Genomic DNA, 144,179 nt, shown 5'->3' with positions numbered 1-144,179 from the left:
TCTCTTAAATAGGTTGGAAAATTCTGTTCCCAACATTGTAATTTTGTTAAGAATTTTTTTAACAATTTCAATCAGTGTCGCTAGTTGCGAAAGAAGCTTCTCAAAATTGAAGTTGATAAAAAATTATCTTCGTTTTACAATGAGTCAATTAAGACTACAAAATCTTGCAATATTGTCAATAGAACAAGAAATTACAAATAATATAAATTTTGAGAGCATTACACACGATTTTTCTAGTATGAAAGCTAGAAGAGTAGATATTATATAAATATGTTTACGAGTGCATACAAATATGTCTAAAAAAATTTACTCTGTGTATTAATTAATATTGATTAAATGACTTAATAATTTATTTATGTGTATTAATTTATAAAAACTACTATTTGATTGACTTTATAATAGAAAGGGCGGCAAACTGGAGATCGCCCCGGGCGGCAAAAGTTCTAGGTACGCCACTGTATAGCGCCCAATTAATTTTTTTTTTGAATTTTAATTTTAAAACTATAGAAATTTGCGAATTTTGATAGAAATTTGCTGAACTTTTTCTTCGATGTTTGAAGATGGTAAGTTCAAAATTTAATTCTTTTTGAACAACCTGTTAAACACCCTTGACAGGAAAGCAAAACAGCCTTTCTTTTTTATGTTGTTTCCAGCTTTATCATCGCTTTCCCTGTCTCTTATGGCCATGTAATCCTCTTCATCACTTTCATCTCTTAAATAAGAATCACAAGAGTCATATCTCCAACAGTTCTTCAGTGTTTCTTGTTACATAAAACTATCGTTTGAATTCAAAATATTACAGATAATAAATGGTATTGAATTTTGGGTAAAACTTACAGCTCACAGGTTTTATAACAAGATAATTTATTTTTTACATCTGCTTCTTATTAGAATACAATTTTTATAGAAATTGAATTGTGTTTAAATTCAATATCTAAAATTTAAAAAGAATACTCTCGTCACTATGACGCTTAGAGAGTGTTTCTTGTTACATGAAATTATCGTTGTTTGGATGCAAAATGTTATAGAGAATAAATTGTGATGAATGATGGTAAAATTTCGAGTTCACAGGTTTCACAACAAGACAATCTATTTTTTACATCTTCTTGTTATTGGAATACTATTTTTATAGAAATTTAATTGTATTTAAATTCAAATAAACACTGTCGCTGAAGTTTCCCAACAAGACGATGTTTTTGTTTCATGAGCTTATTGTAAAAATACAAAAACTGGCAGAAAGTAAATTGTATGAAATTTGAAATAACTTTTCTAACTCACAGATATTTTAAAAATAGAACAATGTTTTTGTTACACAATCTTAGATTAAAAAATTAACTTTTGTAGTGACTAATTTGAGTTTAATTTCAGTTGAAATTTACAGCATACAGGTTTTACATATTGTTTTTTATGTTCATGTATGAAAAATATTGATTATTAGAAATTATATACATTAAAAATTTTGAATTTAAAAATTTTTTAAGTTTTTATTAAGAGTTGATATTTTTCAAAATTTAAACATTGCGTTTTAAACCAGAACTTTTATGTTTTATAATGTTTTTGAATTTGAAAGTCTTGCTTCTTGACATTTTAGCGAATCACAATTAATTATTAGTTTTTAGGATGTATACGAAAATTATTATAATTCGAGTTAAAAACGAAATTTACGAAAAAAAGCGTTTTTATAAAGTATCAGATCAGATCAATTTTTATATGTTTCTGTTACTTTTAAGAATGCATTTGATTGCAAATGTTTTTTTTTCTTCTTTTTCTTTAATAAATATTACGAAAAAAACTACTCTGTCTCCCCTTTACAGAAAAAAATAATTTTTATTACTTCGCTGTAAACTTTTTTTTTTCTTATTGAAAATACAACGTTCAATTTTTATGTTTTGTATTTTTTACTTTTCTCAACAAATTATAAGACATTATCTTAATTATCAAGCTTATTGCCCAAGCATATAATACAAATTAATATCTCAAGAACTTATACTGTTTCGGGCCATTTATAGACATTAAAGTTTGAATTTTTATCAAGATATTAAAACATATATTCTAAGAATATGAAGTATAAAAAAGGAGGTTGAAATTTTACATAGAAAAAAATTGAAGAAAAAAAAAGTTGTGATCTCTTTATTACGACTGATTACCCATGGGTCAAGCATTTTACATTATGGGTCAAACAACGCAACATTTCAAATTATGGGTTGCAAAAACTGTCTCCGTCAAGACAGTAATTATACGTTAATAATAAAAAGAATATAAAAATACTTTAAATTATTATTGTGTAAATACATTAAAAATGCCTGCTAGTGAAATTAAAAAGAAAAACAGCAGTGATCGCCATAGCAACGCATGCAATGACGACGCATGCGCACTGTTTACTATTACTCTTGAACGCAGTTGGAGAGTGCGTGAGCACCATGAAATCCAAACCAAGACCCATTTCACCAATGGGTAATAATACATATGTTTTATAACTGAGTCACTAATAATATTAAAAAAAAGCGTTAAACAGTTTAAATACATATTATTCGGAATGCCATATTCGATAGAATCTTTTTCATGGATTTTATTCATGTCCATGTTTATTCATGGACTTTGTAGTTCTGCAATCATTTCCTCAGTAAAATAACTGGTACAACACTTTTCATCACTATCACTGAAAAGGTAAACGAATTATGAGATTCAACATAGTATTTTTGCTTCATGAATTTGTTATTTTATTTTATATTGCAACCATCGTAGAGCAGCCTACCCAATTTTTTGTTTTTGCGACTACTAATGTTCAACTACGTAGCCTTGTAATTTTGAACCCAATCCAGAAGACAAAGAAACTCCTGGATCAAGTATTGGGAGAAATGGAGGTCTTTTTGAGGGAACTAACCCGCATTTGCGTTACATGGAGAGGAAAAACCATGAAAACCTCGAATGGTTAGCCCGACAACAAGGGGACTCTAACCCATGATCCGTCTACCACTGAGGATATTTCACGTCAGCACTTTGGTCGGTGCAAGCCGGAGGCGGAATTCGTATCGAACAGCCATCAATGGGATTCGAACCCAGGTCACCCCATTTTAAGGCGAACGCTCTATCCCCTCAGCCATCGCTGCTCTATATTACCACTATATTTCTTACAGCTATGCATGTTACCCTTATATATGCTACCACTATATAATGCTCTATCCCCTGAGCGATCGCTGCTCAATATAATAAACAGGAACTGGCGACATTCGAATTTAGGATCTCCTAAATATGGATTGTTTTGTAATTGTTCTTAATTTTTGAAACACACATTTTATACCAATTGCTTCATATGATTTCATTCATGCTTAGTGGCAAATAAGTGCCGTAAAATGTTAATCCTTATTATGTTTTCTTTTATTTAAGGACTTAGTATTCTTAAATATTTTTATTTAAAAAATATAAATTCCTACTAATTTGAATATCAAGACGAAGTAATGTTTTCTTAAGTTACATTTGCTGTAAAAAATTCGAAAGTGTCTGAAATATTCAGAAAAAAAGTATCCCCTCTTAAAAAAATATAACTATAGTGACTTGCCCCCCCCCCCTTCTTGGTACCACTTTGGGCCACCCCTAATCGTAGCAGTGTAAATAATTATTCTTAATTGTGTATAATTTGTATCATAAAATGAATAAAATAAATAAACTTGAGCAAGACCCCATTAACATCATTCCTGTAAACTCGAACTGAAGCTACTCATCTTCTTTACGTAGTAGTTGCCTTAAAATAGGCTTGTCAGTATTAACAAGCGGAATAAGACAACAAGATATGCCTCTTTGACCTCATTACAGTTTGTCTAAAGCAGTGTTTCCCAAAGTGTGGTACGCGTACCCCCAGGGGTACGGGAACAGTTTAGCGGGGGTACCCGTTCTTATGCGAAATATCTTGCAACATATGAAAATTTCAAAAATTTTTATTTAAAAACAAAACTAACCATAAAAATTTACGATTACGTATTTTTCTAATGGCTATTTTTCGCAGAGTTAACAGTTAATAATTAGTGGTGTCAACAGCCAGTTGTGATTTTTAACTTTTGCGCATTTTTTGTAGTAAAAAATACATTCATTTTTTTATTAGGGGTATACAGCGTTACGAAAAATTTAGAAAGGATACACAAAATTCATAAGTTTGGGAGACACTGGTCTAAAGTAAGAACTCTCCTAGCCATTCGTCTGCTCCTGTGGCGGTGACTATGGTAACGAGGTATAACTATTTCAAGTAGGGTTATGGGGTCACTGTTTAGGACAGGTTTTGGCCAAAATAATTTGAGACCAAGGCGCAAGATCCACATTTCCCTTAAAATGACTCCTGACATTTTACATGTGTTAAATCTCAAGAATTATGCCCTTAATCATAAGAAGATTAATATTATCGGCTCTTGTGGTGTAGAATAGGGGGACCCTTCGGTTTTTGGTGATAACCTTCGTTCAGTTTTGATGAAATCTCATTTTTGGTTACCATGCTATATTTTGAATTGAAAAAATAATTTTTAATCTTTTTGGGATGAAAGATTTGTAACTGCAATATTTTTGCTTCATTGAAAAAAGGTCTTAAGTACAAACATTTTGGTGACTATGAAAAAAAAATTCCGATGCAAGATTGCAGTAAAATTACATGCTTTGTGCAATATTGAGTAAAAAATAAAATAAATTTAATTATATTTTAAAATATTTCAACCACTGTTATTGCTTTTCGTACTATACAGTTTAACATAATTTAAAAATATTTACAACAATACTTAAGTTTAATAAACTGTTACAGAAATACATTAAAAACTATATTTATATCATTGTTGGAACAATGGGTATGCTTTTTTAAAGCATTGTTGACAAAAAAAATCTTTTAAATCAGTCAACAAAGGTATAAAAAAAAGAATTAATTTCTCATTCTTATTTGATATTTCTCAAGAGAACTACTTACTTTTTGAGGAAAAATTCCAAAAGGCGCTTTATTGAGTGAATTATGAGTGAATATTACATATTTGATCTCTTGAATAATTGGGAAAAGGAACGGGAGAAATATCCCAGACCTAATCGTATGTATCAAAATCATATTTTTCATATTTTTGTATCTTTAAATAAACCTGACTAGAATAGTTAAGGACTATCTAAAACTTGTGTACTGTATAAATGCTTAAAGATTCTGTAACAGAACAAAGAATTTTGTAAAGGTATAATACACCAACACATAAATAAGTTTTGTAAGATTCGTTTATAGCCTTTTTTAAACAACTAATGTGTAACTTAAAAAATTATGTCAGTCAAATTCATTTTTATGTTTTATTTTATAACTGTCGTTAAACAGCCGACGCAATTTTTAGGTTTACGACTACTAATGTTCTACTTCGCAGTAGCCTTGTAATTGTGAACCCGAACCAGAAGACGAGGGAACTCCTGAATCAAGTATTGGGAGAAGTATGCTTTCGTGGAGGACTTTTTTGATGGAACTAACCTGCATTTGCGTTACTTGGAGAGGAAGACCACGAGAACCTTCCACGGTTAGCCTGACTGCAAGGAGACTCTAACCCATAATCCGTCTACCACTGAGGATATTTCACGTCAGCACTGTGATCGGTGCAAGCAGAATGCGGAATTCGTATCGACCAGCCATTACGGGGATTTGAACCTGATTCACCTCATTGGGAGGCGAACGGAGACGTTTTTGTAATATTTGAGGGATTATTTTTAAAATCTTTTTTTTTCGGAGGGGGGGGGGCATTTCTTTCTAGCTAAAATTTATTACATAATCATCAATGCAGATCTTCTCAATTACTTAAAACAATAAATAAGAGAAACGCATTACTGGAAGTAGTTTAGATTCTTTCTTTTTTTTGCCTTTCTTTTTTTTAAAGTTAGAATTTTTTTTGAGTGATGGATTAGATTTGTGGTGGGGGATACTTTTTGGATTTTTTTTTTTTACAAGGTATTATTCTTTTTAGACAAATTTACTCAACCAATTTTACCAACTCAAAATTTACTCAATTCATAATTGCATTTAAAATGTACTATTTAGGATTGGGTGGACTGAAACATTAGTTTAAATTCATTTCTTAAGGGAAGATATTTTTAAAAAACCTTGTTTAGTAATTTTTGTTAATTGAATAATTTTATAAATGAGTTAGTTTGAAGGAACTTTTCAGATTTCATAATTTTCTTTTATACTCTTATATAAGCGTCAAAAGTTTTCTAATACTGATAATTACGTTTATGGTATTGTGACATGACAATCAGAAGAAAATAAAATAAAATTTAAACCAGTGAATTATTCTTTTCAAAAAGTCATTTATTATGACAAAATATTTCATCATTTTTATAAATATTTTTAACTTTTCATCTGATTAACATTATAGAGAGTATTGTTTACTGATACATAAGATATGATAATGTACCATTCTAAAGAGATATGTAATTAAAAAGCCTAAAATTTAAAAAATTCCTTTCGCTCACTAATTTCTGGAAATAATTTTTTTTTTAAAAAAAAATATTTAGTTACATTGGAATAAATGTTTAATGACTTTAAATTTAGACTCAACGGCCTAGTTGGGATATTAAATTGACATAATTTTTTAAGAAAACAACACATAGCCTTCCTTTTCTGTTATATTTATTTTTTCCTCAGTGTTTTCTATCCATGTCTATTGTTTCAAAATGTTATTTTTATATTCTGAAAGTAATGTTACATAAAATATTTTTCGCAATAAATTTAATTGAAAGGAATGTACCCATCAGTTTGCGGGGGGGGGAGGGGGCACTCCTGGCTAAGCTTAATCTTACATAGTATTTCTTTTATTAGAATGGATTATGTGAATATTTGTTAAAAAAAAATAATAAAATAAAAATACAAGAGTATTTTTTTAAATAAATTACTAATCCATTTAAAACATTAATCTTTGTTTACTTACATATTTGAAAAAAGTATAGGGAAAACTAAAGAGTGCAATAAAACAAATAAAAAAAATCACTTTTGTTCAAATGTTTAAACAAACAAAAATATTTTAGAGTAAATGTTAAAAAAATTATGTATGTACGCAAATTAACTTAGAAAAATAGTGATAATATTAATCCCGTCAATTAAGATAGCAAACAAAATTAAAAAAAAAATATCTTTAATGCTTCTGCACTGCCTATTTTTTAAATTATAATTTCTTAACACCTTTTTAGAATAAATTTAATAGACACTTAGTTCAGCTATCAAAAGGTACCCCGAGTCAGAAAGTTGTGTTACATATCAATAAATTGGTATTTCACTAATCGTAGTGGTAGACTACTAGCTAGAATAAAATCTGGTAAAAGTACTTAGAAGAAAAAAAAAATAGTGATCTATCATGCTATTTAAGAAATTGAGTTTTAACAACAAAAAAACAGTAAATATGTAAAAAGCAAAAAATAAACGCTTTCGAAGATACCGCTATCAGAGCATATGCCAGTGTTGCCAGATAAAAAAAAGGAATCTTGTGCATCAAATGTTTGTTACCTAGCCATTTGTAGATTCGATAGTAGCTTTATTTTGATTTGAAAAGTCTGATTGGGAGAAATACATTCAAAATTTTATTTAAAACCTTTCTGATTTGATTCAAAACACATCTTAAATTCATTTGTAATTTCAGTTTATTAAATATGGCAACGTAATGTCACGAATTAAACTGAGGTGAAGAGATTTAAACGCGTTCATTTTTGGTAGCAGTCGTAGTTTTGGTATTTGCGATCTGTCGATATAAATTAAATTAATTATTCATGTTGCTTCGGAAAAAAACGTGAAATTCAATTAGGCGGGGAATAGGTATGGCTGCTGTTCATCCCCAGCCGCCCCAAGAATCTTTACCTCCTGGTTGGGAATGTCGATATGATCCAAGAACTGGTAGACAGTAAGTTAGCATTTTTTCTTCAATAAATTGATATCGGCGCGAATGACTGTGAAAACAAAGAAAATAATTATGAAGCAACTGTTTACTGTGCAATATCTGAATGTGTATTAAGTTATTGATTGAGGTTTCAATACAGTTATGGTGTGACACAAGTCTATGACATAAAAACCGCTTGTCCATAAATTGTTTAAAAAAACTCTCCAAATGTTGGCGAAAATTTTGATCCATCAGTTTCGTTACTGGTTAGTTTTGTGAGAAGCATTTAACGTTCGTGAAATATCGTTATTTATTTATGATACATGTGCTTTTGTTTATGTAAATTCTATAGGTAGCTTTACTGTATATCAAGTTTAGGAAGAAATGATTTTTTAAATTAAAAATATTGAACTGCTATAGTTACGTTTTGTAGATTTTGAATCGTGTAAAGCAGTTTAAAAAAAAAAAACACTTATGCAGAATATTTTTTGATTGACCGATCTCTGTGTATAATTATACATTTTATGTTGTAGTTAATATAAACGACTAATATTTCTAGGACACTTTTTATTTATAGTAATATCAGCTGAAAAATAATTAGATTTTTCTAAAATGGTAATTAAAATATCTTGCTAAAAGTATCAGCTTTAACATTGAATATTTTTTAGAGTCCGATAAGTTGATTTTTTTTTTTTTTTTTTTTTTTGCTTGTTAGGTGAATTTTTGCTTATTTAACATAAAATCCTGACAGTTAGAACAGGTTTTTGTTACTTAAACTCCACAATTTTTCTAAAGTGTATTTTGTTAGTTAAATAAACATCAAAACTCCTTTTTCATTAGAATTTTATTGTTAATTAACAACTTTTTTTTTTAATAAAAATTACTAATCTTATGTGATGGCTAGTCTGCACTTTTTGGAATAAAAAGAAGCTAATAATTTTTTAAGAAAGAGTTCAGTATTGGCACATGTGTCGAAATAATAGCCAAGTTTTGGCAACTTCTGAGCAGTGACGTGAGTAAAAACAAAAAGGAACATCATAGAGGAAACCAATACTAAAGTCATTACTCATTGCCATCTCCGATAAACAGCTGCATATGTATATATGTATTTTAGTTTTTGTAAATTGAAAAACCCCTTGGTTCTTTAGCAATTCTAATTGTTGTGAACAAGTACCAATATGGAAATATTTCTCTAACCACTTATCTGAATTTCTTTGCTTCAGAAGTCAAATTTGATGTGGTTAAAAGCTTTTAATTCCTATATATAAATTGATGAAAAAAATTTTTTATGCTCTTAAATACTTAGACAAATTGTCAAGATTAAAAAAATATATATATTGTAAATTATGAAATGTAAATAATTATTCAAAAAATTTGAATTGTAAGTTATATACATATATACAAATTTAAAAAAGACTTTAATATAGTTTGTTAATTTTATGAAATAATTTTAAAATGCTTTTTCTTTAATGAAACATTTTTACTGCTTTGAGCTTTTAACAATATTTTTTTTTTCTTTCTGTCAAATGAAGGGGGGGGGAATTGTTTTCTGTTATTTAAAAGTTTGATACATTCATCTAGTTTTTGATTATTTGTACTTATGCAAATTATTGAGGCTTCACTGTTTATAATTTAACAGAATCTGAGTAAAAAGTAAGAAAATTTAGTCACAGGTCTTAACTAGTGACAAAATGATTTCACTAGTCGACGCATATTTTCATCTGTCTATTCAACTTGCCTCTATTAAATTTATGAAAAATACTTTCAAATTTATAAAATAAATTTTATGCATGCGATATTGAATTTTTATAAACAAATTAAGAAACTCAAATTAATTTTTATATAAATCAGATTTTTTTTTATTGTGTTATGATTAATAGGTTTACTCAGGGATGCTCCAGACAGCCAATAATTATTTTAAAGTGGTAGTTTATCAATTGTGATTCTTGGTTTAATAAATTCAATTTAGTAGATTTTTATCCACCACTATTTTTAAATAGTTTGCTGGCTTATATAATTCACCACTTTATTGTAGTTATGTCATGCTATACCTTTTAAAAAGCAAGCAAAAATTGTCAAATCTTTGCAAAATTTAGTTTGTAGATATTTACCTTTTTTTAAAAAAAATATTTTGGTGTTTCCGGAGTAGTTGGCATCTCTGGTTTACCATAAGTAGAGCATTAAGTCAATGAAAGTTTTGAAACAGAAATTAGGGGATAATTTACAGATAATACCTGGTATGTAGCTGCCAACTCCATTGGATTTTTGAGTAGACGACCGAATTTTGCTACTTTCTCCTGATCTACTAGTGTAATTAAAACTCTCCTGGTTTTTGTACATTTTAGAAAATTCCCTAAAATTTAGTAAGTTTTCTAAAAAATAAAAGAAATCTCGATGGCAATAGTATTTTTGTACAGATTATTGCTTGCTCAAATATTTAAATAAGTTACTATCTACATAATGAAGGGAACCTCATTTTTAGAAATCAGGTCAAAACTTTTCTTCTGAAACGTTCAGTTTATTCAGAATTTTCTTATTAAATAACTTTGATGAATTAAATGCCTGTTAAAAATCAAAATTATGAGTAAACATAACACATCAAACTTCAAGTATGTTTGATGTCAATCTTAACTGGAAAATATTGCAGTTTTTCTATTTTGATGACTAGAAAAATCTCTAGGTATAATTCCCTTTGTGTAAAATATTTAGTACAATCTGCAACAATTATCATGAAATTTATATTATTTCATAAAATGTATTGGATTTTTTCCTATCCATGTTTGCAGCTATGCTAGTATATTCAAAATTATAGTCAAAAATACAGAGTTAAGATTTTCTGACATAAACATAGGCCTAAACTTGAAGAAAGAAGTTAAGAATGTTTGGTTATTGGCCGAGGGGGCCGACTGGTTAACATTTAACGGGGGACACTTCAGTCTTTCATGGTCTTTAATTCCTGATAAACATCTAATAACTGATTCGTTTACTTTTTTCTATAGTTATTTTTTGAACCATCTGGAACATATAACAACATGGGAAGATCCTAGGTTGAGACCATCTCCTGTTCAGCAGGTATGCCAAAATGACAATTTATTTTAATAAAAATGTTATTTAAATATATATTGTACTTTATACTTTTAATCTTGTAAAATAGTTTTCATCCATGTCTTACTTTCTGAATTTTATTTTTAATAGGCTTATTTAAGAGCATATGAAATATATGCCTTTAAGATTACTGTTTTGTTTGTTACCTGTTAAATTATTTTTTAATGTTGATATATAAACTGAAATATCGATAACTGTGGATTTTTAATAATAGACAATGTATGTATGAATGGATGAAACTTTTTAACCAAGTATATTTCTATTTGGTCCTTATGCTTGATAGCTTAAAAAAAGGTTTAATTGGTTTGATTTCTTAATGAGTTCGATTAACTACCCTTTGTTTGTTATGTTTTTTATTTTTTTTTATTGGATCATCTTAATATTTGTAACCATGTGAACCGTTTTTCTTTTTTTTGAGGCTATACTATGAATAATTTTTTATAGAGATGTTTTGGAGTTAATTTTACTTGCATATCATCCCTGTGGCAGAATTTTTTCGAGTTATCTGCGACAAAACTATGTAGAACTAATATCTTTCTGCTAGATAGTTTTAATAATAACAAACATATATGTTACTAATTTAAAATGACAAAAGCGCTGTGTTTACAATAAAAACTGTAATAAAAATAAATTTTTTAAAATTGAAAATGTAATAATTTTTTGATCTAATATTATGGGCGATGTTTTCGTATTTTGTTTGGGGGGGGCACAAATTATTTCCTTCTTCACATTTTGTAAGTAATCATCACAATAAAGAAAATAATTAAAAATCATGAAATCCGTAGTAGTAATTGCTGAAAAAAAGATCGACTGAATCACATGAACCAGGCTCCTCAAATGCTTGTTTTGTTTCGAGATTAGGTTGCTGTTATAAATGATATATTAAAAAATATCAGATTTTAAAATCTATGGAAAATTAGTGACAATAGCAGCTGAAAAATCCATAGAATTATTGCCTTAAAAAGTAAATACTCAACTGCTAGGGGTCTGTCCAGACCAAATTTACTACCGTCTAGCGGTACCTTCACAAATTCAACTTAATCAAAAATGGTAGTTTCATAAAATACTTTTTCTTAAAATTTTATTTTTGTATCCCTTAAGAAACGATAAATCCATACTTTTGCGTTGATTTTTTAATATAATTTTTCACAAATTACTGAATTTTCTAATTCAAAATAGGTATCTCTCAGAAAAACCTAGACAGACCCCTGAATGCATGATTCGAATTTTCCATATTGTTTGAAATATATCGGAATATTTAAAAAAAAATGTGAAAATAATTTTCAATAATTGCTGAAAATACAATCAAAACATTATATCGATTTACGATACTATCAGCGTAAATTGAGCTCATAAAAAAGTGATCATCTAAATGCATGATTCAAATATTTAGTGTAAATTTCTGTAGAAAAGAAAACTAAATTTTTTTACTTTTTAAATGCAAAATCTTTCTGCATGAACTCTTACATTCTGCTACAATGTTGCCATGTCAGTGCGATTCTGCCACGGGTGTATCTAATATAATCAGGGTTACCACCCCACAGGAAGTATAGGGAATGCCTGGAAAATAAAGAGAATGTTGAAATCACTTAGAATAACAGGGATAATGCAAGGAATTTTGAGTTTTTCCTTACTAACTAGGAATTTTATTTCTTATTTTTGTCTTTTAAAAGTGGTGACCACTCAAAACACAATCTAGGATTTTTAAGGACGATATTTCAGCTATACTAAACTATTTCATTCACTATAGCATTATATGTTTTAAGTATGTAACTACTTAAGTAATTAATAACTTACATGTATGTGCCAGTGATATTTGGTATTATGTGATCCAATAATTTTTTTTGTAAGTAAGGCTTCAAATTTACAAAAATTTATTTAATTATTAGTCTGTTTTACTTAAATTTTAGTTCTTTGAAAATATCATAAGCAAGTAAAAATTTCTTAAATATTATTATTCATCAAAAATGTTATTTTTTACATGCTATTAAGTACTACGAGCTAACGGAAACTTGTTAAAGATCTCCCTTTTGGTTATTGTTGTTTTTTGATGGCATGCTTTGTTGTTGTATTTTATGCATTGCACTACCTGCATTAGAATGCACTTAGCTGAATAATGTAGCTTTTGGTTGAATCATTATGATTTTTAAATTGCGCCTGGAAAAAATTATGCGAATTAAATTAGATCTTATATAGATTTGCTTAAAACTTAATACTTAAAAATGATATTGCTGTTTGATCTTTTTGAAATTTCATTTAAAAAATTTTAAAATTTACAAAATTAGTAATAAAAACAATCAGAAATTTATTATTTTTGATATGTTTGTATCTTACAGTTATAATTTTTTAATTATACCATTTTTAAAAATGTTAAAACGGAAAATATGCGTATTTCTAAAATATAAATATCTTAAATTTTTTTTATAAAGCATACTAAATTTTTAGCTTTTAGTTCTACCCTCTGCCTTTAGTGCAATTCAAACATCTTATGGCTTATAATTTGTAGTTTAAATTTTAATTAAGAAACAACTAATTTTAATTTTTAAAATTTGTGAGTATTTTATTATGAATACTTTGTATGTACAGTGGAATATTTCAAGTGCTTAATTGTTATAAATGATTGTTCAGGTTTTGATTTAAACCTGATTACATTGATTTAAAGCTGATTACAGTATTATCGTTCACTATAAAATTATATCATGTTTTTGATTTAAACCTGACTCAATAGTCTTCATAAAAAGGGCAACTTGAATTGCTATCTAACTCAAATTCCATTGTTTTCCCCAAAACTAGGCTATTTTTTAATGAAAAAAAATTGATTCTTCAGGTTTTGATTTAAACATGATTACCCTAGTATCAGTAATTCACTGAATGTTTCATGTTTTTGATTTAAACCTGACTCAATAGTCTTCATAAAAAGGGCAACTTGAATTGCTATCAAATTCAAATTCCATAATTTTTCCCAAAAAAGGCTATTTTTTTTTTTTTTTTTTGAAAAAAAAGAATTTCTTTAAATCACATGACTAAATTACGCTAAAAAATAATAAATAAAAATTTAATTTCTTTTCAACACTAGCATGACTAAGTTTCTCAACAGTGTATAAAAAAGAGATAAGATTTTGAATGTATAATTTCACAAGGCTTTAGTATTCTGTCATGTCTTAAGGCTGTTGTTTTCTACTTATTTAAAACTCGACCTACTCATTTTCTTTAAGAAATGTGTTAAAATAAATATTTGATTTTTGTGCATTTTACAAAATTACTGAAAAACAAACTGTTTATCAAAAAGCATATATTACTTAACTTATATTTTTGAGTAAAATATACGGTGTACCTATGCACATTCCACAAAATATATAATTTATAGAATATTTCTATATTAAGGTGGGCCCCCCCCCTTTAAAGAAAGATTGGCTTAATGTAGAACAAAACATTGCCAAAACTATAAGTTAATATTTAAGAATTTAGCTAGAAATGAATTAGATTGATATGTAATTAGGCTTATGGTATTATTTATGTTAATGATAATATTTTTTTTATTAAAATATAAATGAAAAATTGAACTTAAAAATTATACAGAAGAAATATTGAGTTATATTTTTACCAAAAAATAATAATAAACTAAACTTTAAAAGACTATAAATAAACCTTAATCAGCTTAAAAACATGATATGATGCAAGGTTAAAAAGGAATATTGATGCAAAGATGTCTGTCATTATTCAGGGGTTTGTCTAGGTTTTTTTGGAAGGTACCTATTTTGTGAAAATTTAGACATAATTTGTGAAAATTAAAAGTTAAATTAAAAAATCAACACCTAAATATTGTAAAATAAGAAATTATTTTCAAAAATTGTCACTGCAAATAAAAATTATTTATGACAGGTAAATTTCTATAGATGTTTCCTTATATATTAAAAAATAATTTTGCTATTGTAAAATTTCGAGCTTAAAAGTTTTATACAAATTTCTTGCATTTAACATCATTATGAGAAAATTTTCAATTAGGTCATACAGAAAAAAGTTTCATAGGGAAATTTTTTTTCTCCATAAAATAAATGAAGGACTGTTAGAACAAATTTACAGTGAAGTTAAAGATAATGTTCGAATGTTTAGAATGATGCTCGAATTTTGACTTCCTGCATAGTTTATCGACATAGAACCTCATTGTTTCATTTTACGAAACTCTGGGATTTATAGTTTTTTATGGGGATACAAAAACAAAATTTTAAGTGGCGGAGAATCTTAGAACTTGCTTTTTTTAAGGTATTTTGTGAAACTACCGTTATTTCTAACGCTGAATTTGTGATGGTACCGCTAAATGGTAGTAAATTTGCCCTGGGCAGACCCCTGTTATAACTGTGTTGTTGCCAAAGAAAATTTTCTAACTTAATCAAATTTGCTTCCATATTTTATGGTGCCTATATCATGCATCATAAATGTTGTATAAACCAGTATTTGAAAGTAGTGCACATTTAAAAAAAATAATTTTATTAAATTCCTTTAAGAAAATGTGTAGTTGTATGCTCTAATATTCTAATCAACAGCCTTAAGATGTTTAGCTTGTCGCTTATTAAGTTTATTGTTTGAAATATTGCTTTGTCCAGATTTTCTGCTGGCCTGTTTCATTCAAAATATTCTTATGTTTAGCTCCTTATTAAAATTTTAGGATCACAGGAATCAAAATGGATTGGTTTACGTTATTAAATTTATGTTCTATCTTTTAGACAGTGAGTCAGCTTTATATCAATATTTTAGTTTGACACTGTTGAAAGTTGTTTATTTTACTTTTTTTGTGCAATGTTATATTATGTTTCAGTTTACATGAACATTATATTTAGTTACCTTCCCTGTGGCAGAATTTTTTCGGGCTTTCTGTGACAAACCTCTCAAGCACTAATATCTTTTTCTGCAAGATACTTTAAATAATAACTAATATACATGTTATTAATTAAATTTAATTTAGCAAAACCATAGTATATATTTAAAAAAACTTATTTGGATATAATAAAATATTATGTATATTTTTTTTAAATGAATGTGTAATATTTTTTTATTCTATTATCCTGGGCAATACTCTCACATTTTGTAATTTTGTTCACACTTATCATTTTGCATTTCATAGATCATCATCACATAAAAAAAATAATAGTTAAAAATCATAAAATCTGTGTAAGAAAAGAAAACCATTTTTTTAAAATTTTTCCCAAATAAGAATTTAAAAAAACCCACGAGCATTTCTTTCCCTCTGATGCGTGAAAAAGACATCTTTTAATGTAATTGTGGAGGAAAAAAATCTTTCAAACATTTCCCTCTGAAAAGAAATTTTTTGCTTCACTATTCTTTATTTTTCATTCTTCTCAAATAAGAACCGAAAAATTATGAACGTTTCTTTCCTCTCCAATGAGCAAAAAGGCATCTTTTAAATATAATTTTAGAGAAAAAAAATTTTTTTTGCAGAAAAGAAAATCAAAATTTTTTACTTTCTAAAGGAAAATTCTTTCTGCAGGAACTCTGTAACTGTCTGCGACAATGTCGCCGTAATTCTGCCACGGGGGTTACATGATTTTTCTTTTGAAAAATAAAAATTCCTTGCAAAAAAAAAAAAAAAAAATCAAGTTGTTTGTGACTTCCCCATTATACTCATTTGTGAGTTATTTTTTTCCCATATTTACATATCTCCTTCAGGGCTCTTATGCAAAGTATTATCTATATGGAACAGGAAGGCCAGTAGCTGGACAAGTCAAGGTGACTTATTAGGCCTGTGTGCATGCTTTTTGTGTCCTTCATTTACTAACCTCTGCCTATTTTTCTGTTTTTTCTTCCTAGCATGAATGTTTTGTGATCAAGTCTGAGTTCATAGATGAAGAAATATTTTCCTTTCCTTTTAATGCAGCCTTTCAAGATCCCGTTTAACTGTGCTAAGAATCTCGACTCTCCGTTTATCAAAAACAAGAACCCTACCTCCAAAGGGCTTATAAAATTTTAGGCTTGAGTGGAGCAGAGTAATTTGGCTTGAACAAAAATGATGAAAAAGTTAATCTAATTGAATAGCATATTCTTAAAGTATGGTATCTGATGAATACTCTAAAAGAAAAATAACTTGGGCCCTCATCAGATCAATATTCATGAATCTCGGCTTAATAAGTGTTCAAAGGGCCAATATTTTTCCGATATGGGCCTATATATACTATCTACCAATAATTATTTGGACACCTATGCAAATGACTATATCTGTGGTCCAGAGATGCGTCACACCCTGTGCCGACATATATCGTGTAGGGAACAACATTGGCATTAGTCCCATGCAAGATGTCTACAGCACTATTTTGGAAGACAATGTGCTTCCTATATTGTGGCAGTTTTGCAGGTTGGGCCCCAGTTCTGTTACTTCCAGGACGATAATGCCAGCTGTCAAGTGGTGAGGGTCACCAAGTCTTGGTATGGTGCCAATGGGGTTAATCGAATGAACTGGCCTGCCCAGAGCCCGGACCTGAACCCTATCGAGAACCTCTGGGACGAGTTAGATCACCAAATTAGGGGTGTACTAACTGTCCAAAATCAGTGAAGGAATTTACATGTCTTCTTCATGCCGGGTGGAAGAAAATTCTACTAGCCGTCACACAAGGTCTTGTGGAAAGTATGCTCTGGAGGTTTCACACTGTAATTGCCTCTTGTGGAGGCTCTACCAACTATTGATTCTAAACAAAGTTTGTTTTTCTTTTCAATCACGCCTGTCCAAATACTTATTGGTAGATAGTGTATAATTGTCTTACTGCCACTTTAAAACTAATATCAGCCCTATATAGAATTGTCAGATTCACCCGATATCTTATAGTCATTATTCAGCCAGTAAAAGCCCTATATAGGCCGATATTAAAAAAATCTAGACATTCCAATAGTGATTCCGCGGAGCATGTTCATATAGGACTCATATTGAGCCCTACTGGGGCAAAGGTATAATTGTTTGCTAGGGTAATTTTGTAAATTTTGAACTTTTATTTTTGAAGTTGGTGGAATGTTATATGACTAATAGAGTTTTCTCAGGTGGTCAAGCATTTAGTAAATATACCTGGCCAAAAATATCCGGACACCCGGTTGTCTGGATAGTGTCCGATGGAACCGTAATGTTGTGATGATAAAAAAAAAATTACATTATTTTCGTTAAATATAATTGGTATTTTTTTGTTAATAATTGTCTTTATGCTTTATTTAAAAAATCGGAGTTCCATAGTAAGAATCATTTAGAGTTTCGTAAGCAAAAATATTGGGAATTACTGGTATAGTCAATGAGTTATCATTGTTCAGATAGCTAGCATTTAACGCTACACTTGTGTCAATAGTGTTCATGTTGCCATAACAACCTAGAATGTCTTTCCTGGGTTTTGGGATTCCCTTATCAAAATTAAGTGTAGTATATTGAGTCAAATTGTAACATGGAACGAAACATGGCTTTATCATTATAAGCAAGAGGTTATTCAAGACTTTGAAAAATGACCTAAAATAGTCAAAGACTTAGCTTTTCTCTTTTTAGTCAAAAATAATACATTTTTTTTCTTGAAGGCATGCACAAGCTATTTGAAAGATCTAAAGAAAAATATTAATGTAAGAATAATATTTCAAAGATCTAAAGAAAAGTATTAATATAGGAAAAATATTTTAAAGATCTAAAATATAAAATCCAATAGATTTTAAAGGTAACAATAAATCATTTAAAATTTCATCATTGTGTAAAATTGAAATTGATATATAGCAATTATTATGTGGTTCTAATTCCTAATTTTTATCAGGGAGATACTATACTTTAAATTTTAATTTAAATGTTTTTAGTTCTAATTTACTTTACATATACTTAATTGGAACTAATTTGGCTAATAATATGTATTATTGGACAATTGCATGGGAGTATTTTTCCGTTTCTATATTTTTAAATGTTTCAGTATTGTTCATTGGCCATTTTTTTTAAAAGTGTTATATGATTAAAGAACATTATAGAATACAGATTAAACAGGATCTTGAAAGAGCACTTTGTATTTTTTTATTTTTCGTAATAATGTGAGTTCCTTAGCTAGTGATTAAATTTTTTAAACTATATTCATGACAAGTACTATAGATATTATTTATATTTATTGTTGGTTGTAAAGCCATATTCATTGATTTGAATGCATGTCCTTATTTTACTATGTGTTGTGCAACCATTCTAAATCTGAAGGTCTCAGATGAGCTATGATTTTATTATACTATTAACTATTATTTTTTTTAGTTCTAAAGAATATTTCCATTTAATTATCTCTTTTTATTTGAAATAACTTTTTTTTACTTAGTGTATTAAAACTGAACTATCTTTAGAATCATTAATTTATGCTGAAATTTAATTTAGTAATGACATATTTTAGTGTTTTCTTGTCATTATTTTGTTTTGAATATTGTTTTAATAAAATGATGATTTCTTTCGTTTACTCTGAACAATGACGCTTGTAAATATTTTTGCGCTATCAGATGCTCTAAATAAACTTTAAATCAACACTACCATTTTATTTAATTTTAATCTAAATTATGTCATTCTCATATTTTAAGCCATTTTTTAGTTTAATAGACATTTTAGTAATATAGAAAATTTTTTTTCTAACTTTTTATTATTTTTTTTAAAAGTTGCATTTCTAGGTCATACGTTATACACATTTTTCATTTATTTTCTAACAAGTGCTTTTGGCTGATTTTTTATCCAATTACTAACATTTGATGTGGAAATTTTATGAAAAATGTATTGATCAAGTAATTGTGAATTATTATGTTCTACAACATATAATTTATTTTCAGTGTAAACATTTTTGAGTTTGTTTATGAAATAAGTTCAATTATTAGCTATTTATTCAAAAATAAAACAATGTTATAAAAGTGAACTTGAAATTGCTACATGAACACAGATAATGCTTTATTGCCCTGGTCAGTGAAGCTTTGAACTCTAATATACTTAGAAAAAAATTAAGATTTATCAATATCTCATTAAATATTTTGATGCAGGAAATGATTAAATGGTTAGGGATATTAAATAACTGAATAAAATTAATGATAGTTGAAATTTTTCTTCAAGTTGGTTGCCACATTTGCTGACAAATGGTGAAAAGTAATGCAAATTTTCAATTTACGAATTTTTTACAAAGCAAAATGCATTGCAAATTGCATTTGCAAAGCAAATTGAAAAATTTTCAAATAAAGTTTACAATTGTTACAAATTAATTCTTTTTTTTGTTTTTGTTTTAAAGAATGTTCATGAGATATTGAAACTGAAGTGGACACATATGCTTATCAAAAGTCAACAAGTTTTAAGCACTATAAGTGCTCATTATCAATATTCACTTACATAACAAATTAGAAAAAAGAATTGCAATATGGCCAAAAAATTGGAAGGAAAATAATGAAAAAAACTGAACTAGAAAAATTCACTGTAGCCAAGGAAAGGCTGTCAAATCAATCCAGATACATTTCCAAACGTAATGGAAAGTATGTGAAAAATTGACATTCGCTAAGAAATTGGCTTTTGTATCAATGAAACAAGATTCCAAAACTTAAGGGTAAATGCTTATTGAATTTTAAATTTTGATATAGAATTTTAGCGTTATGGAAATTAAATTTATGCTCTAGTGTCTCAAGCGAGGAGAAAAAGTCAAGTATCGAAAATAAATGTTATCCGCTGAAAAGTTAATGATGAGGACTATCTTTTCTAAGTATTTATGGCCTTATTTTATTGAAAATAGAGCTTTGATTATTAGTTAATAAAATACACTCTTACAGTAAAAGTTAATCAAGAAAAACAAAGTTTATTATGATAGCATTTTAGAATAAATGTAGAATGATTTTATTAGCTTATGCTTTGAATTTGAGATACCTGTTAATTTTTGAAGAAGTTAACATCAGCTGGACTATTGCGCTCATTTTCAAAAAGCTTTTCATGAAATTAATTTAAAATGCATGAAGGTGAGTATTGAAAAATATTGGAACTATTGATGAAGAATTTGCAAGTCCGTAAAATTGATAATAATTTAAGGATTTCAAAGATTGAAGTATTTTGAGTTCTGGACGCAATTTTACTAATAAAAGAAAGGAAAAGTTTTTGTAACTATTCCGGATTTGTATTTGATGTGAATGCAATTTATATATTATTAACTACGAAATGATTTTAATTTTAAAATTCTTCCTCATTTTACAAAAAGAAAAGCATAGCAAGAAAAACATATATATATATATAAAGTATTATTTTAGCCTAAGTTATTCGCCTGATTTTATTTAATTTAGGTATTGAATTTCTGAGGACTTTGTTGAATCAATTTACACATTCATATGAAACACTGTTTTGAATGACAATTAGTGAGTTAATCATTGTGGTAATACAGTATTGGTTATATTAATCTTGTCAAAGTATTAAAAAAAGCTATATATACAAATGCATGCTATAATGAGGTACAATATAATGATGTTCCATTGTAATTCCATTATAGTAGTTCATGTTCTAAATTATTGATTAATCGATTTGAAGTTTTATGCCACAATTTTGTCCATTTAATTTCTCAATTCATTTTCTGTTTTCATAGGCCTATCCTCCATTCTATGGTTCTGGTAGTTACTCTATTACGCTTACTTCTCCTCCTCCACCACCTCCTCCTAGCTCACCCCCCACCAACAATCAAATGACAAATGTGAGATACATTGATGAAGAACTTTCATCATCTGTTAGTATAAATTTGTGCTTTTTTTTAAACTGTATTTCTTATAAAGATGTGCAATTGAAGGAATTATTCTGAAAGATTTTATATATATATATATATATATCAGGGGTCTGTCTAGGTTTTTCTGAGAGGTACCTATTTTGTGAAAATTTAGGCATAATTTGTGAAAAATTAAAAATTACATTAAAAAATCAACACAAAAACATGGATTTATCGTTTCTTAAGGGATACAAAAATAAAATTTTAAGAGAAAGTATTTTGTGAAACTACCGTTTTTCCTAATGTTGAATTTGTGAAGGTACCGCTAAACGGTAGTAAATTCAGCCTGGGCAGACCCCTGTATATATATATATATATATATATATATATATATATATATATATATATATATATATACACACACACACACACACACATATATATAATGATACGTCACGATAAAAGAATTATATTACATAGTTTCAAAACAAATTTTTGATTCTAAGGAATAGGTTCCCAGCATGGATGCTATTGCCTCTTTGAGGGCATTGAAGACTTTCTAAGACGGTGATAGGATTTTCTAGAATACACATAGAAAAAAAATTAAGTACATTTAAAAATTAATATTTATTTTGCCCTGAAGTACCTATACATATATTACTCGACTTACATGTTATTAAAGCACTTATTAATTCAGCAATTTATTGAGAAAAATATTACCAACCAATTTTTTTGTGAAAATTTTTCCAATTTTTTTGCTTGCTGTTCCACATGAAAATTTTTGACGCTCGTAAGTCTGAGATAGCTTTTCCTTCTTTCTTTTCGCAATTCAAACAATTCTTTCCGAATTTTTTTACAAATTGTTTTGATTTTTATTTATCATGAACAATGACAATAGCTTCGGATTTTTAATATAATTTGCTTTAAAGTTATTTTACACTCTACTTAGCTTGCGGCGAGAGTTTTTTTTTTTTAAAATTCATTTATTTTTTTAAACAAAAGAGCTAGTTTTATAAAAAAAAATACTACAAAAATTTTTTAACATTAAACCATTGGCTAGTAGGAACTTTCAATTATTGTTTTGAAGTGTATACCATACAATGAATGTAAAAAAGAAATTTTTTTGTTGATAAATTGTTTAATAAACATTTGGTAAAAATATTTGTTGAGGGGGGGGGGTGCAAAAACTTTGCCTTGTATAGTTGGCAGTGAGTCAGAAAAGCTCTGGAATCTATGATCTTCTTTACTTTAATTGATAGTATTTTCTTCTAACTGATGGTATTTTTTTCCTGATTTTTGTGTTCAACCTAAGTATGAGCTTAAAATCTTTTCTATAGTCTAGGATCCTAATATTTTTAAAAATGTATGTTTTATTTCATTATATTTTAAGCTTTTGTTGGACTGAGTTTCAAAATCAAACTTTTTAAAAAATTAAAAAAGAATAGAAAATGAATAAAAATTATTTTGATAACAGTTAGTGAACTGTTTTAAAAGTTAAGGATTTTGTTTTTGAATTACTTAAAAACTGCTTGTCTTATTCTGTACTTTGTAATAAATATTTTAAATAAGGATGTAAATTAATATTTGCATTTTAAAACTAATATTTCTAATTATATGGATGATTGACTGTTTGCAAACAATAACAAGCTAAAACGAGAAAAAATTTAGCAGACAATTTTTTAATCGGTATGTCTTTTTTTTTTCTTCTTTTTTTCCCCAAAGATTTCTTGTGGTTGTAAATTTTGTTACCTTACGACTATATTCAAAAACTATTCTAACACTTTGCAAACTAATTCCTCTTTTACCTCTAAGAGGTACACAATCAAAAGTTTTAGATAATGTTAAACTATAATATTGGGCGAATTCTTCATAACCTTCATATGGTTTTGAACCTTATTATTGTGCAAATTAAAACCTGCTAGATTTGCTTAAATGTTTTATCTTAAATGAAATTGCAATTTGATTTAACAACTTATTAAGGTTGTAGAAATTTTTTTCTCCATATTATCTCTCCATGGATGGTTGACTGAATATAAACAATAACAAACTTCCTAAAACCAAAAAAAATTTAGAAAACTTCCGGTGCATCCCTCCTCTTATATTAAGCTAGTGAGGCAATGTGTAAACAGGCTTTATATTCTAGGAAGTTTTGTTAATGTGCTGTATGTTTAAATTCAAGCTTAATTTTTTTCCATTTATGAGAGTTCCTTGTAATTTACAAATTCTAACTGATTGTAAGCCTGAGACAAATTTAAGAAAATTAATAACAAAGCATTAATGAAGTGTAAGGTTTGCCATGTTTCGAGTGTTATCCCTTATTTGGCTTTAGTTGTGTAAAATTTGACTGTTTGTAATTTTTTGGGTTGCCACATAGCATGCTTGCGGAGATTTCCGAGTACATTTGTTTTTTGTTTTGTTGAAATCTAAATTGAAAGAACTAGTTATATTGCAAACACTATAAGTATAATAATATTGGATGGTGCGCTTTTTCAAGCTTAGGTGTAAAAATCAATTTGAGGGAGTAACCCGAAAGTCTTACGATTAATTTGAACCCCTAGCGCCATCTGTGCTTAGCTTTACACGGTCAACCATCCATAGTGTGCATGAGTTAAGCTTGCTTTGCTTTCTGCTTTATAAAGCTTTGCTTTTTTCCTCACTCTTTCTATAGGGCGTTGGAAGCAATTATTACACTCCTCGTCAATATTCTCAGGTGCAGTATACTTTCTATTTATACTTCTGTAATTGTAGTTTGTTTTTTATTTAACAGGTTCTAACAGTAAATTATAATTAGCTTGAAAGTATAAATTTAAAATGAAGAGCCTAGTTCTCATGCTTTGATGTTTGGAGTTATTAAAATATAGTTGCAATAATTAGTGTAATTACTTGTAGCTTTATTTATCAGGGTGCATAGCGTTTTTGCAAAGTGCTTAAAGGTGCTTATTTTTGATTTACGCTTTTTTTAAAAACCCCCAAAGGTACTTTTTTTTATTCGGGGTTTGTAAAGTGTGCTTGATTTTCTATTTTTTTAAAAAAGATTGTGTTTTTCTTTGCCATGTCGATTGTCGTTCTAAATTACAAAAAATGCATGATTTTCACAATTTTATCTGTTATATTTATCAGAAACTAGTTATTTTATCATGATTATGTAAAGTTTTGGAAAATGTTTTTGAATTTTATTGGTTTTATGTTTATAAATTAAGAACTTTTAAAGATAGAATAAAAAATTTTTATTACCGCACAGATCATAATTATATATATATATATTTTTTTTGGAAAAAAATTAAAAGCGTTTTTTGAGTGCTTTAAAGGTGCTTATTTTTTGTTGAAAAATCTGGCTATGCACACTGTTTATTATATTATATAGCTTTCTAAAAAAGGAGTTTTTTTTTAATTTTCTAAATTTGTCTTTTGCAAAAGCTAGGTTTTCTTTAAAAATAATAAATTATTGTTTTCTTAAGACACATATAAATTTCACATGCATCGACTACAAAGTTTTCTTAAATTACTTCCATAGAAACTGACAAATGCTTAAAATTTTGGACAAAGTAATATTTCATTTCTGAGTTTTTAACAAGCATGCAAATTTCTTTTGCTTAATAGCTTGGTTAAATGTTGAATATACTGCATCAAATATTTTTAGTATTCTTACTCTACAAATTTAATTATTAATACTTTGGATTCATCCTTAAAGGTAAAAACAAATTAACAAGTCATGCAATTAAATAAAAAGTAATTTATTATTAAAGTAAACTTTCCAGAAAGGGGTATTTTTAAGTAAAACATTTCTTAATCCAGAACTAATGTTTCTGAAATTTATTAAGATCTAGTTTCATTAAATTTTTTGTTTCATTGAATTATTACCATTGTATTCTAAAAAACGTGGCAGTATAATAATATTCTATATATATAATTTCTGAACATTTTCTTGAATTTGAAGAAATATCAAAAAAATAATTTTAAAAATCTATTCTTATAATTTGTAAGAAATAGATTAAGAAATCCAAAGAATTTAATTGCGGAAGTGGTATGGAAAATTTAGTATGGTTCCTTTCTTTTTCTTTTTTAAGTTCGATAATCTTCCCTCTTCTAAATAAACTGTTATTAAATACCATTAATATTTCTGCTAACTAAAAGTGTCAACAGCTTCATTCTATCTTATTGTTATCTGCTGTTTGTTAATTCTGCATTTCCTGTGCTGCTTGTTCAACTTACTCTGCAAATTAATAGTCTTTAAATTTCATTCATTGTGCAAAAACTGATGTTTGAAATTTTAGCAATACATTATCAGGGTTAACTGGTCACAAGTTTTCTAAATGAATTGAAGACCCTCCTTAAATAAAAGCTAGTAAAATAAAATTATGTAAAAATAATCCTAAAGTTAGTGCAAAGATAGTTTTTTATAAAAATCAAGCAACTTGGATATTTGTGCTTAAAATTTGAATGATAATTTTTTTCTATTAGTTTGAAAATTTTTTAAATAGAAAGATTACAAAAAAAATATTAAAGATTTTCTAGATTCTATGTATTTCTTGTATGTTAATTGATTTTTTAGATTGACTTTTAACATGTATTATAGATATTTAGGTCATCTTTTTAGTTTGTTTTAGTATGATGAGATTTATAATTTAATCAAAAAAATTTCAGGGAGGGTATTCTCCAAATTATGGAAGTCCTAAAACACCGTATAGATTTAAGGTGAGTGATTGTTTTTCTATTAATTCCACTTTGTCAATTTCGAGGGGGGGGGGGAAAGCAAATATTATTTCTTACTAAGGAGCTAGGTCAAAATTGTTGGTTGTTAACTTCCACTGGTGAATGTTAACAATCACATAGTCACTTTGGTAAATGTCAGAAATATATACTAGGTCTAGTTAGTTAAGTGTCACTCCCCAGTATACAGTTTGCCCAATATGCCCTTCATCAATGTTTTTTAAGGTTATGCCACTGCCAGGTATTCATGCATTTAATTGGATTGCATTTAACCGGTTCTTTAAACACTGATGATTCTCTTAATCTATCCTCAGCAGATATTAAAATATGAAATAAATAATATAATATCAATGAATAAATTAATATTGAATCGGATATAATAAATATTTCAGACATTCAACAAAGGAACTTTGTGATTGTTGACATTCACTAGTGAAAGTCTACATTCTTTTGATTTTGGTCATTCACAGTAATATATATATATATATATATATAGTGATGTTAATTGTGATCATTGGTCATAGGATGGATAAACTGAAATTGAGTTCAGGGGAGCATGGTTTCACACTATAAAATATATCTTCAGCTGATTGAATCCATGTATAACATTACCCTACATATATTATATAGCATAGTCAGCGCAACTGTAATGTTTTGAATCAGAGAAGTAAATGCTGAAAAAGTTATCGTTCAGTGTTAGAAACTTTTTTTGAAATATTAGAAAGTAAATGATAGAAGGCCTAAAACCCGTGACATCTTTGAACTTCAAGGGATCATCACAGTTATCCAGACAGCCCAATGTGGGCCAATGCCTTTCTCTGAATATTTCTCCACAATAGCTTCTGATTTATCTTTGATCTTCAATTGTTTTCAATAATTGCAAGAAAATCAGATGTCCCTGAATCAGCCTATCTCAATTGCAGCCTTTCCTGCTTTCTTGTTCCATCGAGTCTAACTAGCAATATATTTTTTATTGTATTGTCATCACTCATTTGAATCACATGGGACATACAATTCATTCTATTTATTTTCATGTATATAATAATATCATCTTGTACAGTTCAAAGTTAATTCTCCTTCTCCAGTTGTTGTATATCCACTATCATGTCTGGTATTGGTTGATTGCTTATTTTAATATTTTAGCAAGAAAACTCTGTTGAGGTAGATGAGCAGATCTTGATGAAACTGTGTGTGCAATTTCCAACAGTTGATGAAGGACATATATGGAAGCTTCTGAAACAGTGAGTTCTCATTTACTCTACAAAAAAATTTCCTTTGAATTTAATGTCTTGCATATCTAAAATAATGGCTCATTATAATATTTTTTTATTTTACAACTGTCGTTGAACAACCGACCCAATTTTGGGTTTACGACTACTGTGTTCAACTGCGTAGCCTTGCAATTTTGAACCCAATCCAGAAGACAAGGGAACTCCTGGATCAAGTACTGGGTGAAATTTGCCTTTGTGGAGTACTTTTTTAAATAAACTCACCCACATTTCTGTTACCTGGTGAGGAAAATCACGAAACCCTCTAACCCATGATCCGTCTACCACTGAGGATATTTTAAGTCAGCACTGTGGTCGGTGTGAGCCGGGAGCGGAATTCAGATCCCATCCATTACTGGGATTGAACCTGGTTCACCAAGTTAGGAAGCGAGCGCTCTATCCCCTGAGTCCCTACTGCTCTTCATTATAGTATTTTTCATTGTACTTGAACAGTCTACCTATTTTTTGGTTTATGACACTAATGTTCAACTCCGTGGCTCTCTTTTTACTTTCAAATTTTCAGATTACTTTGATAGCATTAATTGGAATTCTTGTGCAGTATATCTTACCCCAATCCTGCGTGACCTGAATTGAGATGATATTAAAATACTGATATAATAGCCTTATTTTGCCAGAATAACTGGTACATATTAAAAAAAAAAGTTTAAATTTTTTAAAATAATTTATTACAGAAGTATGGGTCAAAAACTAGAAATAAGTGTCAAAACATATGCAGTTATTATTGTGCTTCATGAAGAAGGCATTCTAGTAGACAAATTGCCTCTAAAACTAGTTTTTCCCAGACCTAGTTTTTCTCAGAACTTTGCAGAGGAAGAAAGAAACTGGCCAAAATAAGAGCTGACAACGATCAAGGAGACCTAGAATAACGTCCAAATATGATGATAAGTTTATCTGCATTCAAAGTAAGTTTTCAGGCAGATGTTCAGTAAGATGGCAGATAACTGTGTCAGTAACTACTGTACAATGTCGACTTTGTGACTATAGTTTAAAAGGTTGTGTAGCTGCTAGATAACCTCTTTTGAAAAAACGAGACATAGTTAAACGACTGCAATATGCTAAAAATCATGTTAACTGGTCTTAAGAATAGTTGTCTAATTTTTTATTTACTGAGGAATCAAAATTTGAGTTGCTTGGAAGCAAACGAAGGCAGTATGTTCATTGTACAGTTGGTGAACGTATGAAAAGTCAATGTTTGCTATCAACTGTGAAGCATGGTGGAGGTTCAGTCGTGGTTTGGGGATGTTTTGCCGGTGACAAAGTTGGGGATTTTGTAAGAATTGAAGGAATTATGGATAAAAAATATCACAGAATATTGCAGCGTTACGCTTTTCCATGTGGACAGATAATCATTGGTCACGGATTTATTTTTCAGCAAGATAACGATCCAAAACATTGAAATTGTGTAGAAACTACATTTTATCAAAAGAAAAGAAAAAAGTTCTCAAATGCATGGATTGGCCCCCTCAATCCCCTGATATTAATCCTGTTGAGCTATTGTGAGATGAAATCGATAGAAATGTTAGGAAAATGTGAAGTACTAATCAAAACACACTTTGGGAATCTTTACTTAGTTTGCTGGAACCAGATCTCAACTGGATCATTGCAAAAACTGATAAAAAGAATACCAAAAACTATGCACTGCTTTGATTAAGGCTAAAAGAGTATATTTTGAAGAATCCAAGATTGAATGAAATTCGTAAGTTATACATAAAATTATAGTTTTTACTGCATAAGTGTACCTGTATTTGTCAAAATAAGGTTAATTTGTTTTGATTTTCAGTTTAAAAATCTTGTTGTTTGTTCATTTTTACAAATTCAAGAGTGAGTCTAAACTTTTGGTTGGTATTGTATATAATTATAAATATTTTTAACTTATATATGTATATATTTATATAAGCTGTGATACAACTGTATAATGTTGAATAAAATTAAAATTGATTAGATAAACCCAAAACTAAAGTTGAATGGAAAAAAAAATTTCTCATTATACACTGGTGGACAAAATGAAGAGATGGAAAGCATTTTCGCACATTTTTCTAAAAATACCGCACAAAACCTGGACAGTTGATTGCCATATATGGTCACTGTAGCGCTATTGGCCCTGGCATAAGTTTACGTAGTATTGTGGGCGTTGCTAAGCCAGCAGGAGGTATAAAAGTCCGCATCGAGCTGTTCTTCTCATTCCACTCTTCAACACAGTTGCAGATTTTAGTGCATTTTTGGAATAATCTTATTGTTTCTTGCTGCTTTTTAGGTAAAATGGGTGAACATCGTCGTTCAGACGAAGGTATGAGGTGGAGAATTGTGGATAGACTTGAGATAGGCCAGTCCCAAGCTCAGATTGCTAGGGAATTGGATATAACACCAAGTGTTATTTCCAATTTGTGGAGTTAATTTAAAACTAGTGGGACAGTATGCAGACAACCAGGACAAGGTCGCCCGAGGGCTACAACGGCCAATGAAGATCAGTATTTGTTCCTTTCAGCTAAGCGCCAAAGGACGGCTACAGCCATTCAATTGTCTAGGGGCCTCAGGGCTGCTACAGGAACATCAATTTCGAGTAAGACAATTTTCAGGAGACTCCGTGAATGAGGGCTGTATGCCAGGATGTCCGTTATTTGCATCTCACTCACTCACTCCCACAAAAGAGGGTGTGCAGAATGGTGCAGACAACATCAGAATTGGACACAGCAATGGGCTAATGTTCTCTTCACCGATGAGTCCAGATTCAGTCTACAACCTGATTCTGGACGGTTATTGATATGGAGGGAACCTGGAACTCGATACCATCCCAGCAACATTATCGAAAGGGAACATTATGCTGTTGGAGGACTCATGGTTTGGGCAGGGATCATGCAAGATACCCGCCCACCGTTCCATGTGTTTGACAATGGTTCCGTGAATGCCCAGAGGTACAGGCAGGAGGTCCTAGAGCCCTATGTGCGTCTTTTCAGAGGTGCTGTTGGCCCTGAGTTCATTTTTAAGGACAACAATGTGCGACCACATAGGGCTCTCATGGTTGATGAGTATCTGGAAAGCGAGGATATTCAAAGAATGGATTGGCCAGCCTTATCCCCTGACCATGGGTGCAAGTCTTCCGTCCCCAGGACGGATTTCCGTCTTTCGAAAATGTCCGCGGACGGAAGAAAGACGGAATCAAGACTGACTCGAAGACGGAAATCGGAATTTATTTTTTCTGTCCTTAAAAATACTTTTTAGGTCTACGTTATTGGTCTACTTTCTTATGTCCTGTTGTTATTTTATTAAAAGACATGAATAAATATTTTTTGTACAGTATTTAAACCAAGGACGAAAGACTTCCGCGAAAAAGCGGAAATCCACTTTTTTTTTCTTCCCAATTTTGAAAATTTCCGACCATGTTCCAAAAACTAAAATTTTTGGGAAGTCCTATTGGCGAAACCCAAGCCGCCCGAACGATAGTCGGGTTGCCGCGACTTCCGCTATAGAGTGGAAAGGAATCTAAGCGTTTTGTTTCGGCCGCCGATATTTGATTTTTTTTTTTGGCTGATTTTCGGAATTTTAAATATTAGGAACTGCAACGGTCTGCTAAAATCGCGATTTTTAATCAGATGATTTTAATATCAATCATCGATTTTCGTATTTAACTGATTTAAAACTTACGTGTTGCAATTTTTTTACGATATTTAAAAATCGTACTAGCAATTCCTATTCACTCAATTTAAAAATCCAATATCGCGATTTGTATTTAAGCGTTTTTGAAACTCAATATCGCGATTTGTATTCTCGTGAGTTTAAAACCCAATATCGCGATTTGTATTCTCGTGAGTTTAAAATCCAACGTCGCGATTCGTATTCACGCATTTTTAAATCCAATTTTGCGATTCGTTATCACGCAGTTGTAATATCAGATATCGTTTTTCGTATTTTTACGCTATTTAAAAATTTCTCACTGCGATTCGTATTCACGTGATCTAAAAATTATGCATCGTGATTCTTATTCACGCGATTTAAAAATTCAATATCGCAATTTGTATTTTCGTGTCTTTAAAATCCAACAGCACGATTCACATTCACCCGATTTAAAAATTCAATATCGCAATTTGTATTTTCGTGTCTTTAAAATCCAACAGCACGATTCACATTCACGCGATTTTAAAATCCAATATCATGATTTGTATTTTCGTGTTTTAAAATCCAAAATCGCGATTCATATTCACGCGATTTTAAAATCCAATATCGTGATTCATATTCACGCGATTTTAGAATCCAAAATGGAGATTCATATTCACGCGATTTTAAAATCTAATATCGTGATTTGTATTCACGCGATTTTAGAATCCAATATCGTGATTTGTATCTTCGTGTTTTTAAAATCCAACTGCACGATTCATATTCCACGCGATTTTAAAATCCAACAGCACGATTCACATTCACGCGATTTTAAAATCCCAAATCGCGATTCATATTCACCCGATTTTAAAATCCAACAGCGCGATTCACATTCACGCGATTTTAAAATCCAACGGCACGATTCATATTCATGCGATTTTGAAATCCAAAATTGCGATTCATATTCATGCGATTTTAAAATCCAATATCAAGATTCATATTCACGCGATTTTAAAACCCAATATCACGATTCTTGAAAGAAGTAGAAGTAAGTTTTCTCTTGAATTAGTTACTGTAAAGATGTGATATATTTTTCATTAGTAAGTAATTTAATAGTCGCGCCTTCCTATAATTGCTTTTTTTTTATGTATTAGTGGTCAAAATTTGAAAATTACATTTAAGAAAATTTTTTAGTTAACTGTCTAAATGCTTCTGCCACTTTAAATATTGAATAAAAGTCTCCCAGCATTGTTAAAAGTTGCTTTTATAAATCTCAGTATCATATAGAGCCCTCTCCCCTCCTCCTAGTGACCTGCGTAGTAAAAGTTCAGTTTTTTTAATTTTTGTCCACTTTCATGCCTGTTAAACTTGATGTATTATGGTAAAGCTTTCTTCGATAGTTTGCATATGTCGAGGGGGTATTGTGTATGTTAGGTATTTCAGTCAAAAAATTTTCAGTCTTGGCCTTTTTTCCAACTTGCACCCATGCCCCTGACCTGAATCCTATTGAACATGCTTGGGCTGCTCTTGGGAGAGCTATTGCGATGCACCAACCTCCCCCCAGAACCATTCTGGAGTTAAAAATTGCTCTGGTGGAAGAATGAGAGGATCTTCCACAAGTCCTCCTTAACTCCCTTATTAACAGCATGCATACTTGTTGTGCATGCTGTCTGTCAGGGGTGACCATACACAATACTAGAGGCAACACACACTGTACAAGCCTCACTTTTATTGTCATCTTTTATCCTTAAATTCAGACTACATTGAATTTATTTGCAATAGGTCTTGCCAGTGAATGGCACTTTCATTTTTGTTTTGAATACTTTATTATCATGGAATAAGCTATATCCATACCAAATTTCATTTATTTATATTCAGTATTTTTTGAGATATTTGGGAAAATGTCTTCCGTCTCTTAATTTTGTCCACCAGTGTATGTAGCTAAATCATTTCTTGTCTATTTATTTAACCTACTTATTATTATTTATTTATTGTTTTTTACTGTTTAATGCCATATAGCATAAGTTTTATTTCCTTAATATTTTCTTTCTTTCTATCTCTTTATTTTTGAAATCCCTTTTGTATTATACGTTGCTGAAAAAGTTTCTGAAAACTTAGATTCAAATTTTTCTGCTTAATCTGAATCAAAACTATTAGTATTCTGATGCTTGATTTGTAAGTTTCATATTCAAAAAATTTTTTTAATTGTTTAAGAGGATGCTATGCCAAGGAAGGAACTTCTCATGGCAAGTTCACTTTCATTTTTATTTAAAAATTTTCAGTATAGAAAAAGTGATTTCAAGTAAACTTAAAGTAAGACATGAAGTTTCAAGTGCTGAAAGAATGTTTTGAAAATAACAAAATTTACTCAAATGATGGCATTATTAATTTTCCACTGTTTAATTCGACTACAATTTGCTAGCATTTGAATGTTTTGAAGAAGAAAAAATTTCAGCATTTGAAGCATCTAGATCAGTGGTCAAACACACAAATAGTAAAACTACTGTAGTCTCTACTTTTTTTCGTAGTTTATAGTATAGTGTGCTACTTTTTTAAAGTAGTGTAGTGAGTATCGAAATACAAAAAGCAAAAAAAAATAGTTTTTAGCAATTCCTGGCAACTATTTACGTTAGTTTAGTATACAAACATGATTCTAACACAACTCATTTTTCGAATCTGATGGGTTTCAAATCTTCGCAGGTCTGTCAAAGGACGTTTTTTTTAAAAAATGCCCCTGTGACTGTGAATTAACAAGAATTGCGTATTTAGAATCACGTGAAACTAGTATTTAAGCTAGCCATTATGAATAATAAATAATTTGTCATTTTGGTCACACTTTCACATACGAATGTGCACTCGTAAAACGGTGATGTTATTTCAAAGGAATTGCAAGTATTTGATGATTAACATTAAATATTCGCTGACTAGAACGGCATAAAAGGTTGATGTTTCTAAACAATTCTTCACATTTAATGTAAGCCAATTTCTTATTCAAAACCATTTTGAACATAATGTATAAATTAATTTCTCCAGCAGTGTAAATTATACAGGCGTAAATTACGTTCTGCAGCAAAGTTCAATTCCTTAAATGAGCAAAGTAGTCACTACAATTCCAAAGAAGTTCGCAGTCATCACATTAAAAAAAAGGTAGTTGTAGCTAACTACATTACAAACAAAGTAGTTTTAAATGTAGTAAACTACAAAAATAATGTAGTATCTTCAATCGCTGATCTAGGTTTCTCTGAACTCACTTTTTCCATACTCTGAATGACTTATGTCGGTGAAAGAGAATTTGATAAGAAGATTGTCTCCTGCGGTATAGCTTCCTGTTGAGTCTTTGCTTAATTTTTAAAAATTATTTTTGTAGGATGAAGTTTTGATTAAATAAAGTTTAAAAGCTATTTTTTTTAAAATCAACTCTAGATACCATAACAGAGAAAATGTGGTGGTGAGTGCTTTATTAGCTGAAGGACAACCCAGGGCGCAGACGTTCTCGGTTGAAACAACACCCAAATTGCAAAAGGTTTGAATGGTTCTTTGCTTAGTGTATTGAAATTGGCTTATTTAACTCAATAAATTACGCCTTTTTGCTACTCTAAAATATTTACTCAATTTTATTTTGTCATTTGTATTGGAATTGTAGAACACTGAAAAAGAAAAATACTAAAACACGAAATATCATTTCTGTGTAAATTAATTAGAGAAATATAGTCTAGAATTGGCATTGATTTTGACTGGTACAAACATAGAATGTTGATGAATAAGGAAATTCTAAATTTTAGAATGAAGTTCAGGTGTTCCAAGTCGATGAGGCTCTCTTTCACAAACTGCGGAATTTTTTCCCTGCAGCTGATCCTGAGCATATTCGGAACTTACAACGGATGTACGTATTATTCACCGTGTTTGTTTCTGCATGTTTTTCGATATCTTAATAAATCGTATGTAATTGTTATAAGTTACGTAAAACAGCTGATCTTGAGCATATTTGTAACTTACAATGGACATACGTATTATTCACCATGTTTTAAAATTTTAATTTCAATATGTTTTTGTATATTTTAATAAATCATGTGTTAAGGTTATAAGTTATGTAAAACTCATTGTTTGATTATTTAACTGTTTTATTTGGTTTCTGCAAACAAAAACATTAATGTAGGATAAAAGTTGATATGACTTCTTTTTACTTTAAAACTTAATTTTAATTACCTTTTATTAAATTTTATGTGCTCTTTTTTCAGAACAAAGATAAAAATAAATAAGGAAAGAAAAACTACTTGAAGTGTATGTTTTAATGTTCAGAGTCAGTAAATAGCTACAATGATAAAACTCAATTAAAATTGCATTAATTTTCAGGAAGTTATATTAATATTACTCAGTAATTATTAATTTCTAAGTAGGTATTTCTATTTTTATGAACGATTAGAAAATAAAAAACCTGCAAGATATTTTATAATTTTATTTAAAAGATTTGAGAAAAAAAAGCAATAAATATAAATGTGTGAGGTATTATTTGTAACTGCAATTTAATTCATTTCCTTTTTCTTATTTGTTTACATTTGATTACTTTATTCTTTAGTAAAAGAAGTTTTTAAATGTGTTCCTAGATTATTCAATGTACTTAAAATCATTGATCATCATGAGACGCTATATGCTTGTCTCATTTAGGTACCATAATCAAGAGCATGAAGTTATTGGAGCTTTAGTCTCTGGCAACAGAGGCTACAACAGCCGTCTTCAAAGTCCTCACCCGAGTTCTCCTAAAATGAAATTACGATACCTTAAACTTGTTTTCCCCGAGTGTGATGAAGCTGTCCTTTTTGACGTACTGAATAAGTAAGACAAACCTCTTTTTAGATCTTGAATTCATGTTTAAGTTATCAAATTTGATATTTCATACAGTTAGGGTGCAGTTTTTGCCATCAAAAACTGGTTTTTGACATGACAGTGGTAAAAACCGTATTTTTACCAGTAAAAACCGTCAAAAACCTACTGTTTTCTTTAATTTATGGTATGAAGCGAACAATATACAGGGTATCTGCTACATTTTAGATTTTCAAATTCATGACTTTTCATGACTAATTCCAAGAATTTTTCATGACTTAACGATGTTACTATTTTCTCTGACAAAAACGCAACAATAAATTTAAAAAAGCATTATAATAATTTTAATCGAAGTGATAGGTATAACCAAAACTGCTATACACTGTATCTTCATATTTATAGATTTTAAATTTAAAAAACAGAGTAAAGAAAGATTTGAAACAATAAAATAGCTGGAAAAAAATACAAAGGTAAATAATTTTTTTTCCAGCAGAATTAAATTCTAAAGATACTTTTTAAAGAACATGATAAAATCATTTTATATTTTAATAAAATATGCCTGAGTGATGATTTTGTTAGGAATTCAGATATTGGGCACAGGATGAAATTGGGGGGGAGGGGGGATTCCATTTTAAAAATTAGATTTTTTGGAGACCTAAATTCATTACTTTCCATGATTATTTTTTAAAAAATAGTAAAAATCATGGCATTTTATGACAAATTTTGTTCAATACTGAAATTCATGACTTTCCAGGTGCGCGGATACCCTGAATATATTATTTTCACATAATTGTCTTTATAAATGAATGTCGTAAGTAAATGGATTGCTATTGATTTTGCAACGATGTACATGTATTCTTATAGAAGGATATACATTCATATAGAAATATTGTAATATACTTACTGAAAATAGTGATACTTACCTTTATCATTATAGCTTGATTTGCAAAGGATTCAAAATTTTGCTCTTCTTAATTGTTAGAAATAAACAATCAAACAAAAAAGCTTGGAACTATTAATAAATTCAAGAACTAAAAAGAAGAATTTAAAATTTGGCATTTCTTAAATATTAGAAATAAGCTAAGCAAAACTTTCAAAACTTGCAACTAAGTCAAGAATGACTTGACATTCTTCAGTAATGTAATATGCTAAACAAAATGATGCTTGGAAATGTTGAAAATTTTGTTGAGTATCCTAATATTTTACTTCAAATTGTATGTTTTGATATAATCATGTTGGGAAATGCAAGAATTTGTTCTTAAATATCTTTTAAAAACTTTTTTTCTAATTTTATTGCCCAAAAATGAATTAATTTTAAATTATAAGCAGTTAACTCAAATAAAAATACAGTTTTACCAAAACTATGGGTTTTTGACAGAGGTTTTTTTGACATGACGATAAAATACATGGTATAAACCGGTAAAAACTGTCATGTGTCAAAAACTTGCCTACCCTGTTAGGGTGTCTAAACTATGATCGTTTGAGGGCCACATTGCAAAAAAGAAAAAATTTGCTTTGCCGCGTATACAATATTTATTCAACAAATTGAAATAAAAATTAACTCCATGCAGTTTTATTAAAATTATTTAACTTCTTTTTATAATTTAATTTTTTTTTTAAAATTTGAATTAGTTATGTATAGGTACATATTTATTTTAAAATTGTAGAAGTTTCATTTCATTTAGTTTGGATGATATCGGGTTCAGCGAACGAGGTGGCAGTTCTTAATGCATTTTCAAGATGTTTGTCAGTGATCTTTGCCCTATTTTTGTTTTTTGTCTGCTTCATTCTTGAAAATAATTGTTCACAAATATTGGTACTGTCAAAAGCTGAAGACATTAATAAAGCATGATAGTGAAAATTAGGATATTTATCACGGGATATGTATTCTATGAAACTCCAGTAGAGAAACATTCCCAATTTTTTCTTTCAGTTGAATGTCACTTTGCAGTTCAATGCATTCCATTTAAAGGTAATTTATTTTTTTCTAGAGAAAATGGGGTAGAAAATATCTGGAAAAATTTTTTTCCTACTTTCATTCTGTGGGCATTGCAGTTTTTTTTTATTTATTAGAATTTAATTCTAAAATGAATTTTCGTATTGCTTGATATGATAAAAAAAATATTTCTTTTCTTCAATGTTTATTTATTTAGATAAATCTATTGTTCATATGATAAAAATAGCAAGTTTTTTTTTTTACATAAAAAAAAAGTATAAGTTTTTTTATTTTTGAATGAATTTTAATAACACTACTAAGTTATTGATATTACTAAGTTTATTGATAAAAAAAATGGAACGCTAATGTTTAAATAAACATTACTACATTTGTCATTAACGTGTCTAAATACATGTGCGGCCCTTCGTTAGGCAACCTGCTGTGCAAGTGGCCCTTCACTCAAAAAGGTTGTGCACCCCTAACCTACCTAATCAATAGGTAGCATTATTTATCCATTTAAAATAGGTAACAATAATGTAACCCTTTTATTTGCTACCTGTTTTAAAAGGCGTCTTGTGCTGTCAGATAGTAATATATCCCCAAAAGTTTGTTAAGTACGAAAAAAAAAGAAGAAAAATCATGAAAGTGCAAATCAAAAATTTAACCTAAAATCTAAGATAGCATGGGTAAAGGCATTTTAAATTATAATTTCACAATTAATATGACTTTGCTAAAGTCTGTTCTATCATGAATTAACAAATGCTTTGAGACAAAATTTGCATACTTCTCAGAGACACAAATCATGCTATTTAAAGAAGAAGAAAAAAAGTGTTGATATTTTTACCATAGATTGGAAATGCTCATAGTGTTGCTGAAATTTTAAAAATGTTTTCTTACTTCTGGTGCTGTCTGTCCTATTTCATGGTGCATAGTATGTTTAAAAAGTGCTTAAATGTGCTTATTTTCATTGTTTGTTTTTTAAAAACTCTTGAAGGTGGTTTTTTCATTGTTTGTTTTTAAAAAGTGGTTAATTTTCCCTTTTCAAAATTGAGATTTTTTTTCTTTACTATGCCGATTTTCGCCATGCCATATGCAAAAGCATGACTTTCTCATTGTTCTATTCAACGTTTTCACAATTCATTCAACCACAATCTATTTCGGTGTATTGGCCCAAAGCGTATGAAAGCGCAAATCATTTTACATATTTGTTGTAATACTTGCGAGTCTGCATGTGCGTCTACTGAGCTGAGTTCGGTGAGATTATTGCACTCTCATGTGCAACTCTGCTGCATTTTGCAAAATATTCTCAATTTCAAGCTTCATTTCCCTCTCTCTGATATCGAATCAAGAAAATCTCTTTATCATTTTATAATGGCTAATATAATCAAGAAAAGAGTTCTTTGTCAGAAACTAGTTATTTTATCATGATTATGTAAAGTCTATTATTTCACATTTTGTTAATGTTTATAATGCTTAAAAATATTTTTTGAGTACTTAAAAGGTGCTTATTTTTTGTTGAAAGATTTGGCTATGTACCCTGTATTTATACATGGAAAAAATTAAACTCCACTCACTGAAATTTTTACAAATCTCTTTGATATTACTAATGTTTTTTGGTTGTTTTTGTCTTTTTCCAGCTGTGACAATAATGCCCAAGAAGCATCGACTCGTTTAGTTGGGATGGGCTATTCCAAGCGTGATACACCAATTACTCGTCCAAATAATAGCCAGCCAATTCGTAAGCCATCTCTTGAAATTCCACGTCCCTCTCCGCCACCTGAACGTCCTATAATTGTCATCCCACCTAGTGCGTCAGACAAACTACAATGTGAGTATTCATTCTATGGATCTTAGTTCAGAAGTTTGGCAAACTTGTCATTTTTGTTAAATGATCACTTTTGGCACAAATGTTATACTATATTTTGGATTTGGCATTTTGTGTGATAAACTGAAGTTAATTGTTAAAACATTTTTTTAAATTTTATCTCACAACGAATAGTGCTACATGCCTGCCAAGTCCCCTGTTTTTTAATGAAGACTCCTGTATTTCACAACCATCTCCTGTTTACCCCTACATTCTCAAATTTCTCCATATTTGTTGTCTCCAATTTAAAAAAATAAATAAATAATTTTGGCCAAAAAATATCCGGTGATGGCAAAAATACTTCTCTTATTCCTCAACAGATAGTGCTATTGCCAGTACTGCAGTATGTTGAATATTAATAGTTTAATTACCCCTTGCAGTCAGGCTAATCGTAAAAAGTTTTTGTGGTTTCCATGTAATGCAAATGCAGTTTAGTTCCATCAAAAATTGCTCCACAAAGACAAATTTCTCCTAATTCTTGATTGATTCAGGAGTTCCCTTGTCTTCTGGATTAGGTTCAAAATTACAAGAGTACAAAATTACATAAGCACTTACGTTTAGCGAAGTAAAAATTATACAAAGTAGCCGTAAACCTGAAATTGGGTCTGCTGTGTAACAACAGTTATAAAATAGTTTAAGTAATTAAAAATATTGGTTTAAAAAAATCTTTTGATTAAGATTTATATACATATTTTTTACTTTGCCAAATGTAAATGCTTATATTATTTCCAAATTTGAATTTCTCTTTTTGGCTTACATGTTTGTGCTTGATGTATCAAAACTTTACTCGAAGCCTAAAAAATGTCTTAAGTAAAATCTCTGTTATTTTATTTCTCCAATGTTGGCAGGTATAGTGCTATTACAAAGAAAAATAATAAATAAATAATTAACTGTAATTTTTGTTTTAAAACTATGTATATCTAAATTCTAGTTAATTTGAAATGATTTTTTTTGGGGGGGTGAAGTGTAAAGTCTTGTTAAGTTTTTTTAAGAAAATATTTGCTTTTAAGTTTTTTTTATGAAAATATTAGCTTTTAAGTTTTTTTTTTTTTTTTTTTTTTTACAGTTTTGAAACTTTTTAATAAATAACTGCTGTAACTCCTTTTTTAATTAATTCATCAGACTTAGGTTAATATTGTTTTTATTGTTAATTAATATTGTCTACTTCATTTTAAAAATTTTATGTTTGGCATTCCTAAAAAAGTAATAACATTTATTTTTACTTGCCAATTTTCAAAGCATTCTAGTTGGGTATCATCTAGTGTAAATCAATAGAAACTTATTTAAATTTTAAGCACAAAAATCATTGCTGTATTCTTAGTACTTCTCTATAGAAACCACATAATTCTGTCATAAATTCTTTACTCTGAATCTTTTTTTTAAATTTTTAATTTTGCAGTTTTCAATGGACACGTAGTTTCAGACACAGTGAAAAAAGGCCAAATTTATCCATTTTAATTATCTTCATCAATCAATTTCAATTATTTTCAATCAATTTTAATTATTTGTCACAATCATAATATCTAAAAAAGTTTTAATCAACTTTAAATTTCTAAACTTTTTTTATCACACTTGTGTTGCATGGTATATAAGGTATTCTTTAATATATCTTTTTTTTTTAAATCTTTTTTTCAGGAATTAAATAAGAAAAATATAAACTTCTCCGGTTGCTACATAATATCATATATGTTATGCATTTTTTATTAGAACTGATTGTCATTGTTTTTATTGTTATTCATTTTTTTTTTATAATATAATATTAATAAATATTGACATTTAAGGTCACAAATTAATATTTAAGCGAGTATAAGAAAACTAAAATACCATTGAAGTCTGATAAATCATTGCTAAGAAAAGTAGGAGTACAAAATATCAAAACCTATTAAAATACTCTATGAAATTAAGAATTGTTTCTAACTATCATCTTTCCTTCCATGTTTTCTCATGCAATCAAACTGGTTTTGATGTTTGTGCACCCACCTCTCTCAAAAGTGATGATTTCAATAGTGTTTTCCTTTTTTTCTTGCTTAAATATTAATTTGCTACTCCTATTATGTAGATTATTTAATCTTCATTTTTGACACGAAATTTAAAAATACAGTTGAGTCCCGGTTTTCCGAGACCACGACTAACTTGAATAACCGAAAAACTTTGTTAAAGCGAAGAGTATAAAAAAGGAAAGAGTAGGTATAAATGTAATATATTTAACAAATAAAAAATTTATACGAGTACACCACATACATTCATATTATAATTAAAAAGCTTACTTAAAAATACTTTAAGATAATTTAAGAGTTTTTACTTAAAGTCCTTAATCGTTTTTTGCTTTACATTACTTAGGCGCTTTTCTGCAGCAATGTTTTGCCATTTTATTAGGTATAACAGGAAGGCTGGTTTTCTTGTTGTTCTATATATTCAAAAGCGCTTTTGATAGCTTTTAGTCCATCTGTATGAGATATTTTTATATGTTGATTTTCATTGCTATTAACGATCATTTCATTGGTAATCTCGTGTTGTCTGGCAGGTTGTTTTCCTGAGTGTTTGGAAAATAAAATTTAGAATTTTTTTCCATGGTAGTTTTAAAAAGAAAAAATAACTAAAACAAAAAAATCCTTGAAGTATTTGCAGGGTATCTGCGCACCTGGAAAGTCTGGAAAAATCATGGAAAGTCATGGATTTCGGTATTGAACAAAATTTGTTATGAAATGTCATGATTTTAACTATTTAAAAAAAATCCATGGAAAGTCATGAATTTAGGATGCTGAGAAGTCAAATTTTTAATATGGAGTTTCCCCCTCTCTCGATTTCACATTGTTCCGAATATCTGAATTTATAACAAAATCCCCACTCACAGTCATATTTTATTAAAATATAAAATATTTTTATTATGTTCTTTAAAAATTATAGTATTCTTTCAAAAAAGGAAGGAAAGAACTTCATTTCTAAAGCGAATTATCTTTTAAATTTTCATGATTTCTGAATATTTTTATCTATTTTTTACTTTTTTATTTTATCAATTTAAAATTCTAGTTTAGGTTTTTTATAATACACTTACTTTGAATAAGAAATAAAACAGGTTTAAATGACTACATATATCTGATTGTATTTAGTTATTTGCTTTTGTATTTTATTCAGCTATTTTATTGCTTTAATTCTTTCTTTACTGTTTTTTAAGTTTAAGATCTATAAATATGAGGATGCAGAGTATAACAGTTTTGGTTATACCTATCATTACAATTAATGTTATTATAATGTTTTTTTAAATTTATTATTGTGTTTTTATTGGAGAAAATAGTAACTTTGGTAAGTCTTGAAAAATTCTTGGAATTAGTCATGGAAAGTCAATCTAAAATGTAGCAGATACCCTTTATATGTTAAGGGCAGTCACTTCAGAGACACTTTTATGACATATATGGATAAAATGTATCTTATTTGTGTGTGTTTTGATTTCAACAGTGGTTGGTCGACTGCAAGAGCAATTCCCTGCTGTATCTAGAACATTAGTGAATATGGCTTTAGACAGTAGTAACTATAATGAAGATCGTGCCAAACAGTTTCTTTCTGCCATGACTCCTCAAGATGGGTAAGGCCATTAAATTACTCATTACGGGTAAAACCAATAAATTACTGAAAATGGGTAAGACCATTAAATTACTCATTATGGGTAAGACCATTAATTATCTCATTAGGATTGTTATTTGATCAGTATGGCCAGATAATGACTACTTGATTTTTAATACTTTCGTTATGCATTTGTGAATATTCACTTCTTAAAATTTTGAAACTCCTTATTTTTTACCAAAAATAAATTATGACCAATTTTAGTTTTAACCTATTCAACTTATACTTTGACATTCAATTTCATCAGGTTACAAAAAAGTTAATAATAAAATTAGAAAATAGCGCAACTTAAGTTTCAGATAGACTTTCAAGTTCTGATTTATTAAGAACAACTTTATGTTTAATACTTTTGTTATGTATTGTGAATATTCACTTTTTAAAATTTAGAAACAACTCCTTATTTTTCACAAAAAAATATCTAACCATTTTTAATTTTAACTTATTCTACTTATATATTGACATTCAATTTGTTAAAGTTACCAACAAAAAAATTTAATATGAAAATTAGAAAATAGCCCAGCTTAAGTTTCAGATAGATTTTTTTAGACTTGTTTTATATCCATCTCAAAAATATTTGCAGCTTGATGGTTTAATTCTTTGTTAGTTGTAATTAGCATGTTGAAAAGATTCTAAATCATAGCAACTCTGATCTTATCGACTATTTCCTAAACAAAGTGTTATTCTTCAGTTCTATGTTGTCTAAAAAAATAGTAATTTCAAAACAATATGCACAATATTTAGAGACATATAGAATTGGGGACAGATTAACTTATGATTTTTTTTGTGTGCCAGTTAAGTAAAGGAGGATTATAATTAGAAACAGATCTGTAATGTAATCATTGGTTCATTCTTCATAAATTTAAAAAATTTTCTTGTTTTCTAATTTTTTTTAAATCTTCTTATTTTGTAATAACAAAAATCAGACATTTGAAGTATACTTTGGTTTATTTTATTTATTTATTTATTTTTAGTCAATTTCAGTTAATTTTTTGGTAATTTCATTATTATATTATGAACTTCGCATTTTTAATTTTATTTTTTCGTAATAATAATATAAATATATATCAATAATAATAATGTAAATTACTTTTTTTCAACATATTTAAATTCTTTAATAGTTTTTTTTAAATGTTTTTAACCCATACCCATAAGTGATGCCATTGTTTTTAAGGGAGGGAAATTTAGTTTATTTTGCTGTTTCTTTGTTTTACTATTAATACTTTGTGGTAAATAAGAATTTTCATGAACACTAATTAGCAGTTTGTTTTATTCCTTTTTTTCTTTCTCTTTTACACTTTTTAGCCATTTAAAAGCAATTATTATTTTTGGTTTGAAGTTTCATTGTTTGATGCCGCTACAATTTTCACTAAAATATTACAAATTATTTACAATTTTAAATATTGTGTATATTTTATTTTTTAATGTTATAATATAAATAACTTTGCTAAAAGTTTACAGTTAATTAAAATATTAAATTTTTAATAAATTATTTTTGTAACTGCATTCTTGATAAATTCATTTCTTAATTAATAATTTTTATTTGTTTTTGTTTCAAATGAATGAAAATATTAATTTCCAATAGTAATAATTTTTATGTTATAACAATTATTGATTAAAAAAAGCACTTAGCACAGTAATTGTTCCTTACTTTATTCTTGGGTGTTATTAAATATATATTTATTTAAATAAAAATCATTAACCATATTCATATTTGAATCAAAATAAATGTTGAATAAATATATTCAGAAAATATTCTTCCTCAAAAATTAGAAAATAAAAATTCATATACATGAAACAATTAAAAACTAAATGAAATTGAGATACCATTAAAAAAGATAACAAAATTCAAGGTACATACAAAAAATATCCCTAAAACCTTTATAATATTTGAATAAAAATAAATCTCAATGTATACTCAAGCATCAAATGTCTAGAGAGAAATAGCATTAATGAAACACACAGCTGTTGCTATGCAACCAATGTCAACAATCAGTTGCCATTTATTAGACATAATGTTTTGCTTATTGTTCAAATGATAGTTCTTTTTGTTGACTATGACATGAAACATGTCATCTGGACTTTAAATTAAAGTGATGGACTTAATAATTTTTAATTAAATAACACTATAATGGGGTAGTTGATAACTGTAAGAAGATATTTTTATTACAATCTGTTGCACAAAAATATTAAAAGTTGTATTTTATATTCTTGAGTAAATGAATTTTCAAGCAATTGTGTAGCTCTTCATTTTGATTACTTTAAATTTTTCACTGACTGTAGTTTTGATATTTTTTTATGCAATAAAATATCTAATTATTAAATTTCAAAATATAATGCCTGAGAAAAGGTATCTCAAATTAGATTTCCATGAATAAAAATATTTAATATTTATTCATAGTACATGTTTTTAAAATCATATTTGAATTATTCTAGAGTATTTTGTTCAGTTTATAAAAAAAATGGTAAAAGTTTGTTTGATTTCAATCTGGTAATTCCAATTTGGTAGGCTATTTGATTTCAATTTGGTTATAGTAGGTTGTTAAATTAAGATTTTTGATAATTAAGAATTTTCTTGTATTTCATATCTCTTTTTTAAAATTTTTTTTAAAACAAAATATTGCATTTTTTCGACTATTTGTTCATGTCCCCTTGTTTAACTGTAAATTTCAATTAACTCAATTAAATATTTTGCTTGTAAATTGTAAATTAGTGAGAAAAGATGTCTGTAATTAGATTTCCATTAATTAAAATATTTTATATTTACTAATAGAAAATGTTTTTAAAATCATATTTTAATTATTTTAGAGCATTTTGTTCAGTTTATAAAAAAAAATATTAAAAGTTTGTTTGATTTTTAATTTGGTAATTCCATTAACGTAGCTGCCAATTCTATTAAATTTTCCAGTAGACTACTTGATTTTGCCAGTTTCTCTTGGTCTACTGGTTTAATTAAAATTCTTGTGTTTTTTGTACATTTTTGAAAATTCTCTAAAATTGAGTAAATTTCCTAAAAGAAATCCCTATTGAAATCGAATTTTTGTACATTATTGCCTGCTTACTTGAATGTTTAAATAAGTATTACTAATATGTAATGAAGCGAGATTCATTTATCGAAATCAATTTAGAACTTTTTTTGTTCTAAAATGTTCAATTTATTTTTATTCCGAACTCTTTTTTTAAATTAATTAAAACATTTTTTTTGAATTGTCTTTGATGAATTAAATGGCTATTGATATTCAAAATTATGAGTAAACGTAATACATTTCAGGTATGTTTAATGTCAATCATAACAGGAAAATAGTGCAGTTTTTCTATTTTGATGACATTGAAAATCCTTAAAATTCCCTACATGTAAAATATTTAGCATATTATTCAACAATTATTATGAAATTTATATTATTTCATAAAATCTACTGGATTTTTTCCTGTCTATGTTGGCAGCTCAGCATTAATGTTTTTATAATAGGCTGTTAAATTAAGATCTTTGATAATTAAGAATTTTCTTGTATTTTCTTTCTCTTTTTTTTTTTTATAAAAAAACAAAATATTGCATTTTCATCAATTATTTGTTCATGTCCCCTTGTTTAACTATAAATTTCTTTCAGCTCAATTAAATACTTTGCTTGTAACTTGTAAATTACTAATTAATTATATTTTGTTTCCGAATTTATTTATTTTTTGCATATCAATTCAACCTTCTTTTTCAAATTAGAGCTCGTCCACCAGTTCCTCTGCTTGACCCTGGTAGTATAGCTGCCCAAATGGAATCGAATCTTCGAGACTCCCCTCCTGTGCCCCCTCCCCGAAGTAGACACACCTCTCAGGACAGTGATGCAACTTCTGGATCCCCACGCCACTCAAGCTTAGAGAGGCATTCCTGGAGAGGTAACACGCCATTCCATTTCCTAATCAAGAGCATTTCTTTTTCAAAACATTTTTTGTCATTGTGTGTGGGATTCCCACGGTTCAGGGAGAAACTGGAATTGTCCGGGAATTTTATTTTGACTCCAAAATCTAGGGAATAGTCAGCCAAAGTTGCAATTTTTTCGCAAAAAACCTGGAATATTCCTATATCAAACCTGGAAAAATGACCAGTCTTAAGATTGTCATTAACAGTAATCAGTTATTGAGATTCGAGTTAAATAATTCTAACATCTATTATAATTATTTGTTGTAAGAATTTCACATTTTATTCAAACTGAAATGTTCCCTTCCTCATTTAATGATATCTTTTTACACAGAAAATCTGATATTTGGCATTACAATTAAAAGAATCTAAGTTTTCTGATAAAAATATGCTCTCGTTTTCATTGAAATTTACCTGGTATACCTGGAAAAGTCAGGGAATTTTTTTCTTCTGAATTTGTGTGGGAAACCTGTGTGTTAGGTGTCTGTTGTCAATATTTGCTAACTTTCAAGATTTTTGTCATAGTTTTATTACTTTGAAATGAGTTATTAAAATAAGTTTTATTGATACAACAAATTATGTGTAAGCAATTTATGTGTTTCTACCATACAATTTTCAAACTGTGTGCAACATAGCCAAACCAAACTTTGATTTTTATGGTTGATTAAGATTGAAAGAAGATCTGTAAGTTATTAGTTTCAAAAGGTTTATATTGTTGTTAATGAAGAATGGAATATTCCATTTATGTTGTACACTATATAATAGCAATTTCAAAGATTTTAACTTTTTTCTTTTTTTGCTTCAAATTTATTAAAAGTAAATATATTTATTCATATTTTTGGAAAATGAAATTCTCAAATAAAAACAATCATAAAATTGTTACATCAAGCAACATTTATCATATACATAAAATATGTTTCTCTACCATAAACATAAAATATGTTCTTTTATCATAGACGTAAAATTTATATTTATTTGCAGATTTTTTTACTGAAAATGTCTTTAAATATATTTTCTTTCAGCAAGCCTCTCATTACTAAAATGAAATTTTTTAACTATTCATATTATTTCTTAGCTACAATACTTTCATTTTGTGATTTATCAAAATTTAAATTTAAGAAAAGATATTAACATAGCTGAAATTTAAAAATTTATTGAATGAAATTTAAAAACTTTTTGTTTCAATATCACTTTATATAATGTATGAAAAGTATTAGTAAAATGGTACTAAATTTTTCTGATTGATAAATATATTGTACATTTTTTAATAAACTTCAATTTTTAAGATGAAATAATAAATGTTATTTATTTAAAAATGAAAAAAAAAATCTAAAATCTTTCATTCTGATTTTTCAATATGTGTTCTAATGCAGATGGATTTAGATGAAATTTATTTTCATTGAATTAGCTATGCTAATTCAATGAAAATACTTTATATACTAAGAGTGTATATACTTTAGATTGTGTTGCCTATCATACTTGTAAAAATTTGTATGAAAGTCAATATTTAGGTTTATAAGGCAGCTAATTTAAATTAACTAAAAAGAAAATGTGCAAACTTTTCAAAATTTTTATTTGTGCGCAGGTGACGGCTCCAGGGAAGCAACTCCATCCAAAAGTCCAAGGTATGTTTAGTTATATACTTTCTTGTGTATTGTAAAGTTAATGTTAAAAACTTACATATACTCAAGTAATAACTAAATTAAAATCTAGCTTACAACTTACATATACTCAAATGGCAAATAATGAAAATCTATTACTAATAATAATCTTTTGATAATAATTAAAAGTTAATAGAATAAAGTTATGTTTTTTCTGATGCATGTGCCACAAAAGTTTAGGCACCCATTAAACTATTCTTTAAATTCTATGACGCTTTTTTCCAAACATTTTATTGTATGTTTAATATTTAAAAGACAAAAGATACTGCAAAAGAGAAATAAAAATTTAAAATAAAAAAAAATATTCACATTTTTACAAATTTTTATTGTCACGAAAGTTTAGGTATAAATGATATTTGTATAGAGAAAATAAAGCACTAAATTATAATGATTATTCTCTTATTTCTCTTTACTTTAATCCTTTGAAACACATGGTTATCTATTAAAAGGACAATGCATGTTTTGATATTGTCATAATTCCATACCTGCTAAGTCAACAGAGACTCCTGTATTTTACGACTATCTCCTGTTTACCCATATATTCTCAAATTTCTTTGTATTTATTGAAGAGATTTTTTAAAAAAAATATTAGCAATAAAATATCCACTGATGGCAAAAATACTTCTCTTATTCCTAAACAAATAGTGCTAAGGCCAGTACTGCAGTATGTTGAGTGTTATTGGTTTAAGTAATTATAAATATTGGTTTAAAAAAATCTTCTTCAAATTAGGATTTATATACATATTTTTTACTTTGCTAAATGAAAGTGCTTATATAATTTCCAATTTTTAATTTCTCTTTTTGACTTAAATGATGTACCAAAATTTTACTCATAGTAAAATCTGTTTTAATTTTTAATGTCGCTAGTAAAATCTCTGTTATTTTATTTCTCCAGTGTTCGCATATATGTAACTCTGTTTTTGGGTATTTCTTTTTGAAAAATAGTTATTATACATTCAAGTGATTTTTATTAGTGTCAGTCGCTGTATTTAAAATTTTCACTTTTCAAGGAATCTGCATTTCTATGTAACTTAAATACTTATATTAATTATTTTATTAAAATCTTTTGAAAAAATACTATTTTGCCTTTTTATTAATTTACTTCTGATATGTTACAGCCGTCAAGCATCTACAGCATCTCCTGCCCATAAAGCTGTCACAGTTACCCCAACTGAAAGAAAATCTAGGCCAAAATTTAAATTTTTTGAAATTCTGAAGTTAGTACTTTTTATTTACTTATATTACAGTAAAACTTTGGTCGACCATTCATTGCCAACAATAGGTGAAGGAAAACTAATAATATGGGTTTTGAAATAATGAATTTGAAAATTAATTTATTTACAATGTGTAAAAAAAGTTTTAAATGAAAAAATTGTGTACTTAATACAATATTATTTACAATGCCAAAGAAACTTTTCACATTGTTCTATTCAACATTTTCACAATTCATTCAACCACAATCCATTTCGGCGTACTGTAGGTCCATGGTGTATGAAAGCGCCAATCATTTTACATGTTTGATGAAATACTATTTGCGAGTCCGCATGTGCGTTTACTGATCTGAGTTCGGTGAGATTCTTGAACTCTCATGTGCAACTCTGCTGCATTTTGCGAGATATTCTCCATTTCTGGCTTCATTTTCCATCCTCTGATATCCAACCGAAAAGCCTCTTGATCTTTTTATAATAGCTAATATAATCAAGTTCTTTGCAGAGTTCTTAGTCAGAAACTAGTTCTTTTATTATGATCATGTAAAGTCTTTGAAAATTATTTTGCATTTTGTTAATGTATATAGTGCTTGAAAATATTTTTTGAGTGTTTAAAAAGTACTTAAAAGGTACTTATATTTTGTTGAAATATTTGGCTTCCTACCCTGATTAATTTTTTAAAAATGTACAGAAGTTTTGATTTGAACACACATTTTTCATCTCAGCAGCACAAATTATAAATTTGCGACATTTGTAATATTGCTTTTCATTTTATGAAAATTTACGTTTGTATAAAAAGCTTCCTCATTTTTTCAAAGACCTTCTGCAAATGTTGGCATCGGTTGTAGTGTCATTTGGCTTCCTCATGGGTATCACTATGCATTTCTTCAACCATTTCTAGAACTGAGAACACCACAGGTTTCAATGTTTTCATCAACTGATCCATAACCATCAAACACAATGTTTTCAACATTTTTATTTTCCATATCTTTAACAAATCCTCATTTTCATCATTAGTATCAGGTGTTGCTGTTTTTATTATCAAAACAAAATAAACAATCAGTAAACAGAATTTTTAGACAATCGATGCAGGAGTCTGCTTGTTTTAATATGACCCAAGCGAGTATTAACTTTATAAGAGCAATACTTGTGTTGTCGGAACGGGAATGATAAATCAGGGTTTGACTGTAATATTATAATAACTTTTTATTTTTTTTAAACTTTTTTATTAATGTGTTGGTATCTGAAATGTAGATTTTTTTCTCTCTTTTATTTTATACACTTGTGTTTTCTTTATTTGATTTGTTAAGTAAGTTTTGTTAGATTTGTTATGTAAGATTTATTATGTTTTAATGAAAGGCTTCACTTATTTATTCTTCAGCTAATATTGATTAAAAATATAAATAATTATTTGCACTATTTTTCCAGTTCTAAAATTGTTAAAAATAACTAATTTATTTCTCAAAATACTTAAAAATAAATGAACAAAAAAATCTTTATTTTAATATTTTGTGTTTTTAAATAGCTTCTAAAGAAAAAGGTTATGTGAAATTCGAAGAATGTCAATAAAGTAATCTTTTGAGCATTTAAGCTAAAATATTAAGATGTATGGGCAATCTAAATTTGCATCAACTAAAATAATAATATACTAACGTTTAAACTAACATCAACTAAAATTATGAATTTTCTTCGCATGCTGTTATTAGAATAAATAATTAAATTAAAAAGAAGAGTTTTATTTTATTTTATTTTCAGTACTTATTAGTTGTAACATGTTTTTACTGTTTTCTATTTTTAACAAACTTGTTTTGTATTTTTATTTTGTCTATTTTAGTGGGGTTTTTTAAATCCTTGCTGCTTCTTTATTCTTTTTTTGTTATACTTCATAATTACATTTTATTTATGTTACAGATTAAAAAGAACTTTTTATTTGATCAATTTATAATGAATTAGAGGATGTAGAACTTAGAATTTTATGGATTTCTTTGAAAATATTGATACCCTGTTTGTGTTGGTTTTATATGACATTTTTAAAAGCTTAATTTTTAACTGAAAATTTTAGCTTAAAAAAATTTGAAAGCTTTTTTTAATGTTAATTTTTTATGGTAATTTTTGCTTTAAAACTATAGTTGGAAAAATAGAAAAAAAAATCTTAGCAATAATTTAAGTTTTAGAACTAATGAACATTTTATTACTGTATTTTTACTACGATTATTATTTATGTACTGCAATTATTATTTATTTACTACAATTTATGAAATGTTAATTTTACAAAGCAAATGATATGCATTATGTGTGTAAGAATAAAGTTTAGTTACCAAAAATACCTTTGTAAAATATAAATTTCTGGTAAAGTTTTTATTCCTTATTTGTAACGGTATTTATATTTGTGAAAATTCTTTTCAAAATAGAATAAAAAATAATTTGTTAATATACCTTAGCTGCCAACTCTAAGGGATTTTTCCAGTTTTTCCAGATCTACTGGTTTAATTAAAATTTCCTAAAATTGAGCAAGTTTCTTAAAAAATCCCTATTGAAATAGAATTTTTGAACAGATTATTGCTTAAATATTTAAATAAATAATACTCATACACAATGAAGCAAACCTCATTTATACAGCTCAAAACTTTTTTTTTTTCGTTTTGTTCTAAAATGTTCAGTTTATTTTTATTCTGAATTCTTTTTTTAAATTAATTTTAGATGTCTTAAATACCTTTTATGAATTAAACACCTATTAATTTTTGAAATTATGAGTAAACATAATATATGACATTTCAAGAATATTCAATATCTGTCATAACTGGAAAATAATGCAGTTTTTCTATTTTGATGACTATGAAAATCCCTAAAATTCCCTTAAAATATTTAGTACACTATGCAGCAATTATCATGAAGTTTGTGTTATTTCGTAAAATCTACTGGATTTTTTCCTATCCATGTTGGAAGCTATAATATACATTAGCTTTGAAAATTTTCAAAATGTCTGGTTACTTTTGTCACTTTTGATTTTAGTGTTTGCTTAGAATAAAAGGTTTTTAATTATGACAAACTATGTTTAAAGTGTGATGAATTGCTTTTTTTTTATATCCTTGTATAATGTCTCCTTAGTTATTTTTATACAATTTTGTGAAATGAAGAAAATTCTGAGAGGCATATAACTTTCTTTTTCAGATTCTCAAAAGCAACAAGTACTCGCAACGATTTTGAAAATGTTTCTGTCTATCGCACTCGAGCACGTGGGCCTGATCCTTCTCTAAGGAAAGGACCCTGTCAAAATTTGCTTTTGTAAGTTCTATTTTAAATATTTGCATAAATGCGCATTCTTTTTGGGAAATAATAACCAGTTAGAAGTGATGTGTCAGATACATTTTTTATGAATAATATTGATTAATACATTAATGTATATGTTACCTTAAAAGTGTATAATTAATTTATTTAATTGAATAACTAGGTGTTACATGAACTAGTCAGTTAAAGTATATAATCAGTGAAAAATTTCATACTTTACTTAGTTATTCGATGAATTCGTTTCAATTTTCGCTAAAGTGAAAAATAAACAATTTCAAAGTTATTTTATCAATGAACTGATCATCATCAAGGACTTGACAGCCTGGGGTGGACTTTGGCCTAAGAAGTTTAATAGATCGGATCATAAATAGCTAAAATCTCTTGAAAAATACAGTTTACCCCCATTGCGAATAATTATTTGATAAATAATAAGGCTAAGCAGATGATATAATTTATTATTCCTTATATTAATAACTACGTCTAAAACATGGTGCGTAGCATTTTTAAAAAATACTTAAATGTGCTTATTTTTGATTTTTGTTTTTTAAAAGCCTTTTTAAAGGTGCTTTTTTCACTGGGTGTTTTTAAAAAATGCTTAATTTTTCTTTTTCGAAAATGAGATTTTTTTCTTTACCATGTCGATTTTTGCCACATATTATACAAAAGCCTACTTTTCACATAATACTATTCAACGTTTTCCACAAATTCATTCAACCACAATCCATTTCGACCTACCATCTGTCCATAGCGTATGAAAGCGCCAATCATTTTACATTTTTGGTGGAATACTTGCGAGTCCGCATATGCGTCTACTGACCTGAGTTCGGTGAGATTCTTGTGTTCCCATGTGCAACTCTGTTGCATTTTGCAAGATATTATCAATTTTTAGTTTCATTTTTCACCCTCTGAAATTGAACTGAAAAATCTTATAATCTCTTTATGGTGGGAAATTTAATTACGAAAAAAGTTCTTTGTCGGAACATGATCATGTAAAGTCTTTGAAAATTATTTTGCATTTTGTTAATGTATGTAGTGCTTAAAAAAAATTTATTATTATTTTTTTTGAGGGCTTAAAAAGTGCTTATTTTTTGTTGATTACTGGCTACTCACCCTGCTTAAGAGTTTAAAAAAGGAAAGAACTTAAATAAATTCTGAAGTTTCGGAAAATTATTGGGGGGCCTATTATGATTCCATTAATTTATTTTATTAATAATTTTCAACGTTTTTTGTATGAGTAATAATATCTATGTTTTTATCTTCATTTCAGGAAAGAATACATTCCTACAACTGGTCCTGATCCAAAAAATTACAAAGGTCCTAATACTTCACTTCTCCGTGGTCCTGATCCTAGCAATTTGAGTTCCAAATTTGAAAGTCGTGCAAAAGGTCCTCAGAGAGACCTGCACAGGGGGCCATTCAAGCACTCTAAAATGTCCGCAGCAACATCCCAAGAGGTGGAAACTGAAGCTGATAATTCACGATCGAGTTAGATTCCTCCTGCCAAATAAGTCATTAAAGAAAAAAACTTTTACTAAGCGCACCCTATCTCATAATTATTTATTATCTAGTCATTAGAAATAATCATTATTTAATGTAAAATTTCTATTTTATAGTACAAATTTTGTAAGATTTTTGTTTCCAAATACTGATTAGATGACTTGTGCTTTTCAAATGCATATGCGTTAAATATACAGTTGGACTTCTATTTAACAAACTTCCATTTTGCGAATTTCTCGATTTTGGAATTTTTTTCGAGGAATCAAGAACATTTTAGAAATTTCTTCGAAAAATAACTTCCAAATAACGAAGTGAATTTTCTATTTAACGAACTTTTCATTGAGATCCACTTTTGCTATTTTCCAAAATATTTCCAACTTGTTAATGCATTTTATGAGGGGAAATGACCTTGAATTAATTTTTGAAGCCACTGCTTTATGTAATGTTTTACTACTTTCTCTATAAGTTATTTTAGAGAAAGCAGTTAATTTCCTTTCTATTTTTGTTTGCATATCAAACGAAAAACTCTGACCAAATTAACGGATTTTATCCGTAGAAATTAAACTTAAGAACGCATGTAGTAATGTTTGTTTAAAATTACTTTAATAATAAATGCTGCTATAATTTTATACAGGAATTTTGCATTTTTTTTTGTTTAGTTGAAAATGTATTTAACATGATAGTGTAACACTGGATAATGTTTTGCTCTATTCTTGCTTTTCATGCAGATATCTTTTATGGTTAAGATTTGTAAAATAAATTGTAGATACTAGTTTAAAAGATAGCGATGTATCAATTGCTATTTTAATTAGTGTTTATGACTTTAAAACCTATTTTGTACCTATGTTTAAGTATTTTAAAATTTGATTTTCTATTTGACAAATTTTCCATGTAACGAACTTGTTATCGAGATTTAGTGACTTTGTTAAATAAAGGTCCGACTGTATTACTACTATGTTTGAAACAGATTTTTAAAAATTTTTTATTCAAAACATTTGTTTGTATTACCTTATAGGTATCTTTTTAAATTACTTGCATTTAGTGGGGGATGAAATTCTTTTAATTCTAATTTATCAAAATATAAACACATTCCCCTTGCTTCCACTAGGAAAAATATTTTTTGAAACTACAGAGAATCTGTAGTAGTTGGAGTCTTTAAGGTTAGCCTGTAAGGTACATGCTTGAATGAAAGTTGTACGAGAGCTGACATTTTTATTGAATGCCTATGAATAAAATTTTTTAAGAAAAATGAATATAACTATTCATTTAATGTAACTTATTAAATCATAATCCTTTACACTTAACCAAAAAAAAAAGAATAAAATATTTTTTGTAGAAGTAATATTAAGTAATGGATTTAAAAAAAAAACTTACTAATACGGGGTGCATAGCATTTTTAAAAAGTGCTTAAGGTGCTTATTTTTTATTTACACTTTTTAAAAGTCCTTAAAGATGCTTTTTTCATTCTTTGGGGTTTATAAAAAGTGCTTAATTTTCTATCTTTTAAAAAGGGATTTTTTCTTTGCCTTGTCAATTATCGCTCTCAGTTACAAAAAAATTCATGATTTTCACAATTTTCTCTGCAATATTTATCAGAAACTTGTTATTTTATCATGATTATGTGAAATTTGTAAAATTATTTTTGAATTTTATTGATTTTATGCTCATAAATTAAGAACTTTGAACGATAGAAAAAAATAATTTTCTTTACTGCACAGATCCTAAAGAAGAATTAAAAGTGATTAAAAAGATTTTTTGAGTGCTTAAAAGGTGCTTATTTTTTGTTGAAAAATATGACTACGCACCCTGTAATAAAAAAACAAAAAAATTAACTTTCTCTAACATTTTCAAATTTTATTAAAAGATGCAAAGCAGATGTTGAGTTGTTATTAGAATGACAACACCCCTGTGTTTGTTTCCACATTTCAACTTAAACTTATATATTTACTAATTTTTTATACACAGCAAAGGGCACCCGTAGAAATCATTATGACTAAAAAATATAATATGATAACTTTGTATTCTAAATTTTTATTTAATATCAAAATTTTGGCAAAGAGTGCTTAATCACTATTTTGGTGTGCTTCTGATTAAATATTCATATGGCCAACATGAAAGTGTGTACCCGAACGGAATTTTTGCACATTCCAAGCATGTGAGGCAATGTAATTTTCTAGTCCTGGTGTGTTTTATGATTGCTGAAACATTTCAAATGTGTATGCATTTTTAAGCACATGTCATGTGGTATTAATGATTTTATCAACTAAAACATTCAATAACTTTTATTGGATCCACCAATTTATTAAGAAAGAATTTTTAAATCTATTTCTTTACATTATATATATATATGTCTAATCCATGCAATTTTAGATTTTTTTTTAGTTTTCTATTTTTAATGTGTTTTACCTTTATTGTAAAAAAGTGCTCATATTTTTATGAGTTTTTAATTTGGGATATTTTTACTGCCTTAACCTAAAAGATCTGTTTTAAATTTATTCTCATTTTCCTACTGTTGTCTAGTCTACTGAACATTATTTGATTGATAGTTCAAAGCTTGATAAATGCTTTATTTTATTTATTTACTTATTGCATTACATCCTCAATGTAATGCATTTTAATTTTCATTCGATATACAGTAGCAACCTCGTTAATCTGAAAACCTAAATAATTTGATCCAATTTATGTCATTTAAAGGTGACATAGACAGCTCTCATGAGCTTGATACATAGCATTGTGCATATTTTTCATAGCAATATTGTTTGAATGAATGTTTTCATGAGTAGAATATTTGGATTGTTTATTTTGTCACTGATTAAATCACCTTATTTCCAGACATTAACTCAATTTCTTAAAATTCAATTCACTCTTCAAAATCCATTTTATATGTATTGAAAAATATGTAAGCACATCTTGTGCAAATTTCTTCATATTAAAAATTAATTGGAAATTTATTGTAAGTTGGTCCAGTCCAAGCTATGTTTATATATATACATATATAGTACAATAAATAAATACAAAAAGAAAATTTCTAATTAATTTTGTAATCTGGCAATCTTATTATGAAAACATTTTAAATAATTTTTTGAAATTTTTCAGGTTGTTTAAATTCATTTGAATTCACTACTCGCTTTATAGATTTCGTTTTATGTTTTGTTATGTTTTTCTTTTCATTTTATATTCTGTTTTTTTTTACGTGATTTTTATTACTTAACGTGTTCTATTTTGTTTTCAAAAAATTATTTTCGAGTGCTGCTCATTGTATTGATATATTTTGCTTTGGCTATATTGATACAGTATTAGAAAGAGCTCCTATTTGCAGATATAATCATGTAAGCTGATTAAGAGATTATATCTTCTTTTTTTTCAGGTTTTTTTTAAATAATTTTCTTCTTTTTTTTTTCATTATTCTGTTTCCTCTGTTCAATTTTTCCATGTTTTCTCTACTTTTTGAACTATATATATATGTGTGACCATAGACCACTTATACTTCCCAGACAAGCTAGTTCCCATCAATCTTAAGTTGGATTGGCTTCAAGTCTAACTGAGGATTGAACTCCTGTCCTTCACATTGACAGTTGAAGGCCTTAACTACCGATCCTTCATGGCTCCTTATTTTTTGTTGGACATAAAATCATCTTTAACGAATCAAACGAGTTAGGAAAATTTCCTTCTGTAATGTTTGTTGGTTACTTGGAATTTTTGTGAATTTAACAGCACAATGTGTAAAATTGTCTTTAACAAATCAAAGGAGTTAATAAGAGTTCCTTCTCTAATATTTGCTGGTGACTTGGCATTTTTCGTAAATTGAACTGCACAGTGTGCTCCGCCCAATTATTTCAGATTAGCGATATTCTCCTGTATGTGTTTTCATCAGATGGTAATGGAGAATAAAATTCTATGTGCCATCCTGAATAAGATAATTTATTGAAAACTTTCTATGTTAATCAATAATTTATTTCTTCAGTTACTTGTTATAAAATGTTATTTTTTGAAATATATTTTTAAAAATAGTTATATTTGTTTTCTTGTCATAATTATGTGTTGTCAGTATCAAAGTATTATCAATATTATTTACTATTAATTGCCTGTTTATTTTTTTGTAAAGTTCCTAGGGTTTCTCAGAATTTAAAATGATATTGATGAGTTTTTGTTATTTACATTTGTTTTAATGTTGATATTTATGTATTATTTATGTAGATTTTATTTATTTACATTTTATTTAAAATTTTTGTTGAGAATTTTAACGATATATTATGTATAAAAAGGGCTTATTTTGTTTTAGGCATTTTTTTTTAAAGAAAATGTGTGGAATTTTCTAGTCATTTAACTCGTTTTTTTTTTTGTGTGTGTTCATGTATATTTTAAAATATTGTTTTAGATTTTAATTTTACAACCTGTTGGCTTTTAGTATTTTTTTTTCTTTCAAATCGATTCGATGTTTAAAAGAATATTTAGTTGAATAAATAGTGGCTAATTGCAACAAATTTTAAATTATCTTATCTAAGATATATTTTGACTCAAAAATATTAATTGTCCCCTCTCTTATATAAATAATTTTGAACATGAGATTATAAAATTAACAGCATTAGTATATTAAACCATAGCTGCCAACTCTACTATATTTTCCTGTCGACTACTGGATCTTGCCGGCTTCTCTCAGTCTACTGGTTTAAATATAATTTGTACATTTTAGAAAATTCCCTAAAATTGTGTAAGTTCCCCAAAAAATCCCTATTTAAATAGAATTTTTGTACAGATTATTGCTTGCTTGAATATTTAAATAAGTATTACTAATACATTTTTAATCGAACCTCGAGAAAGCAGTTCAAAACTTTTTTTTGTTCTGAAATGTTCAGTTTATTTTTATTCAGAACTCACTTTTTAAATCAATTACAAAAATCTTTTAACTATCTTTTATGAATTAAATACCTATTAATATTCAAAATTATGAGTAAACATAATACATAATGTTTCAAGTATGGTTAATGTCTATCATAACTGTAAAATATAGCAGCTTTTCCATTTTAATGACTATAAAAATCCCCCAAATTCCCTATGTGTAAAATATTTAGTACATTATGCAACAATTATCATGAAATTTATATTATTTGGAAAATTTACTGGATTTTTTCCTATCCAAGTTGGCAGCTATGTTAAACAATACATAAATTAAAATTAAATAAACTATAATATGTCAGGCTAAAAAATATTGTTTATCAAATAAATTATAATTAAAAAAAAATACAGACTTATTTATATTATTATTGTACATAGCAGTAGTGTATATGTATGTAAATAGCTATCCAGTTATTTGAAGTAAACATAATCTTAAAAATTGCAAAACGGCTCAAATTGCAATGAAGCAACTGTAGATTAAACTAAAAAATTTAGATGCTAACAGGAATTGCTAATTGAAAATTTATTGTTTCTTTAAATTAGTGTTTGCATCTTTTTTCAACTCTCAAATCATTATAAAACTTAGTAATAAGTTTAATCTGTATGTGTGTACTAAAGATTGTTTAATTTGAAGAATTTTTTTGCTGTAATTATTTAGTCATTTTGAAGAAATTAAACCCATCCTAATTTTAAAAAAAAAATTATCGTTGCAAATCTTTCAAGTTTCTATCTGTAAAAACATGTCCATTGAACTTGTTGTTGACTGGTGCTAGGTTTAAATGAATAAAATTAGAGTTATATTGTACTTTTGTCAAATAATTTATTTAAAAAATAATAATAATAAACTCCAGCTTTATGCAAATTAGTTTTAATGTTTAAAGCATAACTAAGATGTACATTCTACCTATTAAAAAACTGATGACTGTTTGATTCTTCACCTCAAATATGTTATACGAAATGACAAAAAATTGGTAAAAGAATTAAGTTTTTAAAAAGTATTATTTATTTTTAAAAAAAGCATACAATAGCTTTATGATATTTTGTGTGTTATATAAGTGTTTGTATAATTTTGAAATGACAAAAAATTGGTAAAAGAATTAGGATTTAAAAAAATATTATTTGTTAAAAAAATGTATACAATAGCTTTATGGTATTTTCTGTGTTATATAAGTGTTTGTATAATTTTTTAATAGAAATTTTTATAACAAAGCTTGGCAAGCATTCCTAGACAATCTGAATAATACTAATGGCTTACTCCATGCATCTCCCTATGTGACATTTTTTCATACCTAAAAAGTAGTAAAACCTTACAAGATGTTTAGCTATTTGCAGCATAATTTTATGTATTTTTTAGTTATTTTTATACTTGTATACCATTATTAACATTCTATTTTAAGTAACTAAGATTTAAAGCTATTTATCAGTTAGTGTTATTGTGCTTTTAAATATTTTAGACTTTTAATTCCTTCAACCCATTTTTGGCCAAAGGTGTGCAAACGCACCATTTCAATAAATAATTCTTTATTAACCCTGTGACATATATTTTTCAGTAATTTTATTTTTTTGCTGTTGTCAAGGATTATTAAGGCATCCATAAATTATTAGTAATTCAATCGAAATAAGCACTTTCTGTTGAGAAATTTTTAAACTATTTAAGTTTTTTGACTTAAAACGGTTATTGACAAATGAAATTTTTTGAAAATGTATAATTATTTCTTTTGACATTTATAATATGTTTTTATGATGAATTAAAGTTGCAAGTCAGTCAATAAAAAGAATAATAAAACAAATTTCATAAAAAAAAAACAAGTGTTCAACTAAAGAGTTTGTTCATTGATTTGGTAAATGGTGCCTATATGCATCATTTTATTTCTTAAATGTAATTTTTCATACATGAATTTCTTTTTTTTGTGTCTTAATGAATGTAATGTAAGCATATTTCAAATAAAATACTACCACAGTTTATAAAGTTTATTTGCATGGCCTAAAATGGGTTAAAGGAATTTAATCTTTTAGTCAAAACTGAAAAATTTGATGTTTAAAGTGCTCGAATTATTTTAAAAGCATTGTGGTGGAATGAACTGAACTAGACTGAATTAAATAAAATGCATAGTAATGAACTGAATTCAATTAACCCCTTCCTTCTCGCTCCCGTGAAAATGACAGGGGGAGGTTTCGCCCTCTGTTTCTCTCTCCCATGATATTTCCGGGTTGGAGTGTTCAGTAGTAACGCTCCAATAAGAATAAAACTAATTAATTTCTTTTGCCTGGAAAACATTTTATCGCTTATTTTACACACCAGGTGGCAGTGCCAGGATATGTTTAAGGTAGTTGTAGATAGTTAGTTTATTTTAAATTAGATGTCAGCACTAATCAAATACACATATTTGTGATTGGATAAAAAAAAATAATAGGCTCTTTTATGGACGTTTTCTTGAAAATTAACTGATCATTAAGGGGTTAATTGCATAGAAATAAACTGAAATGAATTTGGCACTAGAATATATTTAATTCATGAACTGTTTAATACTAAAGGAGGATCCACTCTGACGTTATCATGACATATTTCTTGGAAGTTTCTCCCGGCCCAACTGCCCCCTCCAACAATGCTTTAGAGAAACAGTTAGTTGATTCCGTAGATGTCAATAGTTGACGCTCTACGGTGAATTATCCAGTGTCTCCATCATATTTTTATTTACTTTTGTACGATTATAGTTGTAGCTTGAATGAATGAATCATAATTCTTTGTGATTTATTGTTTTGAAGTTGAGTTTTTATGCTTCTTTTTAAACAAAATTATTGAATTAAGATTGGATTGCATGAATTTTAGTGTTTATTTATGTAGAAACATAAAATTTTCTAACCAACTCCATATCTTTTATTTTACATTTGAGTTCTATAATACGTAAAAAGTATTTCTGTCATATTTTTATTTACACTATTTGTTTTTCTCAATTCTGCATACAATAAATTCAACTAAAAACAGAGAAAATAATAAAAAAAATCAACTTTAATGGCACTTTTCACAATTTATTTTTAGTTTAGAAGGAATAATAGCATGTCCTTTGTATAAATATGTATTTTATTCAACATTAAAATAAAATTAAGAACAAAAAAAATGGTGTGGAATTAGAATATTTAAAATAAATCGTAATTTACTTTGCAAAATGTAATCTCGTTTTTGATTAAGAAATGATGTCCTTAATAAGCCAACATCTAAGCCAGGGATGGGCAAACTACGGCCCGCGGGCCAACTGTGGCCCGCCGTAAGAATTTATCCGGCCCGCGAATATGAACAAGATGTATTGTACATCCATTATTTTGTCTACTTTGTTTAAAGCTACTTTTTGGTCTTTATTTTTTAACAATGTACTGATGACCTTTTTACTTTCTCTATTGGTGAAATTGATTCAAATAGTCAATTGGTAAAATTTTCAACGCAGAAGTTCTTTATAGACCAGCCGCAGATTAGCTCCAATGAGCTTGTTTTTATCGAGGATCAGACACATGAAATCTAACATAGGTGAATTGTGCTTTACATATGGCAGACAGTGCATTTTAAGCTCCAACGAGCTGATTTTTCTGACGGTGCGAGTTTTAACATTATTTATTGAGTATGTAAATATTGCACGCTATTGTTGCTTCTAAACAAGCCAAAGTTTCAGTTTTGCAAAGCATTACCAAAAGCTAGTTTCCAAATTTTAATATTTCTTGCCCAGAAAATCAGTGCTATGTTTGCTTCATTTTATATATGTGAACAAAATGTTTTCAACTATGAACCTTAGAAGAAATCATTTCAGAAGTAGACTAACATGCAAGCATTTAACCTCGTTCTTTAAAATAAGCACATTCAACTTCGAACCTCAATATAAGGAACTTTTAAGAATGAAATTACAATTTCATTCATCTCATTAAATATTTAAATTAAGACTTGTATATCGTTTTTTTATTAATTTTATTTTAGAAGTTTTCACTAGGTCTACCAATCTTTTTTTTTTCTCGATTTTTGGCCCTCGACTAAAAAAGTTTGCCCATCCCTGATCTAAGCATTCTAAAGAACTAAAATAAAACAAATGACCAGGCAATTATAAAAAACTTTATAAATTCAATTGAAAATAATAAAAGTTAAAAAATCATCAATATAACTAAGCTTTTTGCTTTTGTGTGGCATTAAAACCATTAGGAACTGATTATTGCCATTTTGGCTTGTATATAAACAAATTTTTTGTCCTTAGTCAAAGATTCAGTTGAAAAAATTCATTCAGTTCATTTCTATGCAATTAGTTGAATTCAGTTAGTTCAGTCCTTTCCCCAACAGCAAATAACTTTTTGATGCTTTTGCATACTTATTTTTTATAATACACTTCTGATTACTGATTACAAGTAAATCTTTGTAAAATTTTCTTAAAATTGAATTAAAATTATTGATTAGTTTAATTCGAAAATGTGTAGACAAGTTATAAAATCCTTTCAGAGTAATTATAAAAAATGTGTTAAAGGAAATATGAATCTAGTTTTAAAGTGTATTATTTTTGTTTTAGTTGTTTTTTAAATCATAGGATTGTATTATATTAAAATTTACAAATGTGTCACCAAAGTGTTATTACCTATGGAAAGTAGATTTTTAACGTGTTATATGTACTTATAAAACTAAACACTAGAGAAATAATTAAAAAATTTCATTGGTTGTTTCCTCATGATTAATTTAAAAATTGATGATTTTAATTTATTTATAATTAATCAGTTATATTAAAATATGTGGATTAAAATATATATCCTCATAGTGTAGTAAAGCCAGTTTTATTATACACATGCTATTTTGTCCATCAGGAATGGTGTTTTTTACTTATTTTATTTGTCAATTTTTTAATTTCTCGAATTGAAGAAGAGTGAATTCTTTTACAGAAATAGTTTTACTTTTTTATTCCTTTTTTAAGAAATTTAGATCGTAGTAGCAGTAATAATTGACAGAAATGAAACCAAAACATTAAGAAAATGATAATTGAATGGGGAAAAAAAACATTTTTTCATCTTATTGTATTTGATTTGCTTGAAATTTTTAATTATACCATAGAATGTTATTTAACAATTTAGTAGGGAGAAAAACAAGGTTTCATTTATAAGGATTGGATAAAGTGTCGAAAATTTTTAAGATTTTTTTTATGTGTGGTTACATTTAAAAATATTATAATATAATAAGCAAAAAAACAAATTCTACCAAAGTGTTTGGTTTTACTTCATTAGTTCTTTTTGAGACTTTTGAATTGTTATTCTCTTGTATTCTTTTTAGTGTGATTCTATTACATTTTGAGAAAGTGACAAGTGTAAATTGACTAGCAATATTCATTTATGAAATCTATTTCTATCTGATTTGCATTATTCATTTGGTTACTTATAATTTTTGTTACACACTCCATTAGTATTGTTATGTTTAATTTATTTAAATAATTATCGTAGTCGAGCAAGAAAAGGGAATTCTAAATATGGAGAGGAAAATCTCAAGATAAGAGGTAAAGTTATTTTACAATTCCCGATTTTTTTATTTTTAAAGTTGTCTTACAATATAGATATTTTTATTTATTTATTTAATAATTTAGTTTTGTTTAGAGCTATGTGTGGATTATTTATTAGTATAAATTAAACGTTTAATTTATACTTTAAATCCTTTCGTTAACTTTTCTTTTTTAAATGTGTTCATTTGATTCATTTTATCTTATTGTTACTAATTTTGCATCCAGTAATAATTTATAATTATTTCATTTAGAATGCAAAATATTTGAGAATAGTTAAATAAAAGGCCATTAAGTGAAACTGGATCTTAAACAAATTTCTAAAAGGATTATCTTAGATGTGCTTAAAGGAATATAACTTATTTAGTTTTATATTTTTTAAAAATTAAATAAAAAAGATAAATTGATCTGGTCAATGTGGAATTCCTTTCTTTTTAATTTATTGTTCCCTTTTAATTGCTTTCTTGTAAAATTGATTAGTTTCTTAATGTACAATTATTCAAGAAATAATTATTGAAATTTAATAAGAGTAATTTTAAATTAATAAATCAATCCATGCATTAATATTTTTTATGGAAAAGTCAAAACTACTGAAGTAAAGGCTTTTTCATCTTTATGTTTTACAGTCGTCAATAAGTCACAAATTCTTAAAATATGATGAACGTTAATTAGTAAAATTTTTTTTATATATATTCTGAAATTTCATTTTGACCTGTCATATTTTATCAATTAAATAAATGCTATTTATTTCATATTTATGAATTTATAAGGAAATTTTCTTGTGTAACTGTCACCATGTTTACTTATGGAGAATTTAGATAACTATCTCCAATTTTAAGTCACTATTTTTTTTTTTTTTCATTTTGTAATAGTATTTTTGTTTTGTTTTATTTGTTTAAATGTATGCTACGAAACTCAGTAACCAAATTTTAATTTTTTAAGGTTTTAAGTATATTTTAAACCTTCCTAAATCTTCTAAAAATACTAATGTATCTCTGGAAAAAATTTACAGAAAAAAAAATATTTAAAGCTTTAAAAATAAAAATATGTAATATTATCTCATAACATCCTCCTTTTGCGAAGAAAGTTTAAAAAAATCCAAAATATTGATCTGTGAATGAAAAAATTTTTTTACCCATTGACAAAATTGGTGTTGTTTTGGGTTTGATGGCTCCTATACTATCAGAGTTGACCTATCAAACAATATTGGAGCAAACAAGTTCGCAAGTTAACGTTATGTTAGTATTGTGCTTATGTTAGCTTTTTCCTCTAAAAATAGATGATAAGTCGGCCTGTCTAATTCAGGGGCTCTAATGGCTTGCACACCCTATTTACACGTCATCACACTTTTCAGCTGTGTTAAAGAGTAATAGGAAACAGTGCGCATGCGTCATCATTGCATGCGTTGCTATGGCTACCGCTGTTTGATAATTTTTTTAGAATTCTTTTTTTCACTTTTAATTTTGTTATGCATTAAGTGGGTGAGTTTATTTTTCAGATGTGGGATCAGAGATATCCCATTAATACTTCTTGAGTTGTGAATAAAAGAGAATTTCATCATTTGAACGATATTTTTGTTTTTATTGTTTTAATTAAGAATCAGAAATTCTAACCTAGAGTTCAAACTGGATCGTTTTCAATACTAATTCAGATGAATATCGCAAATAATTAAGTCCCAAAGGTTAGAGTTGAAGCAAGAAAAAATATGACGCCAAACAATTTTTTTTTTTTTTTTTTTTTTAAATCTTATTTTTGTTTTTAATCTTAAAAATTTTAATTTGATGATAATTCACGAAAATTTTCTTTATTTATCCGAAACTTTTAAGGAGGTTTATAGAGATTTTTAATTATTATTATTCTATTAACAAAAAGAAAAGGAAGTAAGAAAGAAATTTATATCCTTATAATACTCCATAGGTTAACATAGGAGACAGGGATAGTACAATTCAATTCCTGAAGCTCGTAACGACTGTGAAAATGTGTAATATCAATAACAGTTATGTACTTGTGTATTATGACTTTTGCAAAATACTTTCCAGTTCTGATTTATTCAGAACAGTTATTTTTTCTTCTGTAAAATATAGTGTTGCTTCTTGTTTCCAAAACGATAGCAAATAAGTATTGTATTTTAGTGATTTTTTCGTGATAAAAATCTTCTTATATATGTATAAAAAAAAAAAAGATAAACTTCAGAATGCCATCCATTTCGTTGTGATGTTTAAGCTTTGCCACAGGTTCGAAGAAGAAAAAAAAAAACTACAAAAAAAAAAGAAGCAAATCACCTATTTTTGTGAAAACCCCCTTCTCTCTATTTCAGAAGGGATGAGTAGAAAATAAAATGTAGAGAAAGAGAGTGAGAGTAAAGCGTTCATTCATAGTTTTTATGGGTCGCCTGCTCTTCTATGAATTAGTCTCTTTTCTGTGCACAGTTATATTTAAGTAAATGTGTAATGTATAACTGAAATCATGTTCTTCAAACGAATAAATAAAGCGTTTTATGCTGTATTGCTGTTGTGTTAATATTTTTAAAATAAACAATATCTAGTCGGGAGTACAAACTTTTTGCATATGATTCGCCAATTTTATTGTATTACAATTGTTACCGTTAAAACGTATAATTCAGTTCGTTATCCCAAGTAGCAAAATAAGGTTTATTTTTACTTGGCCAAAACCTTTTAAATGTTAACCTAAAAAGGTTTGTTATGCGGTTTACTTGTAACCTTCTAACCGTAAAACGAAATCTGTGACAATCTGCTCTATTCTACTCACATTACTTGGAAAACAACCTTCTATATAAAAACCTTAAATCGAGGTTGTCTTAGGGTTTTCAAGCGTGAAAAAATCCTGGAATAAAGCTAGTCTCAAGGTGAAAATAATCTTAAATCTAAGTAAGTTTTAAGGTTTCTTTTTGCAAAGTCTTGTATGCCAGTTAAAGTATATAATAGATGAAAAATTCCATAGTTGACCTAATTATTCTATGAAATAACTATACTTCATTTCACCTTAAGTTGGCAAGGGAGAAAAGGGTAGGTAGACCGGATTACAGCCGTTGTCATGGAAACTAGGTTACTCTTTAAGTCGGTTGGGGGATGAGGTAGCTAAAAAAGGAGAGAAAGTGGCCAGTATTGGTGTTAAAGAAAAAAAAAACGCAGATTTTTTTTTTTTAAACCAAGAATCTTACTAAAATTTTGAACAGACTACAATAAAGAACACGATTTTTTTAGAGCATTTCTAATAATTATTATTTTAAGATACTAGTTGTAAGCTGATTTCTTATTATGGTTTTTAAAAAGCAGATTTTCTTATTCTGATATTTTAACTGAACGAAACTAATTTCAAACAACAAAAATTATGTTTAAAAAGATTGCTTAAATCTAAGTAAAAAGAAATGCGTAAATGCGCATAAATACTTTGTTTTAGATATTTCTTTTTATATGCAACTTATTTTTTGTAGATTAATGTAGTACATTAATTTATCCCACATTTGGGTTTTGTGGGGGAAGGAAAAGTCAACATAAACAGGAAATCATTGATCATGAAAAAGATCATACTTATGATTTATAATATTTACTGTTCTTTTTTTTTTCTTATTATGATTTTTCAACTAAACAAAACTAATTTTAAACAAAAAAAAAATTGTATTTAAAAAGATTTTTTTGCCAAGTAAAAAAAAAATGCATAGATGCTTATAAATACTTTGTTTTAGATATTTATATGTAACTTTTTTTTCGTAGATTAATGTACATTAATTTATCCCGGTACATTATTTTATTATTATTAATGAACATTAATTATGATATTCATATGGATTTTCTTTTCTTAGTTGTGAATAAACATTTAAAATGTTTCTGCTAGCACCACTTTTTATAATTCTTCCATGCTTTGATGGCGGAAACTTCTTTGTCTCTGACATTCTTAAAATGTTAAACTAAAATAATTAAGGAATTTAATGACTATTCAAATTAATAATTAAAAAAGGAAAGCAAGCTGAAGATTAATAACTTACAAAAGAAAAAAAAGCTATCGATTAATAAGCAACAATATAATACAAGCTAACAATTAAAACCAACTATACAATTCATAACTACAAAAACATGCTAACTTTTAATAATTAGCAAAAAGAAGAAGAAGAAAATCTAACAAGGAATCACAGCAAAAAATTAACAATTAGTGCAAAAAAATAACTATAAGAAACAACAAATTAACAGTTAATAACTAATAAAAACAAAACAAAAGAATTAAACTGTGCGAGTGAAGGAAAGCGAAATAAGAACTGACAAGCGAAGCAAAGCCTTGGAGAATGGAAAGAGCTGACTGACCAGTGTAAAAACATAGCCAACGCGCTAAGCCCTTGAAAACTAATTCAGCGCCAAACTAAAACACCTTCTTTGTACATTCGCTTTACTGAGAAGGTATTTAAAAGTTAAATATATTTACACATATAAAACTTCTAATACATGTTTCAAGATAAACTTTTCTTATAATACAACATTTATTTATATTTGTACGCGCATTTAAACAGCAATTAATTCTAAAATAGCGACGAACTACTTTTCAAAGGCTGAGTATTACATTTTCTACCCTTCCCTGCAGTGCCAACTTAAGGTGAAACGAACTATAGTGATTGACCGTTAAAGTGAAAAATAAGCAATTTCAAAGTTAGTTATAAATGAATTGATTATAAATATAATTGATAAATAATAAGGAAAAGCAGATGTTATAATTTATTATTGTTCATATTAATAACTACGTCTTAAACCAACGGAATGAAATGACGCACACAGACGTCATTGCAAAGCAGTTAGAACCTGTTCAAAGAGCTTTCGAGTGACGCCTTTTTCATACTTCAACGATCAAGTAATCGTTGTTCTATAGGATACCTAGTTAAATCGAAGAATTTAAATTTCGATACCTTAACTGACTTTTTCCATTGTTTGACTAATGTTTTTTTATGCCCACTAGAATGTCCGAATTGAATCGTTCATTCCAATATAGTGAACGAAATGTAGTTACGTTGTTTTTTTTTTTATTCCCAGAAAATCCCTCCAAAAACAGTTGTTAGAAATTTTGGCGCTTTCAAATCAAACATTTTGCCATTGACAACGATTTAATCTGTAGCAAAAGTCTCGAGAATGCTATCCAAACCACCATTTCTCTTGATGTTACTACTCAATTAACAAACGACATATTGTATTCTTTATGAATGAAAAAAGAGTAACAGGACTACTTGCATGTAATCCATGATGGAAAAAAAAATTTGAAATCTTGATTACTTACCATTATTGAAAATTTGAAGTGAGCATTGCACAGTCATTAAGAAATCGGAGTTTCTGTATAATCGGAACCTTTTCAAAAAGAATTTTCAATATAATCCCCATTAATGTTTGAAAATCGAAATCACTCTTTTTGCAGTGTTGCAAGCGGTGATATATTTTGGAGTTAAAAGACTAGGGATTATTCGCATTCTTCTTGATTTTAGTTTTGCTCAGTTCTCTAGATGTATGCTGATTCTCGAAAATGGCTGCTTCTAGTCAATATATCGCTTAATGTTTAGAGCGGAATAACGCAAATTAAATTTTATAAAGGAAATGGAATTGAAGAATATCAGCATTGGCACGACAGCCCTTTGTGAGCCTGGGCCTTCCTCGGAAGCTTTTCCCATTCTGCCCTTCTCCCATCAATTGTTTTCCAGTTCTTTACCTTTAGGATGGCAAAATCCTCATCCACACAGTCCTTCCCTATCTTTTTGGGCCTTTTATTGGAGGGGGTTGCATTAGAGGCTCTCAATGCTGTTCGTTCTGGGCTCATTCTCACTACATGCCCGTTCCATCTCATTCTACTTAATTTAATAGATTTAATGATATCGCCATCAAAGATTCTATATATTTCAAAATTATATCTTTTCCTCCAGTTATCGAGTATAAGGCCAAAGATGGTTCGTAGGACCTTCCTTTCGAAGGTTGCTAACAATTTCTCTTCCCTTTCTGTTAAAGTCCATGTCTCTGAGGCATAAGTCAAAACTGACTTGATTAATACCTTATAAAGTAAGATCTTATTCTTTCTTTTTATTAAGTGAGATTTCAATAATGATCTTAAACCATAGAAGCAGCGATTGGTTGCGATTATTCTTTTTCTGATTTCAGGACTGATGTCATTTTGATAGTTTATTTCTGATCCTAGATAAGTAAAATATTTACAGATTCAAATTTAAAAGAATCTGTTTTAAACAATTTAGGGATGGTTTCTATTGTACCACAATGCATCAAAATGTTAAATTGTTCATCATTCTGAAAAGCACTTCGTTTATAATAATTACAAATCGTGATGTAATTCTAAAGACAGATGAACAAAACGTTCTTATTTCATAAGATCGTTTTCGTGAGCCAAATTTTAGAATCTAGGAAAAGCACTGAATGCCTGGTTTAAATTCGAAAGCAATATTAAAAGATGTTATTTGAAAAAAAAAGTAATGTATTTTTAAACTTTAAAGAGCAATATTAATTACTAGGAGGCTTTGTCCCCTGCTCGCTGGCGCTCGCCAACCCCCGGAACTGCTTTCGCAGCTCATTGGATACGTTCTTAAAGTCTAGCTTTTGTATACTTTTTTGAACATAGAAGTTCCGAAAACTTTTCACTGTAGAAAATTCTAAACCTGTGCATTTCAATATTAATTTGAAATAGCAAACAGTTCACATATTTTTCTTAATCACACTATTCTAAATTTCAGTTGTTGAGAAAAGTAACTGTTGTAAGTTTTGTTTTAAAGTCTTTCCCACCAGAGGACTAAAACTACGTGTTGTAAAACAATATGAAATAGTAGGGGAGAGTGGGGTCAATTGTAAAAGGGTACGATTGTAACAGAGCAAAAATTTCGAGTGTCGGGTTCTAGATTTGGTTCCTAGGTGGCGCACAAGGTGCATTTAACAAATCTACATGTACACCCCTGATGGCAACCATTTTTATGTACTTTTGAAAGAGTTACATCGCAAAAGATATTTTCACGCCACGCAAGTACTTTTTTTGGTATTAGAATACTATATTATAACAAAGTAATTTTGTTTAAACAAATAAAAATTAGTAACCGAATATGTAAGTGGACACCTTAATTAACATTTCAATAAAAAAAAGATTAGTTTTGCTAATTAATTAGCATTGTTTTTAACAAATGAAGCTGAAATGGCGTCTTGGGGACAATTGTAACAATAAGTAAAGGGACGATTGTAACAGTTGAAAATAAATAATCTTATGTTTACAAACCATTACTCAACTCTTTAAGAACCACCAATAGTTTCCTATAGCATTTATATTATGTTGCATGTGCATTATTTTATTTGTCACCTTTCACAGCATAAATTAAAATTTTTAACCCCTTAAAGTTAAAAGTTTAACCCTTTAGGTCTATGTTCATTATTATTTTTACTCCTAAAATATCACTACTATTTTGATCAATAAAAAAATATATCACAACTATGATAATATGTATAATTAACTATGTTTTAGTTGAATTTATGAACTGTTACAATTGACCCCGTAAGTGGGGACAATTGTAACAAGTGCACGACTGTCAAAAATGGTTAATAACTAATATAATAATATTTAAAATCAGGTATTTATTTTTCTTCTAGTAGAGGATAGTCTGCTTTACACGTCTGTCAATAAATACTAATAATATATTGGATTTTTTGTTAGTTACAAATAGTTAAGTAAAAAATGTTACAATTGACCCCACTCTCCCCTACTGAACGCCGGATGTAAAGCATCGGCTTCGATGAAGATAATTTTGTGAGAATTTTTTTGATAATTCGGTGAGAATTCACCCGATTAGACATATGATGCTCACTACGTGCTCTTGCACACCGAAGCCTATCAATTAAAACGTATTAGCGTTTTATATAATATAGATTAGCCATATGATGCTCACTACGTGCTCTTGCGTGCCGAAGCCTATCATTTAAAAATGAAAACTGTTGCCAACTAGAGAAAAGAAATATCGGTTTTATTGATAAATACGCATTAGCGTTTTATATAATATAGATACTTTTACTTTATTCATACTGGCAATTGAAATGGTAGCCTAGAGTAGAACTCTCTACCTGTGGCAACACTTCGCCTGCTTTCCCTATTTGCGTGTGGAGAGTCATAGAAGAAAGGGGCCTCCCTGGCCGAGCGGTATCGTCGGTCCAAACGCTCTGTTAAGCGTGGAGGTAGCGGGTTTGAATCCCGCCGTAACCCTGGATGTATTCTTTGTGATGTCTTTCTCTGAATTGTTCTATCTGTATTTTCTACTTGACAATGACTTATAAGCCTATATTGAGCACACAAGTCAGCAAATGTATGTAATCTCAATAAAATAAGTAAAACATAGAAGAAGGAAGTACGTTACTTTCTGTCTTGATTTTCAAATAGATTAAAATCTTTTAAAATAGGAAACTGTATGGAACTGAAAACTACATTAAACTACATTACTAACGTTCTAAAAGAAAGAGTCATGGAAATTTAAAAAAAATATTTTTAACAATTAAATTTGAAATATTATAAGAAATAGGGAAAATATCGAAGTACATTCCTAAACAACTGAAAACAGGAGGAGAGGCAAGGGAATGGAACCGGTCTTTTCCATCCAAATGGCGTATTTCAGCGTTGCGATCGGCTATAAAAACTGCGTAGTTGTCAGTTTCTTAATTCTATTTAAAGTGTAATATTTATAAAATATAAATAAATATTTGAACTCATTTTATGTAGTCACGATATAGCGACCTCGCGTTATAACGTCCGTTTTCACTTAGATATTTGGGATCGAGGGTTGACTGTGTGTCGTTGCAACTTAAGACATCCCTAGAATTCAACAGGAACAGAAATCTGGCAAGAATGTTCTATATTCATCTGTAGGGCAGGGTTATGTGCTAGAAGGTTCGATGCCTGATCATACTTAGAGTGTCGTAAATTCGTTCATGGTGTGTGGATGCATCCACACACCATGAACGAATTTGATCACCATGAACGAATTAAATCTGCATGCAGATTTAATTGTATGTTTAACTGTCTGGCTAGTTTTTCCTCTGTTTTAATGGTATGTTACTTCGCCACGGCCACGTTTGGCTTAATATGCCCCATGTAATGTATCTGATTTTCACGTTGGGTTTATAGAAGCTTAATAATATGTTTCCTTACTGCTTTGGCCTTAGAGGCATTCTTGCATGTAGAAAAAAAATCTCAAAATTTCGTATACGGACGAGAACCTAATTGACGAGTTTCTCGCCTGTAAATGTATTTTACCACTGAGATTCTCATTCGTATTAGTGCATATTCGAATGCAGTGAGAACAACCGCTTTTGGCGAGAATGCACCTTTAGAAGTTCTGTAACATACCACTGAAATAAAGTTGGACCTAATCTGGCAGTGTAACATATCATTGTGATAAAAGAGAGTGGTAACGCATCTATAACGCCTAACTAAGCATAAAGTAGTTATAAAACACATTTGTGAGGCCTAGCTAAACCTAACATGGTGGTATGAGACAGTGGTATTAACAGGCGAGAAACTCGTTAATTAGGTTTTCGTCCGTAAATGTATTTTACCACTGAGATTCTCTTTCGTATTAGTGCATTTTCGAATGCAGTGAGAACAGTCACCATAACGTAATGATATGTTACGCTGTCAGATTAGGCTTATCTCGTCCTTAGTGACATGTTACACCGTAAGGTTAGGCTTAATCAGGCCTTAATGATATGCGTGACAACCACGTTAGGCTTGACTAGGCCTTAGTGATTTACGTTAGCACCACGTAAGGCTTAACTAAGCCTTAAAATAATTTTATATCATCCTGTTAGGCTTAGTTAGGCCTTAAAGGTGCCATACATCACTACATTAGGCCTAATTAGCCCTCAAGGATATGTTTAACCACCAAATTAGGCTTAGTTAAGCCTTAGTGATATGTTACACTGACATGTTAGGCTTAACTAGGCCTAAATCATGTTTCAGACCACCACGTTAGGTTTAGCTAGGCCTCAATGTGTTTCATCACTGCTTTAGGCTTAGTTAAGCCTTAGTGATATGTTACACCGGCATGTTAGGCTTGACTAGGCCTTAGTGATTTGCGTGGCCACCGGGTTAGGCTTAGTTAAGCCTTAGTGATATGTTACACCGATATGTTAGGCTTAACTAGGCCTAAATGATGTATCAGACCACCACGTTTGGTTTAGCTAAACTTCAATGTGTTTTATCACTACTTTAGGCTTAGTTAAGCCTTAGTGATATGTTACACCGGCACGTTAGGCTTAACTAGGCCTAAATGATGTGTCAGACCACCACGTTTTGTTTAGCTAGGCCTCAATGTGTTTTATCACTACTTTAGGCGTAGTTAAGCCTTAGTGACATGTTACACCGGCATGTTAGGCTTAACTAGGCCTAAATGATGTATCATACCACCAGGTTAGGTTTAGCTAGGCCTCACTAATGTGTTTTATAACTACTTTATGCTTAGTTAGGCGTTATAGATGCGTTACCACCCTCTTTTATCACCATGATATGTTACACTGTCAGATTAGGTCTAACTTTATTTCAGTGGTATGTTACAGAACTTCTAAAGGTGCATTCTCGCCAGAAGCGGTTGCAGAACCTCACGAAGGAATAAGGAAACCTGATTAGTGATTTTTTCGAGGAAAAATATGTTTTCCCAATCAAATTTCTCATATTTTCTCGACGGTGTTCGGAAGTGCGGCAACCACATTCGGCGAGAATGCTCCTTAATTTTTCTTACAGTACAAGTAGCCTTAAAAGTAATGTTATGCTTTTGTTATTATTTTCAATGGTATTTGTTTTTAGACTTTTCCCATACTAAGAATGATATGGGGTAAAAAAGTATCATTAAGGCATGATTTATTGTCTAAATAAATAGCCAAAATAGACGATATCATTCAAAAATAAGCCACTCATTTATTTTTTTAATTAATCGTTTCTATACTCCGTTGCAAGGGCCGGGAGAGCCTGGTTGGTAGGACACTGGGCCCATGTCCAAGAGGTCATGGGCTCGATTCTCGCCGACCGAAGACTCCCCGTGTAGTAAATGGTGGCTGATGCACGTTAAACCTTTCGAGTCACGAAGTCCGCCATGTTCCCATAACAAATCATACCTCAAGGGGTAGTAATCCAGGAGTTACATTACATTGTCTTCTGGAATAGTTCAAAATCACAAGGCTACGGAGTTGAACATTAGTAGTTGTTTACCCAAAAACTGTGTCGGCTGTTCAACGACGAGTATAAAATAAAATATACTCCGTTGCAAGTTCAGAAAAAGACTATGGCAGTAATCATCCGTGACTGTATAGCGTTCTATTTTATTTCGTTATCAAATTATGCAAATATGCTTTCAAAACAAAATAAAAGCTTTTGAAAGTTAATAACGTCCGTTCTCTCTTTTACGATATTTATACATATATCATTGAAATATTAAAAAAAGGTAATAGTTTCCAACTCTTACTGAAATCCTAGACTTCACGACATATTTCGATAAATAAGGAGAACATTTCATTCTTGGAAATTAGCAACTATATGACGTAGCATGAGCATTGGGTTTGATTAGAGCCCCTGAATTAGACAGGCCGACTCATCATCTATTTTTTCCCCAAAGAGCTAACATAAGCACAATACTAACATAACGTTAACTTGCAAACTTTTTTGCTCCAATATTGCTTGATAGGTCAGCTCTGATAGTATAGGAGCCTTAGGTTTGATCAGACCACCAAAAATGGTTGGCTTTTGCTGACATGCCCTTAACAAATCAAATGCTAGCTAAAAAAATTTTACTTTAGTTTCGCCGTAGAAGAAAATCGTCTGCCCGAAACAATGTTTATTATTCTTCTATGAGTCTCCTCAAATGCGAACAGAAAGGCGTGTATTCAGGACCGATCAAGGCAAATTCAGGATTAAGGCCCACCGAATTTTCCAGGCCCCGTACAAAATATTTTGAAATTAAATTACTGAAGAGTAGTCCTAACAATAAAAAAGAATCTATTGAAATGCATGATTCAAGCGAAACATTCTAGGAAATTTCGAAAGCAGACAATTGAAGATTATTTTTCTGAGATATACGTATCTATAAATTAAAGCAAAATGTAAAACAACAAAACAATGTTTCGTCAAAATAAAAATAGTTTGGTGACCACACACAAATTAAATCAGTGATTTTTGCTAAAAGTCACGGATTAGCTGAATTATTTTTCATTGTAAGACGTATAATTATTTTTTATTTAGTACTTAAACCAACTCAAAGTTAGCCCACCATTCATTAGACGTTTTACTAATTTTTGAGGCCCCTCACAATTGGAACTAGGCGATAATCAGTCCCTACTTATATTTGTTACGATTTTTAGATATCATTTTTATTAGTTGTTATCATATATGGCAGTACTTTTACTTTCGTTACTTGTACCGCCGGTACAAGTTAAAAGTACGTACTTTTACTTGTACTTCGTTACTTTTTAAATTTAGTACTTTTACTTGTACTTTCGTTACTTTTTTAGGGAAAAAGTACAAGTATTTGTAACGGAAATGTCGAATGAAATCGTTACTTTTTTCTAAAACTCGGTAAGCTTTCTAAAAAAAATCCAATCGTAAAATATATATATATGTGAAATATAATACTGCAGTACCTTCTAGTGCTCCCGTGGAGCGCTTATTCAGCGTGGCTAAGCACGTTTTGAGAAATTCTCGCAGCAGACTCAGTGACACCACTTTCGAAATGCAATTATTTTGCAAAATGAATAAAAACATTAATTAGCAAGTTATTTTCATTCATTTTCGAGTTTTATGCATTTATTTAATACATTTTAAATAAAAAAAATGTTGGATTTTGTTATTACGTTTTTCAATTTTCATTTTGCACTCTCTAATAATACATTTTTTTCTTAATACATTTTTTACTAAATACATTTTTACCTAGTACATTTTTTACTAAAATTATGTTTATGCCCGAACTTCAGAACTATTGAAAACTATTATAATTACTATTTTAACTTTTGAACACTCGAAGGTATTAATTTAGCCGCTGATACTAAAATTTGTTTACAAATTTTAATTATTCCGTTAGGCAGAAATGTTCGAAAAATGATTTTCTCGCATGACTTCAGCGTTAGCCATTGTCACAAATGAAACTGTAGACTGTTCTGTTTCAACTTATACTGCACATTCAATTATTTTTTACTAGCTCAAAGATCACAAAGCTATCTGAAACCCCGTGTTTGCTCTGTTTATGTTTGTGCTTTTAAAACGCGTTTTTAAAGAGTAAAAAAATTTTAAATCAATGGTAATTTAAATAAATAAAAATAATAAAACTAAAAATTAAAATCAATAGATAAAGTTTCTTTTTCGTGCAAATCCATAAATAGTTTGATATTAAAATTATATTTGATTCCAAAATTATATTATAAGATTATATTTTAAAATTATATTATAAGATTATATTATAAAGTTATATTATAAGATTATATTACAAAATCATATTATAATATTCTTCCGAATTTGAAAATAACGAATTTGAAATGTCCATAACTTTCAAAATTAAAAATAATTAAATAAATAACAACAATTTTGCAAAAACATTAGGGAACACAAGAATATTATTCAATAAAATTTTAGGTTACTTTGAATTTTCGATTTCCTAGAAATGTACTTTTAAATCGTTACTCTTTTTGTTTAGTACTTGTACTTTTTACTCGTTACTTTTTAAAATAAGAACTTTTTACTTTTTATTCGTTACTTTTTTTAAAAAATACTTGTACTTTTACTAATTACTTTTTAAAAGTAACGTTGCCATATATGGTTGTTATTACTTGTAAATTGATTATTCAATAAATTTTGATTTTCTCATTTAGCACGATTTAAGAAAACAAGCAAAGAGAAGGCCGTGCAAAGTCGTTTCAAGATTTGACGATGCTAATATTCGTTAGCACTGGGAGTTTGGCATCCATTTGGCGTGCAATTTAATGGAAACAAGCTCTCGCCATAAGGAGGATTTTTCTTAACTCAGGTGGACTCACTGAGGTCATTATATGATCTCTTCCATAATTTCTGATTCCTAAAAAAGTAGACACTTGTGCATCCCCCCCCCTTTTTTTTTATAACCCTAATGCAACTGAAACGCGCTTTTTCGATTCGATTTCTTCAAGCCTGTTTGATTGCTATTCGATAGTGACAGGTTTCCTAATTCAACTGTAACGTCAGATCACTATCGAAGCAAAGGGGTTGCCCGTTGTTGAAGTACAAGTTTATAACATTTTGAAAACTTTCTGAAGAACGAAATGATTCAGGATTAATTAATTTAAAAGAAATGTTTAAAAAAAAATTAAAAAGAAATGAGTTCGAAAAGATACTTGTTACGTACACAGATAATCGTTTGCTTAAATTGTAATAACATGAGACAAGTCAAGGTGTATATAAAACTTTTCGAATTTTAACCTTTTGGTGATACTTAATGGAAACTGATAGCATAAATCAGACACACGACTGCAAAGGATTAAATTATTTTAAGGTCATAAATGTGTCCCTCACGAAGTTTGAACTTTCAGCATTGATGATAAATATCTGAGAAGTCAAAAGTACAAAAAATTTAAAATATTTATTCCTCCTAAATCAAATGGTATAACATTTGTTTCCAGCATTGAAACCCAACCTTTTGTTCGGTCTGAAATGTCTATTTACAAGTGCAGAATGGTAATTAGGATGGATGCAACTAGCAAACTTTTTGTTCAAATAATAAGAAAAATCCTGCTCCATTCTTGTAGCCATCACTGTGGAATTTTATTGTTGTTTCGTCTTCCAAAAATTCATAAGTTCCTGTAAATGCAAAAAAGAACATTTTGACAACTAATATGTTAAAGTATATTTGTTTAATATTTTTAAAGTTGAAGTCAAAATCTATACTCATTAAAGTTGCTAACAAATATTTCAGTGAAAAACAGTGTCGTACATAGACTAAGGTGCGCCCCCCTGCAATAATTAAAAATGCACTTAACATAATTTTCTTAAAATTATAATATGAGACAAGAGAACGCTGAATAAACAATCGAGAATTTTTAATTATTCATTTTATTTTAATTCATATTTTTTAATACAACTAAACACTGTGCCTAAAACACTAACACAAACGTCAGTGTTTAAAACACAGTTCTTTTAATCAGTTAACTTAGTAATATCTATGCGTAAAATTAAATTTCTTTAAGTAATTATAATTTTTTTATATTAGTTTAATTCTCTTAACTAATTCCTTTTCTATTTTATTAATCAACTTAGTAATATATTTGCTTAACATTAAATTCTTTTAAACATTAAATTCATTCAAACCTAGCCAGCGAATTCTATGTCAATTCTCAAAGTGGCACAAAACATCAATCTGAAGAAGAGACACAATTTTGTGAAAGCGTTTTTTATCTTATTTTTTAACTCTATTTTTAATCTCTGCATTATCTGCGCTTATCAAAATTTGAGAACAATGCATTGATTTCAAAATTTTTTATCCATATGAAAAAATCTGGCCAATTGGGAGATTTTTAAAAATGTTAAATAATTTAAGGTAAACTTAAAATATTTAAGTTCCGTTGTAAAGCTCAGATAATTCTTTACGGCAAGATGGTATATATAGTTAAATATTATAGCTTTACCTTAAGTGTAAAACACTTAAAAGAAGGCTTTTTTTAAAGATTTTTTTTGCGAAAGAGTTTGGAAAAACTCTGTTAAACAATAATTTATGCAAATTCGGCAAGGGAGAAACTTCGCCAAGCCAGGTTTTTGAATCTTTCTCGTTCGCTATTCCGATCTAGACAGTTTTGAAGCTTATTGTTGCAACTCTCCGAATGCGTTAAGGCCTGTTTAATACGAAAATTCTTGGACAAAGATTAATAGAAACTGAAGAAAACTTGTTTTGCTTCTTGCTTGAATCGTGTAAACGATCAGCCAAGTTCTTGGATAATAGTAGATCATTTTTTGTTTTGTTTCATGTCCTTCTGGAGAATGACTTACGTCATACAGGGAAGGGCAGATTTGTTGATCACTCTTTCAGGGGCACCATATTAGGTGAGCCAACGTTGCTCCCACAGTAAGGACAGATAGTACAGAGAAAGAAAGAACATCAATGCCTTGCCCGGGATTCGAACCCAGAACCTTTCTGATGCAAGGGCAGTTCCCTAACCCCCTACACAGGCCAGCCGGCTATAGTAGAGCATACTCTACTTTCCATTCAAGTGATTCATCCCTTCACCAATCAGCTTCTAAAGTTGTGTGACGTCAACAAGCAGGCATCAGATTATACCATTTGTTTTCCGTTTTCATATTTTTCAATCCAAATAAATTAATCTGTTATGTTATGTTCTATTTGTGTTATTATGATTTTATTTGAATTTACATATATAGTAATTTTGAATTCATTTCAGTATGATTTTATAATGTTGAATATGAACAATGCCCATGCGTAGGTTTTTCATCCGACCAATCAGTGACATTCAAGAACTTGGATAGTGTCGACGAATCATCCAATTTCTTGGAGAGAAAAATTTTTCCAAGTTCGCTGATTCCAGAACTTGGTTAGAAACAGGTCTTTGGATACAGGGACTCTACTTATGATTTGTCTGTAAGCGAAACTTTTAAAAATATTAAACTTAAAAAAAAATTCAAAATTTGTCATGATCTACTTACTGACTGAGTCGTACTCTACACGGCCGCACAGTTTTTCTTCTGCTATTTCCAAATAGTCTTTGTCGCAGTCATCTGTCTGCTCGATGTCGAAAGTGTAAAACTTCACCTGTAGTGCGCACACCTGGAAGGAAGATTTCTTTATGGTGTACTGACAATCGCTGCTATCGGGATAAGAACCAGCCTGATATCCCGGACTTATCATTTGGAAAGTCTCTGTCGCAAACACTTCGTCGCAACCTGAAAATAAGATCAGTGGATACTCTTCAAAATAGAACTCATTTCAGATAGCAAAATAAGGTTTATTTGAACTCAGCTAAAACCTTTTTAAAGCAAACCTATTTTCTTACTTTTGTTTTGAGGGGGTGGAGGACATCCCGACGTCAACTGCTTAGCTTCAATTCGAAAACCTGAAAGTTGTTGGTAGCTATCAGTTTTGAAGTTTAAGATGAGCTCGTTCTTGTCCAATGGAAAATCCACTAAGACTAAAAAAAGAAAATGAAAAAAAAAAGCTATTTTAAGCAGTAAGGACAACTTGTAAAATACAAATAATTATTCACACGAGAAAAAAATGTAAAGGAACAGTAATTAATCTCATGTTCAACATTAAAATCATTTCTATATTATGATATTTTGTGGTCATTTGGAAATTAAATTGATTACAACTTTATTGATTACTTATATGCCGTAAAAAAATAAAAATAAAATAATGAATTTACTTAAAAAGTACTAAGACAGCTTAATAATGAAAGCAAGTCATGCAGAAGCTAATAAATGTAGCGATAAAGTAAAACATTAAATCTTAATTTGCTTTATAACTAATGTAAGAAGAAATTAAGAGAATTTGCTGACCAGGTCGATTATCTGTAGAACTCCTGGGCCAATTTTAATGAAATTTGATGTGAACATAGATTGATACAGTAGAAAACAAATAACCATTCAACAATTGTAATACACACTCTTGATCATGCCTAACACTCGTTGGAGGAAGGTATAAAACAGCGATTGATGAATAAATTTTTAAAAAAATAGGGGGTAGGTTCCCCCATTACAGATATACAGGCTTCGAAGCGTGATTTCATACTTGAAATAAGGCAGTTCTATTTATTTCAGTATAACATAAATTATTGTTTTTATGTTGAAAAAAAATAGCTCACCCTGAATAACGGATTAATGATCGGAATTTCACCTCAATTCCTATGGTTCAAGAATTTCACCTCAAATATGCTTATTAATTAGTGTAGACGATATATTAATCATACATAAAACTTTTTTGATTCTGGATCCTCACAGAATATGGGGTAGGGGTCATCACAATCTGGAGCAAAATGGTCCTAAACAGTTTTATCAATAATAATACGGGCAAAAGTTTGCCCCCTTAATAATAATTTTACTTCTTGGGTATTCCAACATGTCTCAAGATTTCATCATTTTGCACATAATTATAAAATTCGTTAATCCAAAGATGCAAAAATTGTTTTTTTTTAATAATTATTTATTATATTTTTTATAATTTTCATCATCAATGGCTCTACATCCCAGGGTGGGCCTTGGCTTTCATAAGAAGATTTTTTCAGGCTAGCCTTTTTCCTGCTAGCATTTTCCATTTTTTAGTTTTTAAGATCAAAAGGTCTTTCTCTAGGCCATCTATATCCATCTCAAATTCGACCTGCCTCTTTTTCGAGTGCCAACTGGTCTTTCATTGAAAACTCTTTCTGTGTCTTCACCCATTCAGATGGCGTGGCCTGTTCCATTTTATTCTTTGTCATTTAATGAAGTTAATAATGTCAGGTTCATTATATATGAGTTATATGAGATATATAAAGCTCTAAATTTGTTCTTTTAAGCCACACACATTTTTTTTTGAATTCCTCCAAAAATACTTCTCAAGACCTTTCTCTAAAAGGTACCCAACATAACATCATCCGTACAAGATATGCTCCGAGAAAATACTAAACAGTCGAATGGTTCTTGAGCTATCAATTTTTACTCAAGCCGTATGTATTTTAACCGCTACGAACTTAAAACTCTCCTGAAAAAAACTATTGAGGCCATATTTTCCTAATTATGGCTACCCTCATATTTTGAGGGCCAGGAATAATATTCCGTCGAAAAGAATACATGTTTATTTAGCGAATGTATGTTTTTGTGCCTGATTTCTTAATTTAATATATCGTATTGGGGAATTGTATAAATACATGTTAAAAAATAGGTTATGAATCCAGTGAAATTGAAGAGGAATGTGACCCACAAGCAATTCAAGAGAAGTACTACAAGTCGCTCGATTAATAAAGAAATCAAAGCAACTTCCGCTTTCGATGTTTTTAATCCCTTCCTCCATGGTAACTTATCAGAATTTTTTAAAACATTATTAGATGAAGTATTGGCTTGCCGCTCCTAAGTATACAAGTTTGTATACTTCATTTCTTAACAAAAATTTAGAAAATATATATTAAGAAATTTCATTTCGGAACACGTTGCATACATACAGGGTGCTGCGTAAAGACCACTATATATATATATATATATATATATATATATATATATATATATATATATATATATATATATATATATATATATATATATATATATATATATATATATATATATATATATATATATATATATATATATATATATATATTTGGATCTCTCGTGAATAGTGAATACAAAAAAATATAAGTATTGAGGTTGATACGATACATTAATACTTAATCGAAGTAAATATGCTATTGAAATCCCACGAATCACAGTTGATGAAGATGGGGGAAATAAATACTAAAATAGGTTTGATAGCAGACGAAAATTTGACGGTGTTTCCAATAATCGTCTTTGAACTACTTTATTCTCAAGTAATCAAACTGGTTGGTTAGTTTTTTTTAAAATTTCGCTTTACTAAACTGTGATTTGTCAGATTTCGTTAGAGTTTTAATTTTTTTTTCCTTGTTTAGATGATCGTTTCTGATCCCACAAGTGTAGATTTCATTGTTTTAATTTTTCATGAAGATTATATTTGTAAAAATCAGTCTTTGCGGAATTATGTAACGAAACGTTATGTTATGAAACGGAGTGCTTTTTGCGGATATAATCGTGTGAGCTGATGAGGAGATTATATCTTTTTTTTTAATGATTATTTTCAGGATTTTATTATTATTGTTTTTTCCAAAATAATTTTCTTCTTCACTTTTTCCATTAGTCTGCAATTTTTCCATGTTTTCTCTACTTTTCGAACTTATTTTATGAGTTCTATATACTTGCAAAAATACTAGACGTAATACTGAACCAAGTAAATACCAAGTAAATACCAAGAACCAACCAGTAAATAAAATCTATTGATTTTCTCAATTTTCTTTGTTTCTCTCTTTTTTCTTTCTTATTGCATTTATTTATTGTGCTATATATATATATATATATATATATATATATATATATATATATATATATATATATATACAGTCAAACCCCGCTATAGTGAACTCCTGGATATAGTGAACGAAATGCTCGGACCCGTGCCTTGGATATAATGAACTTTTTTCTGTCTTCGACATATACCCCCCTCCCATTTTCTTTGTAATAATTTTGAAATTTCTACTTCAAAATAAATACATATACCGATTTTTAAAACCATCTGTAGAAACTACTTTTATATGCTCGAATGGCAGGTTAGACAGGTTTAAAAAGCGGACTAACAGAAATTCAGAAAAAATTATCTGAGAATCAGGAAGTGTTTCCATTACTGATGTTGAGGATTTCTCATCAGCTAAAGATAACTAATTTTTATTTGTACGCAAGACGAAGAGTGATGAAAAATAATACATTTTTTGCTACCACATAATATTTTTCAGTCATTTATATGAATATAATGTAATATAAGGGAGGAATTTGGGAACCATTAGTGAAATTGCCTGCGTAACGGATATAGTGAACTCCCGGTTATAGTGAACCGAAATTTCGGTCCCTTGAAGGTTCACTATAACGGGATTTGACTGTGTATATATATATATATATATATATATAGTTATATACAGTGAATTCGCGATAACTCGAATCTGATAGGACTGACGAAAAACTTCGACATATCGGAAGTTCGACTTACCGTTAGTTTCGGTTTTGGACTTACAAAATATTGTCGGATTATTTAATTAATGCTTATTAATTACAAATCTTCTAAATGCTTACAATATTTAAGGTCATTTTTCTGACAAGCCATTTACGATAAGACTGTTTGAAGCACTTTATGATACCCTGGTTCATCGGCTGCAACTTTGCTGTTGTGTTTGAGGGAAGAAACTGCAAGTTTATTGCTTTCAAATTAGGTAGATCATTATGCGCTGTGCATTTATCCATAACGAGTATCACTTTTCTTGTTTTAGCGAAGAATTTCCGATCCAATTTTCTTACATATTCATCAAATAAAACTGATGTCATCCAAAACTTTTTGTTAGACTTGTAATCCAAAGGATACGTTTTTACATTCTTGTATTTCGGTATTTTCGATAACAAGTAAGGACAATTTCTCTGTCCCAGACACATTTCCTCCAACTAGGACAGTCAAACGTTCCTTGCTCATTTTACCCCCTGAGCAGTTTTTATCCTTAAACATCCTAGTCTTATTTGGAAGACATTTAAAAAATAAATCTATTTCATCAATATTGAAAACATCATTTTAACTGTATCCTTGAAGTAAATTTGGTAACGTTTCATTTAACCACTGTTCACATACTTCAAGAGGGACAGCTTTAGCTTCTCTATGAAGAGTACGGAAGACATTGTGTGTGTGTTGCAAAGGAAGGGGCAAGATATCAGCTCCTAGGTTTTTTTCTTGTTATAAAAGATCCAAAAAATTCGAGTTAAAGGGAGTAAAATTCGAGTAGTCGAGAATAATTAACATGAAATTGAAGATAAAAGGGTCGGGACCTCATAAAAAAATCGAGTTATAGTAATATTCGAGTTATAGCGAATTGACTGTATATATATATATATATATATATATATATATATATATATATATATATATATATATATATATATATATATATATATATATATATATATCATGTAAGAAATAATTTTACTTCTTTGTCCATCTCTTTTGCCGCAGTATCTGGCTCCCTTGATCTCCAGGTAGTCCCTGTCGCAGTTGGCTGAATTGTCAGAGGCCACGTCAAAGTGTGAGAAGTACAATTCCACCTGACAGATCTCCGGACTATACCTCACTATTTTGTACTCGCAGTCAGTGTTCGCGTGGTAGAGGAGGGGGAAATTATCACTCTGGATGTAGTTCACTGCCTCCGAATAAGATCCGCACTGTTTCGGATTGGCTGGACCTGAAACAAAGATTTCCAATCACTATACGATATACAGAGAAGCTCTGTTTGCATATAGTTGCTCTAATAAATACAAACTAACTGCGCAATGGTTAAACTAATACATTCATTTACAAAAATAAGAAAAATTGCTAGCCTATTTTTGTCCCAAGGTAGTCAAGATGTCTTAAAGAGACTTCAAAGTCTTAAAGTACAAACTATGCCATTTAAAAAAACTCATTAACGACAGCATAAGAACTAAAAGTTTACGTTCCCTAAAATTAAAGTCATCTTCAATTGTATCTTCAGGGGTCTGTCCAGACATTTTGTGAAAGATCCGTTTTTCGTGAAATTGTGAAAAAATTACTAACATCCTTTCAACCAGGGTCCGCTTTTATGAATTTGTGCAAATAGGGTCCGGTTATTGCAAAAAACTTTTTCAAGGAGTTTTTAAATCGTAAATAGATACAAGATTATGCTCGGCACTGTAAAATTATAGTAAAAAAATTAAATTTTCAAAAATAAACAGCAATTGCTGCTTCTAAATTAGAGATGCAACATACAAATATTTGGTATTTAGCCTATACTGCTGAACGCAGAATATTAATTTCGGACGAATAATGGAAGAATCGTCTGCCGAAGACAAAACATAATTCGTTTACATCCCTCTTTCTTGTTTTCTGCCCTGGGAAGTGTTTATTTGATTAACAAAACAATAATGAAGATAAAAAAATTTGTGAAGGGTCCGATTAAAAGAAAATTCATTTTGTGAAGGGTCCGTTTTTAAGTTAAAATATTTTGTGAAGGGTCCGTTTTTATGAAAAGATATTTTGTGAAGGATCCGTTAACGGACCCAAGTTTCTTCTAAACAGACCCCTGATCTTCATTGAGTAATTATAAAATTTTTCTTTCTTCCTTTTTCAATTCCTTCTATTAGTTAACACTCTCCCTATATCTTGTTCAAATCCTCAATCGTTAATAAAATAATCTTTATTCATTAGTTTATTTATTATTAGTATTAGTTATTATTAGTTTATTCATTATTTTATTTTATTTTTATTCATATCTATTTAATAAAAAGTAACTAAAACAAATTTTTTCTTTATTGACCTAAGCAGAAACTGACTTAATTTTTTTTCATGTTACTCGCTTAGTTGTTTTCAAAGCCAATATTGATATACAAAACAATAAGGCATAATTAGAACTTTTTACATTGATGGACAGATATGATTTTACAAGCATATAAGGTTTTAACAATAGATGGGTAAATAAAAAAAATCACCTATGGGTCTATAGCAGGAATTTCGAAGTTGGCGAATTCTGGCTTCAAATCCTCTTCGATGACTCACAGAATCAGATCTGAATACCATTCTTAGAATTTCACCTTCGAACGTCAGGACTGTTAAAAAGAACTTTTATTGAAGGATTTTTTTCGTTAATACGAACGAATATTGGTAAATAACGAATTGTTAGTAAAAGTATTGTACATTGGGGAGTGTTTATAGTACCTGTGGGTGGAGGTGGTCTCACTCCGCAATACCTGTTCCCGTTCTTCTCTAATTGAATGAAATCTGCAGAACAGTCAGAATCTGGTTCTAGATCAAAGTCCAAAAACTCCACTTGAGCTTGACACACTCCACTGTCTAACTTCTTGACCGTATAGACACACAAGGCGTCTCCTGGATAATCGTCTGGATAGCCCGGACTGTGGATAATGGATCTTTCTTCCGTTACGGTCACATCGCAGGAAGCTGAAAACATAATTGTTGAAAATATTAAGAGTTTCTCTCTCTTCTGTTTGTGCTGAAATTCAGGCAGTGATAGCCAATTTTATACCTTTGAAATCTTCCGAAATTGTAATAAGTTCGTTCGAGAGAGATAATCGAAAATGAATTTTTATCACACGATTAGTAGTGAGCCGCGATGGCTCAGGGAATAGAGTGCTCGCCTTCCAATGAGGTGAACCGGGATCGAATCCCAGAGATGGCTGGGATACGAATTCAGCATCCGGCTTGCACCGACCACAGTGTTTACTTAAAATATCCTCATTGGTAGATGTATCATGGGTTAGAGTCCTCCTGTAATCAGGCTAACCATAGGAGGTTTTTGTGGTTTTCTTCAACCGTGTAAATCAAATGCGGTTTAGTTCTATCAAAAAGTCCTCCACGAAGGCGAATTTCTCCCAATACTTGATCCAGGAGTTCCCTTGTTTTCTGAATTAGGTTCAAAATTACAAAGAAACGGAGTAGAACATTAGTAGTCGTAAACCCAACGTTGGATTGGCTGTTCAACGACTGTTATTAAATTAAAATAAAAAAAAACAATCATTAGTAAGCTTTGTTGCAAGCTTAGAGCTCCATTTGATCAGAAACGAGTTTAACTTGAAGTATATTATGCGTTATTATTATTTAAAACTAAAACTAAACTCATCTGCTCTACAGCCGATGGAGGGCCATGGCCTACTAATCAGAAGTGGCCTACTAATCAGCCGAACGCGGATCATCGAGTGTTCCACGTTCACACACACAAATATGAATTGTTGTGTTTCTCAGCTAAGTTCTCACCTTGTTTCGAAAGTTGCCTTATGAAGCATCCCTACTAATTTGTTATCGTTCCTTTCAAACATTCTGTAATTTATGAATGTTACACTAGATCATACGCCGATTTCTGGCCTTGTGGTTACTGTACTAGACTACGGGGCCATTTGCTGAAGGTTGGAAACCACTGTCGGAATTGATGTAACTTTCTCTCTCTGTGTGTGTTCTATGTCCTTTCTTCTGTGTGAATGGGACCCACTTTATAAACGGGTTTGTGGTGGTATGACATGGGCGACGATACTCCACCGCCGTGGTTTAGCCACAGGTGCCCCACTGTGTACCGATATGAGAGTATAGTTCGTTCACCAGTAGTTGGCACTTGGCTCCGCCTTCATCACGTGGTATCCGACGATACTATTTCGCTATTTTAGGGAGAAGGATGGGAACAATCCTCAACAAGGGTCTATTTGTCGATCGTATGACAAAAATATTTATTTCACAATATTTATGTGTATTTTTTAACATTAAATATTACATAAATTTGATGTTATTTCTCTCTTTTGGGTTAATAGTTTGTCCTTTTTGAGACATTTACTGGGAAAACAGCAGTTTTTAAATTTAAAATATATTTAATTAGCTAGAGTAACGAAAGGTATAATAGTAGATGATAAAGCGAAGTAAGTGTTCGAAAAAGAATTCACTGTTTGCGTTTGGAGCACATTAAGGGTTGTCGCGATTTTAAGCGCGGAGATGTTTCTCGTCTTACTCCCGAGGGGAATTGAACTCGTTGACAGAGGAGGTGGAGCCAAGTATCAACTCCTGGTGAACGGACTGTAGCAAATCTGGCATTTCTCTGAGGCCGATGGGAAATAAATCAAAGTCCCGGCCATTAAAAAAAAAAACACTAGATCATACTTACGTGGTGGCGGTAATATGCTACAGGAATTCGGAATCTGTCTCACAACAATGTCAAAGCCTCGTCCGGCACCAATGGAATCCGTCACAAAGGTGAATGTCATGACGTCACTACCGATGGCCGAATAATCTAAAGCTTCTGGAAAGAAAAAAAAAATATTTAGATTTATCGTACCGCTAAAAAAAGGAATGTCGTTAATGTGCACGCTAATCAGCAGAGTAACAGATTTGTACCGCTAAAGTGCGAAATCAAGAATGACCGCTTTTTTACTTAGATAAAGTGCACTTTCATGGTTTCTGAGTTTGTATGTCTCATTTTCTTGTAATAATATTTTCATATAACTATAATTAATGTATCTACCATAATTCTCATTTAACTGTAAACCGTTTGATTCCTTGCAATATAAATTATTTCATTGATTGATTCTATAAGCTGATTGTTTGTGTTAACTTGATTCTTTAGACATCGTCAATTAAATAAATAGTATTATGTTGATTTAAGCGTTTCAGCAAAGATGACACTTTAACGAATGACTAATAAACAGATTACATAGATAATGAAACTGCTTTTTGCACTTTAAACCGATGCACTTTAAACACATTATCTAGATTATTTGCAGACCATGTTTGTGGTACATCAGCGGTAACATATATAGCGGTAACTATATAGCGGTAACATATATAGCTGTAACTATATAGCGGTAACATACATAGCTGTAACCATATAGCTGTAACATACATAGCGGTAACTATATATCGGTAACATATATAGTGGTAACATATATATGGGTAACATGTATAGCGGTAACAAATATAGTGGTATCACAGAGCAGGGATGGTTCAGGGGTTAGAGCTTTCGCCTTAAAATGAGGCGAACTGGGTTCGAATCTGGCGATGGCCGGTCGATACGAATTCTGCATTCTCACCGACCACAGTGCTGACGTGAAATATTCTCAGTGGTAGACACATCATTGGTTAAAGTCCCCTTGCCATCAGGATAGCCGTGGGAGGTTCTCGTGGTCTTCCTCTCCATGTAATGCAAATGAAGGTTAGTTCCATTAAAAAGTCCGCCATGAAGGCAAATTTCTCTCAATATTTGATTCAGGAGTTTCCTTGTCTTCTGGATTGGGTTAAAAATTACAAATCTATGGAGTTTAACATTAGAAGTCGTAAACCCAAAAATTGGGTCAGTTCTTCAATGACGGTTATAAAATAAAATAAAAAATGGTGGTAACATACATAGCAGTAACATATATATCGGTAACATATATAGTGGTAACATATATATGGGTAACATATATAGCGGTAACATACATAGCGGTTAGCAACATGTACCTATTCAAGTAAACGATACCAATTGATACAAGTCTATGGACACAAAAGAAGGAAAATAAAAGTGTTTTCGAGCCATATTCAGATTTAATAAAAAGGTACTTACTTGGCGATGACTGGCTGCCACAGAGTCTTGTCCTGTCTGGCATCTCCAGATAATCTTCACTGCAACCGGGACTGACTGCCACATCGAAGACTCTGAAATCCAGTTCAACTGTGCAAGTACTCGGTTCCGACCTCCTGATCTTGTACTGGCATCTCAATCCCGAAGTGTAATATCTGGGATATCCTGGACTGGTGATGCGTCCGGCAGAACTCGTTATTTCTCCTCCACAATCTGCAAAAGACAACAACATTTTGAAAACAGGGTTAATTTTGAAAAATAGTTGAGATCGAAGTTGTGAAAAGTTACAATCACTGGTTACTCATGGGTTAAATGCTTTTTTCCTTTTCTGGATTGACTCCGATAAAAGCCATAACATTTCAAATCATGGGTTGCAAAAACTGTTTCCATTGATGTTTTTTCTCTTTCAAAACATGCCTATATACGTGTTTCAAGACCTCACAAAATACTCTTCCTTCATCAGTATTCATATTTATATTAAAATCACAGTCAAGGCAGTAATTATAAGTTAATAATAAAAAGAATATAAAAAATAATTTAAATTATGATTATGTCAATACATTAAAAATGTCTGCTAGTGAAAAAAAAATTCTAAGAAAATTATCAAACATAGCAACGTATGTGCACTGTTTACCACTACTCTTGATCACAGTTGAAAAGTGTGATGGCGTCCAAATAAGGTGGGCAAGCCATCAAACCCGAAACAACACTCATTTTGCCAATGGGTCATAGCTCATATTTTTCGTGAAAATTATGGTGAGTTTTCCGATTCCGAGCTTGTTCTAGGACTTGAGTCATGTTCATTGTTATTTTTAATTTCTGTATTCAATAATTATGAGTCATCAGAATTGTGAAATTCCAGGCTCCATTCGAGAAAAGGTAATAGGAAAAATGCATCGGGTTATTGGAAAACAGTTAAAATTCAGCTGAACCAAAGAGTTTTAGAGGAATCCATGCCACGAAGATTAGAAGCAGTCATTAAAAATCAAATCACCATTAATGCAAAATATTATTATTTGTTTCTCAAGGTATCCTAATACTTTTTTGGTAAAAAAATATTTTTCTATCTGAAATACTGTTAAAGCAAGGGGACTTTTTATTTCCTTTTACTTTACTTTTTACTATGATTAAGGGAAATAAAATCATATTTCAGATTAGATTGGTTGATTTGTTCTGTAAGAATTTCAAATAAGCGTAGTGTGCTAATACTTTCTTTTGTCAACTATATATATGTTTTGATTCATAGTTTGAGATCACACTACTAAAAGGAATAATACCTAGAAATTATGAGTTTATCTCTACAAATTGAGCAAAAATAACCCTTGCATCTTTTTACTAAATGAATGAACATCATTCAAACTAATATTTAATATTTTTTAACCCAAAATATTAAAAAAAATCTGTATATTAAAAATTACTATCAATATTTAACAGATGTGAACGTGACGTGAAACTTCAGCACGAAAAATTTTGATTAGTTCGCTGAAACTTGAAAACGTTCATACGATAGAAAGAAATTTACACACAAAATTAATTTATTCGAATTAATTCGCGTTAAAAAATTTTTGATCATTAAAATTTTATATAATTAATGAATGTTTAATTTAATAAAGAATGGTAAAACGTACGAAAAACAAATTTTTATAATGTTAAAATATGTGATTCTGTAATGACAAAATTCAAAATTTGAGCGAAATTTGCTGAATTGAGATGGAAAAATTCGAACAACCATGTTTTGAAACTTATATTTCTCCAAAATTATTTGCAAGATTTTGTTCAAATTGGAAATTTCGTCATTTTAAATTAAGTAAAATATCATTCATATTCAATTGTAGCTCAAAATAAAATAATAACTTGTACACCTTACAATTGAGAATTTCAACGACCTTTATTAAATAATTGTAAAAATTTATTTATCTAAATATGCTCATAGAAACAACAAATGAATAAAAAATGAGAATATGATGTCTCAATTTTGAGACTAAGCCTACTCTCATTTAAGCAACAAATGATTATACAAAATGAGTATACATATTGTGTCATTTTTGAGACCATGCCTACTCTCATTTAAACAACAAATTACTCAAAATGAGTAGGGGAGAGTGGGGTCAATTGTAACGTTTTTTACTTAACTATTTTTAACTAACAAAAAATCCCATATATTATTATTATTAATTGACAGACGAGTAAAGTAGACTATCCTCCACTAGAAAAAAAATAAATACCTTATTTTAAATGTTATTATATTAGTTATTAACAATTTCTGACAGTCGTGCACTTGTTACAATTGTCCCCACTTACGGGGTCAATTGTAACAGTTCATAAATTCAACTAAAACATAGTTAATTATACATATTATCATAGTTGTGATATATTTTTTATTGATCAAAATAGTAGTGATATTTTAGGAGTAAAAACAATAATGAGCAGAGACCTAAAGGGTTAAACTTTTAATTTTAAGGGGTTAAAAATTTTAATTTATGCTGTGAAAGGTGACAAATGAAATAATGCATATGCAACATAATATAAATGATATAGGAAACTATTGGTGGTTCTTAAAGAGTTAAGTAATGGTTTGTAAACATAAGATTATTTATTTTCAGCTGTTACATTCGTCCCTTTACTTATTGTTACAATTGTCCCCAAGACGCCATTTCAGCTTCATTTGTTAGAAACAATGCTAGTTAATTAGCAAAACTAATCTTTTTTTTATTGAAATGTTAATTAAGGTGTCCACTTACATATTCGGTTACTAATTTTTATTTGTTTAAACAAAATTACTTTGTTACAATATAATATTCTAATACCAAAAAAAGTACTTTCGGGGCGTGAAAATATCTTTTGTGATGTAACTCTTTCAAAAGTACATAAAAATGGTTGCCAGCAGGGGTGTACATGTAGATTCATTAAATACACCTTGTGCGCCACCTAGGAACCAAATCTAGAACCCGATACTCGAAATTTTTGCTCTGTTACAATCGTGCCCTGTTACAATTGACCCTACTCTCCCCTATACATGATGGGTCATTTTGAAACAATGCATTTTATTCAAAAATGTATGATTACTGTTTCAAAATAAGTTCTTCGCCTATACCCAGTAATAAGTACATGGCGTTTTCAAATTCAGTTATATTTGTTTGGGAAGTACGGTGATATCTTTATTTAACGAAGTCGCTAAATCTCAATAATAAGGTCGTTAAATGGAAAATTTGCTAAATAGAAAATCACCGTTTGAAATACTTGAACAACGCAAAACAGGTTTTAAATACATAAACACTAGACATAATTAAAATAGCAATTGATACACCTTCATCTCGTAAACTAGTATCTACTATTTATTTTATAAATTTTAACCATCAAAGTAATCTGCATGGAAAGCAAGAATATAGAGCAAAACATTATCAAGTGTTACACTATCATGCTACATACATTCTCAACTAAAAAAAAAAAGGTAAATTTATGTATACAATTATTGCTGCATTTATTATAAATGTAATTTTAAACATACATTACCGCATGCGTTCTTAAGTTTAATTACTACTGATAATATCCGTTTTGCCTGAGATATTTGTTTGAAATGCAAACAAAAAGGGAAAGGAATTGGTGGCTGCAAAAATCAATTCAAGGCCAAATCAAATCAAAAATCAATTTCCTCCATAAAATGCGTTAAAATTTGAAATGTTCTGAAATATTTTGGGAAATAGAGATCTAAAAGAAAAGTTCATTAAATAGAAAATTCACTTCGCTATTTGGAAATTATTTTACGAAGAAATTTCCAAATGTTCTTGGTTCTTCGAAAAAAAAAATCGCAAAATAGAGAAATTCGTAAAATGGAAGTTCGTTAAATAGAAGTCCGACTGTATTTTAACTATGTCACATGATCTAAAATAAAAAATATTTGCTCAATTTTGAGAATTTTTTTGACATTGTGACATAATTCAGACAATTTGGAGTAAGAATTTGCTACAATTACAGATAGCCTTGTCTCCAGCTAGTTACCTATTAGCGCTTGAGCTTTTAAAATTTTTAAACTTAGGAACGGTCGTAGTAGAAGCTATATTCTTTGTAAAGTTCTACAATGAAATTGTTATGCATAAGTATTTCAAAGTAGTAAAATTCTTAAAGTGCTTGGTTGGACGTGAGATCGCAAGTGACTATGGGACATCGAAGTAAACAAAAAAGAATATCAGCATTTGTAAGCGAATAGTATACTGGCTCTAAAATAAACATCCAACGAGTTGAAAAATTCGGTCACTTTGGCTATATTATTCCTAAATGTACAGGCTTGTGTGTCTTTTTCGAATGAAAACAAAACAATTTACATATCATAGAAAGAACCCACTTTAAGTGCTTGGTCCCACAGACACGGTTCTTAGTAGAACACCGAAGTCAAGCATCACTGGCTGCCGTGCGTAAACGGGTGGGTGACCACTTGGATCAACCTGCGTAGGGACCGAAGGTATGCGGTATTGGTCCTCGTTAAACTGTTCTGCCGTCAAGTGCTCGACTTCACTCGCAGGTCGTCGGGCTGCCAAAGCGGATGAGTCATTCTCTCTGCAGAGGATCAAAATTGCGATGGCATGTCTTCGGATCATCCTCAGGGGTGTTTCCCAGACCGTCGCCAATAGCCCATCGTGTTTCCCAAACCTTCCACAATAGAGGTGTAGCTCTAGTGTGATGAAATCAAAGTACCTATCTGCCTCAATAAACAATAAATAATATCTGTTTTTTCTAGATGACAAAGGCTTACAAGCCGTACTTATGTAATTTATCACACAAGCGAATATGCTAGTATCGGGTTCGAATCCTGCCGTCACTTTGGATGTTTTTTCGTGCTGTGTTTCTCTGTAATGTGCTATCTGTCTTAATTGAGCACACAAGAAAATATATGCTTACCTATAAAATAAATAAACAAACGTTTCTACACTCTTCATAATTATGGTCCTAAGTAAGAGCCGTGGATGCTCAGAAGATAGAGCGTTCGCCTTCCTATTAGGTGACCCAGGTTCGAATCTCAGCGATGGCTGTTCGCTACCAATTCCACACCCGGCTTGCACCAACCACAGTACTGGCGTAAAAAATATCCTCATTGGTAGATGGATCATGAGTTAGAGTCCCTTTGTAATCAGGCTAACCATGGGAGCTTTTCGTGGTTTTTCACTCCATGTACTTTCTGAACATGATGATCCTTTATAGAAAGTGCCATCTGATCCATGTACTTTAAATGCGGTATAATTCTATCAAAAATTCCTCCTTGAAGGCAAATTTCTCCCAATACTTGATCGAGGAGCTCCGTTGTTTTCTGGATTAAGTTTAAAATTGCAAAGCTACGGAGTTGAACAATAGCAGTTGTGAGCCCAAAAATGGGTCGGCTGTTCAATGACAGTTATTAAATTATAAAATATGGTCCTAGATAAGACCAGATTTAGTATTATTATTAAACGCTTTTTAGCTTCTCTCTTATAAGTTTTTGTTGTTGTTGTTCATTTACGTCGCACTAGAGCTTCACAATGGGCTATTGGCGACGGTCTGGGAAACATCCCTGAGGATGATCCGAAGACATGCCATTACAATTTTGATCCTCTGCGGAGGGGATGGCACCCCCGCTTCGGTAGCCCGACGACCTGCACGCGAAGTCGAGCTCTTTACGGTAGAACAGTTTAACGAGGACCAATACCGCATACCCTCGGTCCCTACGCAGGCTGATCAAAATGGTAACCCACACGCACACTGACCGCAGTCAGTGATACTTGACATCGGTGATCTGCTGGGAACCGTGTCATAACGATCAGTCCACTGCGGGACTATAAGTTTTTGAACTACTTTCCTCACTATAGCACATACATTTCTGTGTTACTGCTTATGATTTTGACATTCATTGCGATTGATAACTAGCCTGTTATTCTCTAGCTATATGCGCTGTTGTTAATCATTAACTTTCGGTTGAAAACCCGCCACCTTGCCTGACACAGGAAGTCAACTTAAATACTCGGCCTCCCTGACCATTAAGATTTGATTACATTGACATCTTATTCCTAATGCTGCAGGTTCGTGTGCTCAATACAAAGAAAAAGCTTTAAAACTTTAGTCAAATGGAAGAACTAGGCAAAACAAATCACAGTAATATCCACTTAGCAGAGGATTGAAATTGGGACGCCTTTTCTTTGGATCACCCTCGGTGTTTCATTGACCGTCGCCAATAGCCCATTGGGCAGCTTTAGTGGGAAGGAAATAAAATATTACTACTATATTGCTCATAACAGAGGTGGTTTACAAGACGTTTGTCAAATTGATAGGTAAGTACTTTATTTACGGGGCCCTAGAGCTGCATAATGAGCATAAATTTTTTAATGTTCTGTCTGTTGATTTTTTTTAAAGTTATTCTAGATGGTCCGTTTTTTGCGAACTTATACATTTTTACTTATCATGAAATTATTTAGTAGAATTTTTTTTCAATATTTAAGCTGCAAGATTTTAAGCTGTTTTTGTAAACATAGTATTTGCTGTGTGATGTTTTTTTTTAAAAAAATGGCAAAACTCAAAACTTTAAAGCTTTTTTTTACATAGTCAAACTGGTGATAAATTATAATTGCTAGAGTTGTTAATGGGCCTAATAATTTAGAAGACTGACAATATTCCGTAGTAATAATTAAAAACAAATATATAATTCTTCGTAGATAGGCCTCTTTTGGGCTGGTATAGCCTGGTTGGTAGGCGTTTTGCCCGTGTGCAAGGGGTCGTGAGTTCTATCCCCACCGACCAAAGACTGCAGGGTATACAAAATGGGGACTGGTGCAAGTTAAATCTGTCACAAAGACCTCCAAGTTCCCGTAACAAGTTAATAGCTCATGGAGATACTGTAACTGAAATTAATCGTGTTCTGTTTCAAGTCAAAATTACGATCTACGGCTGGATGGTGTGTAAATGTGTCCTCCCTGTAAAACGGACTGTGACGAATGCGTGTGACAGAAGTCGAATTATTGGCCATTGATAGCTTCACTAGAAAACAAGGAGAGCTTCCATTTGCATTAAAATAGGCTTGTCAGTATCGACAAGTGGCATAAGATTGGCCTCTTTGACATCATTATAGATCGTCAAAAGTAGGAACTCCCCCAGCCATTCGTCTGATCCCGTGGTGATGACTATGGTTACAAGGTATAACTATTTCAAGTAAGGGTGTGGGGTCACTGTTTAGGACAAATTTTGACTCTGGTGCGAGAGAAAGGGAATCTTTTTCTCCTGCCTATTGTGTTAGCCCTTGAGTGAATAGAAGTTACCCTTCTTGAAAATAGCTAGTCTCGTTTCCATAGCAGCAGAAGGCCTCAGACTTTGTGGTGGAGGGAGTTCTTACCGTAGACAAACTATATTGTGTTATATTATAACTATATTACAACACTATATTAAACTAACACTATTATTGTAACTATATTAAACAAACTAAATTGTTGTGTTCTATTGGAAAAGATGAAAATCACATACCAGATGCTGGAATTCTACATGTGTTTCTCCTCTGGGTGACCTCTATGTCGAATCCACGACCATTTCTGAATGCGTCACTGAAGAAATTCAGGGCGAGTATGTCACTACCAGCGGGGAACTTGATGGTCCCTGGAGAAAAACCATATAATTTTCAGTCAAAGTTGGGCACACAATATATCTATACACATGTTACCGTATTAACTAGACTAAGTCAGTTAAAGTATATAAAATCATTGAATTCTGCTATTAAACTGGATTAGCAGCAGAAATGGGTTACAGGTGGCATAGAGAAGAACTCTCTACCTATGACAACACTTCGCATACTTTCATCTATTGTTGCCAGATTGGGCTACTTTTAAAAGTCACTGCTACCGAAAATCAGATTTGGATTACTCATTATTTTTCGAACGCTACAATTCTTAAAAATGAGCTACAGAAATATTTTTATTGTTAATTTTTTTCTTCCCTTCCCATAATAAAATGATTCTGAAAAGTCTGCAGTTTCTCTACCTTTTTTAAAAAAGGAAATTTTTTGTTAAAACTCATCCGCTTTAGTTTTGGAGTCTTTATTTGTTTTGCTGCGCGGAGTCTGTAATCTTTCCACATCCTTGTTTCAAATCGTTAACTTGTAAAATCGCAAAGATATATGGAAAAATGCCTGGCGAGTATGACGGAAAAAAAATCTTCAGCTCCAACCATTATTACACGTTTATCTTCTGGAAAAATTAATCACGTGACCTTTAATCTGAGTTAAAACGAAGTGCTTATTGAATTTGACGAAATTTTTAACGCAATGCATTGAAATTTTGAAATTTTACTTGCTTTTTTTAATTTATTATTTTTAATTTTTAATTAATTATGTGTATATATATATATATATATATATATATATATATATATATATATATATATATATATATATATATATATATATATATATATATAGAAGAAGGAAGTACGTTAGTTTCTGTCTTGATTTTCAAATAGATTAAAATCTTTCAAGTTAGGAAACTATATGGCACTGAAAACTACATTAAACATTGTTCTAAAAGAAATCGTTGAGGGATTTTAAAAAACAATTTTTAACAAGCAAGTACAAAAAAATATTAAGAAAGGGGAAAATATCGTAGTACATTCCTATACAACTGAGAGTAGGTGGAGACGAAAAAGGGGAGGGTCAAAATTGATATACTTTTGTGGTTGACGCTGCAGCACACATCGGAGAATAATAAATTGTTACTTCAACTTACGAGTCCCGGAAGTTTATAACAACTGCGTAAGAAGACTTTCACTGATAACATACTGATTATTTAACTTTAACTATTCAATTTTGAAATTGGGTTTACTTTTGCGGGCGATGCTGTTACATCGGACGGTATTAAAGTGTTATTTTAACTTACGAGTCCCAGATGCTTATAACAACTGCGTGAGAAGACTTTCACTGATAACATTCTAATTATTTAACTTTAATTATTCGATTTTGAAATTGGGTATACTTTTGCGGATAACATCGGATGATATTGAAGTGTTATTTTAACTTACGAGTCCCATATGTTTATAACAACTGCCTAAGAAGACTTTCACTGATAACATACTAATTATTTAATTTTAATTATTCAATTTTGAAGTCGGGTATACTTTTGCGGATAACAGAGGATATTAAAGTGTCATTTTAACTTACGAGTTCCTGATATTTATAACAACTGCGTAAGAAGACTTTCACTGATAACATACTGATTATTTGACTTTAACTATTCAACTTTGAAATTGGGTTTACTTTTACGGGCGATGCTGTAACATCGGTGGTATTAAAGTGTTATTTTAACTTACGAGTCCCAGATGCTTATAACAACTGCGTAAGAAGACTTTCACTGATAACATTCTAATTATTTAACTTTAATTATTTAACTTTAATTATTCGATTTTGAAATTGGGTATACTTTTGCGGATAACATCGGATGATATTGAAGTGTTATTTTAACTTACGAGTCCCATATGTTTATAAGACTTTCACTGATAACATACTAATTATTTAATTTTAACTATTCAATTTTGAAGTCGGGTATACTTTTGCGGATAACAGAGGATATTAAAGTGTCATTTTAATTTACGAGTTCCTGATATTTATAACAACTGCGTAAGAAGACTTTCACTGATAACATACGGATTATTTGACTTCAACTATTCAATTTTGAAATTGGGTTTACTTTTGCGGGCGATGCTGTAACATCGGACGGTATTAAAGTGTTATTTTAACTTACGAGTCCCAGATGCTTATAACAACTGCGTAAGAAGACTTTCACTGATAACATTCTAATTATTTAACTTTAATTATTCGATTTTGAAATTGGGTATACTTATGCGGATAACATCGGATGATATTGAAGTGTTATTTTAACTTACGAGTCCCATATGTTTATTATAACAACTGCGTAAGAAGACTTTCACTGATAACATACGGATTATTTGACTTCAATTATTCAATTTTGAAATTGGGTATACTTTTACGAATAACAGAGGATATTAAAGTGTTATTTTAACTTACGAGTCCCAGATGTTGTGCCGCATAAGCGTGTGCGATCGGGCATCATGAGGAAATCCTTGGAGCACTGATTACTAGAGAACTCTACATCGAATGTCTGGAAAGTGAGCTCTACCGAACAAACAGTTGGATCTGCTCTGTGGATGTTGAAAGAACATCTCTGGTTATTTGGATAGGGGGAAGGATATCCGGGGGATGTGAATCTTCCTGTGTACGTCCCCACCTCTTGATCGCACGGACCTGTGTCAGAAAAAGAGTCAAACATCATCACAAAATTGGTAATACGTATACATCCCAAGTCAAAATTTTTGATGGTTTTTCCATTGATGGGCCAACATAATCTTGATGAAAAAAATCAATAGCTCCGTCATGAATCATTATATTCGTGATGGTAACTAACATAAGAAACCATCACCCCAATATTGGAATTCGGATTGATGTATGATGGTCCAACATAAAAATAGCAACTTGTTTTGTTAGTTTTTTCGTGTTAAACCATCAGAAATTCTCATCATAGTTTCTTAGAAATCAAATGTTGGAGCGATCATGAACAACCATCGTTCCAATATAGGAATTCAGACTGATTTATGATGGTCCAACGTATAGAAACCAAATTGTTTTGACGCGGTATATTCCTGAGAACTAACAAGAACCCCCCTCAAACCATCATGGAAATGTGTAGTTGGAGTCATCATGGACCATCACGGATGGTTGGTCCATGAAAATAAAACTTCTCTTGATGGTTAACCATCATAGTATTAAAGTAACATTTTTCGTCACGAAATGATGGAAGTTTGTTCGCACATCAAAAACCGTGAAAGTATAAGGAAAAGTACTGGATGATGGTGACCATCAAATATGGTCCATCATAAATCGCACTGTAACTAACATAAACCATCAAAATGTTTTGATGGAACCATCAAGACTTTAGACTTGGGCAGGGTTTCGCAGAGACCAGTTAAATAAGAAATTAGAACAAAAAGTATACACATTTGGGGATGCAAATTAATGTTTACGAAATCTAACAAATGAGAGCCGCAATGTCTCAGGAGATAGGGCGTTCGCCTTCAAATGAGGTGAACCGGGTTCCAATCTCAGCGATGGCTCGTCGATGTGAATTTCACATCCGTCTTGCACTGACCACAGTGCTGACGTGGAGATATCCCCAGTGGTAGACGGATCATGGGTAGAGTCTCCTTGCTGCCAGTTTTTCTCTCCATTCGACGCAAATGCGGGCTAGTTCCATCAAAAAGTCCTCCACGAAGGGAAATTTCCTCCCAATACTAGATCCAAAAGTTCCCTTGTCTTCTAGATTGGATTAAAATTACAAGGCTAGAGAGTAGTCGTAACTCGCGGCACCTAGACTCGTGCATCCATCTTGTTGGGTCCCAGAGGCCAAATTACTGTGTGTTGGTCACCTTTGCCCTGTGACATTGCTGTGTTGTCATCTTTTCGTCGCCAAACCACACCTCCTTTGTGTTAATATTTAAGCGTGCGCTTCGGTATGTCCCTGGTTGACCCCCTGGAGGGTTGAGTCGGAATTAATCTAGTTATTCGTAATCGTAAACCCAAAAATTGGGTCGGCTGTTCAACAAAGGTTATGTAAAAAAAAAATATAGCAAATGATGATACGGGAAAAAGTGAGGAAATTTGAATGAAATAGAAAACGGAGGTAAGCTTAAGGACGATTTAACTAATTAAGTCACCAATTTAATCTGTTTTGATGTTTATAATATCTACCGTCATCGATAGTTTTCATCAGTTTCTAAAATTATTACAATAAAGCCTGCATCAGATTACAATAGCTTTTTTTTCCTGGGCTAAATATTAGTTTGCGATCTCTAATGTGCATACTTTGTTTTCCTTTTTGATAAGGATGAGCAATGAAATATTAACACGTTGAATGCTATGGGGGTCACCGGTGACCGGCGAAGCCAAGATTATTAGAAACACATAATTCGAGTAAATTTTTAATTTTTTTATCATTATTATTTTACTAAACTGGTTTGGAGAAATTAATGCAATATAGAACGCACAAAAATAGTTTTATTTATATACACAGAGATGCCAACTTACTCCTGGCAGCGAATAAATATTTTCGAGAGGTAGTTTATTAATTGTGATTCTTGGTTCAACAATTTTGTAGATTTTTATCCACCATTATTTCTAAACAATTCGTAGGCTTGTATAATTCACCATTTTTTTTTCCAGATGTGTCACGCCTTTAAAAAAACTAGCAAAATCTGACTAATCTTTGCTAATTTAGTTTGTAGTTATTTACCGTTGTATGCCAGACGGGCAATCCATGTACACACCTGCCAACTCTTTCGGTTTTTCCGGAAGATTTTAATTTTGTATTTAAAGTGGTACCGAAACTCATGTCATGTCATTAAAAGTTTTGAATTATAATAATAATTATAAATGAATTTGACCACCCCTACGTTTAAATAATTGCAACAAATATATAAAAGCATACTAATCTGAACGATAGCGAATTTTAATCTAGTCAAAATATAAACATGTTTTTGAGTAAGGTTGTTTTTCGGCAATTGTTTTATTACCACTTGAAAAATTCATTCTCAGAAAGAGTGAAAGTTGGCAGGTATGCATGTAAAATTAGCGCGGCATTCAACGTGTTAAGCGTGAATTTTGCGTAACAACCTCTATAGGATATAATACAAAAAATTACCTTGAAATCCGGGTCCTTCACAAGTATTAAATAGCTGCGTCACGTGGATGTCAAATCCCAATCCTTGCCCATAACTGTCACTCACAAAATACAGATTGACGTAATCACTATCTTTCGGCATTTCCATCAATTCTAAAAAAGAAAAATAATAGGGTATTTCTAGAAACCTTTAATGAAATAAGAAACTTTTAAATGAATGGACTCACGTTTTCCAGTGATGCTTCCACACAATCGATTCAGACTGGGAAGTGTGAGGTAGTCTTTACTGCACCGAGGACCGCTGTATTCCAGTTCGAACCTCCTGAAGTCGAGTTCAACGCTGCACACAGAGGGATCCACTTTCCTAAGGGTGTACCTGCACCTCTCACTGGAACCGTAAGAATTTGGGAACCTCGGGGATGTGAAATGACCAGTGACTGATGTCACCTCCTGGTCGCACTGCTCACCAGGACCTAAGAGATAAATGCACTGCATCTAAATAAAAACTCGGGGCAGATTCACCAAAAGCGCCAAATAAATTGGAAGCAGGTAGCTGTTTTCATGTATTATATCAGTTGTTGTCAATAACAACATCAATTACAATTATTAGATCATATTAGATATGGATTTGATCTCACTTTTACATGCTTAGATTTCATCGGAATATGAAATAGATAGAATTTAAATTTGGTCAGCACGAATCCAAAATTTGATGCCATATAATAATAATTACGAAAATGTCAAATTATAGTAATTTACGACGACCCAAAGTAAAATTTGCGACGAGAAAAAAAAAGTGCAGTTACAGGTAATATTCCTAATTATCAGAATTTTTATAGATGTAATATTTTTAATTGCCTACACATGAAAGTTCTTAAACCTTCTTTTTTTTTAATTCTTAACTGAATCTGAGAGGGTTTTTTTGTTTTCTTTGCTTAGTTTGATAATGTTCTGAAATTTTATAAAAGCCTATTTTTATGAGCCAAAAACATAGAGGACTTCACTTAATGAGCCAAACAACCACATAGAGGGGTCAGCTGAAAAGCCCTTGTCAGACACAATCTCGTGTTCGAGCTAAGCCCATCTTATCTCTAATATATATAAACACTGGTGTAAAAAATGAAGAGACTGGGTCGATTATCTCTTGAACTACTGGACCGATTTCAATGAAATTTGATATGTACGTACATTGAGACAATACAAAACAAATAACCATTCATCAATTCTAATACAATATACGCAGATCGTGCTTAACACTTGTTGGAGATGCAAGGTATGAAACAGAGGTTGCAGAATAGACAAAGGGTTAATAGGGGGTATGGTCCCCTATACAGGCCTTGCAGCTTGGTTTCATACTTGCAATAAGGCAGTTTATCATTTCTTGTGGCGATTTCATACCTTCCGACTGCAACGAGTGTTAAGTATGATCATGCGCGTGTATTACAGTTGCTGAACGATTAATTGGTCTACTATATTAATGTGTGTACACATCGAATTTCATTGAAATCGGTCCAGTAGTTCTAGAGATAATCGACCCAGTCTGCAAATTATCCTAATTTTTTACACCAGTGTGATTTCTTATTAAAGTATCCGACTAGTTTCGCAACTTTTTTTTTATAAAATATTCATATAAATAAAATATTCATATATATAAAATATTCATTCGCCGTAATTAAAAGTCTCTGAACTACCATTCCAAAATTATCCTAATTCAACCACACCAAATTATCAAAATAAATTTGAACTGTCTTATTGTTAAACAGGCGTTTGTGAATAGTTTTTGTCCCAATTCGTGGACTCTAATAAAGCAACATAAAGGGAGGTTCCAAGAGAACACCGCGCATAATACCTGTTACGGGAGGTCTTTGAGGGGGTGGAGTAGAAGAACATGAGTCCGGAACCTGTAGAATTTCTATGTCAAAACCTTTTCCCGATCCATAACCGTCACTGATGAAGTTGAATGTCAAAAGATCACTCCCTCTCAGGAAATCCACAATTTCTGCAACAAAATACATAAAAAGTCAATAATTCCTGCTAATAAGGTATCTTTATTCATCTACCAATACTTAAGTAAGTTAATTACTACACGTGGAAAACTTAGGAATGGAAATTTTGTTTTTGATATACTTAAGGTTTTTGATAGAAGAACATATTTTGTTTATTTATTATTAGTAGTATTTTATTTTTTGCATTAATTTGAAAATGCATGTAACAACCAGAAAACTGCTTAATTAAAGGGAATATATCTTTTTAAATGAAAACTCGTCTCGGTAAAACTCTTGAAAAATAAATTAAATCCTTATAAAGATTAATTGGTATATTTATCCATTTTTTCCACTTAGGCGAATTTCCTACTCCCCCCCCCCTTACCTACCGAATATTGAAGGCTCTGTTATTAGTCTTTGAGTGATCGTCTTGAACGTATCTAGGGAACGTATCTATATTGTGTCGGCATAATTCTGTATTGCCTTCACGAGATCATCGCCAAACAAGACCATTTTTTTAATACTCTGTCAAAAATGTAGCAGAATGGTTCCGATTTCTGTTTGGATGCTATTTTCTGTTTCTGTTGGATCGTAAAACTAGTTCATTAAAGTGATTCTTCGCTTACCTGAGATAGTAATTTCGATTACCTGACAAGACATTTAAAAAAAAATTTTATCAGCAAGTAAGACTCTTTAGTTCAACCTCACACTTAATTGCTGGCGTGCAACACCCCTTCGTAACCCAAAACGAAGGGGTGTTGCACCAGCCCTCCTTAACTCCCCTTATCATTATCTCACCCATCAAAGATTCAGTCACTTAGAGAGGTGGGGGCTGAAATCCAGGTTCATCTAAAAGTGGATGAATCTCCCAAAATGTCCTCTATAGAATTACAAAAAAAAGGGGGGGAAAACAGAACAAGCTAAACAATCTTTTGATTCAGTGATTGAACCTTCACGTAAGAGGACTTTTTAATGATTTCAAAGGGTGGCCTCAAATATACAAACTTATCGGTGCAGGGTGACGATATTTTAAGATATAAAATCAGACACATAAGCGTAATTTATTTGAATTTGGATACATGAAACATACATTTTTTTTTCGATGGATTTCAGTTCCTGGTCCCAACATGGGAAATATAGTCCCAACAGTTTGGTCAAAAGAGCTGACGAACTTTTCTGGAACTTTTAAGAAATTAGTCACTGAGAGAATTTTCACTTACTCCTGGACGGATATCCCACGCATATCCTAGACAAATCAGGAAATTCCAAGTAGTCTCCTCTGCAAGGTCCCCCAGTGTGTCGACCAAAGTCTAACAATCGAATTTCCAAGAGTATTTTGCAGATTCTGGAATCGGCTCTCCTGATGGTGAAGGCACATCGGAGGTTGGAAGGATATCCTCGAGGATATCCCGGAGAAGTGAGGCTGCTGGTGAATGTGTCGATGTACTGATTGCAAGCATTTGGATTTCCTGAAAAAAAATAATTGGAGATTTGATAATTTTGTACTGATTGCAAGCACTTTTGGATATCTTACAAGAATAACTGGAGACTTTATAATTTTGCATTGAGTGAAAGCAATTTTGGATGTCTTACAAAAATAATTGGAGATTTTATAATTTTGTACTGATTGCATGCATTTGGATTTCCTGAAAAATTGGAGATTTTATAATTTCCTACTGATTACACGCATTTAGATTTCCTCAAGAAATTGCTGAAAATATTTTATAATTCCAAGATTATGTACTCGTTGGATAGATCTTATAATTTTGCATTGATTATAAGCTGTGGGATTTCGTTAAAAAGGACATATTTTATAATTACAAGATGATATATTTGTAGGGTATATTTCAAATTTTGAACTGATTTCAAGCATTTCCTGAAACATTTAATATAATTCAAAGATTGGATAAAATTGCTGGATACATTTTATAATTTTGTTCTGATAGAATACTAAAATTTGTTCGGTATGCTGTAGTACATCAATGTTCTTTCAAGGTCAAGTGCCGCAGCCCAGTATGCATTTAACCGGTACTTCTAACACTGACGTTTCTCATAATCTATCTTTAGCAGATATTACAACATCGAATTAATATAATATCAATGAATAAATTAATATCAAATCGAAAATAACAAATAATTCGGACATTCATCAAAGCGACTATGTGATTGTTACCATTCACCGGTGAAAGGTATATATAAGGTATATATATATATATATATATATATATATATATATATATATATATATATATATATATATATATATATATATATATACACGCAGAAATTAATTCTTACTTGGGATTGTAGAAGCGCCGCACGAACTTGGAATCTGCTTTAACTGTATCATGAATCCTTTACGAGTTGTTTCCTTGTCTGTTTTAAACCTTAAAGTCATCGTGTATTGTCCTGACCGAAATTGAAGTTGCTCTGCAAAAACACAATTATTACAATTAGGCAATTCTTGTTGTAATGAAGAAGGAATAAATTTATTAACTTTTAAATAAAATGTTTGACAATGTTAGAACTTTTAAATAAAATGTTGAAGTGTTGACCTAAGCTTCTTATTAAAGTAAAGCTTCTTATTAAAAATTAGATATTGTAAAAGTATGCAATTAAATTATTTAATATAATGTGTATTAAAAATAATGAGTTATAATGTTTTTTTTAAACATTTTCTTGTTATTAAAGATTATAATTATTATTATATTAATATTAAAGATTATCATTCAAAGAATTTTTAAAAATTAAAATTATTATTTTTATATTCATTATACAAAATTTTGTTAAAACTAATAATTTATTTTATTATAATTATTTATCAAAAAAAATTCTAAATTATATTTAATTTCATTTAAATTTTATAATTGATATGCATACTATCATGTTTTTAATGATCCGTGATGTAATAATGTTGCATAATATTGCTAATGCGAGGTTTTGCTTGTATGGATCGTTTTAGGTTTTATTCACAAGAGTGAAGTTTGGTGCATTTGCATCGTTGTATGTGCAATAATTTATGTCTCCGACAGTGCACTGTTTCTAGTCTTTTTTTTTTTCCTTTTTACTATTTGGAAAAAAATGTTTTATGTTAAGAGCTAATAGTGTCTAGTATTGTTAATATTATAAAAAGTATTCTTACAATTAAGCAGTCCTTTAAAAATGGCATAACTTTTAACTTACTTTTTGTTCCGGATGCCAGAGTACCACAAAGTACTCCTTGCTGTCCGTCCCTCAGGTCCAAATAGTCAGACAGGCAGTGGTCACTCTCCTCCAGATCGAAGTCATTGAGGGTCATCTCCACTTTACATGTGTCCGGTGTCAGTCTCTGTACCACATAGTCGCACGTCCTGTGATTGTCATAATCTGAAGGATAATTTGGAGTAAATATCCATCCCTCTTGACCACGGACAAGAGCATCACACTCGGACATGCCGACCTCATGATGATGATCTGAAATAACAACAAAACAGAACGTTTTTAAATATAAAAGAAATCCAAATATCTGTTTTAAAAGTTTTTTTATATACTTGAATAGAGCAGTGATGGTTCAGGGGATAGAGCGTTCGCCTTCAAATGAAGTGAACCGGGTTCGAATCACAGTGATGGCTGGTCGATACGAACTTCACATCTGGCTTGTACAAACCACAATGCTAACGTGAAATATCCTCAGTGGTAGAAGGATCATTGGTATGAGTCCCTTTGCCGTTAGACTAACAGAGGGAAGTTATCGTGGTCTTCCTCTAAATGTAACGCAAAAGCGGGTTATTTCCATCAAAAAGTCCTCCACGTATCTAAATTTCTCCCAGTACTTGATCCTGGAGTTCACTTGTCTTCAGGATTAGGTTCAAAAGCCTACGGAGTTGAACATTGGTAGTCGTAAACCCAAGAATTGGGTCGACTGTTCAACGACGATTATAATATGAAACATAGAAAAGTTTAAAAAACTTCCATACTAACTTCATTTAATATGGATGTTAACTTTTTAAAAAAATCTTGGTTATTTGTAATTAAAAAATCTTTTTTTTCTTCTTAAATTCAGTTGTTTCTTCTCTGTTTTAGTAGTTTTTTAGATTATTCGTATTCTACACATTTTTTAAATAAATTGTCACATAATTTTTGGAAATATTTTCGAATAATTGAATCGAATAATTTTCGAATAATCTATGAATACAATTAAAAAAGTTTGCAGGAATTGATTTACCTCCTGAATGTGGTCTTCCACTGCCCTGAAAAGAAAAATAAATATTGTTAATAACTCGATTCATTTGTGAATTCATTCACTCATTTTACAATTTATTTTTCATCCATACTAGAATGTGTCTTCGATAAAAATAGGAAATTTTAACATTTACATTAAACTATTTACTTTTTAAGAAGATTATTAACAATAAAAAAAACTAAATTTACCAAAAAAACTACATTAAGCAGGAAAAAAACTGCATTAACTAAAAAAATCTAAATTAACTAAAAGAAACTAAATTAGATAATTGTTTATGAGAAGGGTACAAATATTGACATCTTAGAGAAATCTGATATTGGGCGTTCATTGTTATAAAATTAATAAAATTAATATTTATCCTTATTGCTAAAGCTAAAAAGTTTAGTGTATTTAAATTGAATTGTAAATAAAAAAAAACTCTCTCTCTCAATATATATATATATATATATATATATATATATATATATATATATATATATATATATATATATATGCTGTGAATGGATGTTGAAAATCACATAGTCGCTTTAGTAAATGTACGAAATATATACTAGGCCTAATTAAGTACCACTGCCAAGTATTCATTTATTCGGTATTCCGAACTTTGATGCTTCTCCTAATCAACCCTCAGCAGATATTAAAATATCGAATAAATGTAATAATATCAACGATTAAATTAATATTAAATCGGTATAATAAGTATTTGGACATTGATTAAAGCGACTATGTGATTGTTGACATTCACCAGTGAAAGTCGACATTCCTATGATTTCGGTCATTCAAGGTAACAAGCTATATATATATATATTCCCGCAATCCAACTGACTATAGTTAAATAACTTATTTTTCAATACTGCGTGTGTAGGATATGTGACATCTAATTCTGCTAATTCTGTTAAATAATTTTTTTTCATGAAATTGCAAAATGTTATAGATTTAAGAGCGTCAGTAAAAAAGATTTAATAATAATGATAAAATGTAAGCAATATATTATATCATTCAATATCGAAAATACACAAAAAATTCTTCTATTGTAAAGTGAAACTACATATCTTATAAAAATTTCAAAATCAAGCTACACAAAAACTTTTGTGTATATCTAAAAAAAAAATTGTTTTAAAGAGATTTTTATAAATCATTTCAAATATAAATTTAAAGAATTTATAAATATATATTTCATAAATTTCACATTTAATTTATGAATAGAAATTCTCTTAAATTTTTTGTTTAGTGCTTGTTAGTTCTAATCAATGAAATAGATGCTATATGCAGAACTATGTTTATGGTGTAGTTAGGTACTACACCACAACCATATTTATTTCTAGATTTTTCCGCACTGATATAAAAATCAGAAAATAGTGCATTCGAAAAATAGTTAACTGGAATTAAACTATTTCTTAAACACCGAATCAATATAACATGTATTTCATGCTGTGTACTTATAATTTTTAATTTCATTGCACATTTCTCCCAATGCTAATCAGTATTTAATATTTTAGTATTAAAAATATGAAAAAGCTCCCAATAACAAAAGTAAAGTACATAAAATAGTGCGAAATTTTAAAATTAATAGTTAAAGCATACTACTATTTGTTTCCTTTATTTATTTGCTCATATTATTATATTTGTTTAGCTAAACAATGTTTATTTCAGACAATCACGTTTGTTGTTTTCCATTAATTTCCCAATGCTTGAGAAATTTTCATGTCAAAACTCTTGCAACATAATTCATAAATAAGTTAAATATAATTATTTTCAAACAAACGTCTTTCTTTGAACTTCATATTTCATTATCATTGTGATTAGATTTTTCAAGTCATGTATAATTTAATAATGCGTAAAGAATGAAGAACAGCAAATTGGAATTATGATGGTGTAAGCCAATAATTACATAATCTGCTGTATTATTTACGAAGTTATGAAGTTTATAAACATGATATTTTTTTAACCACGTTTTGACACAATCAATTATCTTTATTAATGAAAAACACTTTTAATGAATTAAAGAAAATAGATTAATTTAGAATGATTTACGACAAAAAATTTAAAACTGATGGTAACACAAAATCTGCAACAATAGGTCTCACTTATATCAAAATGAACTTCTAATTATTTCAATGTACACTTCCAGACGATAATTGTATTAGATAAACATAACATTTTTTCCAATCAAGCTCAATGAATAAAATCTTAATGTATACTTATTTAACACAATTGGTTAAAAAAAATTCCTTAATTGTTTTTATTAGCTAGGGCTCCATCTTAAAGAAGGTGGTATTGTTTGACCAACCACAGACCAGGAAACCTATGCGTTAAACGAGCAACCACTCATCGTTGCGTGAAATAAGCATTCATCTAAGGTCATGAAATATGCATTCATTCTAATTAAACTTTCACCCGGTCAGCTTGTAGCTCACAACATCCGCCAAGAAGAATCCTTCAGTAAGAGAAAGCCTTTTTATTCAAGGAGGAGCTTCTATACTTGCATCGATCCGTGCAATGGTGATGAAAAGAGCCAAGGATGAAACAGACAATGAAATGTGGTGAAGGAAAATGAAACAGAATGGAAGGCACCCATGGATGAAAGTGACAAGGTTCTAAAATTGTTAGGTGCAGCGGTCGGAATGTCGTCGAATACTCAAGCGGTTACAAAGTCGTTGAAGGTAACACAAAACCGCTATCTTGCGTAAATGAGTTAACCAGTGTTTCATTTACATAAATGCTATTTTCATTTTAACTTTTTTTATTTCTTTGAGTATGATGTAAGAAGCGAAAATTGCTTGTAGACATGTTACCGGCAAAGTGTGAAATGCCGCCATTCTATAGAATATCTAGGCATTTTATTTTATTTTATAACCGTCGTTGAACAGACGACCCAATTTTGGGTTTACGACTACTAATGTTCAACTCCGTAGCCTTGTAAGTTTGAACCAATCCAGAAGACAAGGGAACGGTACCCCCCAGGATCAGTACCTCCAGAGGTATGATATGTTATGGGGAACATGGAGGACTTTGTGGCACGACGGATTTAATGAGCATCAGTCATTATTTACTTCGGCCGACGGGGATCAAACCCACGAACTCTTGGACATGGGCCCAGTGCCCTACCTACCAGGCTATCCCGGCCCACATTCCTGGGCATTGTATAAAATGCCGGATGTTTTTTAGGCAAGGTATGAAATATGAAAAGTATTACATACTTTCCCTAGGCATTGTATATGATACCTAGGCATTCTATAGAATGTCAAATGCTATTTAGGCAAGAGTATAAAAAAAAACATCCTCATGAGGTTATTATGTAAATGATGTGCATTCCTCAAAAATAAAAATTTTATTCTGAAAAAATAATGAGAATCCCATTAAAATAAATTTATTCTTTTTGCGTAAAGAAAAATGAAATTTGTACGAAACAAAATTTATGCCTTTCTTATTAAGAGAAATCGTGATATACGAAACGAATATGAGATGTATTTTATACTTTGCCGATTTCTCATCTGGCATTCTATAGAATGCCTAGGAAATGTGTGAAATATAAATCGTTCCATACATTACCGGCAAGTTTTAAGCATTATATACAATGCCTAGGCATTCTATAGAGTGTTCGATTTCAAACTTTGCCGGTAAGTTCTTTATTTGTTTTTTTTTTCCTGCCCATCTCTTCAAAGTTACAATTAGGATATTTACGCTAACTAAACTGTACTAAAAAAATGTTAAAAAGCTTGAGTTCCGAAAAGTGTCCAAGTTGGGACAGTCAAATTGTAGCATAATCATACACCATAGTTATAGCCCATAAATATAATTATACCACAAATAAAATAAATAATAATTGAAATATTATTAAAAAATAAATCGTACCAATACATTCTAAATCATATTACTACGTTAAATTTGTTTTATAGTTAGACACTAATATTTGAACGATTCAAACTTGGAATAGAATTGTATCATTATTAACCATTATTACATATACATTATTAACCATTTCTCAAAAATACGAGAAGTCTCTCGTAGCATCTGCATAGTTTGTCTAAAGTAAGAACTCCCCTAGCTATTCGCCCGGACCTGTGACGGTGACTACGGTAGCGAGGCATAACTATTTCAAGTAGGGGTGTGGAGTCGCTGATGTTTAGGACAGGTTTTGGCTCAGGTTGGCGAGAGAAAGGGAATATTTTTCTTCGGTCTGCTGTGTTAGCCCTAGAGTGAATAGGAGCTACCCTCTCTGAAATGGGCGATTCTTGTTTCCATAGCAGCAGACGACCTCAGACTTTGTAACAGGGGAATAAATATTCAATATAAATATACAAGCTATAAATATTCAATTTTTCAACATTTTTTAATACAGAGTATTCCAATACGTAATACCCGTCAATAAATATTTAGAACCTTTGTCAAAAATGGAATAAAAATATATTCACGTTACAGGCCGTAAAAGTATTTAATCGAGGAAAAAATTACGTCAAGAATCAATGATGAAGAAGATGAAGGAAACATCAAAACTTGTTTGATTGTAAACATCCAATGAAGCAAAAAATCTTGAAGTTTTATAGAGTAGTTATCGGAGTTCCTAATTTTATCTTCCTCGATAGTAATGTGTTTGATTTTGATAACTTTTTTTTATTAAGTATGAATTTATGATCTCTAATGTGATCTCTAATACTCTTAACCATTTAAATGAATAGATCAAAAGTCGATGACAATCGAAGATGCAGTTGTTGCTTCTTTAACACATAAAACATTATAAACTTTAACGCATCATATAAAAAAAAAATTTTTTGAACAATGAATTATTTCAACTAGCCACCAATGTTGCCAAATTGGGTTACAAGTAGACGATTGGGCTACTTTTAAAAGTCCCAACTATTCAAAATCGAATTTGGGCTACCCGCGACTTTTTGGAATAATTTTTCTCCTTCTCATTATGAAATGATTCTAAAAAGTCTGCAGTTACTTTATCTTTTTAAAACAAACTTTTTTTTTATTGAAAACGCATTCGTTTTAGTTTTGGATTATTGAATTGTTTAGCTGCTCGGAGTCTAGAATCTTTCCATATCTAAGTTTCAAATCGTAGACCCGTGAAATCGCAAAGATATATAAATGGAAAAATGCACGGCGAGCATGATGGGAGAAAAATCTTAAACTCAAACCATTAATAATCGTTTATCTTCTGGAAAAATAAATCACGTGATCTTAATCCGAATTAAAACGAAATATTGAATTTAACAAAATTTTTAACGTAATGCATTGAAGTTTAACTTCTTTTTTTAATTTAGTTGAAATATATTATATATACAGTCAAACCCCGCTATAGTGCATCTTCAAGGGACCGAAATTTTGATTTACTATAACCGGGAGTTCACTATATCCGTTACGCAGGCAATTTCACAAATGGTTCCCAAACTCCTCCCTTTTATTACATTAAATTCAAATAAATGACTGAAAAATATTATGTAGTAGCAAAAAATGTGTTATTTTTCATCACTCTTCGTCTTGCGTACAAATAAAAATTAGTAATCTTTAGCTGATGACCAATCCTCAACATCAGATATGGAAACACTTCCTGACTCTCAGATATTTTTTTCTGAATTTCTGTTATTCCACTTTTTAAACCTGCCTAACATGCTATTCGAGCACATGAAAGTAGTTTCTATAGATGGTATATGTATAAAAATCGGTATATGTATTTATTTTAAAGTAGAAATTTCAAAACTATTACAAAGAAAATGGGGGGAAATCAGTCGAAGACAGAAAAAAGTTCATTATATCCTCACTTTTTTGGTTCACTATAGCGGGGTTTGACTGTATATATATATATATATATATATATATATATATATATATATATATATATATATATATATATATATATATATATATATATATATATATATATCGCTACTTTATAATTTTAAATTCTGACAACACTGCTAGCACCAGCGTTTTCTTCTCGAACCCTCATAAATGCGGAGTTAATGAAAAAGATGTCTAAAATTAGGTATACCTTTTATTTCAAACTTTAACGGTTCTTTGAGTTGAATTCGTTCAACGAGTTCTTTCAGTCATCTGCTCACGTACTACACGGATGGGCAGAACAATCAAGCACAAAACAAAAGAGTCTGGATTAGAATTTCTATAAAAGCATATTGCGTGGAAGGGAGCAAACCAAAAACAATATTGTGCGGAAATGAATTGAATAAAAAAAGGAACAATCTTTACGTAATCGCTCTTTTAAGAATCTCTCTTGTTAATTCTTCGAGTAACAATGGCGTTGTTGTAGTCAAAAAATAACTCTCTGACATACTTTTTTTTTAATAATGAATTTATTGTATAAAAATTTTTTTTAGAATTTATGAAAATCAGACTTAAAAAAATAGTTAAAAGTGAATTGTAATTTAATTTAATTTTAGGTGGGAAAGAAGTACTTGCTTTGTCTTCCCGCTTAAGGCGATGCTTTCATATTTATAAAGGCTAACAAGTTTGTCACTTAAATAAATTTCAAAATAATATTTCTACGTCAAGTATAGTACAAAATGATATTTCTAATAAAAACATTTCTTTATTTTTTGTAGCTCGGATAATAAACAAATTCCAGTTTCTTATAACAATTACCAGTTTATGGAATAAGGGTTATTAGTAACGTGGTTTCATAAATTAATACACTGCTGTATTATAAAGATTAAGAACCATTGCCCGGTTGACACCTGACCGGTATTCACTACACTGATTTTTTTTCAGATTAATAGCCATTACCCAGCATACACTTGTCGAGTATCTCCTATATTGAGGTTTTTTCCAAATAAACCATTATTATAATTATAGCATCGTTTTTTAAGAATAACTAAATAAGTATCCCAAATTTTCCTTCACATAAAAGTGATTTATTGAATAAATTGTAAATATTATTTAGTGACATTTCTTTTTTGAGGAGAACAGTTGTAGAAGTCTCAAGACCTAAATGGTTCAACGTTTTCACGAAATGGAACCGGGAACCCAAACGGTCCTGAACAGTTTGTTGTTGTTTTCGTAAGTCATTAAGGCAAGGGATTTGATTGTTCTTGTTTTCTAGTTGCGTCTAGAATTCGACTTCTGCTGCACCCATACGTCACACCCGTTTATAGGGCGGACCCATTCATGCATCCATTCATTCATCCATCCACAGATCGTAATTTTGACCCTGAACCAGAGAATGATCAATCTCCAATTCAGTACTTCAGTACCCTACAGGTATAATTAAAAGGGGGAACATGGAGGACTATGTGACCTGACAGATTTACTACACAGGGAGTCTTCGGCTGGTAGGATTCAAACTCCCGTTCTTGGAAATGTGAGTCCAGCGCCCTGCCAACCAGGCTATCCCGGTCCCCGTAAGCAATTTAAATTCAATAAGCTTCAAAAGCTTGCTTGCATAAAATAAATTAATCAATATTGTGTTCAAGTTAAATGAAATTTTTGTTCCAAATATTAGCGTTAATAAATCATATTATCTTGTACCAGTGTTAACTTGCATGTAACTTTATGCTTAGGTGCCGTATTATTCAAAAAAAGTTGTATTTAATCCTTTAAATTGGATCAAATATTGTTTTTTTTTTCGAAAGATAAGTGACCTCTTTATGATGTAATTTATGATGTTTATGCGTTTATGCAATTTATGTGTTTTTAAGGTGCATTCACATTATAAAATTTCCTGAATTTTAAAATTTCTTGTACTCAGAACTTCTTTTTTGATGAAACAAATGACAAAAATAAATTAATTAATTAAAATAAATAATAAAAAATGAAATAAATAAAAAAATATATAATATAAAAAAATGAGAAGAAAAAATAAAATAAATAAAATTAAAATATAATAAACATATTCTAGAGCATGTATTTTTGACTTTAATTTCAATAACTCAAGCTAATTTGAACGCAAACTGAAATAACTTCAAATTCGTTTTAATTAACAACCTGAAATATTTTCAGACTGAATAAATCGAGTTATTTATGATTGAAACGAAATTACAATGAAGCTGCTAAGCTATTGTGTCTTTGCATTCACATAATAAATCAGTCATTCATTTTACATGTTAGTCTCAAATCTAAGTGTGCTGACCTATCTACACTTATTGCATAGAAAAAAAAAATTTAAAGTAAGAACTAATACTTTTTTTCATTTATTACTTTTGATGGGACGAAGAAAACCTCGATGCGTATAATTAACCAACAAAATCAAAGAACTTTAATTTAAATCTAACTAGCAAACAGAGAGAAAAGAAAGTTCCTCAAAAAAATCTTATATCATTTAGTTTCTATCAATGGAACTTTTCTAAAAAATAAATTATATTAGTTCACTAGTTTTGATAAAATTTAGTAGCTTTTAAAAACTAAGTACTACAAGCAATATTTCTTTTCTTATTATTCAATTCCTTCATTTATTCAATTATTATTCAATTTCTTATTAATCACATATTTTAAAGATAACATCAGTGACGATTTCTAACTTATAGCTCTATTTGAGCAAAAAAATAGTTTATTGCTCACATTTAAAGTTTTAATTATTTTATATTGGCTGTGTCACATGAAGTTAGTAAAGAACATTACATTTTTTTAAACTTGATGTTAATACAGTTTTTTCAAATATTAATTCGTTAATTAAATTTAATTAATTAATTTTAATTTTATATGGGTGAAAAAAATTTAATTATTTAATAAAAAGTAACTGAAATAAAATTTTTCTTTGTTGACCTAAGAAGGAATTGACTATAATTTTTTTTTACTTGTTTTATCTTTAAATTGGTTTTTCTTTTCTTTTTCACACCTCAGGTATAAATATAGTTAATTTAATAAGATAAAATTGGCTATTCTGGTTAAGTATTGCTCATTTAAAATATTGCTTCTTAAAATTGGTGAATACTTAATTTTCTTTTTAAATTGAAACATTTTGTCATTAAGAAATCATCAAAAATTGCTATTTTAAAGATTTTTAAAAATTTTTTTATTTATTTCAATCTAATTTGAAGCGTTCCTTAAATTATTTAATTTATGTCTAAATTATTTAGCCGATTATAGTAAGTAGTTTCAGTTTAACGTGTGCCTTTACTGATGGAAAACTTTAACGACGAAAACAATGAAAATTATGAAAATATAAAAATGATAACCGAAGCTGACGTCATTAGGGGGTACCAGCTCCGGAAGTGATAAAAACACAAAACCTTTTCTATGGAGAGAGCACGACAGATGTCTAAAAATTGCTCACTCTCTGTACCCTAAAGGTTTTGCAAAAAATTATGGAAGAGAGAAAAGAAATGCGAAAACAAAACACAAAATTAAATTACATAAACTAATTACAAAAGGAAAACATTGTTGAATAAACCTACTTAAATATTCCTATTTCAAACCAAAGCGCACAACTTTCAATAGGAATAGGCAGGGCTCGAAAAACAGCCCGTCCGCCCGTCTTCGACGGTTAAAAATTCTCCGCGGACAACGAATTTCTCGAATCCGACGTCCGCGCCGACGGCCATTTTCTCGTTAATGTTCGTGATACATTTTCAATTTTTGTTATCTTACAAGAGTCTTGTAATTTACAAGGCAGCAAAATGATCCACAATACAGCAACATACTGCGCATATATTGATGTTTTCTCTGTCTGGGAGTACTGCAGCTGTTGAAAGGAGCTTTGCAGTAATAAACTTACAAAAAAACACAATACGTACTGGTCTTAAACAAGAAGCTTTAAAAGCAACTATGAACATCTACCTAAATGGAAAACCCCTTTCAGATTTCTGTTCAGAAACCTCTGTAAATCATTGGCTTGATTGTGGAACTGGCAAACGTCACATTTGATTCATTTAAAAAACGCAGTACCCTCGGATAACGTGACATTCCAGATAACTTGACGCTTGTCATTTAAATCATTTCAGAAAAGAAATACTAGGTTACTATTAGTAACCTAGTATTTTTTGTATTACTGTATAATGTTATCATAGTAACGACTAATTCATTGTGCAATTTCTATAAATGTTTGTAATAAATAGGAGAAAATTATATTTTTATTTATTTAAAAGCGACGGGTTAGTTTCAACGGAGGACGGGTGCATTGTTGGACAAGCCGTCCTCGGGGACGGGTTAAATTTCTGAGTTTTTTCGAGCCCTGCGGAATAGGAAATGATAGGTTTGATCGAATTAGCTTTTGAAAGCTACCTTGAAAATGTCTTAATTGGGTACTTGTACTTCAAGCAGAAAAAAAAATGGATGCCCACACATGTAACCTATGACATCAGCTCCAGCTGATTGTTTATAAGCAAATTGGTGTGTTAAAGGTGAACTAAATTTCTCCGCATAAGTTAGAAAGTTAATTAACGTGAAGTAAATTAAATACAGCGTCGTATAGCATACCAGATTTGTTGAAATATAATTCTTTCTCGTCTGCGTCTCTTACTTGAATTACATTTATTATTTGTCTATGCATTTTATTGTAACCGCGATATATTTTTGTTTTGTATACCTGGCAACTTCTATGCATAATTAGTTTACTTATGGTCCACATGGCTTCGTACCTGTCTTTGTGTTAAGTAAGAAATATATTGTGAAATAATTGAAATCGTTGCTAAAGAATCTTTGTGTAAGAATATAGAATGTGTCTCTTAAGAGAGCTGATACTTGATGGACTTAAGTTACTCGAAACAGAATGGAAAGAACAGTTGCTGACGTGAGCATATGCCACGTTTCAACAACCAATCAGGATCGAGATACCTACATTACGTCACTTGCGCAGAATTATATTTCACTTATACATACTAGGTCCATTGGATGAGTACTTTTATGTATAATAAAATTCATTCACAAAAAAATTATATTAATAGCAAAACATATTATGTATTTTCCAAACATTTCTAAGTAACTTGGATTACTATTTACTGCAATAGAATAAAAGAATAAAAAGTTAAAATTAATCCTAGGTACATGCGGGGAAAGGAGCAATCGACAATGTCAACCTTCATATATGAAAAGGTACCCCATCATAGAATCGAGTTAACATGTCTTATATATTAGTGAATTTGAATTATAATTCTGTAGTGGTAGATACACTACAGTACTATACTTTTTCTTATATGCAAGACGTAAATTTAAATCCTTAATTTGCTTTTAAGGCTCTTAAATTAGAGATTATTTTCTTATTTTTCTTGGCCAGAATTTAATTCCTCAAAAACTGCAGGATTTACTGCAAATACAATGATTGATACAGTTATGTTTTTGAAAACTGAGCCAGTCAATGTTTACTTTTACTATTACTTTTCTTACACAACGAGAATTAATCTTAATGAACGAACTTAAAAGAGTTAGATCCAATTTCAAGTGAAAATGTTAATTATCTAGAATAATTTATCTAGACGTTCTTTATCATACGAGCTTAATTTTTTGGTAATTAACTTAAACATTTCACACCCTTTGAATTAAAACGAAAAACTAAATAATATTAATGTAATTTAAGATTATAATAATTAACTCTTACATGTTAACTCTTTAAGGTGTTAGGACGTTAACTCTTTAATCATAGACTTTTTGTTCGTGATTCCATCAGTTTGGACTATAAAACATAATGGATTAGTAGTGTTTTAATAGCGGTTTAATAATTTAGGGAATAATCGAAAAGTTGTGCTCTTCTGGTTAAAATTAATTAATTTCAATTCGTACTATTAATTCACACTCCCCCTATTATCTTGTTCACATTTTCAATCGTTAATAAAATAGTTTTTATTCCTCAACTCAAGTACAAATAGATTTTTTATAAACTTATAGCACTAGATGTTAATACAGTTTTTTCAAATATTAATTCATTTATTGAATTTAATTAATTAATTTTTGTTTTATATGGGAGGGAAATTTTTTAATTATTTAATAAAAAGTAACTAAAATGAAAAAAAATTTCTTTGTTGATCTAAGTAGGAATTGACTTTTAATTTTTTGTTTTGTTTTGATATTACTTGTTTTTACATTGTAAATAAGAGGAGGCTCATGAACAATCTTTAGGATGCGTGCGCACGCTAAAGGTATTAAGCGTTAAATCCCAAATGGTAAGCTTACTAATATGTTTGATAAAACTGATTAATAAAACTTTTCAAAAATATTGGCATGGCTCAGCGGAGGCAGATTAAGTTTGCTTAATTTAATCGCTTAATTTAATTTATTAATTGGTTCATTAATTAAAAAATTAAGACAGATTAAGATTAATTGAATGAAACACAGCGATCGATAGTTAAAATTTATTTTGCTCCCCGTTAGCAGAGATTTCCGCGCTGATGCAAATTCTACTTTCGTAGAAATATATCAGAGCTCCTTTGGCATTGGGTTAACCATGAGAGGTTTTCGTGGTTTTTATCTCCATTTTGTTCAAATACTGATTTGTTTCACTTAAAAGAATTCTTCTTGAAGGTGAATGTGGCTTTTTTCTTTGAAAAGGTGTTCTCTTGTCCTTTAGATTCAAGTTTTTTTTTAAAAAAAATAAAAGATGTATATTTATTGAGTAAATTGGTGTTCAACGGCGAAAATTCATGAAATGGTAACATAAATTATGAAAAATGATAATCGCGTAGTTAATCATGAACGCGTAATTTACCACGAGGAAAAAAACCAAAATTGTATTATAAACATTTTTATAAATTAAATCGTGTTATTGTTTCATTATTTTTAAAGAAAAATTGAGATTTATTTGCATTTCTAAAACTACACCGGGATATTTTTTTAATGAAAACTAATAAAAATACTTGCATTTAATTTCGGAAATACCTTTAGATGCGACGAAGTTACATAACATTTAGACCACAATATTTTTAAAAAAATCATTTTTTAAAATAAAAAATTACCGAATTCTCGCCAATTTTAAAGAGATACATAGCTTTAAAACATCTACTCAGTTAAAGTTGATGTATTTTCAGAATAACAAAGCTGGAATAGAAATTGATACCAATTTTATTTCAATTTAAGGTCACTGAAACTTTATTCTAAACTTAATTACATTTATTTATTTTATCTTTTTAAACAAAATTATGTTCAATAAAAAACATTAAAAATCATCCGTGAAAGCAAGCAAATGCTACTCACAAAAATCATTTAAATCTTCCCTTTTAAAAGAGTTAGAATCAAATAAATAAACAATCAAGAATCAATCAAATATATGTATATATATATAGTGGAGAATATTGAGATGAAAGTTTTTGATAATATTATGATCTATATTTTCAGTATTCTGAACTAAAAGAAAAAATTAATTCGATCAAAAAGTCATCCTCGAAAGCAAATTTGTCCCAATACTTGATCCTGGAGTTCCCTTGTCTTCTGGATTGGGTTCAAAATTTCAAGGCTACGGATACGGAGTTGAACATTAGTAGTCGTAAGCCCGAAAAAAAAACATTGTCGTAGGAGCCGAGGTGGCTAAAATGATAGAGCACTAGCCTCCCAATGAGGTCCCCTGGGTTCGAATCCCAGCGATGAATGGTCGATATGAATCCCTCACTCAGCGCTTGCATCAACCACAGTGCTGACATAAAATATAGTCAGTGGTAATAGTATCATGCGTTGGAATTCTCTCGCCATCAGGCTAACCGTGGATGGGTTTCGTGGCTCCACTCTTCATGCAACGCAAATGTTGATTTTGTTCCATCAAAAAGGCTTCCGAGAATGCTAGTGCTTCCCAATGCGTGATCTTGAAGTTCCCTCATATTCTGGGTGAGGTTTAAAATTACAAGGCTATTGAGTTGAACATAGTAAAATCGACTGTTCAATACGAGTTAAATATGATAAATTATTATTGTGGTGTAATTGCCGCCACCTTTGATGTTAAGATACAATGAACTCTAACAGTGGGAAGGAAATTGAATTTTGTGGATTAGAATAGAGGGAGCTGTGCTAACTTAAAAATTTGTACATTTTTTTGTCACATTTTTCAAATTTTTTAAAATTGTGTGACTAATTTAAATAATTTTGGTTACTTACTACATTTTCCTAATAATATGTTTTTCCTAAAAATTATTGCTTTTAAAAAAAAAGAGCTCAGTTAGACACCATAAATCTACTATGTGCAATTACAACAGTCCCTGGCCATATTATTAGACTCACTATGAAATTCTATGTAAAATCTTAATTATCAGGTGATACTCTATACAGCTTTACTGTTCTGACGCGATGAAACCGGTTTGCACTTGTTTACGTTCGTGTATCAATTGGTTAACATTGTAATGCAATACGTTAAAAATAAATACAAATGGGAAATATATAAAAAAATCTCCTAAATAAAAACCCATTACATGTATGTTTGAATATAAAAGTATTGCATGAAACTCGTGCAAAACATGTCATTATTAAAACACTACTGCGCGTTTAAAAAATTAATCAAATTTTTTAATAAATATACTAATATAATATTTGATATAATAAATAGTCTATATTTGTATAATATATCGTATAATCTATCCTATCGTCGAATTTATATTATATATTATGTCTAATTTAACCAATGGATACACGAATGTAAACAAGTGCAAACCGGTTTCATTCACATAAAAACAATAAAGCTGTATAGTATCATCTGATAATTAAGATTTTACAAAGAATCTTATAGTGCGTCGAATAATATGGCCAGGTACTGTATAAATCTATGTTCCTTCTGCCTTGTTTATTTTGAACTGAAACTTTTCGGAAACAAACAGGTCTAGTTTTAAAAATAAAATTTATGAAATTTTTTAAAAACTCTTAGAAATTATAAATTTAGAAAAATCGTTCCAAATAGTGAAGTAAAGATGAATAGACCTATAGAATAATTTCTTCTACGTGAGTCAAAAGTTTTTTAGAGTCAGGTTTTTAAGTTTAATTCTATTATTAGAAGGAAAAAAAATTAGAGTGATATATTTATTTACCGGGAACTATACATAATAATTGCTACATATAATTTGAAATTCGAACAATTCGTCGATATCTTTAATTGCGTTGACCGAAGAACAAAAGCGTAATTATCTCGATTACTCTATAGAGCAGTGAGAAAACAACCCTGAACCTGAAAAACTACTTTTTTTTAGTAAAATTAAGACTGCCGACCCAACACCAAAACTTATTGTGAATTTAAATTGCTTTGCTTTTTGGTTTCTCATTTAAATTAATTTTTAAATTAGATCTTTCAACTTCTATTGTTAAATCCTTTGTTTTATAATATAATCTGTTCTGCGTGAAATGTATGGATTATTTTGAAGAAAAGTCTCTTTTATTTTAAAAAATTTTGTATTTTAAATTGATAAAAGTATTATTTTTTGTCATTTCTATTGTAATTATATCCATGATATACATTTTCATTTTTTTATTTATTAAAGCTGTATTTTAAAACTATAATCATTCTTGATAAAAAATAATAGAAAGACATTGCTAAAAAGAATTTTAAGTACTTTTTTATTTGAATAAATAACTATTATTCTCTTTTAGGCACTTAGAATGATTGCCCCTCCCCCAAGACAAAAAAAAAAGTGAAAAACTTTCTTGAAAAATCTTTAAAAATTTGTTGAATGTAATTGTGCCAAAAAAGAGAAGCAGAGGTATATGGATATCTGCGTCAAATTCCTTGTTTAGATAATCTTATAGAAAAGTTACAATCGCTGGTATATAACTGGTAAAATATATGTAAGTAAAAATCCAAATGCATATTTTACTCTTTTTTTGAAGAAATAACTGTTCTTTTAAAAGAACGCTAAGTACGAACTGGCTAATGATTGTTGAAATTTATAATTATACTTATATCCAATTAATAATCTATCATCTATTTATTATTTCGCTTATTAGCAAAATGCAATTGAAAAAAGAAATAACAAAATAGTAACAATAACAGAGATAGTTTCTAAGAACGATGCATTGAGAAAAAAAATATTTTAAGAATAATAAGTTGCATTGGATTATTCGTTTAACTTTTCAATTTAAAATGAAATAAATAATTCAACAATATTTCCTTGATAATCTACGCTGGTGTAATAAATTAAGAGAATTTTCAGACTGGGTCGATTATCTCTAGAACTAGAAGACCGATTTTTAACGTAACTTGATCTGTACATACATTGATACAATACAAAACAAATTATGATTCAACAATTGTAATACACACGCATGATCGTGAGTAACACTCGTTGGAGTCGGAAGGTACGAAACAGCGGTTGCACAATAGGAGTATGGTCCCCTCTTACTGAGATACAAGTCTTGCAGCCGGATGTCATACTTGAAATAAGGCAGTTTATCATTTCCTGTGGCAATTTCATACCTTCAGACTCCAACGAGTGTTACGCACGATCATGCATGTGTATTACAATTGTTGAATCATAATTTGTTTTGTATTGTATCAATGTATGTACATATCAAGTTACGTTAAAAATCGGTCTAATATTTCTTGAGATAATCGACCACGTCTGCAAATTCTCTTAATTTATTACACCTGTATAGTTTCAACGCTCATGACAGTTTTTTTTCTTCCATATTTTTATTATTTTTTGTTTAAGTTTTTGTTTTAACAAAGACCCTAATTCAACTTATTTTATCCATTTTCGGTTCGCACATAAACCAAATCTAAAGCTAGACTAGAAACCTCTGCATACCTCCGAATTCAACTGTTTAACACAAAACCAAATTTTAAAACTACTGTTGATGAAAAGTTTCAATCTTAGGTTTAATAAACTCTCAAATGCGAATAAATGTAATGTTTGAAGTTCCGTCAAAAAAAAAGAAGCTTCATCATTTAGGTTATCATAGCCAAAGAGATTTGAGAATCCCGCCAGCTTAAATCATTTACTTACCGGATATTGCTGCCTCCTTGTTTCACTGCGTTCGATTTCGGCACCACCTAAAATTATTAATCCCGAAGTAGCATTCCTTTGAGATCCTTCAAAATTAATCACTCCTAGTGCACTGTCACATAAAGCACAAAGCACAGACCACGCCAAAATTGGCAGCATTATTTTCAGTTACGAAATTCTGCACTTCTTATAGTCGTCTGCTACAATCCACTATTTCTTTCAGTTCCAAAACAAACGCAAACGATCTTTAAAAATGGAATTTCGTACAGCCTCAATTTAACAAACCTTTTTAGTTCTTCAAACGATCTTTATCTTAGAGTCAACAATCCGCTTTTGCAGTAGGCCATCAATTGCTTTAATTACAAGAGCGCCAAGTAGTTTTCCGATAAGTTTTGTTCCATGGAGAGCACGATACGGATTCGAAATAAGTTTCAGAGAAGAAGAACCAGGAGGAGAGTCATTTGCGTGCCGCACTCGAACTTAAGAAAAAGTAATCAAACTGATAAGGAAAGCATTTAACAGAGGTTATAAAAGGTGCAGAAGTGCGTGACGATAAGAAAAAAAGAAGATGTGGGGCGATTTGAAAAGAGAAACGAGAATCAAGGTGAGCGTCTTGAAGAATTCTCTTTTTCGGTTTGGCAACACGTCATTTCCGGCCATCAGTGATGCGCGATGTTGGGAATTCTTTTACACACCATCCCAGAAAGTAAATTTGGAGACCGGCCCCGCCCTTTACTCATAGGCCACCTTCTCCAAACAACGATTTTTTTCTTCTAAATTCTGTAGAAACAAATACTTTTGCAAATGCACCCACTTTTGCTATAAAGCAAAGAACGATACTTAAAATAATGCACTTTTCTTGCTCCAACATGCTTTTTTTAAACAAACTTCAAGTAAACACTTTATTGTGAAATGTCTAACAACCTTGGATGATTTTTAATATTTTTCTATCTTTCATTGAAAAATGAAATATTACGCAGCCGGGATGGAGAGTGGTCGCCTTAAAAGAGGGGACTCAAGTTCGAATCCCAGAGATGACTGATAGATATTTATACTACCCCCTAATCTTAGATCAAATCAAAGTGCTGATATTAAATATTCCTAATAAACGGATTATTGGTAAAAGTCCTTTTACCTTTTATCTAACCATCGTAAGTTTTTTCGTGGTTTTCCTCCCCGTGTAACACAAATGCAGGATTTTGTGATAATGTTATGCGTGATTGAGCTAGAATTCATATAAAAGGTAAAAAAGAAATTATTTTACAGTTGCCGGATGGTCTTAAAATACTATTTAAATAAATGTAATTATTTAATCTAATTGTTTTAATTTATAAATCATAACATCCTTTAAGTAAGTACCAAATCCCTAAAGACAAGATTGTCACAATGCTTGATACAAGATTTCTAAATTTTTCTGGGTTGGTTTCAAAATTACAAGTCTACGAAGTTGAATATTAAAATTGTGCAAATCCCTAATGAATCCCTAATGAATAACCAAAAAAAAATTGAAATTATTTTTATCAAAGGCTCTGAGAACAGTTTCTAAGATTGCTAGTCATTTATAAATAGGTTTCACATTTAATAGCTATTTTAGAACAAATACTTCAAACGGACAGTTTACAGACTTGCATCTGACCCATTCTAGTTCGAATCTTAGCTATTTCAGCTGGGTTTGTATTTTTACACTGCTGTCAAACGTTAATAAAATATAGAGGTTGAATTTTAAGATTCAAGCGAGAAAAAACTCTATTGAAATCTGTTTGAAACACTGTTGAGGAAAGCGGATTGAAAAACATCAAAACCAGTTTGATTTCTAGTTGGAACGTAGAAATATTTCAAATAAATATCTTTCAATTACTTTTTTTTTCCTTTAGAAATAAAACAGATGTTTTTAGCTTCGCTTTCCTCACTAGTGAAGTAATTCATTACATTCCGATAATTTTTTTTTTCCGAATTAAAAATTAAAAAGCTCTTTTGTGTACGTTTTTTTTATTTAGTTTTTAGCAAATATTTTAAATATGCACTCGAAGAATGGTCACTACAAAGCACTCTTAATATTTAACTCGATTTGATTAAGTAATTAACGGATCATGAGTTGCAGTTACGTTCCGCCGGACTAACTGTGCGATTAATCGTGACCAACCTACCCCCGGAGGAGTTTTCGGATTGAACCGTTGTCACGTGAGAACCAATCACTACAAAATTACTGTAACGTAAAATTAAAACTAAGATTGATACACATTGGAAAAATATCACAATATCGATGACGTGTAAATTTAAAGCAATAAATCAGGTATTTTAAACCATGTGGGAAAGTAAAAAATACGTGGTGGATAAATAAACGCAAAATGTGCCCGTGCTAGAACATATAGTTCAGCATCTCCAGCGAGTTTTATAAAATTTAAAATCAATCATAATAATTCCAAAAGAGATTTATAGTTAAAGCCAATATAAAATTTCGGAGCCAGGCATCAAAGTGTATGGCTATCACAAAAGCGGTCACCAATGACAGAAAGTTCTCCGTGGAAGGGAAAGACACCGGAACAGCAACCAGTCCGAGTGTCCGGCTTAAGAAAAAAAGATCAAAGGGATCTTGATGAGAACCAGAATTCTTAAAAACAAGTCAAAAGCACTTAAAACATCTGGAAGAGTAAAATTAACCAAAAATAAAAGTGTCAAAAATACAGTAAAAAAAGGTATAAAAAGTAACATCAGGTAAAACACCATCGTCTTACAGTCGGACTTACAGTAAAACGATTTCGTTGAATAACGTAATCTCAGTGATCCGAAGTAACGCAATACCAGTAGTGAAACTACTGTAGTCACTACGTTGTTTCGTAGTGTGTAGTGTAGCGTACTACTTTTTAAAAAAAGTAGTGCTGTACAAAAAAGCAGTAGTTTGTAGCGATTCCTGGCAACTACTTTTAACGCTAGTTTAGTAAGGAAACACTGCTCCAAAGCAACTTAATTTTCGAATTTGATGTGTACAAATCTTCGCAGGTTCGTCAGTGGATGCAATAAAAATGATACATTGGCTGCAGTTGTACTAATATTTAAACGAGTCATAATCGATACATATCGATATTATAGTAGATACTAGTATAAAGTCTAAAAATGTAAAAAAATAATTGGCTGGCAAAAGCATGAATAAAATAAACTAAACACATTAAGACATAATAATAAAAAGAAGCAGACGATAAAATTAGAACAACAGAGAGTTGTTGATATTTTGGAGAGTAGTTTTGGATTTTAAATTTGAAGTTTATACTAACCCGTTACGGATCTTTCTATGTTTTTTTGTAAGTTTATTATTAACCAGATACGGGTAATTATGCCGTTACTATATTTGTTGTGGTGTTAAATAAATGCGTTTTTAATAATACAAAGAATTGTTTTAATATAGCTTGATACGTTACACTAGTCATAATCGATGCAAAAATCAATATTTAATCACTTCAGTCAGACTTTCACATGCTAATGCACACTCTTGAAACATTGATGTTACTTAAAGGGAAGGGAACGTGTTTCCAATGTGCTTAATTTCTTAGAGAAATTAAAAGAGCAATAAGCAATTAAACAATAAAAAAATTGCAAATGTTTGACGATTTCGCAATTCTTAAATTAAATATTCGCTGTCAAAACAGGCATAAAATGTTGAATGTTAAAAGAACAAATTTCTTTATTTTATAACCGTTGTTAAACAGCCGACTAAATTTTGGCTTACGACTACTAATGTTCAACTAAGTAGCCTTTTAATTTTAAACACAATCCAGAAGACAACGGAACTTCTGGATGAAGTATTGGGAGAAATTTTGTCTTCGTGGAGGACTTTTTGATGGAACTAACCCACATTTGCGTTACATGGAGAGGAAGACTACGAGGACGTTCCACGGTTAGAAAAGGGAACTCTAACCCATGATCCGTCTACCACTAAGGATATTTCACGTCAGCACTGTGGTCGGTGCAAGCCGGATGCGGAGCTCGTATCGACTAGCATCGATTTGATTCCTTTGATTGGAAAGCACCCTCAACCATCGCTGGTCAAAATGGACAAATTTAAAAAAAAAAAAATTTTTGGGATAACAAACAGCCTCATGTAAACATGAATAAATATTTATAAATAACAAAGTTCCATCAAAGTTTGGTTCTTTTAAGTAATGAAGTAGTCACTACATTTCGAAAGTAGTTTGTAGTCATTACATTAAAAAAAATAATGTAGTTACAGTTAACTACACTTGTAGCAAAGTAGTTTTAGTAAACTACAAAAAAAATTAGTTTTTCCGACCACTGTAAGTTTCATTCTATATTTTACAACAGCTTAACATATACTGATACTAGACTCTTAATTCCGTTGTTTTTTGAGTTGAGTTCGGAATCACAATATTATCAAATTTTCCATTAAAAGCCATACATCGGGTAAATATAACTTCTGAGAAGCGTTAACGATAAAATTTAAAGTAAATGACATTTATAAAATATAAAGTAAATGTATGTTGTAGTATGTATGTAAATGTATGTTTTAGTATGTTGTAGTTCATTTACGTCGCACTAGAGCTGCACAATTGGTTATTTGCGCCGTGGTCTGGGAAACATCCCTGAGGATGATTCGAAGACATGCCATCACAATTTTGATCCCCCGCTTCAATAACTCGACGACCTGCACGCGAAGTTGAGCACTTAACGGTAGAACAGTTTATCGAGGACTAATACCGCACAACCTCGGTCCCTAAGAAGACTGATTCAAACGGTCACCCATCCGCACACTGACCGCAGCCAGTGATCCTTGACTTCGGTGATCTGCTGGGAACCGGGTCTTAACGATTAGTCCACTGCGGGACAAATGACAATTATAAAATATAAAGTAAATGAAAATTACAAAAAATATTAAGTAAATGATAATTATTAAATATAAAGTAAATGAAAATATAAAATATTAAGTAAATGACAATTATAAAATATAAAGTAAATGACAATTATAAAATTTAAATAAAGATTAATAATTTGGCACAGCCCAATGCATTGCATTTTTTAAACTGATATATGTCACTGCATATTTAAAAAAAAATTTTTTTTTTCAAGTGTGAGTTTGTTTCAAAGTTTTAATTTAAAACAATTTAGAAACATTTGATTTTAAGATTATATTCAAATGATTCATACAAATTTCGTTTCATAAAAGCTTCGATTTCACTCTATTGTTAAAAAAAAAATAGCAAGGAAGGAAAATAAAAGAATATTAGAGCATTAAAAAAAAGGCATTTCAAATTATTTTGTTTCGAGAAGTGCAATGCTCTGTATGGTATCCTAAAAATGAACACATTCTATTCAGAAAAAAATATGCCACATCAAAGTTGAATTCTCAAATGTAATTCTTTTTGCTCATTTATTCAAGAATTATTTTAAACTTATTGAAAAAAAAAATTCTTGAAAGAAAAAACCGCATTTTAATTTGAAATATTGTTCTGATTTTTTAATAAATGTAATTAGATAAGGTTATTTTATTTTATATTATATTTTATTTTATAACCGTTCAATATATGCTTGTTATGTTAGTTCGAGAATCTCAAGTTCATTAGTGGGAATAAAATAAAATAAAAAATATTTTCGAAAAATTTATTGAATTAAAATACAAATCCTAAGAATATTGAAATTCTCATCAATTATTATTCTCATCAGTTTAATTAGCAATAAACAGTAAATCTTAAATTTAAGCAATGTCTGCGAATGAAAATAAGGAAATTAAGTCTTAAGACATTAACAAAATAATTATGATAGTATATTAGCTTTGCCACTAAAAGTTTTGAGTTTTTAACTAATATTAATATTGTGACAGTTTTGTTCATTGTATTTACTCAACTGTGCATGCAATATGAGTTTTTTTTTCCGCCAAATGGAACAATAATAACTGATATTTCGGAGGGAACGCCATTTCCATTTTAATAAGGAAAGAATCCTTCAAATAAAAAAAAACATAAAAACCATTAAGATGTTTTGCAAGAAAGTATAAGAAGTGATTTAATCTTAAATGCTATCCAATTTTCATTCAATTTACAGGATTAATATCTTTTTGATGGAATAATAGTTAAAAGTTAATGACATTTAAATTAAATTTGGAACAATTTTGATTTCCTTTACCGGTTTATAAATGTTTAATTATTTTAAATGTGCGTTAGAAAGCTGCAAAAAATTAAAAAACTTTCAAAATTTAAAAATTTTTTATTTTCATGTCATTAACTAGAAGACGCGAAAAAAATCAATTCATAATCATGTGATTCATTTATTAATTTTTTTATTTTATTTAGAAACCTCTTGTTTAATCTGGCACCTTGCCTAGTTTTGTCTTTTAAAAAAATTAAAAAAATTTTGAAAAATGTGCTTTTCTGTGGGACTAGGAATTTTTACACGTTCTTTAGGTAATGACGTATAAATGTTACCATTAATAACCGAATTCAAGAGAATGTAGACTTTCACCGGTGAATGTCAACAATCAGATAGTCGCTTTGGTGAATGTCCGAAATATTTGTTATTTCCGATTTGATGTTAATTTATTCGTTGATATTATTATATTTATTCGATATTTTAATATCTGTTGAGGATAGATTTGGAGAAACATTAATGTTCGGAGTACCGGTTGAATGCGTACTGGGCAGTGGCACTTGACCTTAAAAAAGCAATGATGCAAGGCATACCGGGCAAATGTATACCGGGCAGTGGAACTGAACCCTTTAGAAAACATTGATGTAGGGTTTACCGGCGAATGCATACCGGGCAGTGGCACTTAACTAGACCTAGTATAAATTTCGAACATTTACCAAAGCGATCGATTATCAACATTCACAGATGGAAGTCAACAAAGACCTATTTCAAAATTTATTCAAAGTAACATAAATATTTGTTTGTTTTTCATGCGGTGATTTATACTGTGCTCTCATCAAAATAAAAGTATTAAATTTTTATTACACTCTTTACTATTCAAAAGCCTATTATATCATATTCAAAATTAACCAGTACTAACCATTAATTTATAAAATTAAACATACAAATATATTTTTAGACCGAACAAATCATTTAGTAAACGGAACCTCTCTGACGTGATGTGTGTCGTTTGAAAAAGTGTTTCAAAATATCTAACTCATCTATTTTTATCGTTTTGATCTCACGTGTATTTCTCGAGATATCTCCCTTTTTGCGATTACTGCGCTATCTCTGAAACAAAAGGTAAAAACCTGCATCAAATTCGAATACTAGGCCGGGATAGGCTGGTCAGTAGGGTGCTGGACCCATGTCCGAGAGTGTTTGTGGGTTCGAATCCCGCAGGCCGAAGGCTGCCCGTGTAGCAAATGGTGACTGACTCACGTTAAATCTGTCGAGTCGCAAAGTCCTCCATGTTCCCATTACAAATCAATACTATACTTCTGGGGGTACTGGATTGGAGATTGATTTTTCTCTGATTCAGGTAAAAATTACGATCTGAGGATGAATGAATCGGTTCACCATATAAACAGGTTTGACGTATGGGTGTGGCAGAAGTCGAATTCTTGGCCATAGATGGCGCCACTGGAAAACAAGAACAATTACACCCCTCTGTTGGTCAATGGTCGATGAATGCATTTTTTGAAAATATATCACACTATTTTTAGGCAAGTAGATACTTTATTTACGTCGCCCTAGATCTGCACAATTAGCTATTGGCGGCGGTCTGGGGAACATCCCTGAGAATGATCCGACGACGATTTGGAACCTCTGCAGAGGGGATGGCTCCCCTCCTGTGGTAGCTGACGACCTGCGCACAAAATCGAGCACTTTACGGTAGAACAGTTAAACGTGGACTGATACCACGTTCCCCTTGCCCCTTGGCAGGCTGAACACTATTTTTAGATTTTTAATCCAATGCCTACTTTTCGAGAAGTTTCCATGCCTTTTAGACATTTTGTATACTATCAAGTTTAGTTTTTAGTGATTTTCGAGAAAAAAAAGAATTTGAAAAAAGACTAGATTTGTAATTTTTCTTAGATTATTCCAATAAAAGTCTGACTCATATAGCTGATTTTGAGTTTCCCAGTGTTTCTAAATACAATTGTAAGATAAGAATTCAAGATGATAATCTCACTTCAATTAAAAGATTAAAGGTAAACTACTCTTTTGTTTGAATACGTCAGGAAATGAAAGTAAGATTAAAGACTTACTGTTAACTTGTTCAACACAGAAAATAATCCTGTACAAAATAAACAATATCTATCGGATTTTCAGAATTTTATGCCGTAAGACATATTTATTGTTGACTATTTATTGAGTATTGCATTTTAGACTTATCTTCCGGCTTAATATGCGTTTATAATTATTATTGTTTTGTTTATCTTGCTTTAGAGTTCAGAAAGGAAATGTTTTAAATTGTATCTGTTTGTGTTCTACGAATATGAAATATAACTTGCGCTACAACGTGAATTTGAATTACAAAGTGTGTTTCATTGAGAATTCGAAATAATATAAATGAAAATACAACGTTACAACGTGAATTTGAATTACAAACTGTATTTCATTGGGAATTCGAAATAATATAAATGAAAATACGACGTTACAACGGGAATTTGAATTACAAACTGTGTTTCATTGAGAATTCGAAATAATATAAATGAAAATACAACGTGAATTTGAATTGCAAAGTGTGTTTCATTGAGAGTTCGAATTAATATAAATGAAAATACAACGTGAATGTGAAATATTTGACATGGATTATAACGTAAGTAATAAATACAACATATTTTACATGGTGTATACGAAATACAACCGACGTTAGAACGTAAATACACAATGAGCTTTAGCATGTGGAGGCGTTGTAGTGAATAATTAATATTTTGTATGTGTTTACTAGCAAAAAAGGTTGTGGATTTAATTGCAAAATATCTGAAATTATTCGGTCGGAAAACTTTCAGTTTTATTTGAAAAAAATGAAAAAAGTCATAAAGGTTTGAAACATTAAGTTAATGATCAAGAACTATAAAAATCTAAAACTATGGAATTTTTAGGAAGGAAAAAAAAAGATTTTTACACACTTGTATTTAGGTAGTTCGTTCACCAGAAGTTGGCACTTCGCTCCACCTTCTTGGACGAAGAGTTTATTTCGGCGCGGGAGTAATTAGAAAAACGTTTCCGAGCTTTAAATCGTGCCAAATTTATGAAATATTTAATGTTAAAAAAATGCACATAAGGATTGCGAAATAAATATTTTTGTCATACGATCGCCGAATAGCAACCTTGTTCAGGATTGTTCACATCCTTCTCCCAAAAATAGGGATATAGTACCGTCGGATACCACATGATGAAGGCGGAGCCAAGTGCCAACTCCTGGCAAACGAGCTAAACTGAAATATTTTTTAAATGTAAAATATTAATTCCAAATATAACTATTTAAGAAATTTTTCACTTTTAATAAATCATTGCAAATGAAGACTGCTCTTAAGACATTGATAAATTTTGAAGAAAAAAAAAAGCCACTTATGAGCTTCCTTTTTTAAAAAATCATTTACGTATTCCACGACCCCGTATAGCTGTAGTGACTCTCCTCTACTTTATTGTTTTTCCTTAGCTCTTTGCATCAAACATCGCTTCGATTATGCTTCCTTGAATATGTATTATCATCATGAATTCAAATATGCATAAAATTCTAAGTAAGCATTAAATTCAAGTATTTAATTCTACTTTGTAAAGAATCTTAAAACATTTGTTCTTTATAATGCTTTTCCTCTTCACTTTCAACACGTTTCCTCAAATGATTCTTTTATACAAACGAACAACCCATTTTTGACAATAATTATTGTGACCAAATTTATCTACATATAGTTAAAATACAAAGTACGCACAATTTTACCTCATTTTTTTATATATATCTACATATAACTGTCGTTGAACAGCCGACCCAATTTTGGGTTTATTACTACTAATGTTGAACTCCGTAACCTTGTAATTTTGAACCAATCCAGAAGACAAGGAAACTCCTGGATCAGTACCCCCAGAGGCAATGATTTGTCATTGGAACATGGAGGACTTTTTGACCCGACAGGTTTAACATGCATCAGTCACCATTAAATACACGGGGAGTCTTCGGCCGGCGGGAATCAAACCAACGACCTCTTAGACATGGTCCCAGTGCCCAACCAGCCAATTAAAACTGAAATCAAGTTAGTGGAATATTTCCTAATAGCTACTCAGAAAGCCTCGGTAGCGCAGTAGGCAGCGCGTCAGTCTCATAATAGCTACTCAGAGCCGCGATGGCTCAGGGGATAGAGCGTTCGCCTTCCAATGAGGCGAGCCGGGTTCGAATCCCAGTCGATACGAATTCCACATCCAGCTTGCACCGACCACAGTGCTGACGTGAAATATCCTCAGTGGTAGACGGATAATGGGTTAGAGTCCCTTTGCCGTCAATCTAACCGTGGGAGGATCTCGTGGTTTTCCTCTCCATGTAACGCAAATGCTGGTTTGTTCCATCAAAAAGTCCTTCACGAAGGCAAATTTCTCCCAATACTCGATCCAGGAGTTCCCTTTTCTTCTGAATCGGGTTTTAAATGACAAGACTGTGGAGTTGAGCATTAGTAGTCGTAAACCCGAAAATTGGGTCGTCTGTTCAACGACGGATATAAAACAATAGCTACTCAATCGGTGTGGTGGGTTTAAATTTTACTCGCCACGACTTGGATCAGAGTTCGATTCCCCGTCTAAAAGGCAGGTTGTCTGCCTGAATTTTATTTGATTGTATTCATGTGATTCCGAATCCTTTTACTGGTGTATTCCTAGATTCCTAGATGATTCCTAGAGTTTCAAAGCTAGAGAAACACCACCTACGGTTAGGTGGTTGGGGAAGGTAGTGCGGAGACTCGGTGATCATTACCACCTACTGTTCTTCAATCTAAACTGCTATAGTGCATTTTGCACATACGCCAGTGTTCTTTCTCTTACTCTACATCAGTGTTTCCCAAATGGTGTTCTCCGGAACCCTAGGGTTCCGTTAAGAGGAACAGGGGTTCCGCGAGTTAGTACTTTTTTATAGCCAGTGATGAGTTTCAAAACCTCAGATTGTATTTAGATACAATCAATAATTTATTTAATATTTCGGTTTCCTTTATGGATTTAATTCTAAAAAAAGCCAATAAAATAGAAATGGCATTTCTTAAATAACATATAATATTTCTAATAACACTATAATTAATAAATTATGAAAAGGAAAGACATTCACAAAATATTGCATTAGTATTTCTCATCACGCTTTTCCGATCAATATATTTATCCTCTTTTTAATAAAGAAATGCCGACCGGCCTGTGTAGGGGCAGTGAACTGTCCTTGCACCAGAAAGGTTCTGGGTTCGAATCCCGGGCAAGGTATGGATGTTTCTTTCTCTCTATCTTTTTTCTATGTCCTTTCTCCTTTGTGTGTGAATGTAACCAGCCCTATAAACGGGTTGTGGTAGTGCGACGTGGGCGATGCTGCTCCACCGCCGTGGCTTCGCCACAGGTGCCCACTGGGTAACGAAAAGAGAGTTAGCAGTTCTGGCACTTTCTGTGGCCAATGAACAATATTGCCTAGTGCCGGCCATTAAAAAAATAAATAAAAAAAAGAGAGAGAAATATGCTTCCTTAATAACCATTTTCAACGTTTGTTGCAGTTTTTCTAAGATTTCGTTTCGAAGTAAACCATAATTCGTCTTATTTTAACTTATTTATATTATTTACTCCAACTTATTTATTTTCAACTTATACACGATAAATGAAATTCTTAATTAGACTAAATATAGCGCAAGAACTGAGAATTTAACAATACCTTAAAAAACGTTAGTTATAAAATCAGGGGTTCCGTAGAAAAAAGGTTAATAATTTAGGGTTCCGTTCCGCAGCCAACAAATAGTGGGAACAACTGCTCTAGACCAAGCTGTTGTCATTTACCTTATGATAATGGTGTAGTGAAGTTTGAAGTTCGGGAAAAAATCCTAAAATTTTCACGCCATAAAATTAAAATGGCGATAACGCTTCACGTAAGGCATATTAGGAATAATTTTTATGATAAAAATTCGTGATTTACTGTCGGAGAAATTTAAGCTTTTTGAAAGTTTCGTGCATTATCTTAAAGGTGAAGAGAAAGGAAAAGATTTAATTCTAAATTGAACATTTCCTTCACACGCTACCTTATGACACGAAAGTTGACACAAAAGAAACTGCATTTTCATTGACTTAAAAAAAAATTATTTTCAAACAATGGACTAAAATTTCTATTTTAAGACAGGAAAGACGACGAAAAATAGTTTTGTGCAAATGTTTAGTAACCTCTTCATATTCAATTCCTACTATTAGTTAACACTTTTCCTCTATCTTGTTCAAATTTTCAATCCTTCATAAAATACTTTTTTATTCATCCACTCAACTTCAAATAACATTTTTTTTAAAATTTGTAGTGGATGACACTTGATGTTAATACAGTTTGTTTCAAATATTAATTCATTCATTAAATAGGGATGAGCGAAAAACGAAATACAATTTTCTGATTAGTTAAGCGTTGGTCATTCTTTTAAGTTTTACTACAAGAGATTTTGTTTTTCACATATTTTAAAATAAGCATCAGTGATCATTTCTAACTTATAGCTCTATTGGAACAAGAAAAATAGTTTATTGCGCGCATTTAAATATTTAATTATTATATATTCACTGTATCAGATAAATTCATTAAAGAACATTACGTGGTAGCACGTGAGGTCCACTTCACCAAATTTGTACTTTTGTAGTTATCTGATACCACGTGCCTTTTTTTAAAAAATTCCTATAATTGGGTATAATATAGCCTACGTCACAGGTTGTGTTGTTCCTACTAAATTTAACCCATGAACGGCATTTTCTGCGAGCCTAACTTCAAGCCACAAATAAACAAACGAAGTGTTCGATCGTTTAAATAGCTGCTCGCCAGATTTTATTGCATTATAAAGAAAAGTTATTGAAACTAAATACAACTAAATAAACAACAACTAAAACAAATAACAACTACTAATAACAATAACTAAATAAACAACAACTAAATTCCATTCGTTTAGCATTGCGTCATATGTTGTTCCTACTAAATCGAAGTAGTTGTGTTTTTTTCATATTATACCCAATTGGGTATAATATAAAAAAAACACAACTACTTCCACTTAGTAGGAATAACAATTACCATGACGAAATGCTAAATTCTATGCCACTATCCACATAAATCAATTATTAATCAAAAATCGAATATCAATTACTTTTCTTTATAATGCAATAAAATCTGGCGAGCAGCTATTTAAACGATCAAACACTTCGTTTGTTTATTTGTGGCTTGAAGTTAGGCTCGCAGAAAATGCCGTTCATGGGTTAAATTTAGTAGGAATAACACAACCTGTGACGTAGGCTATAGTATACCCAATTAGTTCACACTCTCTCTATATCTTGTTCAAATTTTCAATCGTTTCTAAATTACTTTTTATTTATTCATTCAAATTCAAATACATTTTTTTGAATTTGTAGTAAATGATACTTGATGTTAATACAGTTTTTTCAAGTATTAATTCATTAATTAAATTTAATTAATTAATTTTAGCTTTATATGGGAGAAATAAATAGTAATTATTTAATAAAAAGCAACTTAAATAAAATTTTTCTTTGTTAACCTAAGTAGGAATTGACTTTTTTTTTTTTTTTTTTTAATGTTACTTGCTTTTACATTTTATATTCCAGTGAATCTAATTAATTAGACATACATGAAGTCTATTTAGTCTATTTTACAGAACAAGTATTACAGCTGCACATGTAATTTTTTTTTATTAAAACAAGATGGGGGAGATGAAACATTTCCGAAAGTTGGATAAATTTTGTGCTTTGAGTTTTGAAAAAAAAAATGAGGGTGGCATTTAACTAATCTTGTTCCTACCAACTAACGCATCAACAAACAAACTAAATAAATTAAATTAAAAAAATAGGCTGTCCAAAATTTCCATATAATCGGCTAATCAAAGCGACTCTCAATAGCCTTGAAATTAGACACATTTTTTAATATGAGAAGAAAGTCTTTTAAAACTTATTGAGTTCAGATTTAAAAAAAAAGACGAAAACTTATAATTCTTTTTAAATAAATCATTTTGGTGAAATAAGTACTCCTTTTTATAATTCATTCCTCATTTTTTGTCTGCTGCCAACATAATTTTAACATCCAGATTATCTACCAGATGTTGCATGACAAGAAAATCGATGCGGTGTTTTAATTTCCTTTTATGATTCAAGCTCGAATCCTTCAAGAAAAATATACTACATATATATGCTCTCAACATAATTTTTATTTAATTTACTTAATCTTCTTCTTGGAGTTCATGTAACCAATTAAGGATAATATCCCAAAGAGCAAAATAAGGTTCATTTCAACTTTGCAAAAATCATTTTATGTAAACCTAAAATGGTTTGTTATGTGGCTTACGTGTAAACCTTCTAACCTTAAAACGAGATCTGTGACCATCTGCTCTATTCTATATGACCTTCTGCTCTATTCCAATTCAAAACCTTAAAGCAACCTTCTATATAAAAACCTTAAATCGAGGTTGACTTTGAGTTTTCAAGCTTCAAAAAATCATTTCATAAAGCTAATCTCAAGGTGAAAATAATCTTAAATATAGGGAATTATATGGCTTCTTTTTGCATGCTCAGATAATATCCACCGTGTCACGAAATTTTAATGGACAATGCAATTTGAACCTATCGTTAGTGTGATGTTAGCTAAAACGTCATTATGGACCTAAGTGACAATAATTTTTTTTAAAAAAAACTTTAAAAATAATTTTTAATCCTTTTAGGATGAAAGGTTTGAAACTGCAATATTTTTGCTTTATTGAAAAAAAGGTTTTTAGAACAAACATTTTCGTGACAATGAAAAGAAAATTCCGACACAAGGTTGATGTAAGGTTACAAATGCTTTCTGAGTATTAATTCTGCACAACTTAAGCTTTGCTTGAAGAACCTGAAGAAAATTAAAGGCCAGGAGCACTCCTTCAAGTAACGATCAAACGAGATTTCGAAAATTTTAAAAACGAATTCCAGCAAAAGAGCTAAAGCAGGGAATATGAGTTTGAAGCTCTGTCAAAAAGATGGCCTAGAATGATAGATTTTTTATGCAAATGAAGCAATCACTCAACCCAATTTAGTTGAGCTCTTCAAAGCAGTGAAGAGTTCGAAAAAGTCAGCCTCGAAATGATTTTTTCCATTCGTTCTCTCATGGTGGTACTTACTAGGTCTTGACCATAGAGCCTAAATTATACAAAAACATGATACAATTCAAACTGAACCTTGGATGGAAGCGTCTCAACGTAAAGTCCCTTCGAGTACCTACGTGGAGTACCTTCGAACACTTAGTTGCTAGATGTGTAACCGAATTGGTTATCAGGCTAAAGATTTCAGTCAAGAATATATGTGTTAGCTGAGGCCGATCAGGCCACCAGAAAGAGCAAGTGAAAGCAAAAAAGTTCTTGGCGTGAGCTATCTCGAAGCAAACGCCAAATTTGGCAAGAAGATTAACGTGTGTCAGAAAATGCCAACTATGAAACGCATCCAACAAAGAACTGTCTTCATAGAGCTGCCGAAGTTATCCATCAGCTTCATGATTTTGTAAGCTACTCCTATATCTATTTCTCTTGTAATTTTTAATGTTTGTTTGTAATTTTAAATAAAATTTGAAGGTTCGTGAGACCTTCCAGGTGGAAATCTGCTGAAATGACGATGTTCGGCGGCTGTCTTCTTGCTGTTGGCCCAGTCTTCAAAGGTAATCTACCAGCGAGAACCGTCCTGTGGGTTTCGGCTTAGAATTTCTGTTCACTCCGATCCACCTCTTCTCGATTTGCGATGCTCATCTTGTTCGTAACACAGGGCCTGTTTTCTGTTGCTCGATGTGTCTAGGAAACTGGCGAATGATCTCCTTGACCTCGAGGTGCTGTAATGAAATTCTTCTATTCTGTAACTGAAATTTAACTTGAAATATTTAATCTGGAACACCGAAAATTGCCTCCTCCATAGAGCATCTGGCATAGGAAACAATATTTCATATTTTTAAATGCCGCCAAAAATTTTTAGTTTGT

The 144,179-nt window shown here is 30.2% G+C and overlaps 2 protein-coding genes across 4 annotated transcripts; one reads left to right on the top strand and one right to left on the bottom strand.

Annotated features, from left to right (window-relative positions):
• The first annotated feature begins 7,508 nt into the window (after positions 1-7,508).
• Positions 7,509-56,387, top strand: LOC107443058 (uncharacterized). Of its 2 annotated transcripts, XM_043052190.3 has the most exons (16): positions 7,509-7,886; positions 10,862-10,934; positions 21,557-21,694; positions 24,339-24,380; positions 26,315-26,365; positions 27,524-27,621; positions 34,684-34,783; positions 35,043-35,143; positions 35,926-36,093; positions 39,655-39,845; positions 43,338-43,464; positions 47,215-47,387; positions 48,995-49,034; positions 50,189-50,287; positions 53,450-53,563; positions 54,834-56,387. In XM_043052190.3, exons 1-16 carry the CDS (start codon positions 7,804-7,806, stop codon positions 55,054-55,056), a joined length of 1,821 nt encoding a protein of 606 aa, XP_042908124.3. In that variant the 5' UTR covers positions 7,509-7,803; the 3' UTR covers positions 55,057-56,387. The 2 variants fall into 2 exon arrangements, with proteins under 2 accessions (XP_042908124.3, XP_087025619.1); XM_087169493.1 differs by lacking the exons at positions 7,509-7,886; positions 10,862-10,934 and adding an exon at positions 14,527-16,712.
• Positions 56,388-80,064: 23,677 nt separating this feature from the next.
• On the bottom strand, positions 80,065-137,222 carry LOC107450165 (cubilin). Of its 2 annotated transcripts, none has more exons than XM_087169492.1 (18): positions 137,115-137,222; positions 111,248-111,272; positions 110,227-110,496; positions 109,342-109,473; positions 108,264-108,512; positions 106,908-107,057; positions 105,286-105,531; positions 105,080-105,211; positions 102,394-102,630; positions 99,849-99,977; positions 92,352-92,582; positions 90,918-91,052; positions 88,970-89,212; positions 88,744-88,860; positions 87,231-87,482; positions 82,503-82,637; positions 82,156-82,392; positions 80,065-80,301 (listed from the first exon to the last, which is right to left on the bottom strand). In XM_087169492.1, the coding sequence occupies exons 3-18, from the start codon at positions 110,474-110,476 to the stop codon at positions 80,198-80,200; spliced, it is 2,979 nt and encodes a 992-aa protein (XP_087025618.1). In that variant the 5' UTR covers positions 110,477-110,496; positions 111,248-111,272; positions 137,115-137,222; the 3' UTR covers positions 80,065-80,197. The 2 variants fall into 2 exon arrangements, with proteins under 2 accessions (XP_087025618.1, XP_087025617.1); XM_087169491.1 differs by lacking the exon at positions 137,115-137,222 and adding an exon at positions 128,065-128,728.
• Between the last annotated feature and the right edge of the window lie 6,957 nt (positions 137,223-144,179).

Source organism: Parasteatoda tepidariorum, chromosome 8, assembly GCF_982258835.1.
Source record: "Parasteatoda tepidariorum strain Cologne lab strain chromosome 8, Ptep-v5.0, whole genome shotgun sequence".
Lineage (NCBI taxonomy): Eukaryota > Metazoa > Arthropoda > Arachnida > Araneae > Theridiidae > Parasteatoda > Parasteatoda tepidariorum.
Note: the sequence above shows the minus strand (reverse complement) of the source record. Positions and strands in the feature narration are given on the sequence as shown.

Excerpts from the sequence above, each read along its gene's own strand:
- LOC107443058 (XM_087169493.1), top strand. The coding sequence starts at position 16,527 with ATGATTTTTCTTTTGAAAAATAAAAATTCCTTGCAAAAAAAAAAAAAA. Across the intron at positions 35,144-35,925 it reads ATTCGGAACTTACAACGGAT|GTACCATAATCAAGAGCATG; the intron begins GTACGTATTATT and ends TGTCTCATTTAG. Across the intron at positions 53,564-54,833 it reads CCCTGTCAAAATTTGCTTTT|GAAAGAATACATTCCTACAA; the intron begins GTAAGTTCTATT and ends TCTTCATTTCAG.
- LOC107450165 (XM_087169491.1), bottom strand. The coding sequence starts at position 128,223 with ATGCTGCCAATTTTGGCGTGGTCTGTGCTTTGTGCTTTATGTGACAGT. Across the intron at positions 108,513-109,341 it reads CGGCGCTTCTACAATCCCAA|GAAATCCAAATGCTTGCAAT; the intron begins GTAAGAATTAAT and ends ATTTTTTTTCAG. Across the intron at positions 82,638-87,230 it reads CAAAAGAGATGGACAAAGAA|TCTTAGTGGATTTTCCATTG; the intron begins GTAAAATTATTT and ends TTCTTTTTTTAG.